Genomic DNA, 115950 nt, shown 5'->3' on the forward strand with positions numbered 1-115950 from the left:
CTTACAAGATAATCAAATGAGTTCCTATTAATTTATTGGTATTACCAATTACTCTTTAAAACACGTATAAACACACAACAACAAAAAGATAAAAATGTAAAAATACAAGTTTGACTTTAGTGTGTTTTTAGATAAAACATAAAAAATGTTAATTTTTTTTATTAATTCCATTTTATAATTTGGATGCAAGTTAATTTTAATTATGCAAGGTCAATTTCATTAGTATAGTATGTAAAAAATTTATTCTAAATAATGTATATTAGTCAGTATAATGGTTAGATTGGACAAAACTAGTTATATTAAAAATTGAAAAGTTAATAAGAAGTTAAAAACCTAACATATGGGTTAAGATTAGCAAAATTATCAATTAAAACAAACAACATGAATAGGAGAGATTCATATTTATCCTACAAGCATCACATCCTACTCCCAAGCAAGTAATCCTTTCCATAAAACTAACTAATAAGCATGAAGAGAAACTTAATTAAAAGTCAGACAAAAATATGTTCCACTTTTTTACCATAATATAAGGTAGTCTTATATTTACGAAAGGATCGGCAACTATCTTATAAATATAGAAAAAAATATAAAAATAATTATTTTATAAAGATGATAATTTTAAAAATTTAATTAAATAATTCGCATTTTCTGTTTGTGAGGTTTTTAATTCAAATGATAAAACATCCATATTTTATCTCATTTTAATCACTTTACTTTAATAATTTGGTCTTTATTAATTTATTAGAAAAAATAATATACAGTAAAATAAGTCTATCATCGTCAATTTCTTGATATGTAATATTGGATTAATAAAAAAAACATTATAAATAATACCATAGTTAAAACAAACACTATAACACAAAAACTAATTAAAGAAAATAAATGAAATAAATAAACAACTGGCCTGCTTGAAAAAGAGTAAGAAGACAAATCAATGGATATTTTTGCGCGATCAAATAACTTATCTGGTTCATACCTTTAAGAATTAGATTAAACTATTCGTAGTATTTTAATATGTAACTTTGAACAAGAAGTTAAAAATAAATAAAGTTGAGATTAGTGGTGTGACTTGGGATTAAATTGGGCATTGGGCATGGAATTGAATGATTGTTAATTTGAGACATTTTTGCGTTTAGCAAGAGAAAGCTGCGGCTGCAGTAGTTTTCTTGACGAGTGAGCTACAAACAGTGATCTACGCATTGAATTGAGAATTGAGAATTGGGTCCATGTTATGTGTCAGTTACATTTTCTAGCCATGTTCAGAATTTAGAGTGTGTGATTGTTGTGAAGGAAGCATAGAAATTGATGAGATGGAGATGCCAAACGCATCCAATCGAATAGCCACCAAGAATCATGATCTGATCGGGATGACCATTACCCACGTGCCAACACAGCAGGAATGATCCAACGCTGTCAAAGTACCACTCTGACACACATATGGGGATGCCCCCAAAATCTCACCACCCACCCTACAGATTCCCTTTCCACTTCCCAATTATTTTTATTCAGATATCTTCCATCTCCCTCTTTCACTATCACACACCCCCAATCTATACCATCAACAATATCAAAACACGAAATACTAAAACTCTTTTCAGGACTACAAGGTAGCCTCTTTAATATATCAAAATGATGACTATTATCAATACCGGTTAAAATTTCTTTTTTAAGAAATGAGTTTGTATACATGAGTAGATAGATGTCATAATCTCTATGTCAAGTATCATAAGTCACACTGTTACAAAAGTTCAAATTAGCAACGGGTAAAATGGGTTTGGGAAAGTCAAAAACACAGAAGGTCATGCCCATGCTTAGCATTGTCAATTGTCTTCTTGGAAGGTCCTGCAAAAGGAAATTATTAGATTCCATGGTAAAACGATTTGTCTTAATTAAAGTGAGTAAAGATAAGAGATTAAATATTAGGGAATATAAAGAACATTGAAAAGATTTTTTTTTTTAATAAGTCTAATGCTTATTCCTTCAACACAGGAATTTTGATAGAACTATGGAGTAAAACATGTGTATTAGACATATAAATATAAGTATCATACAGATTTTTATAACAACATATATGTGAAGTAATACTATAATCAATAATTCACTGATGGGAGTTAACGTGTAAGTCGATATTCAATATATCATCTATAACATTGATAGCAATGTCATCTGAAGAAGAAGGATTCAAAAGCTTGGAATTAAGAAATTGAAGTAAATTGTTGAGATTGTGCATGAGTCAAACTGAGGAAAGATTTAGTTCTAGAAGAAATATCTATATTATTATATATTATTATTTGTGTGTGTTGACCGATTGTTAAAGTAATTTGGAAGATAACTCACAAGTTTATAATATTTTTCTTTAGTATGACCCACTACATCATAATAACTACATTTAGGATGATTTTTTTTTAAAGATTTAGTTTTATCAAATTGGGTTTTGAGAATAATACACCTAAAAAAGCTAAAGTTTCAATTGAAACATAGGATTTGGTTCTTTTTGAAGAATGAGAGAAAAAATAATATCAATTGATAAAAGAAGATAAAAAAAATGTAGTGGTGAATATGAAAAAAGAATCATGTAATTTCAAGGACATGATATAATCAACATTGATTTTATCATTGAAATTATTATCGATAATATTTGAGTTTTGTGTAATAAGTGCTATCCTGATATTTGTTATAAAAACATTAGTTAGTGTCTGAGTTCAAAAATTCGAGAATCATATTTTAAGAGAAGTGAGTCCTAAGATCTTCCTAAATCTTGTAAGCAATGGTGGCGAACAAAATGTAGGTGACAATTTCTTTGGATACCGAATTATAAAGCTTAGAAATGGCGGCGTTATAGGCCTTAGACGAAGCAATAAAGGTAGGATAAGTTGTTGGCGGTCGAGGAAGAAATTCATTGATTAGAGATAGCTTGTTCTTGATGGAAAGGGCAACACGCATCGCACAAATCTAAGTTGTAAAATTTGTATGATCAAGTCAGGTCCATCAGAATGATGGAGAAAAAGGGGGTGATTGGATCTTGATGGGGTTCTTTGACGGTGAAAGCTATGACGAAGAAGAAACAATGAAAAAGCTAAAAAGGGATGAAAGAAACATGAACGGTTTTGATATCATATTAAGAAGTAGACTTGTCTAACTCAATCATACAAAACCGATTTATAAAATGAATATACTCTAAATTGGTCTTATCTATAATCGATTTGAGATTTCCAACACCTTTCATTATACCAAGGTACGTGAGACTAAACACTGATGAATGGTCTGATAGTGACCCAACATATATTTAAAAAAACAATCCATAATTTTAATACCTTATCATAAAGTAATAAAGTAATAAGAGAGAAAAGAAATATGTTGCATTAATGAAGATAAAACTTTACAGAAAAGTAATAAGAAAGGTCACACCTTTTAGAAATATAGAGAAAGTCCATATAAAGATCGCAAAATGAAAACTAAATAAAGAAAAATAATGAAACTAAATAGAACGTAAACGTAACAGAATAGTTACAAACACCCTATCCAATATTCACTTCAATAATTAAGATATGATAACAATCTCACATTGCTTAACTGCATCCACTGTTCTCCGTATTAGACTTTGAGGGTAGAAATGTCAAAACCCACAGAAATGCACTTTACCCTTTTAAAGAATATCTACCACGTGACAAGAGAGAGAAACAGAGAAACTGAGAAATGAGAGAAACGAACGTGAGAGAAGCTCTGCTAGGGTTTTCACCCTCTCCACCAGGCACCACCTCCACACAACAGAGTACTCACCGGAGCACACACACACCAGAGAAAAATTTGGTTGCAGAGAGAGAGAGTCACACACAAAGGTACTGAATATACTTCTGAATTTCATTAACCTCAGATAGAGTAGATTTACAGCTTTTATACAAGTGAAATAATGAAATCTGTTTTGTTTATTCTAACACTCCTCCTAAACAAAACATGATTTTGAAGAAACAAAGAACTTTTCACCGATCAAAACTGTAAAACATAGAATCTGATGAACCTAAGCGTTTTCCACCGATTAATAATCGGTACAAATGCTTCCTTTGTACTCGGAAACGATTTTCACCGATTAAACTCGTGAAAACACTTTCCTCCAAACGAATCTGCTTCCAGAGATGAAAACCCTAGGTTTTCGTAGCTCTGTCCTGTAGATCTGCCTTGATCTCCACCTTCTTTACTCCGATCTGCTTTCTAAGTATTAGAAAGCGTTCTCCTTTCAGTGCCTTAGTGAGTAGGTCTGCAATCTGATCCTCGGATCTGCAATATACAACTTCAAGCTTCCCTTTACTAACTTGTTCCCTGATGTAGTGGAAACGAGTTTCAATATGCTTGCTCCTGCCATGTGATGCAGGATGTTTGGTCAGGTCTATGGCTGACTTGTTGTCCACAAGCAGTCTGACCTTCCCTTCCACTTCAATCTTCAATTCACTCATTAAGGAACTTAACCAAGCTGCCTGACAAGTAGCTTCACAGGCTGCAATATATTCAGCCTCACATGAGGAAAGAGCCACTACTGGTTCTTTTATAGAGCTCCAGGAGATTGGTGCTCCATTCAAGAAAAATACATATCCTGCAGTGCTCTTCCTATCACTTTTATCTCCACGCCAATCTGAGTCCGAGTAGGCATTAATTCTTACCTCTCCTTCTGATTCTCCTCCTGGCAGTAGAATCCCAAAACTATGTGTACCTTTTAGATATCTCAAAATCCGTTTAATGGCCATCAGATGAGACATTCTAGGATTCTGCATATATCTACTAACCAGACCCACACTGTAACTGATGTCTGGCCTAGTGTTGCACAAGTATCTTAGGCTTCCAACCATTTTCCTATACTCAGTAGGATCAACTCCTTCCTCTTCAGGATCCTTCTCAAGTTTCAATCCCACCTCTGCTGGTGTGTTTGCAGAATTACAGTGAATCATGTTAAACTTGTTTAACATATCCAATGTATACCTGGACTGATGCATCACCAATCCCTCATCAGTTTTAGTGAATTCAATTCCAAGAAAGTAGTTTAGTTGCCCCAAATCACTCATTTCAAATTCCTGTAACATTTGGACTTTGAAATTAGTAATTCTCTCACCACTGCTCCCTGTGATTAGCATGTCATCAACATACAAGCACACTATTAACACCTCTCTTCTTCCACTGTGCTGATAACACTGAACATACACTCCATGTTCAGAAGCACACTTCTCAAAACCGATGTTGTTCATGACTGCATCTATTCTCTGGTTCCAAGCCCTTGGAGCTTGCTTAAGCCCATACAAGGCCTTCTTCAATCTGTATACTTTGTCAGGATGCTTCTTGACTTCAAATCCCTGCGGCTGAACCACATACACTTCTTCTTCTAAATTACCATTTAGAAATGCAGATTTTACATCTAATTGATGTAAGGTCCAGTTTAGTTTTGTAGCCATAGAAACCACCAGTCTAATTGTTTCCATTCTAGCTACTGGTGCAAACACTTCTCCATAGTCTATTCCTGCCTGCTGCAAGAATCCTTTTGCCACTAGTCTAGCCTTGTACCTTGTCACCACACCTTGTGGATTTATTTTAGACTTATAAATCCACTTAAGTGCAATTGGTTTCTTATTGGGAGGCAACTCAGTTAATTCCCAAGTCTGGTTCTTCTCAATTGAACCCAACTCTTCTAGCATAGCCTTGTACCACCTTTTATCTTTCACAGCTTGTTCAAACTCCACTGGTTCGGCTTCAGCTATCAAGGCATAATGGACAAAATTTCCTTCTGCTGAAACAGTTGCATCATAGGCTAGTTCATAATCTCTCAGATATGCTGGTAATTGAGTCATTCTAGATGACCTTCTTATATTCTCCTCCCTCCTGACTACTTCAGGTTCTGCTGGAAATTCATCTTCCAACTCAATAGTTGGTCCTCCATCTTCTTTTGACTCCCACTGCCATGTACCAGTCTCATCAATTACCACATCTCTGCTGATAGAAGCTGTCCCTGTTGTAGGGTTATACAGCTTATATCCTCCTGTAACATGGTATCCCACCAATATCAAGGGAACTCCTCTATCATCCAGTTTCTTTCTCAGTTGTTCTGGCACATGTTTATAACATAGGGAACCAAAAATTTTCAGATGCTTTACATCTGGTTTAACTCCTGTCCAGGCCTCCTCTGGTGTAACCTCATTTAATCTCTTTGTTGGAGATAAATTCAGGATATAGGTGGCTGTCAACACAGCCTCACCCCATAGAAAATTAGGCAACTCCTTGCTCTTCAACATGCATCTCACCATGTTTAAAATAGTTCTGTTCTTCCTCTCTGCAGCCCCATTGTGTTGAGGTGTGTAGGGAGGAGTCACTTCATGAACTATTCCCTCTCTTTCACAGTAATTTCTGAATTCAGTGGAGGTGTACTCTCCTCCTCCATCTGTTCTCAGAATTTTTAACTTCTTTTCACATTGCCTTTCAACCATACTCTTAAATTTCTGAAACTGTTCCAGCACTTCTCCTTTTCTTTTCAATAGGTAAACCCAACACTTCCTGGTCCAGTCATCTATGAATAATAGAAAATACCTGCTGCCCCCAGGTGTTTCTATTTGCATAGGACCACATACATCTGAGTACACTACCCCAAGTTTCTCTGCTGATTTCTGGGGTAAGGTACTTTTAAAACTTCCCCTTGTCTGTTTGCATTGCACACATTCCTTGCAAACTGTTTCTGGTATATCAACCTTAGGTAAACCCATCACCATCTTCTTTTGGCTTAGCTGAAACAGATCTTGGAAATTCAAATGTCCAAATCTGAGGTGCCACATCCATTCATCCTTACTCTCTGTAGCAGTAAAACAGTTGTGATCTACTGCTTCCATTACAACTTTAAATGTCCTATTCTGTGACAGTTTGGCCTGCACAACCACTTTCCCATTCTGATTGAAAATACTAAGACAGTTATCCTCCATTTTCATCATGTAGCCTTTCTGTAAAAGTTGTCCCAGACTTAACAGATTGGTCTTCAAACCTGGTACAAACAGTACCTCTTCTATGATAACTTCTCTGCCATCTTCACCTCTGAGTACAACTCTGCCAGATCCTTCAGCCTCCAAACTGCTGTTATCAGCAAATCTGATTTTTCCATGCTCTACCCCCTTCATCTTCACAAACCAGTCCCTTCTTCCAGTCATATGAGTGGAGCATCCAGAGTCCAAATACCATACAGTACTTTCTGGCTGTTTTTCATCTTCTTGAGCCATTAATATCACTGGTTCAGAATCTGAATCTTCCTCTTGTGCCAAGTTTGCCAGTTTCTTGGGTTTATTTTTCGCCCCTTCTCCTTTCCAGCAATCTTTAGCATAGTGCCCCAGCTTCTGACAATTGTAACATTTGACCTTCTTCTTGTCAAATTTCCACTCAGTATCAGGATTCTTTGAGTTTTTCAATTTTCCTGACCCACTGGACTCTACTCCTTGCTGGTCCTGTGAGTCTTTCCCTTTCTTGAACCCTTTTCCTCCTTTCTTGAGCCCTTTCCAGCCTTTCAACTGTGATCTGGCTTGTAAGGCTTGTTCATGACACTGTTTTCGCTCATTGATGCGAAATTCATGTGCCTCTAATGAGTTCAACAGCTCTTCAATTTCCATAGTTTCTTTCCTTCGAGTCTCTTCAATTGCAACTACCACATTGTCAAATCTGGATGATAGAGTTCTCAAGATTTTGTCAACTATGTATTCATCTGAAATTCCATCTTTACAGGCCCTCATCTTGTTCACCAATTCTTGTACCTTATCAAAATAGTCAGCCACGGTTTCACTCTCATCCATGACTAAGATCTCAAACTGTCTTCTCAATGCCTGCAATTTTACCTTTGTGTTTCTGTCTCCATCACCATAGGACTTCACTAAAATATCCCATACCTCCTTAGCAGTGGCAGCTTTGGAGATCTTGTTGAAGATCTTTGGGCTGACACACTGGTATAGCAAGAACCGTGCCTTGCTGTCCAGTTTTACTTGCTGCTTGTAATTTCTTTTCTCTTCTTCAGTGGCCCTGTCACACAACTCAGGTAACCCTTCTTGTATTACCTCTGAAACGTCCTGGAACCCAAAAATGGCTTGCATCTTGATGCGCCAGTCATCAAACTGTTTTCCATCAAATATTGGTAGTGGTCCCTGTATACCTCCAAATCCTGCCATCCTTTCTTGCTGAAATCTTGTGGTTTCTTTGATTTTTCACACAACCAAAGATTTTCTTTTCTGGATACACACACTTCCAGACAAAGATTACACACCCACTTCACACTTTCACCAGGAAATAGCCGTAGCTCTTGATACCATATTAGACTTTGAGGGTAGAAATGTCAAAACCCACAGAAATGCACTTTACCCTTTTAAAGAATATCTACCACGTGACAAGAGAGAGAAACAGAGAAACTGAGAAATGAGAGAAACGAACGTGAGAGAAGCTCTGCTAGGGTTTTCACCCTCTCCACCAGGCGCCACCTCCACACAACAGAGTACTCACCGGAGCACTCACACACCAGAGAAAAATTTGGTTGCAGAGAGAGAGAGTCACACACAAAGGTACTGAATATACTTCTGAATTTCATTAACCTCAGATAGAGTAGATTTACAGCTTTTATACAAGTGAAATAATGAAATCTGTTTTGTTTATTCTAACACTCCGGAGTTATAAACACATGAATGCCAATGCCATCAACATCTCATATATTTATCCGAATATGCTGCTACTACAGATACAGAACAAGTGAATAATTGCAGCCTGTTAATACACATGCCATCCAATTTTACTCTCTTACCACTCAAAATGAATAATGTACATTTTGTCCACATCCCTCCTTGGCCAAAACATCTCAACAATAGTTAAGTACCGAAGAAGATAACATGATTTGCATAAGTAGAACGAGAATGTCCATTTCTATGCTGCCAAATTTCAGTTGACCTCCTCCACAAAGGTTAAAAGGTGAAAAAGTAACCTGAAATTCCGGGGTTTGTGTGCTTGGAATGTTCACACTATAATCAGGTGTCCCTTTCTACACCATATGGTTGTTCACACCGCCAGTGTATGCCATAATATTATGTGTGGAATTTGAAAAAGGTTCATCTTCTTCTTCAGGAGAAGAAGAAGCATTCTGTTATCACCGTAATAATGTCCATGATGTTTACATTGCTTGAACAAGTACTAAAGGTGTGGTACCAGTATTCCTCTGATAGTGCCTAGTCATTGCAACAATAATTTCCTACGAACCAGGATCATTTTTTTGCTATGCCCGTTGTCCTAAAAGGGACCCTACATCGCGTGCCACATAATGCTAACTCAGCACCTAATGTTTCCACCACTTAGGACAACATTAATGCTTCTAACCCATGCACCCAAACGTTGAAATTGTTGTTCTAACAACTAGGGCTGTTTTTAAATACCCCTTCAGTTCATAACAACTATAGTGTGTTTGAAATTGTTCTCACAATGTTGTATAATGAGTAAAACATAAGGATCCACGAAATTAACACGATATTTGCAGAAAATAATGATGATTGCCAAATCCAAAAGCGAGTTTATTTCCGCCATTAGCATAAGAAACTTGTGCAAAGATGATTAAGATTAACATTAAATTAATACAGGCGTGATCATTGATACGTACTTGGGAAGACAATAAAAGTCAATAGATTTTTTCATCACTTTATTTTTTATTAGGATAACAGGCTAAACAAGGAAAAAAAACGCTTGTTGTGCTGTAGAAATCCTTCCCTCCGTGTGTGTGAAGGAAAAATTATTGTTTCGTTAAAGATAAAAGTCATTCGTACTGGAAAAATAAGGCTAGAAAATGAGAAAAAAATAATAATTTAGATGGTGACATTTTAAGAACATTAGTAGAGAACATGTTAATGAAAATGGAACTATGTTTTTTAAAATTAGAAATACGTAACTTATTACAACTGAAAACCTTATTCTTGTTGACGTCAAATCTGGTTTGGAGCTTCTTTAGCGATAACCGTTTAAAAATAAGCATAGTAAGTTATATAATTACTCTGAACCTGAAAGAAATAGTTGTTACTCGTTAAAAAAATATGAGAAATTGTTTAAGAAATTGAGACACAACTACGCACAATAAACGGTTAATTATTATAATTTACGAGTTATGCTTGCAGTCGTTTCGAGAGTCAGATAGAAGTAAAAAAAATGTGTTATTTATTCCATCATTTTATAAAATACTTTTTTAGCGTTCTTTAACATTCTTTTTGGAAACTAATAAATTCAAAAAACTTTTTATGAATTTTAATTAAAAAAACTATAAGATTTATTGTTGTTTTTATTCCTGCACTGCATCATGATTAATAACAGCAGAAGAAAATTAACATAAAAAACTTTTTAAAATGTGACAATAAAAGCATTATTTTCTCCTTTTTATCTTCCTTTATTGTAGTACTGTTGATTAGATCTCATATTTGTCTTCCTCCTGTTAATAGCATATCTGGAATTAAAATATCACATATATAATATATTGCGGTTTGTACTGATAAGCTACATCATTTTTTGTTGTTCTTAACTTTTCAAGTGATTGTTTTATTCTTTTCTAAGCAAAGATTCCACTTTGCAAGTAATGATCTTGGTGACAAAGTTATTCTCAACAGTTAAACATTAGCATAAGCATTAATCATGGTAGAACATATTATCTTAGCACCTCAAAATACTCTTCCCTTCCATTATTCACACAATAAATCTCGTGGTGCATATCAACTCTCTCTCTCTCTCTCTCTCTCTCTCTCTCTCTCTCTCTCTCTCTCTCTCTCTCTCATGACACGATGCTGATTTCTAAAGTTTCTTTGGAAACCCCCATAAAGAGTTATCCTTTTATAGCCTTTCGGTGATTAGTTTCACTTCTTTCCCTCTCTTTGCTCTGCTTTCCCTTTACCCTTCCCTAAACATATATCTTAAAGTAAAGAATCTCAAGCAATACACCACCACAATGCTAAATTTAATCTCCTTCACCCTGCATAATTGTTCCTTCAGTTTCGGAGGACTCACCTAGCTCTCTCACACACACCCTACACCATACAACAACGCACGACCAAAAGCTAAAGCTGCAATTTCTGACTTCTCAACCCCAAAATTCCCACACTTGTGTCTATTTCTCTCTCTCAGTGTCTCTTTCCCTCGCTTTGACTCCAAACCCATCACCGTTTCAACCAATCCTCTCACCCCACTGCATAAATTTCGAAACTTTTTCGCGGCTTCCCCAACATTTTGAGACAACATCATTTCATCTCTCTGCTCCCCAGAGACAGAGCTCCCCTGTTCCGAACAACTCTCCATGGCAATAGAAGTGTGCTCCGAGATATCCAGCACGGGAATCAGCCCTCGAATCTCCTTCTCCCACGATCTGAAGAACACGGAAGATGCATCAGTTCGTGTCGAAGATCGCCACCGTGGATCAGACCTGTGCCTCTTGGACTCGAGCTCTGACTTCGTCTTCTGCATCACTAATGGCTTAGCTCAACATCTCTCTTCCGCCGATGAACTCTTCTCTAATGGCAAGATTGTCCCGGCGGAGATCAAAAGCGTTCCCAAAAAACCTTCACATCCTCCTCGATCTCAACCTGCTACCACGGAAAAGACTCAAAGAAAGAGGCTCAAGGAGTTCTTGTCTGCTTCCTCTGACGAAGCAGAGAACGAAGAAGAAAAACCATCATCCAAGTATTTCTGGCAATTCAAGCGCAGTAGCAGTTTGAATTTCGATACCACCCGTGGTAATGGTTTGATTCGCTCGCTTCAGTTCTTGTCACGAAGCCACTCAACCGGTTCGGCCCTGAATCCGAAGCAAACAGAGGTTCCAAGGGAAACTCACAAGCAGAAGCTGCAGAAACAATCCTCCGTTTCAAGCAGAAGGTCATCGTCTTCCTCTTCGAGTTCAAGTACATATTACTTTTATAGTTCGTCTCAAAAAGCTTCGTTAAAGAAAAACGGTGGATATTCGGGTAATGGTGTTAGAATAAGTCCTGTTTTGAATCTACCACAAGCATATATTCCGAAAGCCACAGCCAGATTTTTTGGATTTGGTTCCCTGTTCTGTAATGGAAAGATTAAAAGAAAGAAGAAGTAGGGCATTCACAGGTTTTATCTTTTTGTTCATTTTAAACGAGTAAATAGTATATGTATCGAGAGTAAAGAAATGTTCCCACACTCTTACTCAATTAAGAATTCTCAATAAGTTTACAAAATTCTAGAATTACTACTAGCCAAAAGTGTTACATTGATTATAAATCTTTCGTAGTTAACCGATCATGTATGTATAGAAAAACAAACTAATTTTTCAGTTGGGCAACCATGATGAAATCCGTGAGAGGGCTACGGTGATGTCTGTGATTTTGGTTGATGTGAGTCTAACTGTATATTAATGGAAGAAAATAATTAAGAAGTGAAGTTAATCGTAATGTTGGAGGGTGAAAAGTACAGTTGAGAGATGGAAATGGACAAAAATAATTCATGCATATCAGTATGTTTAGGGCGAAGGAGACAAATAAACAAGGAATCCTTCTTTGGTGACCTCTCTCCCATGCTCTTTCCCCCTTGTATCCTTTTTAAAATTTTCTGCTCATAACTACATGTGACTGGCTTTTGTTCACTTCAACACTGATTGAAGACTTGTTGTAAGGGCTCCATTTTTCTTTTTGTATGCTCAAAAATATTCCCAACCAACTGTTCTATGGGACCCTCTAATTTTGTTCTTTTTGTTTTATTGTGCCAGCATCACAGAGCAGTTCAGTCAAAAAGAACAGGTTAGAAAAAAGAAATCGTTGATTAAAATACCCCCTCTGTGTTTTAGCTCTCTTTTCATATTCATCTACGTAAGTCTTCGCCAGTTAACCACTCTGATAACATCACCCGTTCTTGAATTCGCGGTCTTAATTTAACCAATCAATGTGACTTCACAGAATATCGTAAAGTTCTATGTTTTTGTTTCCGAGATGGCCCATTCTTTGAATACACAAGCCATCAATGAATTACTTTATACAACTCTACACTATTTAAATGTCTTATGTCCTTTTTCTTTGCTTGGGAGTGGGGTCCGTGATTTAACTCCCCTCAGCTCCCTTTATTCACAATTTTTATTTCTAAAACCTCCACAGCCTTCAAATTTCGAACAGTAACAGAATACGAGTCAGGAGCACAAGACATAGATAAGAACCAAATAATAACATCAATGCAGTATGCACAAGACATAGAAAAAATGCCATGGGTTATATATAGGATATAAAAGGACCAGAAAAACTACAAAACTCAGTTGTTTTGTTCATTGCAAGAACAGAGGTCCCTCCCATTGACCCAAATTGTTCTCTGTTTTCAAATTTCAAGCCCGACTCCTCTTACAACTATTCAACGTTATTTTAAGTTGGTGTCTTTCCATTCACCATGTGGGTTATCACACGTCTTTCTAAAATTGGGCCTTCTTATATTCTGCTTCAGGATGTTATGTTTGGTTGTTCCATGATCATAATTGCGTTTCCCCTCAAAAATTTACTAAAAATATAAAGAAGTTGAAAAAAAGAACGATTTTTACAACTCTTTGAAAAGCTTTCTACGACTTCTGAATATAGGAGATCTAATATTTCTAGAAACTATTTTTTATATTTCAAACTCTAAAAAATAAATACACGATGGCGTTAACATTTACTAGGATGACTACAATTTGATTGAGAATTCAAACCCTACATTGGTTTACTTCAAAAATCACTTATATAATTTAATTCATTTATTTCTAAAAAAACAAATACTTGTAATAATAACAATGAATAAAAATAAACTTACTCTGGAACAAATTTTAACAAGACATATTTGCTCTTTTCTCCACCGGGACCCTAAAGTGGGTTTGATATGCAAAAGGATTTTCAAAAATCTAGTGAGAAAGTAGAGAAAAAAATATTTTAGAGAAATAATGATTTTTTTAAAATGAATTTTAAATAATTATTTTTTTATTTATAACCTTTATAATTAAACAATAAAATATTTATGCTTTATATCAATTATACTCTTAAACTATAAACTAGGTCCTTACAAAACTGATTTTGAAAAAACAACAATTTAAATAATTTATAAGACCTACCTTATCTATAAGCCTATAAAATATCTTCTTTTTAAAATATGGATTTAAATTAAAATATAATTTAAGTATTTAGATTTGGATATCTGTTCAAAGTATTTTTTTTAGAAAATGTGGATTATATTTAATTATAATTCAATCATTTAGATTTTTATATTTATCATTTAGAAAAACAACAATTTAAATAATTTAGAAAATGTGACTGGCAATTTAAATAATGATTTAAACTCGAAGTACTAAATTGTGAATTTAATATTTGATTTAAACATGTCGTGTATATTTTAGGGGGGCAGTGTCCAAATTTGCCATGTGCGTAAATTTGTCATGTATATTTTAGTTTACACATTATTTTTAATGGCAATGGTCGTTAATTAATAGTATATGCATGTATAAATGGTTTGAAGACAGCGAGGAAGAGCTATAAAGCACACCAAAATTAAGCCACGCCAATTCTATATATGTGCATGCGTTGCAATGGTTGCTTGGGTTTAAACCAAAAACAAGGAAGCCATTGAAATCTGCGTAATAAACCCATTAAGAATTTCTTGAAAAGACAAAGAGATAAGAAAAGGAAAAGGTTCTTCCGATCTCAGAAATGGGTAAAGGTGACATTGAATCGGGTTTCTCCGGACAAAGCAACAGCCTCTACCCATACATGATAGAATCACCAGAGCTACGATGGGGATTCATTCGAAAGGTTTACATCATTATTTCTATTCAGCTGCTTTTCACAGCTGCCTTTTCCTCCATCTTCATCTTCTTCACACCCGCAAGAAATTTCGTTCGCTATAATAACTATGCTCCCTTCCTTTTCTTTGGAGCCGCCATCTTTTCCATCATATGTAAGTAACCTCTATCCTCTTATCTATGGCTTTTAGTTTCCATCATCGATAAACTGTTCTTCTTAATTATTTCTGTTTTGCATGTGCATGCAGTTTTGTTTGTGTTGAGCAAATATTACAACAAACACCCCGTCAACCTCCTTCTTCTCGGTCTCTATACCCTCGGCATGTCTGTCACAGTTGGATACGCTTGTGCTTTTGTCGACGGTATCCTTTCTAAACTTCTTTAGCCTTTATCATCTTATGAACTTGCAGAAGACACAAAAAATTTTATAGCTGAATGTTTGTGAAACAGCAATGATCGTTATGGAGGCTGCATTACTAACAGGTGTGGTAACTGGGAGCCTGACGATCTACACATTTTGGGCTGTTAAAAGAGGCAGCGATTTCAGTTTCCTGGGCCCGTTCCTCTTTGCTTCCCTTATGGTCATGTTATTGTTCTCAATCATTCAGGTAAACATTGATTTTCATCACCAAAAACACTGTTATTTGTTTTTGTTTTTGTTTCCTCTTACACAGTGATCTCGTTTTGTTGGTTACAGGTGTTTTTCCCGTTAGGACCAACTGGGCGTATGTTCATTGCGGGGATTAGTGCACTGATAATGTGTGGTTTCATCGTATACGACACTGATGATCTCATCAAAAGATATACCTACGACGATTACATCTGGGCTGCTATTGCCATCTATGGCGACATCCTCAACCTCTTCATATATCTGCTTACAATTTTGAACGACCTTTAAGGTTTTAGCTAGTATCTCAACTAGGGTTACTATACTACTCCACGTCCTTACCCCAATTACGAGATGTGAAACATACATTAAAAGATTATTTATTTTCAGTGCTGAACTTTTGTAATCAAACAATTCTCGATTACTCAAATTGAGAAAATACTACCTAATGAAAATTTGAATTTATATACACTTTTTAAAAAGTTAATTGTGAGTTTTGTTTGTTGTATTGGATTCTTTGAGATTTGGTTTTGGTATAATTAGATTTTAAAATATTGTTTATATTTGGGAAAAAAAGTGAATTTATATTTTCTTGGTTCAAGTTGAACGGTTAATTGCAGATAAGACCACATTATGGAAATCTTTAATTTAACTATTGAAATCACTTATCCTTCGAGTGTTTTCTTTTATCTATAAGATTTTTAGCAGAATTAATTTTTATAGATATAGTTTAAATCGCCTCTGGAGTCTTTTAAAATAAGCGAAGAAGAAAACAAATTGTCTGAGGAAAAAAGAAAAAGGTCTTCTGGGTTATTCAACCATAATCGATTTTTTCTAATGGGAAATTTAGAAAAAGCCCATAAAACTATGATTATTGTCGCATGTAATGTAACGTGCGAAAGTAATTTTCTGGTGTGCAACATGATATTAAACCACGTACATACTGAGAATTTCTCAATTTGATATCAATCAGTTTTCAATTTTATTCTTAATAATATTTTTAATTCATAATACAAAATTGTCAAGAGTATTGATGAAAATATATATATATATATATATATATATATATATATATATATATATATATATAATGGAGAAAAAGAAAGGGAGCCTAAAGAAACTGACAAATAAAGACGCTTGTAAATATTAGAGTCGTCAAAACGGATAATCATGTTCGATCCGATCCGGTCCACCACACGTTGGTTACTTAATGACTCAGCCCAACACTTCTCAATTATTAGCGAGTTAAAAAATTCGAATCCGGTCCGACCGGTGGATTAAATGGATTGGCTCACTAGCTCACTTAATTATAATTTTTTTAAAAATAAAAAAAAAATTATAATTTTTTTTAATTCAAATATAAATAAATTTCACTCTAAGATGATGTTAAACTTCAAAGACAATTCAAAATAAAAAAATATCATATAATCCAAGCGTAATCCAAAAACAAGCACAGAAGACGAACAAATAGGTTTTTAATATTAATAATTTTTGTATCAGTTGTCCATTTATAATATTAGAGTCTTGAGTACATAAAACTATAATATTTTTCTCTTTTGAAACGTCTTTTTTTTATCACCATCTACAATATAATAAAAAATGTTAACTAATAACATTGAAACACAAAAGAATAAATAATTAAATTAAATTAGATGAGTTTATGAGCCAATTCGGCTCACCACACGTTCAACCCAGGTGAGTTGGGTTTTAAGTGAGTCGGATTAAAATCTAATCCACATAAAAAAATTACAATTTTTCAAACTCAACCCGGCTCAAACTCGTAATGGACCGAATTGGCTCACCAATTACAACCTATTTTTGTAGCACTAAATACATTACAGAAGAACTACTAATAGGAAACAAAAAATAACTAATATAAGAAAATAAATAATAGATAAAAAAAGAACTACTCATGTGTTTGTAACTAAATTATAAATATTTAAAATATTAAATTCACAATAAACAATTTTCTTTTAATGAAATCTTTCAAGTATATGTTTTCTTAATCTTAAATTCCCATTTGTATGTTTACAGACTATTTTTATTTTTCAAAACTTTATTTAATTTTAACTCTAGTATCCAATTAATATCTCTTACAAAACATTAAAGATATAATTTTCAAAAATCTTACACCCATTTTTTTTAAGGGAGTATTGATTACATAAAAATTAGTATTGTCAATATGGGTTATAACTTATAACCCGTGAACCAAGTAGCTCCATCACGAGTTTGAGCCGGATTGGGTTTGAAAAAATGTAATTTTTTAATGCGAGTTAACTTTCAACCCGACTCACTTAGAATCTGGCTCATCCAGGTTGAACCCGTGGTGAGTCGGGTTGGCCCACCAACCCACCTAATTTAATTTAATTATTTATTATTTGGTGTTTTAATATTATTAGTTAACATTTTTTTTATTATATTGTAGATGAAGATAAAAAAAGATGTTTCAGGAGAGAAAAATATCATGAATTTATCTATTCAAGTTACGCTTGGATTGTATGATATTTTTTTTATTTTGAATTGTCTTTTGGAGTTTAACGTCATTTTTAGAGTAAAATTTATTTAGATTTGAATTAAAAAATATTTTTTTTATTTTAAAAAACTTATAATTAAGTAAGTTAGTGAGTCAACCTGTTTAACTTACTAACCCATGGTGAGTCGGATCAAGTTTGAATTTTTTCAACTCGTTAATAAGTTAGTCGGATTGGGTTGATTCACTAAGTGACTAACTTGTAGTGAGCCGATCGAGTCGAGCCGGATTATAATTCAGAGATGACTTATATTTTCGAAGTTTAGGCCTTTCTACATAAACTCTTCTTAAGCAATTAAAAATTAATAAATTAATTATTTATTATTTTATCGTAACTTAAATCTACCTGGAAATATCATGCGAACAATATAACTTTTTTCTTAAACTAATTATCTATATATGTGTTTTTCAAGTGTATTAAAATATACAAATTACATATTATTTATTTACTTATATTTTCAATATATATTTATTTTTTATAATTCGAATATATAAAAATAAAACAAATAAGAATGAAAGATGTTCCACTTTCCTTAAGTCGACTACAATAAAATACCATATTACTTGTAAAATTTTATCACGAAAAAGTTCGCGCATTATTAACAAATTTTACTAACGTTGATAATTTTATGAACCGATTTTATTAATAAATTTTAAGATTTTAATAGTTGACAAAAATATATGTCCATATTAGTTTCTTTGATAAATTTTTATTACAATTTAATTTTTTTTATTAAAGATAAATATTTCTATTAATATGTTTTATCGGTAAAATAAACATTGAAATTTTCGCTTTAATATTACATGATAATTTCGTCAATAAATTATCAGTGATAGCTTTTAATTTGTTGGTAATTATTTTTTTTTGAATTCATAGGTAATTGTATTTTTCAATATCTCTCAATCAATCTATTCGTCATTGTATTGTTTAAAATTGTCAATAATTTCATCCATGTGCACATTTTTTTCACAAAATTTAATGAAATATTGGTTTATAAATTAAATAGAAATTGATGGAAAGGAAAAGAGAAAAATTCTCATTTTTTCAAAAAATCTAATGAAGCATTGGTTTATATAAATTAAATAGAAATGGATGAAAAGAAAAAAAGCAAGCCCAACGAACTTTTCATTGTCACTAAGCTATCATTAATTTTTTGGTGGTCCCTGTATAAGTATATGTATAAGAAAAACAGATATAAAAGGAAAAATGAGGGTAAAACACAAAGATTAATAGATAAAATAATATCATAAAAATAAAAATGGGTCCATTAATTCAAATAAAACTCAACCTTTTTTATATTACCTGGTTTTAAAAATAAATAAATGTTATTTTTAGTAGTTGATTGATTTTGGTTTGAAAAACACTTAATTTTGGATGAAATTGTTTGAATTAATGTATAAAAAAGCTTAATGTGTTTTGGACGTGAAAAATGAAAACTAATTCAAATAACTTTAGCTTAGGTGTAAGGTAGATTTGGACGTAATGATTTTTTTATAAAGTGTGACTTGAGATGTTGTATGCTATATATAAATATAATAACGGAGACATTCCATAACTGTAAATATTTCTATTAATATGAGTTTTAGATTACTCAATTGTACATTGTTTAATAAACTAATTCTCCATTGTAAGTAATCTAATAAATTAGTTAATTGTCATTATATTCTTCTAAGTAACTAAATAACTTATAATTATTTTGTAATACTATATAGTTCACAGTGAATCAGTGATTGTGAATAAATCTTAAAATACAACAAATTTCTATAAAACTTTTTTGCTTAATAGATAAGTGGTTAATCATATCTATATTATGTCGAATATTATTTGCTCATATTTTTTTATTAATACGTTGACGATTAATATTACACTATTTCTCTGGTTGTTTAACTCGTTTTGGTACTGTAACGTCCCAAAAATATACATCATGCATATATAATAAAGACGTCATCATACGTAATATGATAAAGCAGTCAAGAGTAATATTAAGGATTATAGTCATCCTCAGAATAGAGCGGAAATTCAACAAGGGTAGATAGAATTTCTCCATGAAAAACGGAGAGAAAATAAACTTAGAATACACACAAGTTTATTCCAAACATTAAGAACCACGAAGAGAAACTAGCTAAACTAAGCTGCAGCACTGCTGTCCCCATCAAGAGCTGCTTCCAAAGTACCCTCATCACCATCTGCTCTCATCCAAGTGGATGATCATCGCCAAAGAATCATACCCAAATAGCACACAACACAAACAATGCAAGGGTGAGCTAGATGTAAAAAGCATGTTATACAATTTAACGTGATATACAAAAGTCAATCATACATGGTAAATCAATATCACAAGACTTATTACATTAAACCCCGACTTGTTACTTTATATCCCGACTCGTCCGGACCAGAATGATTACCGAGCTATGGCGGGTCTTGCACTCGTGGTGGCTTTATGGAACTTGAGCACTCCCGCTCTGGCACTCCCGCCTGGTGAAACTTTTGGGCACTCCCGCCCAGCCACAATCACGAGGTTAATCCGTTATCACTCACCTTGGATCATATGGAAGCATCCAAGACTAGGACCTCCTGCTACTCCTCACCACATGTTCAATCCTCTCTACATGAGAAGAAAGACCATTGGAGTTTCAGGATGACCCCCAAAACTGAGCTACCGTGTAATCATTCTATACAACCCCAAAACACCACCATGTATCCTCTCCTTGAGGATCATGGAATTACGTCCATGAATCATGTTGTTACTTTGAAACTTAACCACAATTATGAATAATCAGATACCGCCATATTAACACAACAAATCCGACATATTTCATACATTCACATATTTCATGCCATAGATAATATTCCAAACATTGGTACATAATTCAATCCAAAAGCAAAGGAACTTAAAATTCAACATATTTGTAAAATACTATTTGGACGAGCACTATTCACTGGACACTATTGGACGAACGCTCACTCACTGTTTGGACGAACGCTTTACTATTCTGACGAACGCCAACTATTCGGACGAACGCTCAACTATTCGGACGAACGCTCACTCACTGTTTGGACGAACGCTCAACTATTCGGACGAACGCTCACTCACTGTTTGGACGAACGCTCACTCACTGTTTGGACGAACGCTCAACTATTCGGACGAACGCTCACTCATTGTTTGGACGAACGCTCAACTATTCGGACGAACGCTCAACATGCAATTTAAGGACGAACGCTCACTATTTGGACGAACGTTCAACATGCAATTTAAGGACGAACGCTCACTATTCGGACGAACGTTCAACATGCAATTTAAGGACGAACGCTCACTATTCGGACGAACGTTCAACATGCAATTTAAGGACGAACGCTCACTATTTGAACGAACGCTCACTCACTGTTGAAGTGGAGGACGAACGCTCACAGAAACTTAAGGCCGAACGCTTTGTAGAGCAAATTGGACGAACGTCCAATTTGGCTCGGACGAACGCGCTCCGCAGCATCTCGCGCTCGGGCGCGACATGCTGGGCGCAGCATTTCCAGAGGCTGGGGCGCCTGGGCGCGACAGGGGCGCCTGGGCGCGACAGGGGCGCCTGGGCGCGACAGGGGCGCCCGGGCGAGAATTCTGCAGAATGCAGAATTCTGCAGATTTGAGGCCAGAACCTCGTTTTACCATTTTCAACCCTTTTTATTAACTTCTAACACCCTAAATTCATGTTTTATACTAGATTGGACTTACCTAATTGATTATAAACGTTCCTTATTCAATTCTTAAGGAATTCATACTCCAATTCAACCATAAAACACCAATTTTCACAACTTAGATACTCAAAATCCAATTCTACCACTTTACACCTATTTTGATCAATTTGATGGCTCTAACAAGTCATAATATAGTGGGTGAAACTGTTCCAAAGGCTCAATAACACTCTAGATCCCAAATACTCAAAATCACTACCTCACTTCCTCTCCAAATAACTAAAAAGCTATGAAATTCCAATTTCCTTTAATTCCAAAACATACAAGATTTCGTACATGAATCAACACCTCAATTTCAGTCCAACCATACATACAACTACAATTTTCCAGCATCCTACTCATGCAACCACTATCAACATCCAAAAATCCAACTCCCCTTACCTCTTGAAGACCTCCTAGCAAATCTTGAATGCAGTGAAATTCCAGACGTTCTCTGCCTCACCACTGGATGCAGCAAGCTTCCTCTTCTCCTTCTCCCTTACGTGCAGCAAGCTCTCTGTTTCTTCTCTCCAGAATTTGCAGCAATTCTTCCAATCCTTCTTCAAACCCACGGTTCTCTCTTTAAAGTGGAAAACCCTGCACTCCCAGCCACTCCTTTCCCTTCCTAGTGCCAAGCCCAATAACTAGATGGAGATGATGGTGTTTTGGTGGCTGGAGCACTTTCCAAGTGGGAAGACCCACCACCATGTCTGCTACCTACTCCACCCAGCCGTCCCTCTCCACTTCTAACGTGCAGCCACCCCTCCCCACTTTGCACGGTCCTTACAGGTACTAGGTCAATGACACGTTGATTTAACTTGATTAAACTCCAAACCGAAATATTAATTTTACAAAATAAAAAATTAAACTTTGTTTTTAATTTTTTATAAGTTAATTCGTTGCCTAGTTAATTAACCTCTTTATATTTATAGTTTTTTCGGCGTTTGAGGCAAAAAATTCTCTTTTATTTAAATTCTTAATATTTAATGTATATGGGCAGAAAATCAATATTATATATATATATATATATATATATATATATATATATTAAATTCTATGAAACATATGCGGATGTGAATAAATTTTTTTTATAGAAAATGCCTTTTTTAATATGTAAATATAGTCAACCAAGTCTTAAAGTTTCATCTCTAAGAATATAATTCTATTGAAATATAATAAAGTATGAGTGATAATTATTTTCATACAATTTATTAATCATTAAAAAGTTCCTTTAAACAGAGATGGTCAAATCTGGTTTCTTTCTTTGTAAACTTAGTCAGAAAATGGATATATTTCACAGAGTATTTGTCCTGTTATGCTTGGTCCTGGTCAAACACTTTTATTCAAAATAAAATGCAATTATTAACTAACTATAGTTTGGTTGACTCTTCCTAGTATATGAGATATTTAAATAAGTTATCCGTTGCGAAGAACGGTAAAATTAATGCATTATATTAATAAATAATTATATAATGCTTTCGGTGTATCTAGTAAACTTATAATACTCAGTAATAATTTAAATATATTGTTTTTTAATTTCAAAATATTTTAAAACCGATAATACTTTAATGTTATTAGTACTAAATTTCTTAGAAGTTAAGATCAAAAGGTAGATTTTTCAAATTTTTGAAAAGTCTTTTACGAATAACACTATATATTATATAAATTTTGAAGCCTAAGATAAGTTTTAAGCTTTATAACATACAGTAGATGATATTATCTTAATAGACTTTAGATCAAAATGTAATGAATTAATGCACAATAATTAGCATATGATAGTTATTTTGGTCAGATCAAATCAACAAAATGGCTAACAAATATATTCTTTTTAATGTTCAGCTTATTTTCCATTTACAGGTTGATTAAGTGCAAGGCTCTCCATATGGTGTGATCTGTATTTGAAAAGGATTATGGATGGTTCAGTTCTGAAATAAAATATATGGAGATGAATGACTTACAACCACTGTAAGTAAACATTATGATGATACAGTACCCTTTGTTTTATTATTATGATTATGTACGTACTTACTGATATATATATATATATATATATATATATATATATATATATATATATATATATATATTGGACTAATATCATTAATTTGAGATTACTAATTGTTTAAAGAGAATGAGTTAAAAAAATTAGAGAAAACTTAAAATATGACTATCTCAACCTTTCGCTTATTGGATGTAGAATCCCATATTTGATTTTGGAGAATACTTTATTGAACAATGCAATTTTTTGAATTACATACATTTGAGATACTATGAGACCTCTGATTTTTTTTTTCTTTGGACACGTGATTTCAACACATATTACTTAATTATATAATTGCAAAATTTTCAAATTGTTTGTTCTATTTTTTTTTTTACATGAGTCATTTAAAATGGTGGAAGTATTTTTGTAACTTATATTAAGTCATTTGAGTATAACATTGCAAATATAGGTACTCGTTCTCACTACAAATTTTACAGAAATATGAGATCTCACCATTATAGTATTTAAGTGTTTAGTATAAATTTTTATTTATTATATTACAATAAATTTTTTTAATACTATACCATGTGACCTTAGTAATAGATCAAAATATCAACGGTTAAGAAGATGTACGAGTAAATCTCTACTATAATCATTTGGTCAGAAAAGTCTGACCATTGGATCATGATCGAGATAATTAACTATAATATTGAACAACTTAATAATAAAGTGTGATTACTAATAATTTGGTTATAATTAGACAATTATTAGTCAAAAGTTCAGTAAAAAACCCTAAAAAGATAGATAATTGCATTTATTATACTTATTAATATCTAAATTGTCAAATATTGAATTGACTTTGACATATCCGAACGATTTGGATCAACTGTCACAATAAGATTTAGAATAAAAGATAACTTTTGAATCTCCTTAAAAAAACCTTTGAAGTAATCTCAACTCTAATCTCAAAACAAGTTTAAAATTGTGCAATTTTAAATCATAAAAGTAAAAAAAATGTAAACGGATAGAAAAATCTAGAGTTACATAATTCTAAACAAATATATCAAATTACAAATCCAAATTAAATAACATTTGTATAAAAAATTACATCTGTTTATTTTAAATTTAACCTGAAAATGAACAATATATACCAAGAGTTTCTCCATAAAAATAATTTAGTTTTAAGTTTTGGATATTTTTAAAATTGAGTTTCTATTATTATTTTTTGATTATTAGTTTCTAAAGAATTATATACTTTTTGAGTTTCTATCTTTTAATTTTGTTAATTAAGTTAATAACGTGATTGTTATTTTACTATATTATTTTTCATGATTGTCCCTACGTCTTATTAGAAGATATAAAATTTTGTGGTTAATATAAAAATAGAATTGTAATTAATGTAAAAATAATTTATTTTTATTACTTTTACTGAAAACTTGTTCGATAACAAGGTCATATTTTTTCATGATGAGTGGATTGTCTCGACATCACTGTTGAACCGTCCTTATTTTTAATAAAAACAATGAAGTCATACATCATTTTATAATGTCATAATGTCATTTTATACTAACAATAAAACTTCATATTTTTTAACAAAAAAATGATAAGATAAAAAAAAGGTCAACTTAGTTAACTAAATAATTAAAAGATGACATCTACAAAATATGAAAATTTTAAATATAATATATAAAAAATTAGTAAAAACTCAATGAAAAATACATAAATATAAAATGACTTAAAATTTAATTAAGTTAACAAATTATAATAATATTATCATTTTAATTCGTAACGTAACTATAAGTGGGACTAAAAATGTAGAACTTTTTACTCATAACAATTAAAACTTAATAAAAGAACCTTTAATCCAATTGTTGAATTGATAAGTTTACAATTTTTTATAGTCATTAAAAGTTTCGCGAACTTTTATTTTTTTTTAATAAACCATGACATTTAGTTTTATACAATAATATTGGTGATTGATGATGGTATTTTAAGTTTTGGATACATCCTATTGCAAATGCACCTTATCACATTTTTATGCAATTTTTTTTTCTTCGAATTTTTTTTTCTCGTCTTTAAAGAAAATGTAACTATTGTTAGGGAACATACCGTGTGCAGAAAAGTTCAAGCAAAACATAATATAAAAAACTACTCACTTTTGAGGTAACGAATCAAGTAACTCTGATATATAACTCGGATATAGAGCATTCTTTTATAGTATTTTTTTTCTTCTAAGAAGTATATTTTTTAAAAATTATTAGAACAAATTTGATTAACTTCAAAATTTGTTATACATAATTGTATAACAATTTTAATCTGCATGTTGGCCACAATTTTTCTTAAAGCAAGTGGACATTTTGCAAATTGTGATTTGCATTTGTTAAAAGAGTCAACTAGTTAACATTCAAAGACTTGTATATTTAATATTATCTATCTTTCCCAACTTTTTCTTTATTCTCATTAACCAAGTGTCTACAGAACATTTTCTATTTTACTTAAATACAATTTTAGATTCATTATTTTCCTTAACTCACCGTTTAATTCTCTCCAATTTAAAATAAAAACATTTTCTCTTTTTATTTTAGAAAACTTAAAATTGTAATATAATTTCTAGTTTTATATAATAAATTGTTTCGATTCAACAAATTCTTAAAATTAACACATGTATTTAAATTTTAATTAATAAGAGTGTAAAATTATAATTACATGAAAAATGAAGAATTGAATTGGAAAACAAACTAATAAGTACTAATTTTTTAAATGTTTTGAACAAGTTTTTTAATTTAAAGTCAATCTATATAAAAGTAATAGAGGTAGAAATTATATTCATTTAAAAGCTTGGGACAAATTTAAGAAAAGAGACAAACATGGACATCTGTTACACAAAGATTGATTAGTAAACTATCTCTATCAGAACATAAATATTCATGGATTGGAAGAAAGTTATGTTTTCTAAAAATTTTGTTGTTAGATCTTCCCTATATTTTGTATCTTTATTTGTAAGTTAACAAAAGTAAGACGATTAAATGTATTCAAAAATAATTTCTTGTGGATAAAGGAGGAGGAGGTAAGGAAAATAGTTTTGGTAAATTGGGAGATAAAAAAGAAGAATTATTGAAAATAAAAAACATGTGTCTTTTTAACATTTTTTTAAATGAAGGTAGAAATGATGATAGAGAGAAATATAGATTTTACTTGAACTAATTACAACCACCATAGTTAGTGAGTCCTTAGAGTGTGAAATGAAAATAGTTGGAAGGGAGAATAATATGATTTGAAACAACAATCATTATTTTATTTGTGATCAAGAAGCCAAAATCATGAGTATAAAATCAATGGACATGTAAAAGAGACAAATTTATCTTATATATACTTACTAAAGCTTCCTTATGAAAAATTAGATCAAATTCAAAACATTGTTGTCAAGATCCAAACATTACTCTTTTCAACTTTCTGGAACAGTAAGATATATCATTGTTTTATATTCAATAACCAATCATTGTGAATTATAAAAGTGTATTTTAAATGAGTTTAGGTAACTGTTATACTTGCGTACTATAATTATAAATAGACTAAATTTTTTTAGTTATGGTAAATTATTGTATTTTTTTTTTTGCAATATTTTATTCATATTTAATTTTTTATGCAATGAATAAATCTACCACACATTCTCTGTCCCTATATAGAAACAATTATTTATTCTGAATTCATTCACAGACTGAACGGAATGAACCTTAACGCAACATGTGTGGAAATAAATTGTCCTACAATGTTAAGGTTTTTACATGCATACACATAAAGATTGTTAACTCTTCACCTAACCCTCTTTGATCCAAATGAATAAAGAAAATCACAGTATGTGACGTGTGCAGCGTATTTGAAAAATCTACGAGTGAGGTTGATGGCAAACATTAAAAACTAGGACTCTGCAGAAGTTGAACAAAACCATGATCGGGCCACCATGTAAGCTTTATGGCCATGTACGCTATAAGCAACAGTACTTCATAACGCGTCTTTTTCGAAATAACACCTTTGTGGACAAGATTCCCATTTCCAACACCGATGTAGGATCATGCAAGACTCATTGGAGAGGGTTGACTACCAAATTATTTTCAACTCAAACAAATTAGGGTATATACTAATGCAACAGTAATTTCATCAATAATAAATCAGAGCGTCCACTGTATATTACTTTTTCTTACAAGTAAGAATTATGACTCAAATAAACTACTTCCAACTCATGTAGTAATCAGAATCAATTCTACATTACTTCTGAACAAATGGAATGAAAATGTTGATCTCGAACCCTAGGAAAATTATCTTTGTTTACAGTTTTAAAGCTCAATGGTGAGACTGGGAGAGCAGAAAGGTTCGGCTGCACAATTCTACCTTGTTTTAGTATGTTGCAGAGTCAACAAGAGAAGCATTTTAGCTAAAATATGTGCTTTACAAAGTTGAATCCGATTTATGAAAGGTTTGAAGAGATATATTAGAGATCTGTTGCATGGTTTTAAATGATTAGCCGTTATTCATCTCATCAAATGTTAAAATATGTTGGGAGGTTTTCTTCGCGCCATTTGGATGTTGGATCGACCTGCATCTAACCTCTGCAATGGATAAACAGTAGCAGCTGGCTATCTTTTGGGTAGGATAGCACCCGATAGAACTGCATTATTAGTTACAGTACCACTATGCATAGCTCCTGTTACAGAGGAAACTGCAGACATTACTAAATAAACCATGACTCCATTCCATGGTTTGTGCCAAACCAGCATCGTGTCCCAAACATACACATCGGAAAGGGGAAAAAACCTTAATAAGGAGAAACAGCATCCATCTCAATCTCACAAGCACGGCCATATTCAAACAGTGTGACCAAAAATAATCAGAAAGAAGGGTTCAGTAAACTACCATATCAGAAAATAAGCTCCATAATCTAGAATTTCAAATTAAAGTTTAAAGTTCCAACAATATAACTTCATCCTTGAAGCTACATACAGCCTCAAAAGTAAAGTAGTAAACCATATGTGATTTGGAACAATCATCACTGTTCAGAGTATTATTCTATAAACAAAAGAATGAAACTATATTTCTGAAGTAGAAAAGCAACATTGAAATCAACAAAGGCAAGCATCAACTGCTCCTGGGAAACACCACCAATTCCATCCATCCATGAAATCCCCCATCAGCCTCATATGCATCCTCCGCAGCCAACATCAAAATGCCTTTCGCCAACCTCAATGCTACCTCTGCCAAATCAAACCCCACACACAAAATACAAATCACAATCCAATCAATCGAACGAGCAAAGTTATTAAAGCAAACAGAAAACAGAAAAACTTTGTAAAAGAATTATGCATACCTTGCCAGTCTCAGCTTCATCAGGAACCTTGTAGCAATCTGCACTAACCTCCGACAACCACTGACCAGGGAAAAGGGTCTGCACAACAACACCAAACTCAAGAGCTGTTTTTTCTTTTGTTTCCGACACACACAACATAAAGAATGATATGGAATAACATAACGTAACGAATTGATCAGCTTACATCCAATTGTTTCTGAGCGTTTCTGGGTCGCTTCTTGGGCCGGCGGGGAGGCCGGTGGCCCACCAAATTCATGAAATCCTCCTCAATCTCCTTCTTCGTCAGCGTCAGAGAAAACTTCAGTGGTCGCTCCTCTTTCTCCGGCGACCCTCTTAATTTCGGCGACTTTCCGGCGCCGGGGACACTCCTCAACGGCGAAAACGACGTCCCGACCCCGGCCTTCCTCTCGTCAATCCTGACCGTCACGGGAGCCCGCCGCGTCCGCAGATTCCACGTCCTTACTCCGGTGGCCGACGGCTGCGCCTCCTCTTCAACCGCCACCGTCACGGGCGGCGCGTCCTCGATGATAACATCATTGTCCTCGGCGACCTCCTTGCCGAGAATCGCGTCCTTCATCCTATCGGCCTCGGTTTTGAGATCGAGCATGAGCTTCTCCCTGACGGCGTCGATCCCCTCGTCGCCGAGGAATCGCGGCCGCTTGAGACGCAGTCGCGAGTCAGCATTTACCGGCGGTGGGGGGTCGAATTCCCGCGGCGCCGGAGATCGGCGATCTCCGGTGTCAGTGGAGGAGTCAGAGGCGAGTTTGGTGCAGCGGAGGTGGCGCTGACTCCCCCACTTCAAACAGGGCAACATGAAATTGTGAAGAGGTTTCGATCTCTCGGGTCCCATGGCCATGCTCTCTCCTTCCCCAGAACACGTAAACACCATTTAATCCAAACACAGCCCCAAAAGAAAAGAAAAAAACAGCGTCAAGTGTATTGCTTTTCTTCTTCTTCTTCTTCAGCAGAGCCCAAACGAGAACTTCCGAAGCTGAGAAATTGAACCCACGAGAAAGACGCAAGCTTTTGGCTTGGGTTTCGCACTTTTGCGACTTTCGCTTCGTTGCATACTCGCCGGGAAACGCAAGCTCTTTATTTATAACTCAGAAACAAAGAAAGAACGAAGCGAGGCGGTTTTAACGTTCGGGTTCGCCTTCTAGGCTCAACGCTAACCTGCGCCTCGAGGGGTTGCCTGCTTATACTTACCTCCTTTTTTTTCCTTTCTTTTTTTTTTCCTTTTTTCCCGGGTTAAATACCTCGTTTTTTTTTAACTAACGTTGCGCCGTTCATTTTCGCGATTTCGAAAAGGGATGATTCGATCGAGGCCGTTCATTTTTGTTTCGGTATTTTGGATTAAAATTTGATTTCCGTGTGGTGCTAGGTCAACCGGACCATTGATTTTGGGTTCTTGGTGGTCAAGGATTTGAAAGGATGAGGATTAATATACCATCAAGAACATTATCTTTTTTTTTTGTTAGTTAATAATTTTACATTTTAATCATTTTGAGTGAAATAGATAGAATGTATTTTGGTTCGTGTGAGATGGATCCACTTCGTTTATAATTTCAATCAAATAAGATAAAATGCTTTTTTTTTACTAAAAGATAAAATCTTATTTCAAGAATATATGACTTCAATAGATTGATAGGTTGTTACCGTATTTTAATTGAATTTTAAATACCAATTATTCGCATCTTGAAATATAGCAATAAATTTTATTGTTTGAAATTCAATTTTAAATAAAACTAAATTATAAATAAATTGTGTTTTTTTCCTGTGTACGTAAAGTAGCATTGATGAAGATCAAATGTATTTCGTGTATTTAAATGTGAAAGAAAAATGACGTTTGTAGTGTAAAAAAGCTATAATTTTAGTAATGGATAGGAACATTTGTAAAGATAATTTTTCGAGTAAGGACTAAACATATATAGTTTTTTAATGTCGATTAACATACAAAAATAATACTTAAAATTTTAACTTAATTACTTTTTCATACATTTTCTTATAAAGTTTAAGATTAGCCTGTTATTTTAGACACAAATTTTCAATAAAATGATTTGAAATAATAAACATCCTATCATGACTATTATTTTTAAGGAATCTTATCATAATTATTATAATTTAAAACCAAATATTTCTCATTATAACATATCTTTAAATAGGTTAACAATTCAAAAATTCATTTTATGTATTCATAAAATAAAATTTTGTACGGTATGATGAGAACGAGAATACGATGGTTTAATCATTAAATTGGTGCGTTCTTTTAGAAATTTATTAGATAAATTGTTTAAAAGAGGTATCCAAATGAGCATGTGATGCTTTAAAATCTAAATTCATAAGAAAATGTCTAGTTCTAATATAAGGTGTTAAATTATAATAACTTTTTTAATATATGTGAAGAAGTTATGAAGCACCAGGTCAGTCTCAAATAATATTTTTTAAAATATAGAATTTACATGTGTGATGATATAAAATTTTGTTATCTATATATATCTTTTAGATACCAATCTGGAGTTTTTTTCTGCAATAATTCTTTCTCTCATTCCCTTTTTAATATATATGTTATTATTCTTCTGAAGTAACTTTATAATTTTATTTTATTTTTTGTATTAGATAAGTAGCATTTTGATAATTTCTAAAGTCATTTTTTTACAATCACATTTAAAAAACACTGATATTTGTTTAAACTTGTAAAAAAATTGTGGGAAAATTGTTCCCTTACTTTTGACGTTCTTTTGGTAGTAAAGGAAGCATATGATTAAGTTGTGCACCTTAGGTCAAAGCATTCAAAAGTGACCTATTTAATCATTTCCATGTGATTCCATGATCCATCAAATTTAACATAATCAAGGTGTCACTGTTGGAAATCTCGTGGAGGCTTGAGAAAATATACTGGAAAATATAGTGAGATTAAAATAAAATGAATAGAAAAAGGATAAAAAATAAAATAAACATTAAAAGAGAAAAGAGAGAGAAAATTTAAAATAAAATAAATAGTATAGTATATAAATAAGTAAAATATTAAAAAGTAAAGAAATAAATATAAACATAGGAATATAAAATAAACAGAATGACAAAGGGATAAAAATACGAATAGAAACAGATAAAACTATGAGGAGATAGTTGAACAGTTAAAGTTTACTGTGAGAGAAGTTGTAATTACAGACAAAATCTTTAAAATCTTAAGCAATTCAAACTAAATAAATTGGTTTTTATCTCAATTTAATGCTAATCACAATCAAATAACTAACTTAATAATTCAAGGGTTTGATTGATTTTGTGGTTAAATCAATATAAAATTTCATTATGTAGTATATTTTTCTCCTAGAATTTTATTTAGTTTATATTCACTTTTCAGCGGTTTTGGCTTCTTGAATAATTATTGTTTATATGAGTTGTTGGAAAAAATATTTAAAGAATCCTTTTTAAAAAATATTTTTATAAATTATTGTGATAAAATCTTCTTGTGGAAAAGACTGAAGGTAGCTTAACTGGTTAATGAGTGTTTTTTGCTAGTTTACAAGTAAATAAAAACAAATTTTTAAGTCTAAATATCAAATTAAAAAAAGTTAGCTAGAGAATTATATATATATATATATATATATATATATATATATATATATATATATATATATATATATATATATATAAGCTTTCGACTAATTTTACAAGATTAGGAAAAAAATGATTTAGATGTGATTAAAATAAAACAAATAATAAAAGAAAAAATAAATTCAAAATAAATTATAAAAAATAAAGAAAATAAGCATAAACACTAAAAAAATAAAGATATATAAAGCAAATAATATAAAAATGAATAGTAAAAGATAAAAGTAATAATACAAGATAAAAAAAAGTAAGATTAAAGTTAAAATTAACTCTAAAAGATAAATAGATAGAACTAGATGGTTGAACAATTGGTATGATCATCGTGTTTTACTAAATTATCTTGATGCATACCATTCCAACAATCTATACTTAAATTATATATTTGATTCACCAAAATGTTCAAATCTTAACTCTTTAAGAAAAATTAAATCCCATATAACTTGGTTTTTATTTTCAATCTCATTGCAATTACAATAAAACTGTAAGACCCATGAAAAATATTTACCTTAATAGTAACAATTTTATTACTAGTAGTAATAAATTTCTTTGTGAATGGAAAAGATAATAAGTTTATAAAATGTGGAAAGCTAAATAAGAAATTTTGGTAGCTTAAATGGTAGAAAATTGTGGGGATTTCAAGAACATGGGTTCAAACTATTTTCTACCTTTTTTTAAAAAATAAAAAAATAAATTAATTAAAAATATTAAAATATTGATAGTGGAAAAAACACTCCAGGTTTGGAGGCATTATCGAGGGATCCAATATGTCAAGTGGTGATTAAAATATTAATATAATAAAATAATATTAAAATAATAAATAATATTAAAAAAGAATCAAGTGAGAAAGCTTGAGAAATAGAGAAGAAAGAGTTAGGAAGAAATTTTTAGTTGCAAAAAGAGTAGAGGTTCTGGAGGGTTTTCGGGAAAACAAATTCTGAGCAAGAGATTAAGTCTGGAATAGAGGTAGGGGAGCTAACCTTTCTAAGCTTTTATATTATGATTTACTATTATTTTATTACTATTCATGTCTTGAAATTCTGTGTGAATACTGTTAAAACATATGTGCTTGTTATATATCTATCTATATTGAATTTCTGTGTTAATATTATATGTTGTTGTTTTGAATCTGTAAATAAGAAATTTGTTAAAACTAGTTGAGGAACACTTTGGCTAAGGAAAGACTTGGTACTTAAGTTGTCCATTGTGACGCACCTCTCTTTTCTGGAAGTCTACTCGACAAGTTTTTAACTTAAATCTTGTTGAACAGATTATGTATTGTTAAATTATTGTGCAATATATCTTGTTGGAATGAAAATTTCTGATGAATTCATGTTATTGTGGTAGATATGGAATTGTGAATTATAATTGTGATGGTAGGATAGAGGAATCTTAAAAACCGGAGTTGGTACATCCCTGATCATAGAGCAGTCCTGGTCAAATCCAGTCAGTTGTGACTAGTCATATGTACTGGCGTTTATGGTGAGTTTGATTCGTCAAACATTTGATTCTTCTCCGGTGACCATTTATGGTGATATTTGTAAGGACCACATTTTTCTTGGTGGTGGGGACACGGTGGTCACCCACCTTTCGCATTATTGGAGTGCAATTATGAGGGAAGGAGAGAAAAGGAGAGGGGGGAGGCATTTTACGGAGGAGGCTTGGCAAAAATAAGGGGGGATTATTGGCATGTGAGAGGGAGAGAGGGAAAGCAGCAGAGGGAGGGAACCCTTCTCCCGTTTACAACCGTCCAAAGGGCAACCATGGGAAGCTGTACAAACTCTGAAGGGCAGAGAGGAGGAGCTGGGTTGGGCATCTGGTGAGAGGGAAGTTCTTGCAGCCAGATCTGGAGAGAAAGGGGAGAGGTACTGAATTTGCTAAGAGATCTGGAGCTGTATGACTGGAGGAGATGGATCACAAATTTCACAAAGGAAGTCTTCAAGAGGTAAGGGGAGTTTGATTTATTTCATTAATTGTTGAAATAATCTGTATTTGATACAAATCTGAGAAGAAGGGGATGAAAATAAGGTTTTCTGGGTTCTCTAGAATCTGGTGCGATTCTGCAGAGTTATGCAAAACGCGCGTTCGTCCAAATGGCTCGACCAATTAGTGGTCGGCCAAAATACTATGAGCGTTTGGTTTTACTTTCTGCTGTACCCAGAAATAGTATTCCGTGAATAGTGTTCGACATTAGCGTTCGGTGAATAGTGTTCGACAATAGCTTTCGAGGAATAATGCTCGACAATAGTGTTCGGTGAATAGTGTTCGACAATAGCGTTCGGTGAATAGTATTCGACAATAGCTTTCGGTGAATAGTGCTGGACAATAGCGTTCAATGAATAGTGTTCGATATTAGCGTTTGGTGAATAGTGTTCGACAATAGCTTTCGAGGAATAATGCTCGACATAGTGTTCGGTGAATAGTGTTCGACAATAGCGTTCGGTGAATAGTGTTCGACAATAGCTTTTGGTGAATAGTACTGGACAATAGCGTTCCGTGAATAGTGTTCGACATTTGCGTTCGGTGAATAGTGTTCGACAATAGCTTTCGAGGAATAATGCTCGACAATAGTGTTTGGTGAATAGTGTTCGACAATAGCTTTTGGTGAATAGTGATGGACAATAGCGTTCGGTGAATAGTGTTCGACAATAGCTTTCGAGGAATAATGCTCGACAATAGTGTTCGGTGAATAGTGTTCGACAATAGCGTTCGGTGAATAGTGTTCGACAATAGCGTTTGGTGAATAGTGTTCGACAATAGCTTTCGGTGAATAGTGCTGGACAATAGTGTTCGGTGAATAGTGTTCGACAATAGCTTTCGGTGAATAGTGCTGGACAATAGCGTTCGGTGAATATTGTTCGACAATAGCGTTCGGAGAATAATGCTCGACAATAGCGTTCGGTGAATAGTGGGTACTCGGTTTAGCGTTCGACCTATTGAATCTCATAGCGTCCGTCCAATTAGGATAGTAGTGTTCGGCAATTATGTTTGGTGAATGGTGTTCGACCAAATAGTGGTCTACAAATGGTAATGGGTTCTAAGTTCACTTTGCTGTTGTTTGAGTTGAATTAATTGTGTACAATGTTTGATATATATATATATATATATATATATATATATATATATATATATATATATATATATATATATATATACTCTGATGTGATTTATGTGAATGCATGAGATATAATAAAATTACTGTGATGACTGTATTTTATGATGTTAATGTGAGTTGAGGAGTATGAGTATGGTATGGATCTCATGGAGAGATTATGTAATATTATGTCATTAGTGTGTATGTTGATGTTGAGGGTCCCGTAGTTGGAGGTTATCCTGATACTCTAATAACCATCCAGTCTCATGTAGGGAAGGATGAATTATGTGGTGAGAGGAGCAGGAGGTCCTGGTCTACGTTCCGGTTTGAACATAGTGAGGGGACTAACCTTGTGAATGGTATGAAGTATTTTGGAAGGGTATTTGTAAGAAAAAGTAGAAGTCATCACAAGTGCATAACCTCCCGTGACCGCTCATCAACGTATCATCCGGATGAGTGTCTAGTAGGAATTGTGGTATGATAGTATATGAGAATGTCTGACCTAAATATTATATGATGTTTTTATTGAAGCAATTATGCATGTTTTATAATTGTTGTGTTGCATGTTAGCTCACCCTTACTTGTTTGTTTGTGCCGGGAAAATTGTATTTTTGCGATGATCGTATAACGTATTTGTTATACGGGAGCAGAGGAAGAATTGTCGCATGATCTGGTGTATATGAAGGAAGATTTGGAAGAGCAGATTAGAGGGATTCAATGATATCTCTGCAGTCAACTATGAGCTTAGAACTTATGTATAGATTTAAGTTTGAGGTTACATGGTGTTAATGTAATTGCATTATTACAATTTTTTTAAATTTTGAATTTTAAAGGGAGAATTTTTGGGATGTTACAATATTTTAGTATTGTTAATTTATTTTGTGATATATTCATTTTGTATTATTTCTGTGATGATTGTATTTTATTATATTGGATTTGTGCATCTGAACATGATATGAGTATTATGGAGAGATTTTGTAATGGTATAATATGAGTTGAGGAATATGAGCATGGTATGAGTCTCGTGGAGAGATTCTGTAATGATATGGTATTTGTGTATATGTTGATGTTGAGGGTCCTGTTGTTGGAGGTTATCCTGATACTCTAATAATCATCCAGTTTCAAGAAGAGAAGCATGAATTATGTGGTGAGAGGGGCAGGAGGTCCTGGTCTATGTGCCGGTTTTGGACATAGTGTTGAGGACTAACCTTGTAGATGGTATGGAGTATTTTGGAAGTGTATTTGTAAGAAGAAGTGAAAGTCATCACAAGTGCATAACCTCCCGTGACCGTTCATCAACGTATCATCCGGATGAGTGTCTATTGGGTATTGTGGGATGAGTGTCTATTGGGTATTGTGGAACGAGTGTCTATTGAGTATTGTGGGACGAGTGTTTATTGGGTATTGTGGGACGAGTATCTATTAGGAATTGTGGTATGATGGGATGAGTATCTATGGTGTGATTGTGGTATGATGGTATGAAGGTGTCTGACATAATTATTATATGATGTTTGTTGAGTGTATCAAAGTAATTATGCATGTTTTATAAATGAGTTGTTGCATGTTAGTTCACCCTACTTGTTTGTGTGTTTGTGTATGTGCGATGATCGTATAATTCGTTATACAGGAGCAGATGAAGGAATGTCGTCTGATCCAGTGCAAAGAGATAGAAAAATAAATTAGAAAAATTCGAGTTATATTTATGAGTTTGTAGTTGAAATTTGAGTTTAAATAAATATATTTGAGTTTGTAGTGAGATTACGAGATGTTACCTTAAATGTTAACATTTATTTTGAACTAACTAAAATATTAATAAAGGCAACATTATGATAAGTGTAAATTGTATATAGTATAAAATCCTAAAAGATGAAAAATTCTAAAATTATACATATTAAACTCGATAAAATAAAACAACGATTTTAATACAAAGTCTTTTCTATAGTACTACTTACATAATATTTCCAACATTATAATAATATAAAATTGTAATTTTACTCTCTATTTCATATATATAAATTTCAACCCTTTGAGAAATATCGAACTTATGAGGTCATTAGAGTATAGGGAGAAAACTTTTAAAGATTTTGATTATAAAGCGGTTCTTCTTTAGTATGAATAATTTTTTGAATCAATAAATTATTCATTATAATATTATAAAATGATGTTAGTATTTGTGTTTTTGTAAATCTTTACAATTCAAAGTTTTCATATTATTCATGAATAATGTCGATAATTTAATTAATTTAGTTTTAATTTATGAAAAAATATATATAAGTTATTTAATAATTTATTTATTGTATTTATTTAGATTTTTTTTTCAGAATAAATATAGTTTGTTTATATTTTGTGAGATGTAACTTTTACCATATTATCATCTTATACTTTATATTATTTTATTTTATTTATTTATTTAGTAAACTCTATATGAGGATAAAGTATTAATAAATTTTGAAATGTCAACTGACACGTCAATTTTATAATAATATCTAGCATCATATTATTTATAACTATCTTCAACCATATCCTTATAAAATATTATAATTTATCTAATAGCTTTTGAAAATTTTGTATTAAGCATGTTCCATAATACTCTATTAGACACACTATTAATATAAACTATCGAAAAGTTATGTATGGACAGTTACTTCTATACATTATAAAAAATAAAAAAATAATACAAACACTTCATTCATCTTCGTGAAGTATTATTTGTAGGAAGTGAGTGTGATTAGATAATCACTAATATATTCTTTATCAGTATATCATTCCTATAAAATATACAGCATATCATTCATATAACACACAATTCAAACTAAAATATTTTACTAAACGTATTTCATATTCTTATGATTAAAAGCATAATTGAATTTTTTTCAATAGCATTACATTTTTTTGAAAAAAAAAACAAGACTTTATTTTTTATTCTGCTAATGCTAATATTTTTACGTTGTTACCGGATAAATAAAAATATAATATGATTTTTAAAAGTTGTAGTCGCAAAATTCAGTATTGATTTATTAAGAATATTGATGCTTGGATTGGATACGGTTAAGATCATAACTAATTATTTGATTTATTAAAATACCGTTATATAATATATTTTAAGAATATTGATGTTTGAATAATTAGTTATTTTTATCAATGTACTCTTCACAGGCTGGCACACAAACTTAATTATTGAAAAGTAAATATGTTTTAATTTTAGTTTTCACATGTTCCATAACCTTTCAAAAATATATTTTATTGACACAATTTTATATTAACTCATTGAGAGATACCTATCTCTTTTTAGCAATTATAGCTTACCTTAAACTAAACTAAATTGGGTTTAAAAATAAATTAAAATTAAATGGACACAAGCCCTTTGAAAGTTATAATTTAAGTAGAACTAGTTTTGAAACAATAGGAGACATGATGTACTATTTGATATTTACCTTTACACATATATTCTTTTTAATTTAATAGTTTGTTGATAGTGTACCTGTGTAGACTCTATATTCTTAACCAAATTATTTTTTAGTTTTGTAAGAAACTCCTTATAATTGTATTTATATTTTGAGAAAGTGTGTAATCAAATGCTTATGCAATTAATTTTTTCATTGTATGCAATTTGACTTTTTTTTCCCACAATTTCATTTTCCTCTTATTGTCAGCTGCACCTCATATGTAAAATGTGAAATCCTTAACCTAAATCAGGCTATATTGTCTTTTCCAAGTTTAAGTCATTTAAAACAAAAAATGAATAGATATTAACAGTAATATTAACATGATCATTCCTAATTACATTAAGAATAACAAACACAAAAGTACCCTTACAAAAATTCCAAAATAAAACCCAAATAAATCTTATTTCAAGATAATACGTTAATATTTTATTTTTGGATAAAATTATTCAATATATCATTACAATGATAAAATATAAAAATAAAGGTGCACAAGAAACCTTCATTTAGAACTACTTCTTATTTATGTAAAAAAATAAAATAATTATTATATCGTTTTTGAAACAATTTATAAAATCAGCTTTTAACTCATTATTCAAATATTTTTTAAATTACGATAGAGTATAATTATTTACCTTTAATCCTTTCTTCATTTATTTTATTATCTCACAAATAAAACATAAAATACTAATACCTAACATTTTCATGCTTAAGAAAAAACATAACCTTTAATCTTATTTAATAAAAAAACTTTAAGATAAAAATAATATTTTATATTTGGTATATATCAAAATTTAAAATAATATTTATTTTAAAATAAGTGAAGAAAATTTATGTAAAATGAAATGTTTATCAGATTATTTCCAGTCACAATTTATCAAACTCATAATTTTATTTTATTTTATTTTATTTTATATATATATATATATATATATATATATATATATATATATATATATATATATATATATATATATATATATATATTTTGTCAAGAAATTTAACATCTACTTCATTAATCTCTATTCATTATCAGGTCAATACTGATGAGTTAATTAATAATAGTTCTGATAAGGTAGCACCATGAAAATTAAAGAAGCTCATTTCAACTGAGTTTTAAGCTCTTTTTATAAAATATATTACTTTTATAAATATATTGAAATCATAGATTTGTTCGTGTCTTATTTTTCATGGTTAAATTATAAAAGGGAGGTACTAGCGCGCGCATATATATATATATATATATATATATATATATTTTTGTTTACATATATTAGATACTTTTATTATAATATAGTTTTTTCATTAGTATATACATTCCATCATGGTTCATAAATCATTTCAAACTTAATGAACACAAAATTTATACACTTCATATATATGCTTATAATTTAAATAATAATAATTCATAACATTAATTAATTTTCTGAAATTATCTAATTTCAGTGAAGTATCAAAGTTAAATATACAAAAGTATATATTACAATAAAGTAAAACTATAAATATAGTAATAATCTAAATAAAATAAATCATTAATATTCAACATAATTTTCACATTATATAATATGTCTGCATATATGGCAACAAACTTAAAAAATAATTCGTAAAATATAACAATTTATATTGAGTTATACTCATCAATAGTATTTAAATGTATTCATATCAAACTTTTAAGAATAAACTATAATATTTATAAAGATATTGGGTTAAAAGATCATATATTTAGATTGAAGTTAAAAAATTAACAACAACTTTTACTAAAATTAATAATTTGTCATTTTCTCACTAATAGAGTGATAACTATGGTTTTACACTTCTTTTTAAACTATTTCAAAACAACTATTATCCAAAGAAACTTTCATTAAAACTACATCTAAAACCAGTAGAATAAGAAAGAACAAATAAAAGATGATAATAACAATTTAGTAAAAATAAGTTAAATAAAGTATCATAGTGTTTATATATAATATACCTAAAACAAATTTTGAATGAATTAATGAAGTTTGATGAGAGGAATTTTCAGAAGAAGGCGTAAATTATGTGTTATAAAAAAAAAAAAGTAAAGTGATGGAATGAATAAGAAAGGGATTGTGTGAAGGAAAGGAAAGAAAACAACCGCTTGCCAAATCCGAATCGCATGTGCTACGTTACCACCTTTTTCTCCCTTGTTACATTCTAATTCTAAATTAATATAAACAATTTCTGTTTCTCTCCTCAAGCATTTAACCATTGCTCCATTAAAATAAGAGTAAAAAACACGTGCATGACGATTCATGATGCCACCTCACACATGTCATTTCCTCACACCACACGAACCAAACCTCTCATGGTTTCACACTCACCGATTGTGTCTCCCACACGTAACCCAACACGTCACAATCTATCATTTTTAAACACAGCAATGATATCATAATACATTTTTATATTCACTTAACACATATTATAAGAATAAAATAGTTAAAAAAAGTATACATTTTTATATTATTTAAAAAAAAAAAGATAATCTCAAATAAATATAAAATATCTGGATGTCTTAGAGAATCTTTACTCATTTTATAACTATCACAAAACAGAATCAATACAATCATTCACTTCTCTCTCTTCTATATGTTTATATTGAATTTTACACTATACTATAACCGTAAACCTTAATTAAGTACAATAAATAAATAAAAATAATTAATATATAATTTAAAGATAGTTTTAAATAAAATAAAATCAAGACTACATCCTTTATAAACATGGTTAAAGAAGTACTTTGTGTCTTAAGTGTTAATTTAACATCTAAATAATCATTTATCAATTCCAATTTATTAAGTTATAATGTATTTTAGTTACAAAAATATGTTTAAAAAATAATTTAAAGATATTTTTTTAATTAGAGACTAACTTATAAATCAATTGTTTTAATAGTCAAAATTTCGATAACTAATATTAATGTTAATGATGAATTTAGAAATCAATTCATTATGTAAATCATTTTGATTACCAATTTAATGACTAATTATAATTTTTTTTAACTATTTTAGTTACTAATAATTTTTAATTTATAAATTTGTATATAAATTTATTACTATAATAATTAATTATTTTTTATCGTTAAAATTAGTCATTAAAATTTTACGATAGTAACAACATATAATTTGATTAATCATTCTTTATTATTTGAAATAGTATCAAAGTAAACTTAGTATATACTTATATACAAATAATTTTATTTTTATGTATTCATATTTGTTTTTCAATTTTCTAATAATATTTTTTAAAAAGTCATTATTTTATTAATTTTATCTTCTAAATAATTTTAAAAAAATTTAATTGTTTTTTCGACTTGATTTTTTAAAAATTTAACTATTTTTTTAATTAAAAAAATAAAAAATACTTATAATAAAATTATAAAAATTATTTATTTAATTATAATAATAACATTCGTAATAATTTAATTATTTTTGCTGTTATAAAAAAAGTAAATATACATACACATGATACATGTGTTTTTACTAGTTTAAATGAAATATATTGTTTAAATAACCTTAAATTAAAAAAAATGTTAGTGTTTCTAGAATAACCATGAACTAAAAAAAAATCATATCAATTTAATTCGAGAACAAATCTAAAATTATTGTAAGTGATATCAAATTATATTCTTATCTAATGCATTAAAAAATAAATTCCAAAACCTAATTTGTTACTCAAAATTGTCAAAATTCCATCATTACCCGTAATAATTAAACTCAAATATTGAATAAAATCTTAACTCAACAAATCCAAACGTAACTTTATTTCAGCAATATAAGATAAAATAATATCGATAATCTCACTGTAATATTCTATTATAACTTTAATATTAAAATCAAAATTTCAGTCATCTAACTTCAAAATTTTCAATTCCTTTCAATTTCACGTACCCTTTTGCTTGATATAAAAAAATATGAGAGAATCCTTATAAATATTCTAGATCATTTATAAATAACAAAGCGCATTACTGTAAATTCCAACTAATTATCTTTCCTTAATCAACTTGTTATATATACAACAATTTAAAGATTACATGGAGACTTAAAAAGAGACAAGAAATCTTGAAAACCAAGTAGAAGATATAAATCTTAACCTAATTAAAATTGTATTCAATAAAATTTTGTTTATTCTCAATCATCTTCTAACCCATACATTAAAAAAGGGGAAAAATGATGGTAAATATAACTTTAAAAAATATATAAAACATTGAAAAATTCAAATTGAAAAGAGTTAAATATTTTGTAATTTTAAAGTTTTTTTTTAATTATAATTTGTCATGTTCTAAATTTTAATATAGTTTGATCTGAAAATTTAAAATTTATGTTACTATTTTTAATATAAATATTTTAAATTTTTGTATATATCAAATAATTTTTTAGACTAGTATTTGATTTATTTTCATCATGTTTAACATGTTCCAACTTAAATATAAGTTTGAAACATGATTCATCATATAAACTCTTTTTAATATTTTTAAATTAAAAAAACTATATATTTTTTTAAAACACACAGTTAAAATAAATTAAAGTTGAATATACAAACGAATTTTAATTTTACATTAGTAGAAAGTTACAAACATATTTAATCAAATTTAAAATGAAAAAAAGAAAAAAAACCATAAGACTTTTAAAATAATTTTCTAATAGATTCCTAAAGCACCTTCTGTAATGGTAAAGAAACAATTTATTTTACTGCGAATCTGAATATTATTTCCAAATGCTATTTTAGTTATATTTTTATTAAAACTCGGTGAAGGTCTAACTTTTTTTTAGTTAAACAAATTTCAGTGTAGTATAATATGACGGTGTCTATTAGATCTGATAAAGTTTATGAAAAAAAAATCATATTATTATTTTTATTTCCAAATTTCCATAAAATACAATGAACAATTAGCCAATCATCCATTTTAAATGTCATAATTTTCCAAATTCAAAATATTTATTTATTATAAAATTTAATTATATAAAAAATTGTCACAAATTTAATTTTCATTAACCACCTCAGAGATAAAAAAACTAACTTGTCTGAAATAATAATAATAGTTATTAGGTATCAATATTGGTTATTGGAAAGTAATGTAGATTAAGAAAGATGAAAACAAGACTTCATGACGGTGGTTGATAGTTCAGATGGGAGAAAAATATGAAAATAATTATTTCGACATAAATATATTTTGATAATATTTTAATAATATACGTGTCATTTTTTATTAATTCATTATTTATGTTTTATTATATTATTATACTCTAAACTTAGATAAAAAAAAAATGACATGTGAAAATGTAGCGGAAAATTTAGGCCAACATGTTAGCCCAAAAAAATAGTTAGCTGGAGTGAATGGAAAAAGTGAATTTGGAGGGAAACCCTACCTATGAGATGTTCAACGGCTAGTTCTGCACGTTCCTTCAACATGTTAACTACAAAACACAACCGACCACACCTTTTACAGCTTGGCTTCGATCTCTCCACCTTTTTCTAACCTTAAAGCACTCTTTCCTTCTTCACTCTTCACCATGTCTCACTGTTTTTGCTGCTACTTCTTTCTCCTTCCATGTTTTTCCAAAAATGCCCAGAAAAGCATCACCCTTTTTCCACAAAGTCTCCCTTCATCTCCTCAGACTCTCTCTTCTCATCCACAGATTAAGAAAACCCATATTGCCAAAGCTCCTCAAGAGGTTCAAGAAGTGTCAGGAGTTGAAGCTCCTGAAGCACTCTGAGTATGGAGAGTACCAGTTCTCCGCTTCAACAACTCCCCTCATTCCTGGTTACCATCGAAACCAGTTCAAGAACAGGGTCCAACCACCTCTGTGTTCTTTCTTGTATCTGTATTGGTGCCTTGGCAACTTCCAAGTAGAACGAAGTGGGGAGTGCCAGCTGGCATTGGAACCCTTTGAAATTGGAGATGAAACAAGCCTAGTTCAGGATTTGTTTGAGTGTGGTTCAGGGGATGAAGGTGAATCGGTTGATCAGAAGGCTGAGAAGTTCATCCAGAGTTTCTACCAGCAGATGAGAATGCAGAGGCAGGAATCGTTCTAGCTCTTCAGATTCACTTTATATTTTTCAATTCATTATTCCTTTCTTGATTGTTTTATTCAATCTTTGCATTAATTTCGCCTTCGTTTTGCTTAATTTAATTTTCAATCAGGAGAAATGGATTACTTTCTTGCTTAATTTAATTCTTTAAATTCTTAAATATATCAATTTAATTCCATCTCTTGGTGTAATGAAGATTTTTTTTTTCTTTTGCTAATTTATAGCATTGTAGTTTATATAAACCATTTAGCATGTGTTGTAAGGAAATCCTAGCCAGTAAATTCAAAGATTCTTTTTTTTCTGGTTTATATAAGATCGTATCGCAGACCAGTATTTCGTCTGAGATCTTGTGATATATTATATATCATACATGATTATGCAGCAAGATTTAAGATCTATTTTCTAAAATTTCCTCCAAAAAAGGACAGAAAGGATGAGCATATATGATAAATGTTTAATAATATTAGTGTTTTTCTAGGGTTCGGGATTGTCTGTTTAAATATCTCTGTCACGTTTGTTGGGTATTCCCTTCTGAATAATATAAAATCGGTGGAAACTCACCGGTTCACTTTCAAATAGTTTTGTAATCATGTTATATTTATATGGAGTTGATTTCCTATTAGAAAAACTGATATCACCAAACCCTTTTTTCTCTTGTGAAAAAAGAAATAAAAACTAAGAATTGGTTCAACTGATTGTGATTTTTGCTCTGAAATTATAAGCACTGTATTCGTGTTTAAAATTGTTCAAAAATCACATTAAAATGACGTAGCTTAACTTTGGACGTTAGTGTATTAAGGGAAACGAAAGCTGTTATTTTTGTCTATAGGCAACGGTTTCGAAATCGAGACATATACAGGCCAGGCAAAATGGATAGACTTTTTGACTGAGTTATAAATTGAGGCAAAAGGAGGTAAGATTTTGCCTCAATTCTTAGGTAACCGAGACATTAGTGTGTTTTAATTTTTTTTTATTTTAGGCCTCGGTTCGTACTGAATCGAACGATTCATACCCTCGCCAAGCCCTAACCGCGTCGTCGTCGTTCTTTCACTGCCATCGCAGTGCCCTTATCGCGCCCTCGCCATACCCTAACCGCGTCGTCGTTCTTTCGCTGCCATCACAATGCCCTTTCGCGCCCTCGCCCTACCCTAGCCACGTCGTCGCTGTTATTTCGCTACCATTGATGATCCTCCCAGGTTGGTTGTCTGCGAGAAAGGAAGAAGAAATAAACTTGAAGCTTCTGGGTTCGCGGGTTCGCTCGAGATAAATGACAGAGAGAAAAGATTAGGAATAGAACCTCTGAATATAGTTTGTTGAGAGAAACCAACAATAGGGAAAAAATTGGTGTTTCCCCTCTCTACAAAACCAACCTAGAACCGGTGAGAAAGGGGGAAGAAGATAGGTGCCCCTTAACAACCCTCTCGCGCGAGACAAAGAAAGGGGGAAGAACAGAACCTCTATTTTCTTCTTGCAGTCGCTGTAGAATGCGTATGACGTCTTCTTCCTTCTCTCAAGGTTCCAATACAATCCAGTGGACTATATTTGCACGCGGAAAGATGAGTTATGTTGGAAGATGAGTGCGAGAAGAAGGCACATGGGAGATGGGAGAGGAAGACGCTCTTGCGCGAGAAGAAGAATGAAGGGGAAGAAGAAGAATGAGGAGGTGCGCGCTAGGGGAAGAAGAAAATTGTGTAAACTCTTTTCAGGTTTCAGTAATTTGAAGCAGTGAAAGAGTTACTACCTCAGTTCCACAAATAACTGAGGCAGTAAGAACACTACTAACTCGATTTATCTGATAACCGATGCCCAAAGAGCTAAAAAAGGGGATTGAAACCTTTGATTTCAGAGAATGAACGTTCAGTTTTATGCTTCGGTTTCGTAGATAACAGAGGCAGTAGAGTGCATAGGTTTCGGTTCTACAAGTAACCGAGTTAGTAAGGCCTTTAGGCCGCGGTTCGAAGAAGACCGAAGCCGTAGAGGTCAACAAAAGGGATTGGAACGTTCGGTTTCAGAGAATGAACTATACTTCGATTTCCTATGATTTTCTAGATAACCGAGACAATAAAGTGCATAGACTTCGGTTCTTAGTGAATTCAGGCGTATAAGTTCGCCTTAATTACAAAAATATCACCATATTTTAATGTGTTTCGATCTTATAAAAATCGAGACATATTAAACGCGTTAAAATATTGTTTTTTTACCAGTGAGAAAGGAAAAATAAACTATATTGTGAAATTCATAACCACATTATAATAAAAGTATGACGACTTACCTAGTTTCGTATGGATGTTGAAAAGGAAGAACACTTTGTCTCATTCATCGTCAAATATTTTTGGTTCAACCAGATAAAGCCTCTTTCATATACAACTTTATTAGCTTATCTTAGTTCAAATATACAAACGTCGAAATTAAATTAAGCATTAAATACTACCTTTTTTTTTGCCGATTTTTTTTTGTTTTTTTTTGTGTGTTTTGCATGTTAAATATAACATTGAGTTTAGTCAATTTCAATTAATTTAATCTTTTTACAAATATTTAAACGGTTAATGAAATATAAATAGTTTATGTCAATTGTTAGATTGTATTTTTTTTAATATTTTTAAATTTTTAATAATTTTTTATTTTAAAAAAACAATATTCTTTATATATCAATTGAGTATGTAACAATATAGTTTCATATGTTAAGTTAGTGTCACTCTCATTTTCAGTATTTTGTATTCAAATCAATATTAATTTTTAATAATTTTATTCAATTTAATTTTAATTTTCATTAACTTTATTCAATTAAATTCTAATTTATTAAATTAACAGGTATAAACATATTCAATCCTACTTCACCAATTAATTTTCCTCATTATTATTCACATGAAATCAATATATTAAATCTAATAAGTGACAGGTCAATTTGTTAAAAGACATTAAATATGCATTCAGTTTATTTAAAACATTTATAACTTGATTATTTTTGTTTTAATAATTATTTTGTATAGTTAAAAATAGGGTCAAAATAAGTTTAAAAAAAATAAGAATTAGTTTAAAATTAGAAGGAATTTTCATAGTGAAACAAATATTTAATAAAAATGTGAGTTTTAATAAAAAAAATCAGTATAACATTTACATAAATAATTTTAGTTTCAAATATTGTTCATATTATTTAAACGTGGTTATGAAAAAGAATGAATAAATTGACTCTAATCGATAAAAGTGTAACTTTATTGAATATATAAGAAAAAATATAGTTACATTGAACAAAATTAACAAAAATAAAAATAAAAATATTATTTAAGCTTTAAATTAAAGAACCTGTGAATCTTCTTAAGAATTCAAAAATATAAATTGTTTTTAGAAGACTCTCACATGAACTTTATAAAATCATGTATTCTCTGGTAACTAAATTCTGAATATGGAAATCTTCAATTCAAGGATGTTTCTTAGTGTTAGTGAGTTTTGGTATCGGTACTAAAGATCTCATAGGTCAATAAGTAGAATATTAGTGAAGATATTTTGACATTCAAATGAGTCGTAGAATAAGTAATAGTATTAGTCTCATAGATGATAGTAGTAACAATATTAGGAATAAAAAAAATTGTATATGTAGATAGATATATGTAAGTAAAATATATTTTGTTATGAATACTAAAAGAATGCACTTAATAAATATTTGTGGGTAATGAGTATGAATATTTAATTATATGTTTGCTGATGAAACAAATATGAGTTTTATGGTAATATGTTAATTATAAGGGAATCTTTTCTAAGTATATTTTTAAAAAAAATTAAATTATCAAAATAAAATTATTGGACAAAAAATATTAATCATTGAAAAATAGTTTAAAATTTGACTTAAAATGATTATAATTTTTTATTTAGACCTATGAAATTGAAGTTACTTTTAAAGAATATTAATTTTTTAAAATTATTTATATATTTGTGTAACTCATTTAAATTTATTTTTTGAGAAAAATCAATTTTATTTGCATTAATATTTTAGTGGCTAATTTGATTTAAACTATATTCAAAAGTACTATTTTTATCCAAGTTTATATATATTTGTTTTCTTATAATTTTATTTCAATTTTTAAAAAATAAAATATAAAAGTATATATGAATATCCATGAATAACTGTGGGTATAAGAAAGTTTATGAATATCTTTTTATCTATACTCAATAAGTAACAAGAAAAGTGAAGGCATGATTTTTTTTAAATAGATTGAGGAGCAAGTAAACGAGTTGTCATCACTAAAACAAATGAGTATGAGTTTTATTACTTCATTCTCATTTTTGAAGTAACAAATCTTTCTCAACCTATGTTAACAAATAAATTAGTAACTTTGTGTGTAAAATTAGTTATAAATATTAAATGAATATTTTTAATATATGCAGGTAATAAATATGGATATTTAATTACTCTTTCCCTCGTATTAAAAATGAAATTATTAGTGAAAAAAATATTAATTATTAAACATTGTTTAAAATTTAACTTCGTATATTTTTATATTTTTATTTGGATCTATGAAATTAGTTACTTTTTAAAAGATAATTTTCAAAAATTAACATTTTAGTGCAACTCATTTACATTTACTTTTGTCTTTCAGAAAAACTGTAAGGGTATGTAAAATTAATAAAGGATTCTTTGGGTCTTATGTGGGGCAGTCAGACCCATCAGATCAAAGACACGTGACCTTAGCAGGAGTCTTTCTCCTAAGTCAGTTTTTCACTTTGTCAACTTTTTCCTTCTCTCTCTAAAAACTCATCTTCTAAATATTGCTTTGACTTCTCTCTAAAATACCACCCGGTTGAACCGTTCAATTTTTGAATAGATGGTGCTCAAATGTTCACCGTGTCAAGGGCTCCGTAACGGATCGAACGGGTTCTTGTTCCAACCAGTAAGTCACTTTCTCCTTTTCTCCACTGTTTCTAGCACCTAAGGCATTGCTATTTTACTGAATGCATGCCACTAGAAGTGTTCTACTTCAAATTTGTGGTAATTTCTAGCCTAAAAAGCTAATTCTATCACCATTGGTGATTTATAGGGTGTCTTTGAATTTTGCTGTGGAGCACTATTTAGATCATCCGGTCAAGTAAACCTGAAGTTTTTCAGGTAAGGGGAGCTAATTATTTTTGTATGAATTTATTTTATACAAATATATGCAGGTTGAATGTTGAATTGATGTGTTCTTGTGAAGCTGTTCTACGATGTTAATTTTTATTGGATAATTATAACTGAGACTGTGGAATTGTGCTTAAATAATTTATGCTTTGGTGTTAAACTGATACATGTGGCAATTATATTTGTAAGTGTCTCTGTTGAAATTAATCTGTTTTGGTTGAAATTGTTTGTTCTTGTTGGAGGGTTTGGAGTAAGGGCTCTGTGATAGCATGTATATGGGCAGGTACTGTTTAAGGTTACTGTGAGGGGAAGGGTGATATATATAATTGGATATTTGATGTATAGAACACTGTAGGACAATTTTAATAACTTAGATAATTAAATCATAACTTGTTAAAAACCTTTCTTTGTTGGTAGGATAGAGGGGACTTAAAAACCTGAATTGGCACATCCCTGATCATAGAGCAGTCCTGGCCTGGTCCAGTACGTTGTGACTAGTCATATGTGCTAGCGCCGAAGGTGAGTCTGATGCGTTCAGACATCTGAACCCTCTCCGATGACCAATTGGGGGAAATTAAGATTTCTACTATGATGAAAATTAGACAAGTAGTTTACCAAATAAGAACCATAATATATATATATATATATATATATATATATATATATATATATATATATATATATATATATATGAACGTAAACCGGTGCATGGAGGGATCTCACTCATTTTTCTTCTTCTGTTTGGATTGATTGATGTTGTTTGATTGTCAGGATGTATGTATCGGGTTGTTGAGTGGTTGTAAAGCATATGAATGTGAACTACAATGATGTAATTGAGTATGAAGTGGACATCTCAGGGTGAGATGATTGAAAGTGATGTGTGAGGTGTTGTGATTGTTCTGTATAACTGTATGGAGCTTTGAACTGTCTATCCCTACACTCGAAGAAATGTTCATGCTCAAATAGAGGAGAGCAGTGTAAGTGGTGAGAGTAGAGAGAGGTTCTCGTCTATAGTCTTAGAGTTTAGACATAGACAGATGAGAGATTTACCTTGCATAGTATTAGGGAGTGCCAGCTGAACTACGCAAGTGCAAAGACGACCAATAGTTCGACAGTTATACCAATCCGGATGAGTCGTGTGAGTGTTTGAGTCATGGTTTAAAGTGGTATGCCTTGATTGTTCTTTATATGTAGCTAAGCACGATGATATTTATTGATTGAACTATATGATTACTGCTTGTTTATCCAGCTCACCCTTGCTTCTTTGTTGTGTGCTGCTTGTGTATGTTTTCTACTTGGATGAGAGCAGATGTTGTTTATGAGGTTGCTTGTAACAAGAGTTGGAGGATGCTGATGATGCAGTATAGTATTTTTAGGATTTCTAAATTTAAGTTGGTGTTATTTTGAAGTAAATTGTTTAAGTTTTAAGTTTTGTGCTTTTGTGGATGACTGTAATATCAACTACTGAACTACTATTCTACTCTGACATTTCTCTTTATTGAAATGTGGACGCCTAAGTTATATGATTGTGGTTATTATATATTTGGGATGTCACTTTGTTTATTTTTATCTAAGTTTATATTTTAAAGATTTATTTTTGAAATAATTTGATTTTAATTATTTTTATAAAATAAAATATAAAATATATGTATTATTAGGTATAAAAAATCGTATCTTTTTACTTCTACCTAAAGAGTAACAAAACATATAATAATCAAATAACTAACTGACTGAACCGTTGTCATCATCTCTACACATCCTCGTATATAATTACTATAAAAAAAAATTCAGTGTTTTAGCCTCATTGTATACCAGGTATTGTCAACCAAATATCAATTAACATACCTTGAAAATGAGTTAATTGTTATGATTGGTTTGATCCTTGTAAATCTTAATCTTTGTGTATTTTATCTGCAAACTAACATAATTAACACATAAAAATAAGAAATAACAACAAAAAATAAAACAAAGTTGATAAAACTAAAAACTACTTTAAATATATATATATATATATATATATATATATATAAACAAATAATAAAGTTTAAAGATGTTTCAAATTTCTTTTTACTTTATTTATCTAAATTAAAATTAGATATTCTTTTATACACTAATAAATATTATATAATACTACTTCAATAAAATCATAAAAATTAAAATTAAAATAATAATATTTTGAATTTAAATATATATATATATATATATATATATATATATATTTCATCTTTTGAATTTCAGTATATATTAGATTCAAATTAAAGACATTTGACTATAAATTATTTTATTTCAATAAGTAAAACATCTTTATACAATTGTAATGATAATATTTTATTTTGTCAACCAGGCAAAAAAAATTATATAAAAATTTGTCTGAAATAATGTTTTACATTATAAAAATATATAATAAATAAAAACAAAAGGTTTTAACATGAAGTGTTTGTTCTAAATTAGATATATCATTATACAAAATTGTACAAAACAATGTACTATTAAGACTATAATAAGAAAAAATATATTTTAAAAATTAAATAAACAACTAACATAACTTGGAATATAATAAATATTGTTTTAGAAAACATATGTTATTCAAATGAAAAAAAAACTAATGATTAAAGAAAATAAATAATATAAAAGTCAAAAAATAAAATCAAACATTTATTTGAAATTGAAATTCAAACATTTTTTATATAAAAAAAATAAAAATATTAAAATGAGTAAAAAAAATTCAAATGTATAACCTATAACTATTTACTTTAGTTTAACTGAGATCACGTAAACGGAACACAAACAAAAAGAAAATGAATAAGGTTGTATCAAAAGAGAAGGTATGGTGAAAATCTAAATTTTATAAATATGAAATAAACAAAACAATTGAAAGAGAATGAACAAAATATTAGAAACATAAACAAAACTAAAGAGTTACAAAACCTTGCACAAATAAAATTATATATATATATATATATATATATATATATATATATATATAATTTTTAAATTATCTACTAAACTATATACATTTTAATTATTTAAACTAGTAATCACTATTTAAATAAATATAGAAAACAATACATACATATTCATGTGTGTTTCATAATAAATTTTTATGTTACCTTATAATTTTTTTTATTTACGGACTATAATTTATTCTCTCTCTTTATGTCACATAATAATTTTTTTATAAGATATAAATTTTAAGTTTAAGTTCTCATAATAAATTAGATAACTCCATTCATTACTCTACAGTTTTATATAAATTTAAATAAATATAGAATATTGTTACTTTCTAAAAATTTCATTTTTTTTCGTTTACATCTATATATAAAGTAAGAAAAAATAAACTTATACTATGGCATTTTGTAGTAGTTGAAACTAACTTACATACTAAATAAAAATGATATTTTGAAAAATTAGACAAGAGAAACTTTACATATTAACTTAATTTATTAAAAAGATTCAATTTTTGTACAGAGAAATAAGCAGCATAGTGAAAAAAGGATTACAGTCTGAAGTAAATTATTTGGTCAAAAAACATTTAAGTGAACTGAACAGAAGCAAGTATAATTGAGCCGTATATTATAAAATAAAATGCATATTCCTCATATAATTTTTTATTATTTCTATTTTAATACAATAGCAAAAGAAATTCATCAATTAGTCTTCCAATAATATATTTATTTTACATTTGAATTTTAATTATTTAATTAAGCGATACGTAAGTAGATTATATTTGATGTGTAAAATAATAATTCATTTTGACGTATTTTTGTTTTTCATATAACATATTTCGACAATTTTAATTTTTAATGTAATTTTTGGTATAATTTTTATCTATGATATATTATTTTTTCCAATTATTAAAATAAAATATAATTAAATACTATAAATATTATGTATAATTAATTATTTAGTCTTCAGATACCATTTTTAATATGTTTTATTATTATATATAATTATTAATTTTATATAAACAATACTAATAAGACAAACCACGTTTATATTTGTTTATAATACTAATATATAATTTCACTTGTCAAAATTAAGTTACGATCAGATGTTAAATGTCAAAATATTTTATAATATTTAGTGAGAAATAATTTTTATTTGGTATCATGCATTTATAGAAATTATTTTGAAAATTGTATTATTAAAATTTAAACAACTTTTAAGTGTTAAAAATGGTTAGAAATTACTATATCACATAGCAAGTACAGTTAAATTTGAGTAAATGTTTTTTTATAAAAAAAATGTTAAAAAAACTTATACCAAAATAAAAATTATGAAATAAATAATTACATTGAAATGACCAAGTTAAAATTCAAATGGACATAACCCTATTGTACCAAAAATTAATAAACCTTTTATGTTTCAAAAAAGAGTTTGCCATTAAAACATTGTTTCCATTGTAGTCTTACTTGCATATGGTGTCAGGAAAGACATCTTTGAAGGAAGAAACACATAAACATTGAGGAGAATGAGTAATTATTACAAAGTAAGGAGGAATAATAAGTTTTAGACTTAATTGCTTGTTTGATTTTTTTTCTTTTTTTCTCACTCTAGGATTTTTTTTCTTTTTTTTTTCAAACGAAGAAAGTTTTAGTGGTCGCTATGGTGACCAACGAGGACTGCGATGATGACCCGCGTACCCGCGTCGTCGAAGATGTCTCTAGCAGAGCATAGATTGGCACGGCGGCTGGTTCATTAAAGACAAAGTTTGCAAGGAAGGACGAGTGGGTGTTGGACGTCAACGTTAGGGCCTTCAGTGTTGGTTGCGTCTCCACCAGTGATTGGGCGGCAGCTCTAGGTGGCAGCAGGGTGCGACTGTGACGGTGCCTCGCTCCTTATTAGCACTGTGAAAGTTGAATAACATAGGAGAGAAGAAACCCTAGATTTCTAAGCTGATTTTGGCGTGGGCGAAGACGATTGTTGATTTCGCTTTTATTTTATTTTTATGTTTTTTTTTCTTTGTTTGATTATTAGATTATTCCGGTGGATGTAATCTATGATAATTCTATCCTATTTTGTGTTTTATTTTTATTTATTGAGTTTAGATTGGCCGTTACAGCTTTTTTTCTTTTTTCTTGTTTTTATTTTTCATTTTTATTTTCATTCCACTTTAACTTATTCTATATATTACTTGCACCATCTTTTTGTTTTTCCTTTTGTTTATTAGATCATTTAACTTGAGTACTTTTATTATCTTTTTTTGTTTTGATTTTTATTTCTTTTGATTTTTCTATATTATTATATTATTATTTTTACTAATAATAATATTATTATATTATTATTATTAATATTATATTATTATTCTTAATATTATTATTAGTATTATTATTATTATTAATATATTAAGTAAAATGTTTATTCACTCCCTGGTGAGAAAAATTATTTACTTTGCAAAATAGTGCATTCACTCTTTTAATTGATGTCGAGAGAAATAGAAAAAAAATAGAGAAAAAGTTGGCACGAAAAACAGAGGAGAGAGAAAAAAAGTGAAGCTACGTGACTGCGAAATTAAGGTCGTTCCTGTTAACTTAACGGACGAGACTTTATTTATATAATTTTAAAAATTTTGAGATCCAATATATACACTTTTAAAAACAATAATAAATTAAAAAAAATCACTTAACATATAGACTAAGTAAGCTGTTAAGCCTAAGTTTTATTTCATAATTTATTTAATAACGTAAGTTTTTATGATGGATGCAAAAGCACCATGCATGTTCAAAAGAGTGGTCCTTTTTCTTGGTAAATAGAATATTCTAGTATTGAACAAGAAGTTGTCTCTTTATTTTATATAGTCAAAGAATGAATCCACTTCAAACATTGATATCAACTCTGCCCATAAAATCAATTCTATTTCAATAGACTTATTATTATTATACTTTTTAAAGTGAAGAATGAAGAACATTGAATAAGAAGTAAAATCTTATTTTACTTTGACGCGTTTCATACAAATCATCAAAATATTATATTGTAGACAATATGTTATTTTGACATTCTACTGACCATAAATGTATTAAACTATTATAATTTCAATAGTTGAACTGTTGGTTAAAATGAAACATCACCCCTATACAGCAATAATGAAGCTTATAGATTTTCAATTCCAATCATGTTTGCCATAAAGGAAAAAAATTATAAATACCTTTTTTTGTTAAGTCAATATATATTCCAATTGACTAGTTTCAAATGTAACCCTTTTTTTTTTCAATAAAATATCCCAATATTATTTAAAAATGGGAACAAATTTTGCTGCTGTTACAAAATTTCACATTGAAAACCTAATGTAAAATTCATAATCAGTTTTGGTTAACTTGCCCGTGCGGCGCTGGCAAGCAGGAGAGCGTAGGTCAGGTCATAATTAGGGTTTATGATTTTTTTTCTTCTAGTTGGGGCTCAACTTAAATTGGGTATGTGTATTCCATTATTGACTAGGCTTCTTTCTGCACCCTATTTTTTTTTCTGGACACTCAAATTTCACTGTGATGCCTATTATAACCCCGTGTATTACATATATAAGTTATTAAGTTAATTAGGTAAGTTGTAACTAATTGAATTTATTGTTATTGTTGCTATGTTTACTTCTTTTACCACTTCCAGTTATTTTCATGAAGCAAACTTTTTAATGGTGTTTTTCTTTTTCAACACGCTGTCCTTTTTTAATGATTTTTTTAATTTTGACTGAAAAAGAAAGTTACATATTTATTTTATTTACTTTTTATTTATATTGTTTTTCAAGTTTCCCAATGAGAATCAGTCGAATTTCATAATTATTTTTCATTTTTATCTATGTATCGGGTTTTAATATGCGGTTTGTAAAAATGGTCATAATTAATACATAATTAGTTTATGAACACAATTAAATAACAATTAGACACAAAAGTACAACATAAATCATAACTATACTATATCTGGACATTCTCTAACTATATAAACAGTGAAAGACCTAATAAAAAATAATGTAAATAGCGATTAAGTAAAATCAAAATACTAAAGTTCTTACGCGGATTAAAGGAGGCAACAACTATTCTGAAAATATTTAATACTCTTCCTACGGTGTGGATATGGTCAAACTCACTCAAATCTTATGTTTTAATAAAATATCTTATAATGTTCAAGTATTTTCTTGCACAGTTTACTTGGTCCTAACCAAATCATGGTAAGGAGCATAGTTAAATTACGGGAAAGAACACACAACCTCATCTGAATCACTTAACTATTATATATAATTTTTTTCAATCTTAATTTATGATTTACTTTTGTCAAAACTTGTTTTTTTCAATCAAGCAATTAATTAATTTAAATGGACAGTTAATAAGCCTATAATTATATATTTTGAATACAACAACATTGTCATTTACAAGTTTTATATGATTAAGATATAGATAATCAAGAAAGTCAATGAGGTAATTCAAAGAAGGAAACACAGAAATGAAAAGAAGTAAATAAATCACTTATTATATAAAAGAAAATGTTTTTTTAATAATTTTTTTTACAACTTTTTACAACAATTTATATGATACTTTGCTCCATTTTAAATATACAAATTAATAGAATAATGATGCATAATCTATTATTAAAAAATTATTAAAAAAATTGTTAACATGATCGTTATACAAATTAAGATGATAAATAAATAACCTTAAATGAAAGAGATATAATAAGGAACAACGCCGTCAATTAAGTAACTGAAAGAAAACGCTAAACTTAAAAGAAAATAAATAATTATATAAAAGTATTATTTCCTTAAAATTATTTAATCTCAATATATTATATTTAATAATAATAATGATGATTTTTATTATTTATTATTTATAAAGTCAAACGTGAATGGTAGAAGGGACCGGGCTTAAAGAACAGAAAAAAGAAATTAGGGCTGAACCGGTGATAGCCGAAGAGTGTGGTGTGGTGAGAGAGAGTCTGTGTGTTGGTGTGCTGGTAGCAATGGCTGAAGAGGAGCTTGGCGGTTTCAGGATTTACAATTCCATGACTCAGCAGAAAGAGATCTTCAAAACCAAAACCCCTGGTAAGGTTTCCATGTACGTTTGCGGAGTGACTGCCTACGACTTCAGCCATCTCGGCCACGCTCGTGCCGCGGTTTCCTTCGATATCCTCCACAGGTACTTTTCTCACCATCCATTCTCCAATTCTCACCACCCCTCTTTTCATTTCGTTGCCATGCCTCAATTCATTCTACTTGTTTCTGTACCCATGAAATTGGGAATCTAGCATAGGGTTGTAAAGTTGTTTCAGATGCTGTCTTTTCATCATTTAGGTTCAGTTCGTATTCGGCTTATTTGCTTTTGTTTATAAGCATGTAAATGTGTAGTTGAATTGGTTTGTTTGGCTGTTATTATTAGCCAGATTTAAGTAGGTTTAGATATTAGACTATCCCGGAGCATTTAAAAGGTTAAATTGGAATACTTGTTTTGAAACATTTCTTCTGCTCACTCTTAATTTCACTTTTTCTTGATGTGAAGATTGAGAGTTGACACGTGATTTGTACTCTGTTTGACATGAAAACTTGTAGGTACCTTAAGCACTTGGGCTATGAAGTAACATATGTGCGGAATTTCACTGATGTTGATGACAAGGTGAGGATGAATACGATGTTTTTCTCACCAGTGTTTTATTGTCGCATTATAAGATTATATCTTGTTGCAACCAGAGCTGCAACTTCTGGGTTTTTAGACCTTTTCACCATTCAGCTGCGATTTTCGTTGCGATGAGTCTTTGAGTTTTCTATTTTTTTTAGTAATTTTCATCCTTCTTTCCTTTGCATGACTCTGGTTGTTTATCACTTCTACATTTATGCCCCACTGTATCTGTAAATGATATACAGGGGCAAAATGAAACTATGTGAATGTATACTGTCAATGCTATAACGATTGAAATAAGGTTTGTGTCCCTTCTCTGAAGTCTGGGTCAATATGCGGCAGTTCGCTCTCTAATAAATGTTGTAATTTTTCCATGATCTTTCCTTTTATAGTCAGTTTGGTATGGAGGTAAAAATGGGTTATATTATAAGTAGATCAGGTGGAGGTAGTCTGTATTATACATTAAGTAGATCTGGGTCAATGTATGGTAGTTCCTTCTCTAACAAATGTTGTAATTTTTCCATGATTATTTTCTTTTATGGTCTGCTTGAGGTAAAAATGGGTTAAGAAAAATTGATTTATTGGTTTTCTTTGTAAAATAGTATTAAAAACTGATCCATTCCATTTCTATCAATACTTATGTATTGAGAGCAATACTCTCGAATGACTGAAATGTTCTTTAATTATTATTAAATACAATTTTAAATTTAATCAAATGGCTTGTAGGGTTATTCTGTCCATGTGCCATTCTGCTATTGGATTAAGAGTAGTTCTCTTAGGAGTTTGCAAGAATCTCAATTTCTGTTACATATGCCCTAACCCACTGTGAGAACAATAAATATATGAAATCACTTAAGAGATGAATAGGGCTTAATATTGGGAAATGGGGACATGGAGTGAATAATGATTTTAAATAATATTATTTTCGAGTCAGAATATAAATTCTTTGATCCAGACATCCAGGTCACCCCTGTTAGTTACCATGTTTTCTGTTCTGTGAATTTAGGATTCATTTGTCAAAGTGATCAAAGTTTATGGTAGAGGGTTGAATTTTTTAGGGTTTCAATTGATATCAAGCCTTATTTTGTTTAGTATTATCTTCCAAAATGTTTTCAACTGGACAGAGAATTGCATTGAGATATATTTCATGTGTGCTTTTAACTGTAATTTTTATGTGGACATAACTTTAAGAATAAGCCATCCATACAGTACATATTTCTATGTGCTTCAGGAGTCTAAGTGTCTGGAAGCACCGTCCTTTTTGAGAATAGCTCATGTGTCAATCTTCAACTTTGTAGTGTCTTTCTTTTTTCTATCGTTTGACCATCTTTATTTCTTTATTGTTGTTGACTTCTTAATTCTTTACTATAAGTTGTCATCCTTTTGAATTTGAATGATGAGCCTATTTTTAGCAATGCTGGTTTACCTGCATGCTAAGTTATAACAATCATTCTCTGAGGCATTGCTGTCAAAATTGCTACTGTTTTTTCTCACAGGATTGCATGATCCTGCAAGCTCACATCTTTAACTTTTGTCCCTGTCTGGCATTGTAATCTGGTGGGATTGGAGTAAGATTGCCAGACAAACTCACAGGATCAACAAGCTTGTAGGAGTTGTGAACCTGAAACGGGTGTGATTTCTGTTAGTTGTCTCTGGTGAAGCAGCACACTACCCTCTCCATATTTTGATCTCAATCCTCCCCTATCACTCAACCCGCTCCCCGTCCATTTTCCTGTCTTCCATGTGGAGCTGAAATTTCCTTTGTCGGTGTCCCAAATCCATCTGTCCCTGTTCTAATCTATACTCACACTTTGTGTGGACTATTCCATACCAAGATAGTTTTGATAGTGGTTCTCTACCGCATGGGGTTTTGACTTGTTGAGTTGGCATTTGATCTTATTCATACTTAATTTAACTTTTAATTAAATTTTGTGATTTAAAGATTATTTTCATTTCTCTGCTGTTTATATGCATAAATACTTGCTAGAGCTTTAGGTTGGATCTTCCCAATCCTTGGTTAGAAGTCTCATCAAGTTCATTTGTCCTTGAAAGCATATGACTTTACATGGGTTTTTCGTACTGAATCTTTAATGTTTATTACAGACTGATAATATCAGAATTGCTGCAGATAATTAAGCGAGCAAATGAGACCGGGGAGGATCCATTCATGTTGAGTAATCGTTTTTGCGATGAATATAATATTGATATGTCTGATCTTCAGTGCGAGACACCATCTAAGGAACCTCGTGTTTCTCAACACCTTGAAGAGATAAAGGGCATGATAACCCAGGTTTAGTTTTGCTAAACATATTGCTGTTTCTGTTTTTGTTTAAAATTATGAAGGGAATCATCTTGCAAAAAAAAGTTCTTTGCTCCACATTTTTTAATTAAATTCCAGTTGATGGTCTTGCATGCTGTTTTATATTAATCAATACTTCCCTTTTTTTTCAAGTGCATTTGGAGTTTATATGTTTCTTTGAACAGGTTAAATTAAACCTTGTATACATTACGGGTTAATAAACTTCCTGTACACTATTGTGTACTATTTATTGTTTTAGTGACTAGTGGGAATGAATTTAGATTGTCTGTTCTCATGCTTTGCCCACCCCGCTTCCCCAAACTATTGAACTTCTATATGTTTACATGTAATATTAAATATAAAATCTTTTCCTTCTTTCTTCCAGCAATGTAATGTATAATGTATCCTATTATCTTGTTAATAAATAAATTAAAACTAAGCAGGAACTATGAAAGCAAAACAAGGGTTAAAAGGCTAGTTGTTTTAAATTTTTTAATATTGAGAGATATGAAGCTCGGAAGCTGCATTCAATCTCCAACTGAAATATTAATGAGACTTCAAATGAAAACAAACTTACAGCTTCTTTGCTTTGATATATTTTTTTTTTTAAAACTTCATGTTTTTATCTCACTTCCAAAGTTTCACCTTATATTTTTCTTTATTTCTTGTTTTCATATATCTGCATAGGAATTTTAAAACCCGTGACAAAGTAGCAGTTTTATTTATTAATTAAAACATGAAACATCTGATCGAGGTTGCATGTCATTTTTATTTAAATGTATGTCGTAAAAGTTTAATAATGAAAAATTATAATTTCATTGGATTTGGTTTTACTAAGTTTGTCTTTGTTTCTGAATTCTAAGGAATTAATTTAGAATTCAAAAGATGGTTAGTTATTATTCATTAATGTACGATGCAGATTATCAACAATGGATATGCGTATGAAGTTGAGGGCGATGTTTTCTATGCTGTTGATAAATGTCCAAATTATGGCATGCTTTCTGGACAAAAGCTAGAACACAACAGAGCTGGGGAACGGGTGGCTGTGGACTCGAGAAAGCGTCACCCAGCTGATTTTGCTTTATGGAAGGTGTGAGAATCCTTTCCAGTTATTCTAAAATGTTTTATTGTTAACATTTAATCTCTTATATTTATTAACAATAATAATAATTGCAGGCTGCTAAACCAGGTGAGCCTAGTTGGGACAGCCCTTGGGGTCCTGGAAGACCTGGGTGGCACATCGAATGCAGTGCAATGAGTGCTTGTTATTTAACTCATAAATTTGATATTCATGGTGGTGGAATTGATTTAATATTTCCTCATCATGAAAACGAGATCGCACAGAGCTGGGCTGCTGACAATGAGAGCCATGTCGGTTATTGGATGCATAATGGCCATGTCACTAATAATAATGAAAAGATGTCAAAATCCTTAGGCAACTTTTTCACCATTCGCCAGGTCAGTTCTTAGCCAACTTCCATTCTCCTTGTTAATGATGGTTTCATTTCTTTTTAAATGTTTGTAGAAGGTTTTTCATGATATAAGTTCTTACAAGATGTATTGCGCATATTTTTAAAGATATTCTTTTTTGCAGATCACTGAGCGTTACCATCCACTTGCTTTGAGACACTTTTTAATCAGTGCCCATTACAGATCTCCACTAAATTACTCTATCTTACAGCTGGAGAATTCATCAGATGCTATTTACTATATATTTCAGGTAAGTAGCCTCCAAATAATCTGTATCAGGAATTGAGCGTTGTTGCTTAGATGTTGATGTGCACGAGTTCATCTCTCAAGGTTGATAGTTTTGCTCTTATATAATCTTTTATTAATTTTGTTTTTATTTGGGGTTAAGCCTGTGAAGTTTCGCCTTTATTGTGAATGTATAAGAAGTTATAAATACTGCTATGTAAATTAAGCAACTTGTATCTTAGAGATATAATTTCCTGTGCTTCTTTCCCGCTACTTTGAGTTTTTGAGGATGAAGGTAGTTACTAAATTATTAAATCTCTAGTGTATATTTTCAATTTTCTAAATGTTTCAAGGTTGACTCTTGTGAGTCTCATTATTAGGGAAATTATGTCTCCTCGGTGTTCTTGTTATGACTTGTATGAAACAGTTTGATTTATCACGGTTGGGTGGTACTCTTGCTGCAAAAATAATTTCTCTTAACTCTACCACAATTTTCACTATGATTTAGTTGCATTGACATAAATTATGAAATCTACAGATAACTGCGATGCTGCTATTTTTTTAGCTTTAACAATGCCATTACGCTTGGGAAATTGTTTGAAACAGCTTCCTTTTTGTTTGTTAGACTCTTCAAGATTGTAAAGATGCTTTATCACCATTTCTTCAAGAAGGACCCGAGAAGAATGAAAAGGTGCCTCAAATTAATGAGGCTGCCAAGGAGTGTATTAAGAAGTTGAGTGTTGAGTTTCAAACAAAAATGTCAGATGACTTGCAGACGCCAGTGATACTAACTGGTGCTATCCAAGAGGCGTTGAAATTTGTGAACAGTTCATTGAAGATGTTGAAGGTACGTAAATGGAACCAATTTCTTGCATTGCATGAGTGGTGCTGCTGCATTCATTTTTGTGTGGGAATTGCACCAGTAATTTATGAATATATTTTGTCTATCTTACAGAAGAAAATGCAGAAAAGAGCACAGTTGCAATTGATTCAATCCTTACAGGAAGTTGAGAAGGAAGTTGCAAAAGTTTTGGACGTACTTGGATTATTGTCCTCTAAATCCTATGCTGAGGTGATTCATTTTATTTACAAGAGCTCAATTGCCCCGTTTTATGTAATCTAAAGATGCATTCTGTCGGAAAACCATGGCAAATGTTGAAACTATTGTTATTGTTATTTGTTCATCAGGTTCTGCAGCAGTTGAAAGAGAAGGCATTGAAGAGAGCAGGTCTGGCAGAAGGTGAATTGCTACATTTGATAGAAGAAAGAACTCAAGCTAGGGTTAATAAGGATTTTCTCAGAAGTGATAAGATTAGGACTGATTTGACTGCAAAGGGCATTGCACTTATGGATGTGGGCAACGAAATAATTTGGAGACCATGCATCCCGAGTGAACCAGTTTTTGGGGACCAGAGGGCACCTGTTGTTGAAGAAAAACAGTCCATACCTGCAGTATAAAAAAGGGCAAGAAATACCAGGGGATCGAGAAGGCAATGACTCTCGTACAACCTAAAGGTAGAGTCAAAGTCCCTCATTAGCTGTTATGATTAATACAGAAATGTTATAATTTATAAAATACTACACGAGGCTTGAATATTGTATATCAGTTGAAGGTTATTTATGACCATACCAGTAGTCTAGGACTATAATATTTTTTATACATTTCTCAGGTTGGGTCTTTTTCGGTCCTGTCTGTGGATTAGTTTAACTGATTTGACAATTGCATGAACAGTGCTCCATACGGAGATTTTGTTTTTGAGTCTCAGATTGGGTTTTTAGCTCTTAATTTGTACTACAGAACGCCGAATATTTTTTCAAGAATCTGGAGTCTGATTATCTTTTATCTTGTTTGCTGTTGATGAAACATTAGCATGATTTCTTAATTATTCTATTAGTTTGCTTTATTGGTTTGCTATTCTATTTCTCTGGTTAGCGTGGTTATCTAATTTGATTTGTGGTTGCCGAGCTATGTTGTTGAGGCAGTCAAATCGCATATTTTACGAAACAGCAGACCTGAATTTGCAGACAAATAATTTGAGCAGTCTGAATTTATGATTTTTTTCTTTTAAGTTTTATTGTAATACTGTTGTAGTAAAGCTAGATAAACAAATCAATGCAACCTTATAACTATTTCTCGTGTATTGTATGAAGAGGGATATTTAAGATTTCTTGAAATTATGAAATATGCCTCTCATTGAGTAAAGTTGGATTGGTTCAAATCGGTTTGGCTTTTTAGCAAATTGAGGAGTGGGAGTTGCTTAACTCTTTTATAAGGACAGTTGTTTAACAAGAACCACCATTTAAGCAGTTTCCTGATAGGCAAGGGTTTCTTAACTTTTACGTGGGTTTACGTATTAGTTTTCTGTTTTCTTGAAATATTATAAAACTTTGATTTTTATCTGGTTATTATTATTATTTTTTTAATTTACCAGGACATCTTTATTGATAAAATGAGATTTGAGGGATTCATTTAAGAAAAATTGAGGTATTTGGTGCTTGGATTCAAAAGGATAAAAATAGATGTTGGGACGGGAAAAGCTAAACCCATTTAAGCAAAATCGGTAAAATAATTCACAAAAATGGATGAAAAAACTGTTTCAGATTTTATTTTAATAATATTTTGTTAGATTAAAGTCAGAGTTACAAGGGTAACGTGCACAACCTTTCATTTATTTGTTTATTTTTATTTACATTTTGAAAAGATAAAATTTAGTGTAATTTTAAAATTGTATCCATTTTGAATTGATTTTTGGTAATTTATGCGGTAGTTCACTATTCAATACCTTACAGAATATTAATATAAGGATTAAAATTAGGATTTTGAAAGATAAAATTAGGATTCAGTAAAATGGACTATATAACAATTATTTGTAAAACTAAATACAATGGCTATAAGGTTAGCTTTTGTCGGCCAATAAATTATAAGGAAAAGAAATTCTAGGAAAGTTATTTGTTCATCATCGCTTATCAGCACCATTAAATAAATCCATTCGCATTAAACTGGATTTTGTGTAACAAATGTTGATCTTTCAAGAAAAAGAAATGTAATATAAATTAATAGAATATTATGATATTTGCTTATCGGTGATCCCGAGAAGAAAGAAATTGACACGATAAATATTATGATATTTAATTATGAAATATATCCAAACAAAACATGGATTGTTTCAAATATGTTATTTTTAATTTTGTAAGCGTGTTTAAATCACATAAATCAATCAAATAATTAAAGAAAATGCTGATGTGAAACCACTTTTAATGGCGCAGGATCCGACGAATTGGAGCTTAGGATTTGGCAATCTTATGTTTTTACTTTTGTAAAGAAAATTAAGATTTCTTACTTCATTGGAATAATTTAATTTTTAGGTACTCGTCAATTAGAATAAAAAAAACTATGGTTTAGCTTAATTACGCTTTGAGTATCCAATTCAATAAGAATATTTTGTACTGACGTCTTTACTAAAAGAAGAGTTTTGAAGTGATAAGTTTATATTTACCGTGCTCAAGTAAAAGTACGACGATTTTACATTTCATAATGTTAAAATCATAATATATTCAGAATAAACTATATAATTTCTTACTTATTTAAAAAATAAAAAATACATACCAATAGTGCAAAGTCTTTTTTATATTTTCTTCTGATTATAAATTATCACTTATACTAAGTATATTTGTTTTATAATATCTATCTTAAAAGTTATGCAAAATCATTAATGAGGTAAATACTTATTTGTTGAGAATGACTTGTGTCCAAATATTTATTTACAAATATCAGTGAGAATTAGTATATGTATGCACAGTATCTATCTCATCCATTCCACATTTGTAATTATTATACACATACAATAATTTATTAAACTATCTTATATATAATTATATTATATTATTATGATTAATTATTAATTCAATTACTGAAACGGGTTTAACGAAGTTTAAGAATTAACTTTTATAGTTTGATGTAAATTTAATTAAGTTTAAGAAGTAAAACATTGGCTATGATTAATTATATTTCTAATATTTGATTATGTTTAAGTAATTTAAATTTATATTTGAATGATTTAGTGTTGTTTGATTTTGATTGAAGAATAAATTTTAAATTTAGTTATTGTAATTTTTTTAATTAATAACTATTATTCAATTTACAAATAAATAAGATGCACATAAACAAAGTGAGGTTAGTGCCGATGATTAATTACCGTTAAAAAATTGACTGATAATTAGTGAAATCTTTATCTTCCACTACATTTTCTATTTTAGCAAAAATATATAAAAATATTGAATTTCAACTTTTGCAACATATTCTTTTAACAATTACCGTCCATATTCAAAGAAAAACCGTAATGTTTAATATTGTTAAAGGGTTTTGTGTAGAAGTTTTTGACCAATGGGAGATTGAGACAATGTTGTAATTTTGTAAGTAAAAATAACTAATCATTTATCTAGTATTTCTTGAATCTATCTTACATCGTTTTTACAATATTTCAAATGACAGAGTGATGGTCGAGTAGTGGTAACTAATCATGATCAATGTTGTCCAAATTTTATTTATGAAATTTTTAGTGAGTATAGTTAAAAACCTTGAATCATCATGAGATCAGCCAATTGTCATTTGTTGGTCACGACTTATATTAAGAGTTAAATAAGTTAGATTAGACTTTTATAAGTTTCAACATGATATGATTTATAGTTATAATGCTTCGGTCTAATATACTTATATTTGAAAAATCATTATAAATGAGAAAAATCAAATTTATTTAAAATAATCTGAAATAATTGTCATGCTTTTAGATCTTTGATTAGGAAGACAATAATAAATTATATCAAAATTGGGATAAATCTAACAAGTTTTAAAGTAATAACAATCAAGATACGATGTTGATTATAGCAATAATATACATTAGAAGACTTAAAGGAAGAATATTTGATAATATGATGACTTGATTATCAACATTTCAACTTGATAACATTATATGTAACACATTATCAACCTTTTTAACTTAGTGGCTTTTATCACAATTTTATCTTCAGAGGTTTCTTTGAAGTACAAAATAATGAGTGAGTTTAGTTTAAGCTCCAAAATAAATAATATAAAAAATAAGTGGTTAATAATGAATAATTTTCAGTTGATCTTATCTCTTAAACATTGATTGAGAATTTGTCTGAAAACATAAAAAAATGTTTCACCTCGATCTAATGTACCTAAAGCAAAAACTAATTTATAAATAGTTCAATGATTCAACTGATCCCAAAAAGACATATTAGAGGCAACAAATCCTAAGATGAAGCATACTTGAAACACAGTGACATGGATTCGAACAATAGTATCTTAAGAAGCTTAAATGGGAGATTTTATAATTCATGAGTCGAAGCAAAAGATGCATTAAATATCTAGATGTGGTGTTTGGGCAATTGGTACAGATAGCTGGGAATGAGTAGATCGATGCCGTTCTCCTCATCCTACTTTTGTGATACACCGAATCTCAGAAATAGATTATGATAATAGTTGGACTTAACCATTAATGCCTTACATCTATTGATGATTTGAATTTCGTCAGCAGTAATTTGCACCGTGCATTTCATACTTTAGGACTATCCCAACTCACAAATGCCGTTCAAGTTGTCCCCTTTCTTAAAGTTGAAAGTGCCTACAACCCAAGAGCTTCGCATAAAGCAAATAGGGTGTTATTACCACACAGAAAAATGCTCTTGTGTTGTGGGGACACTCACATTTCTTCCAAAAGCAACAAACATTGTTCTGCCAAAAAGGACCTGATACCACCATTTTTCCTTACACATAAGCCACGAGGAGCACTCTACCCTTTACCAGTGATTGAAAACTTAAGATAAGATAAAGAAAAAAGAAAAAAAAAACAGCTCAATAATAAGTAATTGTGTGGTACGATGTTAGTGGTCGTGTGGGATACATATATTTTGTTTTTTCCGCGTCCTTTGAAGTTTTAACTAATAGCTTAAACTTACACTCAAAAATCATGTCAATGTAGACACATGTAGTAGTCAATCAAGCTTTTTCTTCAGAGAACAATTTTGGGTCCCATCTTTATCTCTTTGTTAAATAAAAGCCCCTAGAGTTGAAGTACATGAAGAACCTTGAGCAGAGACCTCAACCAACTTTTTCTGCTAACTACTCTCATATGCACCGCAAACGTTTGTCTCCAACTTGACCACAGGAGCTTTTCGAGCCATAGAAATTACAAAGACGTACGAAACAACTGTGTCATTCCAACACTACTACTACTACTACTACTACTTCCTCTCGAGCATGCATGTCAGACCTTAAAATATCTTCCACCCTTTCACCTTTATCAGTTATCTATCCCTCCCTAGCTACTCCATCTCCTCTTTCACAGTGGAAAAGGATAAAAAGATAAAACGGATAGAAATTCGAATGGTCTTGTCTTGCTTTTCAGCTTCACAAGTACCAAAGGGCATATTGTATTTCAAGTTTTCGAGTAAAAGGAATAATTTAGCTATTTTGGTCACATTCCCTATTCTGTCTATGACGTTATTGAGTTAACAAGGTTAGCCGTTCAAAGAAAGCATCTCATCTCATCTGCACAGTACCCTCTGGTTTTCGGCATCTTTAAGACCGCAATTGGAAATTTCCTTCTAACAAAATGTGACAACTTATTTGTCAACAACAATACATGCATGCCTTAAGATAAGAATATGCCTCAAAAAGTTAAATAAACTTTAAGCTATATTTGTCTCTAAGTTGCTATCCATAAAAATATATCTATAGTATACAGTATAATGTAGTACAAAGAAACCTCTTTATACCTTGTATCTTCGTTGCTGCTTCCTATCCTGCAATCTTAGAGTTCGTAACATTAGGGTCGTTAAATCTTGTAAGGTAGGTATATGCAAATCATGAGCCAAACCAAACTTGCATGAGAAGCAGTAGAAAAAAGGAAAATTGAGAGTTACGCGTGAGAAAGGAATACAAGTTTTGGTGCCTGAGTTAAGTGATGAAAAATAACCTTTTCGGCGGTGAAGTAATAAATTTCGTATCTATTACAGGTGCACGCTAGGAAACAAGGCAATCTAACTTTATCAAAAGTACGAGACAAGTCGGGGACAATCACACATGTTTCACCTAAAATTTTGATTGGTAGTCACTGTAAAACACTTCATATAATCCAATAAAAGGAATAATAAGTGTTATAGTTTCGCATAAACCGGTCCTTTTACAGTTGCTACCACTTTATTTTTTACTGATAAGACTCCTGAATAGTTTATAACTAGCACTGTGATCTGTGGTTGTTTGAGTGCGCCTAAAGATGGATTGTTTATTAGCATGTTCATAAAGTTTTTTCACTTGGAAATTTTTTTGAGTTGTTCTTATGAAAACAAATTATTCACAAAATAAGGTAAATGATTGGGACATCAGTTAAATTTAAAAAATTGTAATTTTATTATTTTCTCAACCATTCTTTTCCAGTTTCGTACGTAATCTATTTCTTATGTGAAAATTATATATATGTACTGTACTTCCAGTTACAAAATAAAGAAGATGTACTGGATTGTAGTCAGAGCCTGACTCATGGTCAAGTCCAATGACTCATGGAACCCTAAGAACACGCACCCTATGTTGGGTTGTCTGAGTATTCTATTAAATGAATCCCTCACCCAAGGCCCCCACTTTCACGGGAATAGGTTAGATAATGTACGCACAATGTATTCATCACTCATTATCATTCCAATCTTGCAAATCATACACTTATAATTAGCTCAAGTATTCTTTGACCAATGTTATCTACTGTACCAGCCTTAAACCCTAACTGGAAATTCATGGTATCTTTGTAGGTTCTAATTCCTGCTTTATATCACCCGGATTCACTCACGGAAAACATCACTGTTCATAAAGGCACACACATGTATAAGTAGTCCCTGATCTAGTACATGGTAGGTTTTGGGGGCACTAACTTTATAGTTTTGCTCTCTAAAATACAGATATGTATGATAATAAATTATTACACAACTTTCAAATTTATAAACAACATGAATATTACCTCTACTAAATTATGTATGTGAGTATTGTTTTCACAATATAAATTTGTTGAATCCTCGTTGATTAGCGGTTAGTTCGAGAAATGTACCAACGATACAAAGATCAGTTCTTGATTTATTATTATTTCCAACCATTATCCATTAAAAAACATTATAAAACTCAAAAGTTACTGAGTTTGGAAGCTTTAGGAAAAAGATATTTCCAGATTCAAAGAAGATGATTGCTAACCGAGACTGATTTCACATTAAAAAAGAGCTTATTTCTTAACCTTTGGACATGGTTCACCTAATAAAACTTAATCCTTTGTAAGAAGGCAAGGAAGTTATATGGTTTAGGTAATAGTTTGTTTATCTTTTTGGCTGCAACTTTTCCATTTTTGGTTGTTGGTGTTGTGATAAAATGTGAAATGGGCCATTAATTTGAGGCAGAGACTTGCGTGAATAGTTAAAGACCCCACCATGGGCATTAACATCACGCAAAGCCGGATCGTGCGGCTTTGGATCAGAGTTCTTTTGTCGTCCTTTCTTTTTCCAACTTCCGAGATCTGGTTGGTTGACTGAATGGTTACCATCGATCGCGTGAGAAAAAAGTTCAAACTAAACTTCGGATTGTTGCACACGAAAATCCTTCATTGCCACCATTTATCATAAATTCTCCAGAGGACCATCTTTTGTTATTAGTTTTTCAATCACTCACGTAATTTAATCAATCTATTGTGTCAGGTGAAGCACTCGTGGTGCATGTCAACCAACAAATGAAGACTCATCACTCACTTTAATTTTTGAGTAAAAGGTTAAATCATTTCTATGGCTCGAAACAATTAAATAGTTTGTATAGTGGACGCTTATATGTCACACACGCTTTCTTCTTCTTTTATAACCCATCTTTATGGGCAATTAGCAAATAAAGTTTTCTTAGGTACCCTAGCTTGATGACGATTGACACAAACTCCATGAAAAGCCACTGAAGTGCCTAAGATAAGACATCCAAATGCAGATTGTGACCTAGTATATAAACAAACCTATATAAGATAGCTCTTTTACCTCCCTCTTCTCATCATACTTTTCTTTTTCTTACATTTAATCAAGCTATGCTCCTTCCCGGAATAATTATTGTAAAACTTATATATCATCTACTAAGAAGAATAATTTCAGTATCATTAGGAATCGTGTGAAATAATTAGAAACAAATATTGAAGATGCAATTGACACATGCATTTGCTTACTCATAAGTCTTTTACACAAGTATTATATATAATTCATACTTTTTTTTTCCGTATTTGAAATAATTCATAACGTCATTCCCATTGTGTATAATAACTTTTGCAAACTCATCCCAAAGCACATGCTCTCTTATTTGTAACATTTAAACATTTTTCTATTCTAACATTTAGACAAGGACAATAAAACAATCCATTAATATGAGGTGCATATTTTAGAGAATATTCGAAAAAATGTTTCCACCCTGTCACATATTCTACTCAACACTTCTATTTTTAAGTATTTGTAACATCATGCTAGAATAACCAATTGTTTCAAAAAATACTTTAATATTCTAATTCAATTATTAAATGAGAAATACTAGCGACATTATATATTGTGGCTACACTCTCTCCAAAACTTCTGTCATTGTTGATTTTTCATTTATTGCAAATCACATCATGCACTTTGATGCGTCTGTGTTTATTTATAATAAAATTTAATGACTAATATTTTATTTTCCTCACTCCCCCTAAGAAAATGTTTTTTAACCTTATTAAAATGCTTAAATATCACAGTTTACAAAACTCTCGTACTGATTTTTTTAAAATAAAGACAAAGGACATTATTGCCATCAGAAAGAAGCAGAAGGAGTGGCAGAGCGTTGCAAGTGAAGTACAAGAAGCAAACAAAATCATAGCATTATAAGAAAACATCAAAATACAAGAGAAAGCTGTCATAAAAAAGTGCAAAACACAAGCGAACAAAAGTATCCCGAGTCAATAGCGCTCAAAGTATCATAAAGACTAATTGAAAGTTTTACAGAAAACTTGAAATCTAAGTATACCACAGATTTAGTCTTATGGAATTTGCCAAAAAGAAGTGTTGCACAGTTTTGAGTTCATAATAGCACTAGCACAGATACTATTTGTGCTCATGATTCGTGCGATACAGCAAAAAAAAAGATTGAGAAGTCTCAGATTTTATCCCTTTTATTACTCTCTTTTTCAATTCCCCCGTCGAAAATAATTTTCTCAGCCATGATTATTCCACCTTTTCCCAACCATGCATATGCCAAATGGAAGCAAAAGGTCCAGCAAAAATCATTATACCTAATGCATCCGATTCAAAAAGCCACACTTTCATGCATTATTACTCTAGAGAAACTCGAGCTAAATTTAACAACTTGTGTATTCTATAATGTCAAGAGCATCTGTCACAGTATATGTAATTATAATTTTTAATTCCTCATCTCATTTAATCAACCCAGATATTAAAATTTATATTTCTTTTCCCTTTATCTTATTATTATTCACCATATCTTTATCTTTTATTCTCTTTATTTCATATTGATTGACATTTTTATTTTGAAGGAAATATTAAAAGCTTTATTCCACAGTTCTGTCTTCAATTAAATAATGCATTTATAAATGCCGAGAAAAAAAGTAACAACATTTTAGTGATTTTTTTCACCTATTTAAAACATTTATTGTTTTTGTTAATTGTGAAATTAATAACCTTAAATAACGTCAAATAATAAATTGTTAGTTCGAATTAAATGGACTAGTATCCTTGATTAAAATCTCAACATATTAATAAAAAATGTGAAAGAAGATATTCAATTTTAAAGATATAGTTAATCGACTTTTCAATAAAAAGATTAGTTATTAATAAAATTATTCTAATATTTTACACTATGGTAACAGAGAGACAGAAGTGACATAACATAGGGATTCCTATATATCTTGATCACAGAAAAACTGTTGAAAATGTGAATATAAATAGAATTTTCGTACCAACTAGGAAAAAAGACTAACTTTCAATGACGTAGCTAATTGAGACTCAAATCCCTACTAAGAAAGGTGGTAAGTATTGACTAAAATTGATTGAAAATCATAATTTTGAGTGTATTTTCCTTAAAAAATTGTCTTAAAATACTACCTAATTCGAAACAAACAGTGAGACTGAGATAACATGGGGAAACCAATGAGTGTCCAAGTTTGTGGGGATGGAAATGGAAAAGAAAGGGAGAAAAAAATATTGTCTTAGTCATCTTCCAACTCCTACAATGTCACTTTACATCTTAGTTGTGACCAATAGTGCAAAGCTATGATACGTAAACACAGACTTTCGGAGAAGAGTAATTTGCAAAAGTCACTATCTGCTATAACAAACAAACCTTGTTTTCGTGTAGATTGGTTATCATCACCGTAATGCCTCACCTATTCTTTCTTAACTTCTTCATCACCCTCAACCCAATTACAACCAACACGAATGGCTTCCCCATTAACAACCAATTCAAATTTCATGGTCCCAACCCACATGCATCCTTTCAGGACTATTTTAATGGTTAAAGTACATTCCATTTTTGGGATGTGTAAGTGGCTCAAAGACACAAAATAAAAGAAGAGAGAAAAATTTAACAGATGTGGCCAGAAAACAAAACAAAAATACAAAAAAAAAAAACCTTTTTTTACTATTATGAACACGTACGAACTTAATCATGTCTGTAATTGGATTAAAGTGACTAATAAGAAAGCAGAAGATGGTTTTGGGGTTAAAATTTACAAGAAAGCTTGACTAGTTGGTGACTTGCGTGTGTAAGCCATGTTAGATTAACTTAGGAGTTCAAACATCTAATGTTGTTTTAATTCTATTGTGTAAAAGGTCTCTTAGTTTCTTTCTTCACCAACCACTAAGGATAATTAACTCTCCTGTGTTGAAAAGCACTAAAGAAAGCAACGATCTTTTTTCTAACTGCCCAAGTTTTCAAATATCTCATCATCATGGTTCCAAAATGAAACGACCTTTTTGTTCTTCCACAAATCAAAATCAAAATCAGTAATCGAAGCAACCAGAATAAGATGAGAAAGGTAAAACCGAAAGCATATCCAACCTCTTAATAAAATGTAAAAGTATTCGTATTCTTGCCTTAACCTCCCTTGCGAAAACCAACTCCACCTGTTTCCAACTAAAAGATAAATTGAAACCAAGATTTTTGCTAAGCTAGGCAGATAGAATCGTCTTAGCTTTTATTTAAAGTGAGCAAATCTTCTTTTGGGTTTGACATGTTTGAATAAAAGATTTCGATATATATATATATATATATTTGCATAATGGGTGCCAAAAGCACCGACCTTGTATTATCCTAATTCCATTTAATATACATTCAATATTTCTGAACTTCACTTTAAGTCATGAGAAAGATAGATAGATCGAGAATTTTGGGAATATACCACTTGTCAACATGACCGTTTCTGGCTACCTCATCACTCTCTTCCCCAAAATTTATTCCTTTCTGTCCTTTACAAACTCTTCTTCTTCAGATATAATTTTCGACCTCAAACTATTCATTTCTTCACAACTGTTGTATATTTTTTACACTATTTCCTTTAATAAACTTTGAAAAAAATACTGAAGTTGACAGGTTACCATAAATCATGGGATAGAAACTTTTTACTATTAAATAAATTAATTTATTACATGTTTGGTTAAAATACTAATTTACTCTATATTTTTATTTTATTTTTTCAGGTCAGCATAATATTTTTTTAATAACGTTTCAATTTTATTAATTTAGTTCTTTTATTAATGTTGTTTAAGTAATCAACGAAAATGTCATGTTCATGATTTTTTTTTCATATTTTTCAAAATTTTCTTAACTTTAGAAAAATGTTCACATATCAAATTAACATCGCGTCACGTGAAAGTAATAGCATCACGTGTTAGGATGAGTATCACGTGTTAGGATGAGTGACACATATCAATGTCAATATTACATGTTAGTATTTTATATGTAATTTAATTTTTATATTCGTTATTTTTGTTCAATTTAATTTCATTTTTTTAAAAAATTGAGCAATTTTTTTTTATTCAAATTAAGACCAAATTTAATTTTTATATAAATATTACACTAATATGTAAGTTAAATTATTTAATTGGTTTTTAACCTAAAAATCACATAAAATATAAATAGTTTAATTAATTTTTAACTTAACAATCACATAAAGTATTAAATAGTTTATGTGATTTTGAACTCTTAAAATTTTAAACAAATAGTATTAATATATGTTTCTAACATTTTCATTCTGATTTTAAATCAACTATAACCCTAAATTAGAAATATTTAATAAAAATATGAATGATTTTGATATAATGATATTTTGTGTTAGATTTAGTGAGAAAAAACATAAAAGACATTTCACAACTCAAATATCACTTTAACTCAAAATCTTAGTTTGATTTGAATTTGAAAAGGATAAAATTGTTTCACTTTTTAAAAAAAATTAAACTAAAACACTGACACTGTGACACATGTTGCTACTACTATTATGTGGTATGATGTTGATTTGATACAAACATTTTTTTAAATTAGGAAAGATTAAAAAAAGTAATAATTGAAAAAATTAAAAAACACACATTAACATGTCATACATTGTTCATTATTTTGTTAGTTATTTAAATGAAGTTAAAAAAACTAAATTGAACAAAATTAAAACATTAATGAATATTAAAATTTTATTTAAGAAAAAATTGAGAATTGAAAAAACTGAACAAAAATAAAAAAGTAAATTAGTATTTTAACTTACATATTTTTAATAGGTTTAATACCTTTTTTGGTCTCTCGAAAGAGGGGGAGTGTTCAAATTCGTCCTTCCTTTTTTAAAAAGTTAAAAAAGCTCTCAACTTGTGAAAAAATTGTTTAAGTTAATCATTTTTTGTTACGGCGTCAGATTTTTAACGGTGTAGCTGCCACCCTAGACAAAACATAATGATGTGTCTAGTTTATGTGATTGCGTGACAGTGAGGTTAAATGACGTGTAAAATTTAAATTTTTTTAAAAAAATATTTTGACAGAAGGTAGAGAGTGCTTGCTTTGAAGAAGATGCAGATGGCGCGATGAAGCATGTGCATCTTCTTTAACCCAGAGCAAGCAGCCCCTACCCTCTGCCAAAATATTTTTTTTAAATTTAAATTTTATACGTCATTTAACTTCACACTGCCACGCAATGACATAAACTAAACACGTCATTATGTTTTGTTGAGGGTGACAGGTGCACCGTTAAAAATTTGATGTCGTAACAAAAAAATATTAACTTGAATAGTTTTTTCATAAATTGTGATCCTTTTTAACTTTTAAAAAAAAAAAGACGAATTTGAACATTTCTCCTCTTTTTTAGGATTAAAAGAGGTATTAAACATTTTTAATACGAGAAAACAAACTGTGACACAATGCTCTAGTTGTGTCTCTATACGGTGGGTTGAGCTCAAGATTGAAAATTGTCTCTTTACATATGCAATTATATAAATTGATTCTCTCTTATATTTTTATATAACAAGAAACTTTCTAATGCTGGAGTGGGCTAGTTTTTCTTTTATATTTGTAATGTAATAAATAATTTATTTCTTCAATTAAAAGTTTCCCTTTTAAAATATTAGTGAAAAGCTTGTCTTACTCTTACCCACAAGTCTCTTCAGAGTAAGCACCAATTCTTGTCTATTATTTTCTCAACAAATGAAAACTCTCTCTGTCACCATCGTTGTGTTTGGACAGCAACTTATTGAACACAGATATGAAGCTTGTTCAGTGAATTATGGAAGACAACGAAAGATTGGCGTATTAGAATGAAACACTTTTTCTTCAATCAGCTAATCAAAGTTAATTTTTCATTTCCAAATTGCCTTTTCTCAGATATTAGTATTCTTGCCATTGGTCCCACATTTTATCAACTCTTTCATGTTCAAGAAGAAAATAAGGTACCAACAAACCATCGAAGGGTTAATATATAGAAGCTCATATATATTTCACGTTCTTTGAGAGACATAATAAAGATCATGAAAATCAATTAAGGGAACGATGGAATTAATTAATACATCAATCTTCATCCGAGATTCTATCTCTTTCTTGCATGGTTACTGTTATTGAATATATATATTAAATTGATCATTTATGTAACAAGGGACACAATTATTTGGTTTTTCATTGATGTCTCCAATCAGCTATAAGGTATTCGTGTTTGATAAGGCATCAAATGTGGCATTATAACATGGTGACAGAAAGAAACAGACCAGTTATCATTTCCTTCCTCACCCATCATATGTTGCACAAAATGTTTACCCAGAAACTTCCCCTTTACACTTGAGTGAAATTTAATAATTATTGTTGATTTTTCGTTTTCAAAGCATTCCTTGAATCGTGTCATTGCTCAATAATAGACTTAGAGCTTCATGTGTTGTGACCACGTGATTCTGACACTATTGTTATTCTCACGATTACCACCTCTTTTAACCATTGATCCAAGGACAGAAGCAATAAAACCATGAAAGGAAGGTAAAAAAGATTGCGTACTACCTTCTGCATAATATGTGCAGAAATGTATCTAACCTAATTAAATACACACTCATAAAATCTTCCTTGGTGGCTACCAATAATTTTTCCAACCGCGATTTTGGCCTTAATTGCCATATTTATCTCAATTTCCAGAATAATTAAAGGTTACAATCATGAAAATGTGGCTCCGAATGTAATTTAAAACTCTGGTGGCTAAGTTAGATTTGCATATATATATATATATATATATATATATATATATATATATATAGATGTAAGATTCTGATACCATGTAACAAGTATTGGGCAGTTACCATACGTTGGGATGCTTTATCTTTTTCTCATTTTTCACCTCAGCTAAGTACAATACTTTCAAAGATCACTGATCATATGACGAAAAGTTCTGAAAATTTCACAATCACAGTAGCTGGACTTAAGATTTGTGAAAATGCTCACTAATGTGTTTTATTTTAATTCTACTATTTTTTTTTATTAAAATAACTTTCAATAAAAAATTACTGCTAAAATAATTTTGAAACTGATTATTCTTATTACGTTTAATGGTATAATCTTTTCACATTGGTTGTACTTTCTGTGTACAACCTGTCTAAAGATAGGTATTATAGTGACTAGTGAGGCCAGTTCATGCCTGTTTAAACACTTTTATTCATTTTTGGCCATAGGAATATATATGTGTGTGTGTGTGTGTGGTTATAATATTAACATCCTGGTAAAAAATCCAAATCCAGACTGCTGATCTTCAACACGTTAAAATAAATATCAGATAGGCCACTCTCCCCAATCCAGACATAAACATCTGATATACAAATTGATGTTTTAATTCTCTTTAATTAATGTAGTCGCTTGCCCACTAGCAAGACTTTTCTGGCTTAAAAATTAATTAAAAAGCCAATCATATGTTTTCTTGTTATTGAAAGCTATATTAGCATCCTTTCATTATATTAATGGACCACAATGTGCTCAATAAAAATAGTGCACCGATTCCATGCTAAAGATTACAAATATGAGCATCTTTATTAATGATACTAAATTGATTGTGCCAATAATTTTATATGAGTTAAAACTTTGATGAGATCCAAACAATAACTTATACAAGTTAACTCACTAAAGTATAAATTAAGATACATTTTCTTGAGTTTAAGGTGATAATTTCATTTATTAATTAGGTACGTTTATCAACTATTTAGTAGTCTTCTTAAATCCTTTTAGGTGTATATAATAAGACGAAAATTAAAAAAAAATGGAATTACAAATGTATGGTGCTGTACAAATCTTAAATGGTATGGCAGAGAAAAATAAATGGAAAATTAGCGGATGTGAATTTATAAGAGCAGTTGTAATGTGTACTAAGTGAAATAATTTACGTGAAAAAATAGCAATTAAATTTTGAAAATGTACAATATACGAAGCTGAAACAGCCAATATATATATGCCCTTAACGGCGCGTCTGAACAAAGAGACGGTTACACTCACTTAATTTCAAGCCGAGCCGAACCGAGCCGAGAGGTCACGGCGCAGCTGGCGCAAGGCTAAGGTGCAAGTCCAAGCCCCATGCATCATCAAATTTGGGCCCACCATCCCCTTTGGAGAACCTACTCAAAGAGGGCCCATCAACCGTAGCGTGGTGGGCCCGGGCCTGCACCTGCACCGTTGACAAAGCTAATTGCGAATCACCTACAACGCCAACATAGGGAAACATCCCTGCACCCGCGGATTTCACACCCGTTATGGTAACGTTGTTACTGTTATTACTACTCAACCCGTTGTGGCCATTCGCCGACGGGAAGGCACAGCCGTGCGATACTGACACGTGGAAGGGAGGGGGCGCAGAACGTGGCGGCACGTACACCCACGGGGCCGCCGGGACCACCATAGAACCCGGAGGAGCCAGCAGGTGCGTCGGCGGGGCGAAGGCGGATATCATGGGGTTCCGCGCAAAGGAAACGGCGGCGTTTCGCGTGGCCTGTAATTGCGCACGCTTCAATTGTTGACGCTCTTTTTTGTGCGCGTTCTGGTGCCCACCAAGTGCTTGTGAATTTGCGAACTCTCGGCAGCAGTATTGACACTCGTATTTCCGGTCGCCGGAGGACGGAGGTCCGGAACCGGCACCGGCGGAGTCCGGCGAGGCAGATGGGGAAGTGGAAGATGCCTTGGTGGTTGAGTCTTCCATGTCATCATGAATGACCACCTCGTCTTCCTCTTCCATGGTGATGTCTTCATGGACGCTGAACCCAAAGATCTTTAGGCTTGTTGGGGAAGTGGGGTTTGCTCTTTTGGCTTTGTAGTCAAGTTGGGTTTCCATGGACGTGATTTGAGTTGAGTTGAGTTGAGTTGAAGAAGGGTAGTGAAAGTGTGGAACAAGAAAGGTAGGGGTAGTTTAATGTGCTTGTATTAAGGAGTAGTTTGTTGCATGTGTTTGGGTCTATTTATACCCAGGATTCAATGGGTTTTGACAAAAAGCAAATTTTGTGTAGAAATTTAGAAATAAAAGGTGAAGAAAGTGGGGTCATTGCGGATGTCCCAAGGAGAAGAAAGTGTGTGAAAATATGGGAACACCACCCTAGAAGACCCACAGCCAAGGGACCCAAAGGCTTGGAATTTGTCTCTTGATACAGTTTTTATCTCCATTGCCTTTTTACTCCTTTCTTCAAATTACAAAGGTGTCCCTCTTAAACCTCTGTTCGGATTCATAATCACTATACAATTTCAATTAATGCAATTTTAAATGAATGTTCTGTATTTGGTTTAATCTTGAAATTGATTCGGAATTGAAATAATTTTATATAATATATTTAGTTTGTTTATTAACTTATTTTGCAGATGTTATATATTAAAAAGACAGAATTCACCAGAGTCTGAATGAATTATTTGACGTGTGAACAGTTTGGGGGGTAAAAGAAAAAGAAACTGATATGCAAAAGATGGGAGGGGAATGGAATGAGGGTGAGGTTTGAGAATGTGATGCATGTGATGGGAGTATGGCACGGGATGAAAGTCTTAATGATTGGGTTTGGAAGGGAGCCACATATCATTCTCTTTTCTGCTTCACACACTTAAACTCCCTCGTGTATGTACGAGGCACTGTACATAAAATTATATATGTTTAGTTGGTGTGACTCACCAACAAAATAAAGGGTAGCTATTTTGAAGGGCAACTCCTAGTCTCTTTCAATCAACTTGCATTTGCTGAATTATTTATATGTAGCAGCATCAAAGCCATTAAACTGGATGACTAACATATTCAAAATTAAATAGACAGTTGGACCCATTCCCTGGTTTATCATCCCAACCCATCACACACTTTAATAATTGGTATGTCTAACTCAAATCAGTAGAGAGAGAGAGAGAGAAAGAAGAAAAAAAAGTCATTGGAGGTCTCTATTTATGAATTAGGGTTTGGAGAAATTTCAAGCCATGCTGTCTTACTATAAGTATTCTATTTAATTAACATGAAAACTTTGTGAAGATGTGTGTACTGTCTTAAAAATAAACTCCACATATGTACATGTTTAGTTTTAGACCCCGCCCAAGAAGTTTTCAACAGGTTAGAAAAGTTTTTGTGATATTTGGCAATTTTCAACCTAAGTTCATGCATTTGAACGTTGCGTAAGATGGCCAATCAGAAGCTTACCACCTTGCATAATCTACTGACAAACATTTGTTAAAGGTCTGACTCAACATGAACTTCAGCATTCAGAGCCAATTCATTCATGACACGTACGCACACATATATCACTCCATAATGCTCATGCCACCCTTTTCTCCATGACTTTATTTAAGATGGCTAACCAATTAATTAATCAGGCATCAATTCGGAAAACAGATGTTCCATTTGAAATCGAAAGTTCTCTTTATTGGACACTTTTGACATAACATATTCCATCCTTTAAAACATATATTATTATTGAACATTGACGAAGGAACGAAACCCAATAAACCACCGTGAAGCCCATGTCTCTATCCTCTCCCACCCTGGCCTCTGCTGACTCCAACTAATTCTGCAGCTGATGCAAAGAATTATGAAAGCCATTCAAGGTCCCAAAATCAGATTTTGAATCCATCCATACCTCACTACCTTATTTTATTTGTTTCCATTTTTAGCTTCTCTCACAGCATCACGTGAATGAAAAATCCTACCACTGAACAAAATTTGATAATCTGAAAATTTAAATATATGAGAGATATATATATATATTACTAGTTTTTGTTGGCTGAATCTATAAACCGACAGCTTCACCCACCACCATTGCACATATCTGTCTCTAGAAAAAGCAGAAGGGGCCCTACAAGTGAGATAGAGAGAACAGCTTTCATAGTATAGCATCCAAGATCCTAAACCAGACCATATATGGCGTTCAGATCTAATTAACACCGCCCCACTAATCACTGCTGCATGTCCCACGTGTCAACATCGTATTCCTCCGTATTCATCTCAGGCTAGATACGCTTCTTTCACACAAGGGATGTGTTTTTTGGTACAAACACCGAAATGCTCCAACCAAGACCTACATCATCTACTCTACACATATTTTATATATTACAGTGCTCTTATACTGATATCTTGTGTGTAATTTCAAGGAAATATTGTGAGGCTGGATATATGAATCCAGTGTCCGTGAGAAAGAGGAAAGAATTTTCATAGATGTTTATCCTTTGACATTATTCCAAGTTGGATTCTTGTTACACATGGCAAGATGGCAATTTAGTGAATAAAGTCAAAGTTAGCAGAATAAGGTTGTGGATGATACTGAGTTTTCTTTAGTTATTGTACACTTGCGAGTTGGGGTTGTCTGAAAGGGTGTTGTAATGTTATGACATGGAGGGCATTGAATTGAATATTATAAGGTTCAGGTGTGTTTGCGAAACTTAGGGTTTGGGTCCCCACCGTTACGTGTTGATGATGATGAATTATTGTTTATGATGTTTGCGTGATTGACGTTGAAATCTATATATAATTTATATATTGGTTTTAGCTTTGAGAGAGATCTCTGCGAATCTTACTAACTCCGAGAGAGAGTGAGAGTGAGAGCTTTTTGTAGGCTTGTAGTCTCCCACTTAAAAAGCATAATTAATCATAATCCTAATACTTATGCCAATATTTATCATACCAAATTTTAAATTATAAAGTATAGCCTTCTTCAATTCTAAAGTTTTCGTCACAACTCCTAATGTGACCCTCCCTGTCCCCTCCTTCCAATATGCCTTCTATTTTTAAACCATTCCCTCCAAATTAGTCAAATTTTCAACAAAAATATAAATATTTATTTCTTATATCCCTTGACACATATAACCTTTACAGTGAATGTTTATATTCCTTTTTAATTGCTGCCTGGATTCGTAATAATAAATTATCATTAGCATAAATCTCCCTGTCGGTTCTAATTAATTAAGGAGATGATGGATCCAATTCATTAAACAGACACCTTCACCCTAAAAATCTGTTTTAATTATTTGATGAGAAATATTTATTTAATATGTTTTGAGAAGAATTTTATGGGATGTGAAAAGATGAATAAAAAAATATAGGTTGGGCAAAGTAGGTATAGCTGGGCCACTAAAATTGGAAGATGAGGGTGAAGAGTGGCTACAGGCCCCCTCCGAAATGAACACACAACACAGAGAAACGAAATTGACAATCTCGTATTGATGTGTGTAGTCTGATTCAAAAAGGTTAAAAGGACTTTCACGTAGAGACAGTAGTTGTTGTTGGGACCAGGGGTGACCAACCAAAATGTTTGTACCAATTTTTGGCTTCATCTTGTGTGTTGTTGCATTCCATAAATGGCTTTCTTAATTTCTTCTTCTACCCACTTCGCTTTAATTTCTTTGATTACGATGTTTCACACTGTTAACTTATTTCCAAATCATATCCTCACCATCTGCTGCTGTACCATTTCCACTCTTCCTTCTACTATCTTCTATTTCTAACTCATTCTTTCATGCATCCATCCATAATTATTATTTCTCTAATTCACTTCATAAAATGGATTTTCACTAAAGTTAATTTCAATTTTCCTGCTAAATAACCATCTTAATGGTAAAATAATTTCAATGAAATGAGTACTTTGATCTTGTTTTTTTGTAAAAGCTTTTTTTCCCTGTGAAATTCAAAGTAATTATTTTTTATCTATGGTATTGTATAATACTCGTAAACTATACTTATATATTGAACTAAAAATTTATGGTTAATTCTAGATGTTACTATTACAAAAAAGAAAATTTATATTATGTTATTTCTGACATTTAACGTTAAAAGATATTCTATAACGTCTCAGTTGAAAATGTCAAATTAACATTGAAATAGAAAATCTACGTCGGTTATGTTAAATTAACACGTTTTTAAGAATAATTTAAAATATACATTTTTCTTTAATTTTTTTAAGTGAACAATATATTATATGCATATAATTTACTATCGATATTATTTCAATAAATTTCAGATCGAAAAATCAGTAAACATATTTTTCATTACATTATATGATGTCATCTAAGAACAGGAAATAAAATAATGGAAAGTGAAGATGAAGAAGAAAAAGCAAAGGGAAAAATATATTTATATATAAAAAAATATTTTAGTGGAGAACTATTTAAACATAAACGTTTTGTGAGTATAAAGATCAAAATATAAAAAGAGCATATGTATAGAAACTAAAATGTAAGTAAAAACAATTAAGTGTTACGCCACAACATTGTTAGAGGTTTATTTAGTAATTAATAATAACTAAACTAATAAATATTTTGTTGGAATAAAATCTAAAACAAATAACTTTTTTACATTAGATAAGAAGTAATTTAAAAGAATAGGAAATAAAATACAAAAAATCATTCGAGTATTAGGAAAAAAAGGTCGAATGATCGTGAAGACTATAAACTTAAGAAATACAAAAGACGAATACAGTGATCTGAATAAAAGTGCAGACTCTTTAAAATGAACCCAAAAATAAGACTGAAAAATCAAGTAATTTGAAAAGGTATTCATATCCAAGCTAAAATGTAAACCGAAAATTGAATAAAAAGGAGACGAGTTATAAAAATAATTTATGATATAGCTTATTTGAAAATACTTTATAGAACAGCTTATGAAAATGGTTAAGGTTTATTTTGTCTTTACAGAAGAATAGTAAAGATTAATGATATTTTCCGTATTGTAAGATTGTTTTATCGAAAAAATAGTGAGGTTGGGACCATGCAGCACTAGGAATTTGCTCACATGAACACTTAAAATGTGTCTTGACTTGGTATAAGTTGGGTGTGGTGAGAGGATTGCCCAATCACACTTTAACCATTGTTATTGATTGATTAACAACTGTCCTAAAAACAATTAACTAAGAGTTACTTCCTCTATTAATTTTTAAATTTTTCAAGTTCTTGTAATGGTTTCCACCATCAATTTTAGAAAAAAACACTTCCGTGGAGGGCATTAATCATGCTTTCTTTTGTTGTTGTTGATTGAAGTGACTCCGATATTATCATTAAGATCACCCGGATCCTAATTATGGCCCACCAACTTGTGCTTATAGTAAATCTAACCAATCAAATTATAAACCCAAATATTTAATAAGATTATTGATAGACATGATCCTATCATATTAGAACCCCATTAACTTTCTAATCATCTTTCTTTCTTTTTGCAACCATTACTTTGGAAGCATCCATAAAGGATTAAAAGATAACCTCAATGTGACTTAGATTTCAAGTTGGAAATCCTTTTTATAGATATGTTCCAAGTGCTTTTTTAAGCACCCCCAAACAATGTGCGTGTGACTCAATTAGCCCCTCCATGTATTCCAAGTGACATTACCTACTTCATTTTAAAACTAATTTTTTTCCCTTTTTAAAAACCAATTTCTCGGATATTTTGTGGGTTGGAGTTACCTTTAAGTATATCTAGTTCTCTCTCTCTCTCATATAATTAAGAAAGCAACAATTAATAACCTAATTAACGTGAAAGATAAGCCTAAGTAGATTAGATGGTCAAGAAAGGAAGAAAAACGTAATTTGAAAACTCCTTGTACTTTTTATGAGTTTTAAATATGCATTTTAAAGTTTTGGAGAATGAAGTTTTTGATAGATGAGAGGGAACTGTTGTAGTCAATCAATGAGACAAGAAGAAGTGCGTGGTTTGCTAATAAAGTGACCAACATTTATACCACTATATGCTAATGCAATATGCCACTCACATAACATATAACCCAAACCCATCCATGCTTAGGGAACATTTGCACGTGACATTTTTTTATCTAACATTAACTATACATCACCCATATATCTATAATAATGATAATAAAATAAAAACAATTCTGCAGATTATCTGCATTCACCAGATGCCATTTTCTGCTGTTCCACCCTCTTTCCTATTTAATTAACTTTCATTATTTTCTATGATTGGAATGCTTTTTAATCTCTACATGTTCTTCCCCAAACCTAGATTCCCCATGTTCATTCCCCCCACTTTTGCCAAACATAAGACAACTTTCGTTTTTCTGGAACTCTTGTCTTTCTTGTAAAGACAAACGTTGATTCAGATTCCTATAATTAAAACTAATATGCAATGACAATAAAGTTAAGTAACATAAATTTAAAATTAGATGAAGGTGACCTGAGGGTGCTCGAATCTTGCCATACCTCGACTATTGTTCACCAATATGATACAGATATTTGCTATCTAATTTCTTCAAATCACGCCTTATTAACTATTTTAATTTTTTTTATTTGTTTTTCAATTGCATGCTGAGGAAGTAGAACATGTAAACTGAATTGATTATGAGGACGTAATCTCAATGTGAGAGAATTTTCAAACTGAATCCAATAGAACCGTTGAGTAATTTAAGTTCTGTCCTTAAACAAGGAAGAGTGATAAAAAAAAATGCTTTACTTTGCTACCTACCTAGGTACGACGATTGGATAATTAATTGGAAGGGAAACTGTCCACGAAACGGTCGGATATATAAACATAATTATTAGATTCTGGTTCCTTGAACGAAGGAGGAACTGCTTGAGTAAATCCAAGAGTGGGAACCCAACATAAATTTGGGCAACTTGCTTATAATACTCATTAAATAATTGTAATTATAAAAAAAAATAAAGAAATAGTAGATGTCCACTGATTTTATAATTTTCTTGAGATGTTACTCTTAAATCTCTCACTTCTACTTTTGCAAGACAATGAAGAATTCTTCACTAACAATTATTTTCAAAGTATCTCCACTTAAAATTACAATAATTTTTATAAAAAAAATATATTTTGATATAGATCTTGCATACACGAGTATTTAAATTTAAAGAGAGTTGTTTATAAATTTTAAAAAAAATGTTTTGATAAACAAATCCAATTCTAAACAATTTATGTGTGTAATCTCTGTTAAAATAATAGGTTTATCTTCAAATAACTCTTATAAGTCACTTCAGTTGATACGATTCTGTCTTGGAAAGAGTATGATCTTTTCTAAATTTGAATCCTCAAAAGAAGTACAAAAGAACACAGAATAAGATAGAGATGTGGACAGCACAATCTAGCAGATTGATAAGTTAAGGAAGATTCGCCACAAAGATGTTAATCTTTGATAAGTATCAGAGTTCTAAACTAAGAACCAAGAGAATTCTCTCTCAAAAATGCAAATGCATATATTATGATTCAAGAGTGTCTACATATATGTATTTGGTGTCCCTATATATAGGTACAAATGTTTAAGGCACCTAAGAAATCCTAAAAGAAAGCCCAAGGATATTGGATCAAAAACAACTTGAAAAATAGAAACAAATGGTTTACAATTAAAATAAAAAATACAATTTATTTAATTTCCTAAATTATTCTTCAATTGTGCTCATGATCTTCATGTTCTTTAAATTCCTCTCTTCATGAAAAATTATAAGATTTAAGGAGACGTGTTTTGATCTTTGATCTTGTCATAGATCCTTTGAATTGCAAATGTTCTTCAAGTTTTTCTCATATGTGTTTCAAGAAATAGTCATCTATCATACCCTCCTTTTTGAAGAGAATTTGTCCTTAAATTCGTATCATTTGAAGATTCTTTATCATCAGTTGAAGATGCTCGGACGAACAATTGATAGATTTTATATAATATTGTGTATATCCGTCCATCTATAAGAAAAAAAAGACCAAGTTTAAGTTTGAAATTTAAGTCTTATAATAAATTTCCACTGAAATAAAAATTTATTTTTTATCGTATAAATATAAATGTATGAAAATGAGAACTTTATAAATAAAAAATTGTAAAAGTGTAAGTTTTATGAAATTTTGCAATGAAATTGTATGTAAAATATATCGCAAAAGATTTTGTAAAATATATCTCTTAAAGTGGTTTGTAATGAAATTCATCGCAAAAGACTTTGTAAAATATGTCTTTCCTAACCTTGTCTGTCACGAAATAAATATGAAATGTTTTTTTTAAATAATTTGAAAATAGTTATTTTTCATTTTCTAATCCAATTCTAATAAAAAGTCAGTCAACCATTATTTTTCTTTTTAGTGATTTGATGATATATAAATTTGTGTATGTTATGTGGTAGTACTTAATTTTCTAATGAATTGATTGGAAAAGTAGGAAAATTATCGAGGTAATGTGTTGGTTAGGAATAAAAGGTGGGAAAGGAATAAAGTAAAACTAAGTGTAAAAGAAAGGTTGGTCGATTATGTTTGAAATTTATAGTTTGCAACTCAATGAAAAGATGGCAATAACATATCAGACCCACTCTTCCTGAACTCCTTGTTGGGAGTCAAAAGGTAAAGACAAAAACAGTTTTTTGTTTGATGGAATCAATCTATAATGCCTTCTTCCTGTCAAAACTATCAACATATTTCTAAATGGTAATGTCTATTATTAGTGACAACTTAGGACTACAATACTTCATATGTTGACTTGTCAATCTCTTTTCCCCATAATGTAAGATCTGTAATTTTATTTTTAAAAAAAATCAATAATAAGAATAAATAAATTCATACCAAAATTAAGTCAAAGCAAATTTCGTGACAGCTTAACACATCAATATCAAAGAGACAAAATTATAGGACAGAAAAAAACTGGTGTTTTCTTGTGTGAATACTAATGAATATCATGTATATTGCATAGTATTTATAAATATACAAGAAATGTAAATTTTTTTGCACAAAGTCATACTATTATATGGGATGACAAACGTGTATATGTTAGTGCAGAAAAAATCAGCACGGAATCAGATTGATAATTGTTAAATTTGTAAAACGATAAATATGATTTACAATTTATTAAAAGACAATAGTTTTAACATACATGGCAACATATGAATGAATATTAGGGTAAAGCATGTACTGCATTCTAATTAATTTCTATAGAAATCATCCTCTTTTCAAAAGTAAAGATTCAAACATACAACATAAAATATCTACAGTGTTTGTATATGCAGAGCAAGGATGAAGAAAGTAACTTACAAGAATGAATTATCATTACAAATAACAATATCAAAATTATAAGCGTTGATGATAGGATTCTACAAGGAAATTGGATGCTGTGGATCCTGTTTGTTTGTAGGAGTGCAAAAATATAGGAAACAGTAAAACATATACTGTATACCTTCGAATGCATCACATACCAATGAACTGATTAACCAACTTGTCGGAACCAAGCAAATGAAAAATATTCCAGACATAAACTGCAACTGCAACTGCAACCCAAGCTGACTGACAGAGAAGCAAAACCATGGTTACTAACTAAAATATTAACCCAACCTCTTATCAGAACCCCTAATATTCAAGTTAAACCATTTCTTTTTGCCTGACTTGTCCTTCCCATCTGACCCTCCATCTTCACCAGGGCTCTCTTCACCAGTCATTTTGCTAGAACTTCCATTGCTAAAATTACTACCATTTCCAGTAATATTGGTTGACTTCACAATGGTGAAGGAAGAATGGATACCATCCCTTTGTTTCAGAAGCTCGTCTACCTGCATACCAAAGCAGATTAGGATCAATAGGGTCACAAAGAGAAAAACACTTTTAATTTATTCGCTTCACGTATTTTTCACGAACAACTGGAAAAGTATCGCTTTATTTTCTATTTTAAAAAACTTGCGAAGGAAATGGTGAAATAAACTATAACATGTTTTCCGCAATTTCACCAATTTCTTCAGAACAAGTAAAATGTGATAAAATATAAGACAATACATGTTCTAAAAATTAAAACAAACCAAACCAAAACATGACTTGAAGTCTGCACATGATAAAATTGAGTTTGGAAGTCACCAAAAGAAAGCAATCGGAAATAATATTTTATAGCAACAATGTTTACAATTCCAAAATACACAACTCAGGTCATGTATAGACATAAACCCTGAATTTCATGCGCAAGCACCCAAAGAATATCGTATGCATTTAGGCCTTAAGAGTAAGGGCCCTTTAACACCAGATAGGAGAAGGTTGTCAAATTCTCGAGTCCAGAAACAGGTTAACTAGTTTGAAATCAAATGTAATTTTTGTGTGATTACCTCCACAATGACTGTTCTATTAGTAATCAAATTGTTTAAAGAAATTAACCCCTTTTTCAATTTCTTTCACATTAAGAATTTATGCTTTCATGAATTTATGTATAATTTAGGTGACTATGTAGTTTAATCTTATTTAGCACTAATTTACTATCATTCTTTATTATTGTGATTTGCTTCTTTTCTTTAATATGCAGTGGAAATATTGAACTATTGTACGATGTTATGCATACATGTCTTACAAGTTGAATTTGGAACTACGAAAGCTCCCCTCCTCAACCTCTCAAATTTGACAATCTTGGTATCAATGACAAAGTGATAGGGTCTGCTAGTTGCCTGGAAACTATAATTGCTAGCAAGGTTGAAGTGGGATTTCACTTTCTTCATGCTTGATGCTTCAGCCCAAGTGACTAGGATTTGAATCTTATCCCAATGTTGAGTAACAAAATATGGTCATATTACAGAGAGAAAGATAAACCTTTATTAAACAAGGGCTCACTATGATTTGTTGCAAGACCTGCTAATTATATTTGGTAAACATTATGATTTTCTGTCCAATATGACCATATCCTGTTGCTTAACAAGAGAACTTCCAATCCCAGTAACCAGTGTATAGGGATACATTAATAAGCATATTTTAAAAGTCAATTCTTTGAAATCGAGTACATCAATCATGTGATGATGTATATTAAAGACAACCTAAGATGAGCATCATATGGCATAATAGTTGAAGTATTTCCTTTGTGTATTTTAGCCCGCCAACACCAAAACCCCAGGAATAAAAAGAATGCAAATTTGTGCATTTATAAAAATATACAGTGATGTAGTAACAGAAGCACAAGTTGAAAGAACGTACAGATTGTTTTTCTTTTGTGTATCTGTCTGTCACTTCCTGATAGCGTGCCAATGCCTGAAGGTATTAAGAGAAACAACAGTCCTTATAATGTCTCAAGAAAAACACTAACTACGAATGACTAAAGAAAATAATAACCTTTCTATATTCTGCTTCAAATTGGCGTAGCTCATTCCTCTTTCTTAAAATCTGAGCTTCAACATCCTTCAGTTTTTGGGTGGTATCTTCATACGATTTTGCACATACTGCCTCAATAGTATAGCTAGCAGTCTTAAAGAAGTTATCACCTAAACAATATTAAGTTGAATCAGGGTAGATGTAACTAAAACAGATTAATTAAAAATAGCCTAAGTTGGAAAAAGAGCAATATTGCAAAATAAATTATTCAGACCATAAACCGCAAATATATGAGTGCCAGCCTTTAGTTCTGAGACTTCACAAGGCTGAAGACCTTCCAACCTTTTAAAGAAGGCCCCTTCAGGATCCTTGGCCATCGCTAACTGCACATAGCATTTACAGTAACCACCTTTTCTAAACAGTCCGCAGCAAAGGAAAAGAAACCTAAAGCACATAATTTCCATACCGCATTCACTGTTGAATCCATTCTATACACTTGAAAATGTAAGAAATACATTCCTGCAGATGTCACCTTGCCAGTCTTCTCACTATCTTCCTGTATAGAAAGATAGATTCATACAATATCAACTAAATATACACCCAATTAGGATTTTCACATGCATTACATCAAAAGAAAACTATCTACAGTTTGTGCAATCTACAAATCAATTACAAGTAGCGAATACCACATGGTGTATCTCAATATTATTCATAGAAATAATTGGTTACAACTTGTGGGCCATGCAAAGCTCTTTCACAGAGAAATGGTGTTATGTTTCTCTGACTTGTGAGGAGCATCCACTTACTCTATATAATGCATGAAGTGTTTTGCAAACATTGGCATCATGGGGACTTGGTTTTATCCAGATGAGAAACACAATTACCATTAGTCTTAAATTTTAACGGCAGTCATGGCAGTATTCAAATTTGTGCCATCATGTTTTTCTAACGATCAATGACTATCAACATTATGTTACAAGAAAAAGACTAGAGAGAGAAGTTCATCTATTTATTAATGGATAATAGTAGAATAACCTATAGTCTAGACTCTTCCAGAGTTGAAGAAAACACAAGACTTGAATTCTCAAAGGTTATGTACCTTTCCCACGACAACAAGTTTCACTTTCACAAGATTTATACGCTCATTCTCAAGCCTAAATGATTGATGGGGCTTACCACCTCAACTCACTCACTGATGGTATAATTATTTCAATCTTATATTAAACCAACGAGTCCAAAGGGTAGAAGGGAGTAAGTGTAGAGCAGTAGAAGCACTAGGACAATGAAATTTACCTGCAATGCCAGACCATAGCCTCCATTCACGTCTTGTTCAAAGTAGAGCAACTGAAAAATCACCCTTCAATATTTCAATCCAATACCAAAACCAGAATCAAAAGCACAAACGGACAAGGGAATTGTTAATAAAGACATAAGAGAATAAGTGATACTTTGAATTTGCTTTGTGCTGTTGAAGTAACTCTGATTACAATGCCTGACTCAGCTTGTTGTTCGTTTATTGTGACACCAAAAAAATGAGCACATTGCTTCTCTACCTGCAACAAATTGTGACATAAGTGGAACACATACACGACCAAGATGACTACTGTCTTGCTTCATCCATAGTGAAGAAAGTAAGAACCTTTCCACTAACTGATGTTCCAATTGGAAGGGGTCTAACTGTAACAGTTCCGTTAAGAGCTTCTTCCAGAACATTAGCTGAAATGGTTGTCTTGATAGGGACGCCCAGTTTACTGTAACAAAATAAAATAAGAAATAATTCAAAGCAAAGGAAGAAGAATTTTGAAAACAAATAGTCTTGCACTAAATGTACACCTGAATAAAGCTGCAAACATTGTGTTCACTGTCCCAAGATTAGACAAATCAATCTCCATGTCCATGCTATCAGCATCAAGTGCCTGATATGTATTGGCAGAATATCTTAAATAATGTTGCATATCGATATGAGAACTATACCGGGAAGAATATGAAATGAAATGTTTAAAAGTTTTTAGGAGATACATACAGATAACACTACACAAATCAAGACATTTACAATACACCCATTAAAGGAGAAGAGCAGTGAAGAAAAATGAATTTTCAAATAATAACAAGCCATAAGAATGAAGATGAATGCATGGATTGAGGGCAAAGAAAATTTCTGACAAAATAAAACATAGATATGTAAACCAAAAAGTAGCACTTATGTACACGAAGTCAATACTGAAATAAATGACAAAAAGTTCACCACTAGCGTATATGAAATACAGTTTTGGTTAAAAGAATATCATAAATGTATATATATGCATTCCACTTGAATTCCAAGTTGCAGACAGGTAATATAAATGTTTTAGCTCCTCCCTCCCGGGATATAAATGTTGAGTAATAATACAAACTAGCAGGTTCAAACATAGATCACAAGAAATTTAAGATGTTAAAACATGCTGATCATGCTCCCTAGAAAAAAAATACAGCTAACTAGAAAAAACACAATTTTTATCTGTTTACTACTTTGCCCAGAGAGATAGCTTAAGATTTGTCCAATGTCACAAGCCATATTTTTGTTTTCATGCTGTAGGAAGAGTTGGAAAAAAAGAAAACAGAAATAGAAGAGAAAATAGGGTTTGATTTCGCATGGAAAAGAAAGGGACCTCAAATCCAGCACTGTCATACTGCCTTCTCTTTTCTGGGTCAGACAAGATACTATAAGAATATGCAACCTCTTTAAATAGCTCCGAAGCTTCAGGATTGCTGGCATTTTTGTCAGGGTGATACCTGTCAATTGTATAGAAATGTGTAAAGAGATCCCATGCACGTTTTTCATCATAATTGGCATATATAACCAGAAAACAAGTAAACAAACTCTTGTTTTATAGAAAACCAAAACAAAAAACTGAAATCAGTACTTGTATATGTTCTGAATTATGAACAAAACTTAAATAGATGCTTTTGATGTTATTCTACAATGAGAAATAGAGTTTCGAATCTATTTTTATCTGTAATGCAAACTCTGTTTTGAATCCCAAGTGTCCAACCTCAAAAACAATGTAGCTGGATAGCTGTTATTTAGAAAGTTTTATATATTTTATATAACATATACTACGTACATACACATTCTAAAAAATGATAGAAGTTACTCAATATATGATATGTTCACAATATTCAATAGAAAGCCATTGATATGTCTTAAACAAAAACATACAAGCAAATATCAACAAAAAGTTACATAAGAGTTTCCTACATAGGAATCATCATCTTCTAAATCCAACATTTATTTATCATTTTGCCACCATTACAGAAGTAATTTCCCTTTTGGAATTGAAACCCCAAAAACGGCCCTCGAGAAAAGCCCTATAGTCACTTTTCAGAGGTTTCTGGAAACAACTCATAGCACAGTCATCCCAGCCGCTATTCGGCCCATTATTTGGTCTGTTACCGCCACCAAACTAAACAACTCGGCAGAGGCCCCTGTAGTGGCCATCTTCCGCTATGCTGCTACAGAACAGCATTTAAAACCCTAATGCAAACGTTTACTAAGTAGATAACTAAGGTGAAACTCCAAATAAGTTCTGTACTTACCAGATTTAATCCTCCTCCCAGATCTCCGCGCCCTAGTCCCCTTCTTTGATTCAGTGCCATTTGTAACATGAGAAGTTATTACTACTACAGATTATATAAGAATGTTTATCACCCTCAAATGTTCTTCAATGACCTATCTCACTTAAGATGACACGCCCGCGTTTTACATAAGAAAAAATTCAGAGAAACCCTCTTTCTCATTGAAAAGAAATATCCGAAATCCAACAAGATGGACACTACTTCATTTGCATAGAAAAAAAACCACTTAAAAACAAAACAAGAAAACCTAACACACTTGAAGCAAACAAAGACAGCAACTTCCCAAACAGACAGAACGACATGTGCAGTACCCACATGGAAGTTTCAAACTATACTAAACATGCACAAAATCAAAAGGGGAATTAAAAAATCAAAAGACAAGACAGAAACGTACTTAAGAGCAAGCTTTCTGTACGCCGTTTTAATTTCTTGATCGGTTGAATCCCTTGACACGGACAATACCTCGTATGGGTCACGTCGATTGGCTGGGGTAGACGGTCCTTCCATTTTTGAACCCATTCCCATTCACTACCCCTTCTCTCCCTTTCTCTTCAAACACCGTGCAGCTCCAAAGGCAACAAAAACGACCTTTGTGTTTCAGAAACAGTGTGGCATGTTACTCATCGACCCAGCTGCCCCAAGATTTGAATTCAAAAGCAATAAGATGTTCCCAACGAAGGAAAACGGCACGCGATTCAAAGCGGCATTGGATCGGTCGTGAGTTGGCTTCTTTCCTCGTAATGGGAAAAAGCAGAAAAATTGCGAGGTAGGATTTGGGATCTAAGCGAAACTAAGAGCGAGGTCAATTTGAAATGAAGAAAACGAAGCCAAAGAAAAAGATTGGGATTGGATTTTGAATTTGCAGGAAGAGAAAGAAGCTCGATTGAGTCTCGTAGGTATGGCTTCTGTGTGATACGTGCCGCTTCAAGACAAGTTCTTTCTTTTTATTTTATTTTAGTTCATTTTAGTTTAATTGGGAATTAGGAATACTCAAGGGTTAACGTTTGACCCAATTACATCCCGCAAGTTTTCATTTACCGGTTTTTTAAACTCGTGTGGCTGGATTTATTTTTTTCACGTGTAATTTATTAGACTTGTTACGATGACATAAAAATATTACGGGCAAATTATATATATATATATATATATATATATATATATATATATATATATATATATATATTTTAGATATAGGTAATTCTTTGCTAGTCCATTCAAAATAAATTTATATTTATTTTTTATAAATTAAATGTTAAATTTTATTTTATTCTCGAACTATAAAATCCTAAAATTTAGGTTAGCATTTAGTTTGTTCACCAAATTAAGCATCTAACGACCAATTTTTTTTTAACTTTCGAATTTTTCACAAAAATTAATTTCGTTCAATAAATTTTCATAATTCAAAAAAATAAATGAACAAATTTGATAATCAAAATTGGCTTAAATAATAAAAAATTAAACTATTCAAAATACTCGACATAGAATACACGAGTCAAAATATGGATTTCAATAAACAATCGTACCTTTATAATCAATATTTGTTAGCCATTTATCATTATTGCAACCATATAATCTATCCTACAGGCTATTATAATTAATTTAGCTTTTATCACTTTAAATGTTTATCTTCAGAGTAATAATATTATTCTGAAATTTGGGGATTTAGTGCATGATATTCAATAACAGAATTTTAAGTTAAGAGAATATCCTTTCTCATACTAATATTGATGATAAAATTATCAAAAAAAAATTATAAAGTAAAAAAAAAACATACTCTATTTAAAAACCGGATTGATTAAAGTTGATTCTTAATTCCTCAATTGTAATAAAATGTGTTAAAACTACTATAAAAATGAGGTATGAAAGAAAAATGGAACTAAATAAAAAGACAAAAAAAACTTTGAGAAAAATAAATAAAAATTAGTAAGAGGTAGAATACCGATTAACTTCATTAAATAAGTGATTTTTGCGATAAATAAACTTAAATGCATAAAGAAATTAAGATCAAATATATTTTAGATTGATATTTTACTTTTAGTCCCTAAAAATATTTTGTTTGATTTTTAATAAATGCGTAAAATTAATAAATAATGTTATATAGAACAATATTTGGCACGTGTATTAACTTAATATTTCGTATTTTTATCAATTAAATTAATCAAGTTCATCGATATATATATTTATTTTTGTTAAGCATTTTGGTTATGATCAAGACTAAGTATGTATTTATTTTTTTGTTAACAAATTCATTTCTCAATCCAAATAAAAATTAACAATAGCTTAAGTTTGTATGAGTATTCAAATTATATAAATTTAAGAATTTTTATAATAAATAAATCTAGTATACACTATTTTATATATATATATATATATATATATATATATATATATATATATATATATATTGCAAAAAGAATATATTTTATATTTAACATCATAACGTTTTATTTTAATCTTGCAATTGATAAAATAAAACATTATAAGATTGATAAATAAAATTGATTGATATATAATATTAATATAATTATCTAAAAAATTAATAATAATAATAAAATATATTTAAAGCAATTAACGAAAATTATTAAATGACAAAAAAAACATTATAGACCATCATCATCCAACAAGTTCAACACTTATTATTTATTTGTTCACATCAATAAGGTAATCATCATAATAAAAATAAACAAACACACAAGAAATACCAGATAAAACAACAGGATAAACCAATGTGTTAAGGAATTTTTATAAACAATTAAATTGTTTAAATACACACAAGATAAAACAGCTAAAAATATAAAATAGTACAAAACATCTAATGACATGTTAAATTTTATCGCACAACTTTCATACATAAAATCGAACTCAATTTATTCAAATACATATATTGATATTAGACTTTGACAAATTATGCACTTATGATATACTCTACTGCTTTGTAGAGTCATTGTGAGTTTCAACATACCACCCATAAGATTGGTCCATAACATCTTTGGTTAAGATAAAACCCTTAGACTATAATCTCCTGCACCTTTTACCACGTACATTACCATTCTCTACTTAAAATTGAATGGTCAATAAAGTGACAAGATAACTTCTAATACTGAATCCTTATATGGACACATTTATTAAAAGAATTCATTTCATTTTAAGTGACCAAAAATTAACCATCCAAATTTCATAGGACCAAAAGTTACTGTTCAAACATTTTAGAAAGATTAAAAGTCAAATTTTGTTTATCTCATTTCTCTTTGTTGAACTTCGTAAATCTATTTACATTTATGGTCCAAACACATTTTTGATTACTAGATAAAACAAACTAAAATATAATAAGGAACATAAACTACTTATATTTATATCTATCTATATCTATATCCATACATACATACATATATATATATATATATATATATATATATATATATATATATATATATATATATAAAGAATTACCAACTTTATTATAAGTTGATGAAGGTTTTCTGTACCATGTAAAATTACCAATTCAAATAAATAAGTTTAGCATTTTTTTTTTGTGGTTATAAATTTTGGGAAAAGGGTGTTGAATTTATTTCACTCTTTAAAATAAGCACATATATCCTTCATTTTCTTTTTAATCAAATGGGTAAAAAATAATAATATACTTTTAACTCTTCGAGTAAGATAACGAAGAGAGAAAGCAAAAAATAATGTTTTTTAAATAATATACTCTAAGCCATTTAGGTTGGGGTTACGTGTATAGACTTTGAGAGGCTTCTTAATGGTGCGCACACCAACAAAGAAATATAATGTTAATAATATGGTTTTAGATGTCTTTTTGCACAACATTATTGTCATTTTCCAAACCACGTACAAATTCCTCTGCTTTCGCCCTATGCTTAATAGCATGCGTAGGAGAATTAGTGTGTTTGAATTTTACTCAAGAAATTAATTTGAATTTAACTAAACTGGGATTAAAAAAAGATGTGTACATTTTCAGCTCTTCTTTCTTATTTATTCTTTGTTATGTTTTCAGCCTCCTACTAAGACTTTTTACATGCTTCGATAAAATTCAAACAACCTTTTTTGATCTGACTTTCTTACCATCTGGACAGATAAAAATTACTAAACCATGTCTATTAATTAATGGAGATATTTTTTCCTATGATGTTGTATATGCATTTGGAAAAACACATGCAACAATGCTTCAAACTTTTGATTGGGTTGAAGAGGAGAATTGTCCAAAGGTTTTAGTCTGTGATCACGTAATGTTTTACGTATAAAAAATCAATTCATGTGAAGTTTTGAACTCACCTACTACACTCAACTAACTCACGGTAACTTCAATTTTGCACCCACTAGGGGTGGCCCATAAATGTTCATTATACACTTTTCTGCCGAAGTTTGCTTCAACGTCTGTTTATTTTGGAAATAATAAGGTGCTTAGTTTGAAGCAGGAACTTCACTTCACTCTCTCAATTCATTCACAGTTGCTTTGGCAATGGCAGCTCACAGACTTGCTCTCGTAATCGAAAGTCCTTCAAAGGGCGATGAATTTCTGCTTCTGAAGCAGCCGCGCCCTCCCAAATTCCACGACGAAGAATACGACTCTTTCGTCGATTCCGATCTCTGGGACTTGCCCTCGGCGCAGTTAAACCTGCTGCCACCAGATTCAGACCCACCGCTTGTGGTGCAAGTTGCTCCCTCGCATGCCGAATTCGAGGACATCGATTTGAGGAAATTCGATATCCGTTCGGCACTCAACGAGGTAGTGTTCGTAAATTTTGGATGTATCGCGTCTTTGTGCTTTGGTGGTGACGAATTTGTGTGAAACGATATTCCGATTAGGTGTTTGGACAAACAGGGTATGGGGCGGTTGAAGGAGGAGGTTGGAAGTTCCTTAAGTATGTAAAGGAAGCTGCCTTTGGACCTGATTTACCCGTTAACACAGTCTTCATTGCTGGGAAATTGGTAGCGGCTGAGGACAAAAACTCTATAGGTTTGCTTGTTCTCGTGTTTGTCTTTTGCACTTCTCATCATCATCATTATTACTAAAATTGTTTATTTTGGGTGATGTATGAATTGAGTCGTGTGCTATAAATTTGTTGTGCAATTATATTGAATTTTATCTGTGCCCATACCTTGGACTGCCTCAAGATGACGATGCTTGTTTGTTTATCTCTCTTCAGTTTGTTTCTGTTGCTCTGCTTTGCTTAAATCAGATTAAAAACTAACGTGAATTCGTACCTTAAGGCTCCTCGCTATGTGAGGGTGTGAGAGATGCTCATTGTAGGCAGCCTTATATTTGCCTATGCAAAGAAGCTGTTTCTGGATTCAAAGCTATGACCAACAACTGTTGACATAGACTACATTTTAGTCCCCCACTTTTGTTAAATTAGACCGTTGAGAAAATTTTCTGTAAGAAAATATGCAATTTTTTTCTTTTGAACAGAACTTGGAAAGCTGAAGGGTGTTTGTGTCTGTTCTGTGTTACTTTGTTTGGTATTTGTGAAAGGTTAACTTCTTCTTTCATTTGGATTTTGGATGCGTTGCTAAAAGTTTTTGATTCTTTGCATATGAAACAATTTTCCAAAGCAGGATAGTTTATTAACTGGTTATATGCTTACATACGCATGAGGTTAGAGATGATGCTAATATGAACACTCAGCTTAAAATCTAACTCTATTTGAAATGACCTGAGGTTTCTATGCTGATAAATAAAGAGGGAGGACAAATTTCATCAATTCTTACTCATCAATAACTTTAGATAGTATGTGATGTTTGTTATTCCATCATTAGATTACAATTAATCATTTTCCTGATTGTTTTCGTGTCAAATATTGTGAAATTTTTACTCTAATAAATTGAGAATTACGGGAAGAAACTCAAGTCTCACATTGACCAGAGATAAAGAAAGAGATTTCACATCAATTAAAGATATGACCAAAATTAGAAATTATGTCCTGGTGAACAAAAGTGGAAGTGGCTTCTGCTAAACAAATGTTGTTATGCACTGATGCTTTATCATGCCAATGGATCTGTGTCGATGACATATTTGACACGGACACACTTAGATACTTTTAAAGTAATGTATCTATAGTCTCAGTAATTAAAAGTAAAAGAGTGCTAATATACGTAGAAAGAGTTTTTTTCTGTAAGTTAGAACTGTTACTTTTTGGTACAATTGATAGTCCTGTATTACAAATACTTGTTGTTCTTTGACTTAAACCTTGATCCAATAAAGGACTTCATTGGTGAGAGTTTGCCACTTATTTATTACCTCATGCGAAACAAAGACAATACTCACCAAGGATCCCACACTCCAACCTCTTGTTCATAAAATAGCCTCATCTATGACATTCCATTATTATATATAACTATCATCCTTTTGGTTTTTATACTGTTCCAATCATTAAACATGCATAACATATATAATCTTTGTGATTTATTCCATGAAATCATTTTTAGGAATTGATGTTTGAGTACCACTTAATTAAAAAACAAGTGTCAGTGATAAAAAATGTTGATAGAAGCAACTTTCATTCTCCCCACTTGTTTGTATAAAACTATAATTCCATCATGGAGCAAATGTTTTCTCTGAGTTATTTCCCGTTGTATACTTTTTGTGAGTAATCTAGCTAGTTTGAATGAATCACAACCCGTTCTTTAATGCAAATGTATGCTTTAAAGCACCATTAATCTATCTTGTTTTGTTCATTTTTAAATTTCAATTTTATCAATATTTTTTTTATTAATTTTAGATATTTATAAATCTATTCAGATTCATACAGATGGATGTCTATCCAAAGCTGTGTTAACTGGATTCAGGAATTGAAACCATGTGGAGATCGGGTTGGACCATTGGTTGTTCTTGGTCTTATAAACGAATCATCTTTCTCTACAAAGTGGAAAGTCCCACCAGCCATAAACCATCAGGTTTTCTTTCTTTAAATTTCCTCCCTTTCCTTGGTGGGAGGATATATTATTATTGGATATTGAGAATTACAACTTCTAAATAAATCTGGAAGCTCTGATACTGGAGAAGCTTTACTCCTTTAAATTAGGGCAAGAATTTAAGTAAACTATAAAACCACTTGTTTTCAGTGGCTATTTTGAAAGATTTTGTTAAATCAAATCTCAGGGAGCAATAATTTTCCAACTGCTGTCATGGCTTGTTAGTATTGTATCAATAACACACCCCCGACCCCACTCTAAACATTACTTTTTGGATTTGGTTTTTTGTGTTGAGGCAAGGCTCTATCATTGAGATTTAGCATATGTTTTGTTTACTAGATTTTCACTGCCCTTCTATATCTTCACTGGCAAATCTGCTGATTCACTTTGTTAAGTGCTTACGGGTTAAAAGGACAAAAGCATTCTCCAATTGAGTAACACAGACGGTTAATTTTCAGCAAGTCAAAACTTTGTAGTCCAAGAACATAGGTGTATCTGGATATCTCTGTACATAGAAAGGAGAAAGAGGAAGCTGGCTTTTTATCCTTCAATGTCATTATTTTATAATCTGGTGAAAAATGAAGTTTGTTTTCATTTTCAGGAGTACCCACCTGGTGTTATCATTATACCTATGAGAAGTAGGACATTAAAGCCTTTTAACACAACAAATTTGGTGGTGTTTGCACCTGAAAATGTTCCAAATAATTCTGAAGAAAATAATTTTGTTGCAAGTGGAGATGCACTCATAGTTGATCCAGGATGCCTATCTGAATTCCATGTAGAGGTATACTTTCTCATTTCATCCAGCTTGTGCATGTAGTCCATGCATGTGGCCTTGGATTCATCTTTTATCCAGTTTTCAATTCCATATTCATGGTGTGCGCATTTCAGTTTATACTTGATCATACTGAGTTAACTATTTCTGAATTAGTTTGATGTTACTTATGCAAAAGCAGAAATAAGTAATTTGTTTGAGTGTAATGGCTTGAACTTTTTCTACTCTGGTGCAAGTCATGTGATTTTTGAGGAATTTACATGGAGATATACGTTTGATGCTTCATTCCTCTCCTCGATATATACCTTCTATTATGGGATGATTTCTTATTTTTGCTTTCGAAAGTTGGTCTCTTCATCAATTAAATGTTAACATGTCATTCTGTAATGATCAGCTAGAGAAAGTTGTCAATGCTTTGCCAAGACGACTAGTGGTCTTTGTCACTCATCATCATCATGATCATGTAGATGGTGAGCCTTTATTTAACTTTATTAAGTTCTGCTTTTTAAGGTAGATTATGCGACCAGTATGGTTGGTATGGTGAAGTAGCAATGATAAATAGTCATTTGTACATTTTTAGACCTTAAAGCTAAGTGAGAAGCAGCAAAAGATATAATCATATAATTGTTAGTTCTGCACTAGAATTCACCATGTAAAAATCATTACTTCTTGCTCTTTTCTGGTATGATATTGACTGTAATGGACATACTCTTCTTGTATTTCAGAAACTTACATTTCAAATATATTTTTTCACCCTTTGTGACAGGTCTCTCAGTTATCCAGAAGTGCAATCCTGATGCTATTTTGTTAGCTCATGAAAAGACCATGCATCGCATAAGCAGAGGTTAGGTTGTTATTTTCATTTCAATAATGTTAAATGCGTACAGCTTGCAAACTTGTATTTTTCTAGTTTTACATTAAGGCCATATTTGGATAAATTTTTCTGAAGCACTTACAGCAAAAGAAAATAAGGAGGTAAAGTGGATTAAGCTTCTCCTACTAGTTAAAAAATCAACTATGCCCTAAACTTTTATAGACACACTTTCTTTTAAGTTCTCCAAAAGCTCATGTACATAAGTTTAGTTTGATTTATGGAAGAAAAAACACAAGGCTTTGTTTTTTCTGTTCCTAAAGGGCCTGTGGGGAAATTTTTCCAAAAAATGCCTAACTCAATTGTTTAAAACTATAACAGATAAAATAAATTTACACAACTGGGAACTAAATTACACACATCCATGGTGATGCAAGATATATTCTGTATTTGTGTTGAGATTTCATAAAAATCTGGGTTTTGAGCAAAAGCTTATCAATAATGACTTTGTATGAACTTTAAAATGGTCACATTAAAGGTTCAAAACCCAAAATTTTGGTATCAACTTGATTAGTACTTGTGATTCATGATAATTGTTTTTGTTGCTATTTATATGTTACGTGAGAGATGCTAAAGGATATACTTGGTGTAGTTTTATGTAATCAGGGTCTTGATAAAGTTAGTGAAATTTCAGGACAACAGAGCAGAAGCAGTACAGCTGATTGCAATATTTTTGGTGTCTTTAATCTTATTTTCTTACAATTAGACCCCAAGGATCAGAATACAAACAGTTAGTTTGGAATCATTAAAAATGGATTTGATTTGATTAAGAAACCAATTCTCAAGTCATTTAGAAATAATATTTGCAACTCATTTAAAATATGTTTGGAACGTGGCACACATAAATTTAATTCATTTCATTCCCAACTTCCATTGCATAGAATAATAGAATTTTTCCCTCAAAAAATCTAATGAGTGCTAAATAGTCAATCCGAATCATTAAAACTAAATTTGAATCAATCCACTAATATTCTATTTGCACCTGATTTGAGCTAATTTCTAAATGTACACAGCACTTGTTTTCAAAGGATTTCAACATCTTATCAGTTTTGGTTTGATACTTTCCTTACAAATATATCAGTATGCTTCTAAACTATGGTTGCAGATTGACTGGAAGTGAGTTATCTTTCTCCGAATTTTTCTATCATTTTCATGCATATTTTGAGGACAGTGCTATAGACATTCTTCTGTTGCATATTGGAGTCAATTCACAATTAAATTTGTTATTCATATATGTGTATATGACTACTGATATACAGTTCTATTAAACTTATATTTCATGATGACAGATGATTGGTCCCTTGGCTATACCTCAGTTACAGGGGATGAAGACATTGTCATTGGTGGTCATAGATTGAGAGTGATTTATGCACCGGTATTTTTCACCTTCATAATCCTAGTTGGCTTGAAATATCTTGTTTTGATCTTATCTATGACACATCCAGTATTTTAAAAGATTTGTATGAGATGTACATTAAAAATCATTCAAGGATATATTTGAGCAGTTAAGCATATAGGAAGATAAACTTGAATAATGAAAGGTAATAAAGAAATATATTATTAATACAGTCATGCTGATTAAATTCTCAACTCTTCTATTTTTAACTTTAAAGAGTTTAAAGTTTATTCATGCTGATTAATAAACTTGACTTTAAAGAGTTTTGTCAATTGTTTGCATGTGTCTTTCTCTCAGATCATGCATAAACTGACTTACTACACTATCGGCATAAGCAAAGTCTGGTCTCATGTATGATAAATAAATAAGTTTTCCTACCAATTTTTTATATTAGGTCTTTTCGACATGAGAACTCTCTTTACTCCCAATATGTTCAATAGGAGATCAAGTGTATATTTTCTGTTTTTTTTAATAAACCACCTCTATCCCAAGGAAATATTTAATTTTTTCAGTTTTTTCATTTCAAATTAGGCCTTTAATATAGTAAGTTTACTTGTAATAGAGTGTTTTATGAATAGAATATGATATGTTTGGCTTTGCTTATAACTTAAAGAAACCATTGTTTTTGTAGATCTCCCAAACCTTGCTTTTGGAGATTATTAAAGACCATGTAACTTATAAGACGTTCTTTAGAAGTCATACCTTATTCCTTTCATTATGAGTTTAAAATCTTGGAGGAATCTTTATGTACACTTCTTCTAAAGGTTCATGAATAAAGATATTCTTCATATCCAACTGGTACAAGTCCAACAAAATTGAGTTGTCAAAGCAAGAACAACTCGAACAATATTCGCCTTTGCTAGTAGGACAAATGTCTCCTCATAGTCATTTCCATAACTTTGAGTGTATCCCCTTCCAACAAATGTAGCTTTATACCTGTCTAGTAACTCATCAATCAAGAGCTCTGATATACCAACTTGAATAATTAGGGGATTTAAGAAATATGTAATTAATAACAATTATACTAATTACATTCTGAACTCCTGTATTTATAAAATCTAATGGAATACATATGAAGATTCTAAGGATATTTTTTCCTAATTACCATGGAGACATTAGGATATTTTTATCCTAATAATCCCCTATTTACAACATATAATTTCTTCAAATAGTGAACTTGTGCTTTTTCCCTCCTTTAGAATCATTTGTTTTTGCCTTTAAGGAGTGTCTTGAAGTTGTAATTGAAAAACCTTTTGAGTATCTTCTGGTAGCAGTTTTCAACAAAAATAAAAAGAAAAAATTTATCTCAATTTTAATTAAGTATTACTTTAATTCTTAACGGAGTTTGTATTGAAGTCATAAGTATGGTGAGAACGTATTTGTTCTCCATAAAGTTGCTTTTGTTTTCTGCACAATTTGAAAATTATGTTCGGTTCAGGGACATACAGATGGCCATATGGCACTTCTTCATGCAAATTCTCATTCCTTGGTTGTTGGTGATCATTGTCTGGGGTAAGATTCCGTGCTAGATAATAGATAGTAAAGTTTAAATATCATGGATGGAATCGATACACTTTCAAATTTCATGTTTCATGTTTTTACACATATTTGAATGGTTTTGAAACTTTCATTACATTTGAATGTTTGTCATTTGGAATAATTTCTTAGTTGGGCTTTGGGCTTCTGTTTTGTAGATACTTAAAATTGTAGTAAACTATTTTACTTAGAGTCCCGATGCTTTTTTTGAAGTGCATGGGGTTGTCTGTGCAGTATTTTTTCTAATTATTACTAACATTTTTATTTGATAAAAAGTTAAACAAATATTGCATGTTACACAAGCTGGTGAACTTTCTGAGTTATGAGATGGTTGAAGTTAGCTCATTAGCTGTCTAGAAGTCAATAAAGAGTAAATTTTCTACTTTCAAACTTTACTCTTTTCTTTCTATTTAGTGAATTGAATAAAGACATGAAGGAGATTTAGGAGAATCAATCTGCTAGAGTTACCTTCACCAAAATCCTCTTGTCAAGAATTGATGACGGAATATATGTCTACTTAGTTCTAATGCAGACAAAGAAATAGTTTGGCATGCTGAATTTGTGTTATTTTATCCAATGTTGAAGCCATCTCATTTCCTCTCTGCAGTTACAATTATTTCAATTACCTACTTTATATTGAAGTTCTTTTGATCATGACTCTGTTAGTTTAATAATTTACTTTGTTTCAGTAAGGGAAGTGCTGTCTTGGATGCAAGAGCTGGTGGAAATATGTCTGTAAGTGCAAAATGTCGTCATATTGGAAATATATATTATATAGTTTAAATTGTAGATTGAGATTCTCTTATAAGAATGTTGAAGACTTGGAGTAAGATCCATTAGTCTGCGTTTCTGATATAGGGGGAATTTAGAGAGGAGGGGAGATGATTTATAACATTTAAAGTGTATTGACCAAAATAACACTATTTATATGTTGAACTTCAAAATTATAATGATATTAAAGTAAATTAAGTTTTAAGATCCCTCTTCTCTCCTTGTGAACCAAACAAGAAAAGGTTACTTTCCCTCCCTTCCATTGAAATCCTCCTTTCCCCCTCTCAACCAGACATAATGTCTTATTAAAATTCCATTAAAATCCCTCCCCTCCCTTTTAGATATGTGTAAACTACAGTTACATCTTTGGAAGTGTTCCATGCATTGGGAAATATGCCTGTCTTCGTGATGCACCCCATTGCATCTTCACCTTCAGAAGAAGGAAACATTTTTCCACTTTGCAAAACAGTGGAACTTATTTGACAAAGTGGGAATGGAGTCTGGTACTGCTTTTGGTGATCCCTGTGATATCAAACTAGAGAATGATATTTGTTGGTGCTGCAGCAGGAATCCATCTTGCACTTCGGCGTGTAAAATTAGGGCTTGATCTTAGTCACGCTAGTCATCAATCGGTTGGGCTGTATGTTCTTTCAGTGTCATGTTATGTGAGTGCACTGGTTGATCTCGTCCCATGAGCAATACTTGGTTTCTCAAACTTGAACTATTAGTGGACAACACGTCTCTAGGACATCTAGTTGTTGACCATTCTAATCAGAATTCGTATTAGTAGGAATTGGTTAAGATGGAAATGCTGGAAAATAGGTGCAGAAGCTAGAGAGTTCTTGTTGAGACTTTGGCAAGTGTACCAAATCGTTTCAAGTAATAAAACCGGTAAGACCGGATATCGTTTCCCAAGAGACTCGTGTCACCACACAATCGTATAATTTCCAACTAACTTAGACTAAAGAATGCTTCATAATTTGGGTTTTAGTGCAATTTTAAAGTAAACATGCAACATAAATGATAAAAGTGATCTTTGATACTCAAACACTTGGAAATGGGAAGATTTGAAATGATATGGAATGGTATTGTTGGGGGTATGATTTCACCTACTTCACTCTTATGTATAGAAAATCACTTCCTCTTCATTAATATGCCAATGTCAATCTACTAAATTACTCAAACCCAATCCCTTGGTAGAGAGAGCCTAGACTTCTTTATTAGGCTCCAATCCCTTGGAAGACCTAACAATTATTTCCGCATTAAGAATTGAGCTTTAAGACAACCAAAGGTCCTAGTTATATCCCTAGATACTATTTCCTTTAGGTGTTTAATCCAAGTCCAGATTTACCCAACATTTTCCAATATCAAGCAAACCCTAAAATCATGTCATGGGTAGCAACTTCACAACAAGCATTAAGAAAATGAATTAAACACTAACAATCAATGAAAGAGGCATATATTCATTCAAAACACAGTAGTTTACATAAGAGTTTAGTGGCTACATCAATCCCCCAACAACAATGAAACTAGCTCTCCATGAATGGAGAGCTTGAGCTTACAACAATGGTGAAAATGGAAGAAGGAAGAAGATAGACTGTTCCCACAGCTCCTAGCTCGCCTCCAAGAGCTTCAAATGAGAGAAAACGCGTCTGGGTGTCAAAAGATGTCAAGCTCTTCGCGCCTCTGAGTTAAATAGGGCAAATCTGCCATGTCAGCAAAGTTGGCGCTCCAGCCCCTAGAAGGAGGGGGGCTCAGGCGCACGACAGTCCTGATGCAGTGGCGCTCAAGCCCCCATAGACCAGGGGGGGCCCGAGCTAGCTTCAGCAGAATTCTGGTTCTTCATTTTTGTTGTTTTTCTTGCTTTCCTTGGTTTCCAGTGCCTTCATTTGATGCATAGACTTCTTCCAACTACTTTAAGCCCATAAAAGCAGGGATTAGTGATCAAAATATCTCATTAGAGCCTAAGGTGCAACCTCTTAACAACTAAAAGAAAACTAGGATTTACAAGGTAAAAAGTTAAGGAAGGGTTGACATTTTCTCTTAATTCATTACTGAATTCATGGTAAAATATGTCATTATCAGTTCTGTAGGCTAAGAAAAATCAATTGTATTCTCCATATGATCTCCCATCTTATTCCCTCCTCTTTTTTCTAACGTATTTAAAAATTTCCTTCTTCTTTAACCAACTCTAACCTCCCACTAGAAACTCCCACCTAAGGTTGTTCTGAGCACATTGGCGTCTAGGCTTATGTAGAGACTTTGAGAGGCTTCCCAAGAATAGTAAGTTCATAAGGTTAAAGCCTTAGATCTTATAAGATATTCTTATTAGAAAATGCTGATGTGACGTGGAAAATAAGACTCTGCGGGGTTCATAAGAATACAATTTTGTGATTTTAGTTTTGAAAACTTAAAGTTAGATAAGAAATTATTAAAATGTGGGTCTTGTAAGACCTTTGCTTTGAAGCAAAAATTGCAAGGTCTTAAAAGTGATGTAACACAGTGAGACCCACATAAAGTTAAATAAAATACCATGGTAGGACCCTTGCATTGGAGATGACATAACAAAGAAAATGAAGTTAATAATATTTTGTTTTTTGGATGTCCTTTTTCTCAACATAAAGCTGTCATTTGCAGGAGTACTTCCAAACCACATACAATTTTCTGGAGCTTTCACCACACGCTTTAATACCAATGCATGGGAGAGTTAATGTCTGGCCAAAACAGATGCTGTGTGGATATCTAAAGTAGTGATCATATGTTACTTCCTTCCCTTACTAGATAGCTTAATGTTGATATTTTATGTCAGAGTCGACAACTAGGTGGATTGTTATCATTATTTTCAGGAACCGCAGAAGTAGAGAAGCTAATATCCTGAAAGCAATTGAAGGTGGAGCAAAAACTTTGTTTGACATTGTAGAATATGTGTATTCTGATGTTCATCGTGGTGCCTGGATTGCTGCATCAGCAAATGTGAGGCTCCATGTGGATCATCTAGCTCAACAACACAAGTTACCAAAGGTAATAATGACTCGTATTAATTTGAGAATATTTAGTATCTGTTGGTGAAAGATCCTTTGTGTCTGCCTAGGATTGCAGTCCTAGTCAGCTTTATTTGCTTAGTTGTTGTCATTTTAATATTTACTGCATGCTCTACGTCTCTCCTTGATGTCTCTTCCCTGAGTATTTTTGTACATTCTCTGGCAGTATCATTGCACTACTCAAATAAGACCGTGATTTTTGAGATTATGCCTTTAGATACTATATCAAAGTGGTTTTAATTTTGAATAAATCAAGATAAAAAGTGTTATTTTTCAAGAGAAGATAAGTTGGTTTTTGAGTTTATTTTCCACGATCAATAGCAGTTAGTAAAATCACGAAGCAGGGGGTGGAGCTACTTGTAGTCTGATGAGGGGCCACGGCCCCTCCAAAATTCTTAGATTTCGTTATTTTTATTTCAAATTCTCATTTAAAAAATGAGATTGTTAGTTCTATCACAATTTACTTCATTTTATAATTAATTTTGAAAATTTTATCTTCTTATGTGTGTGTATATATATATATATATATATAAAAGTGCTGTCAAACTGGGTTGTAACCTGTTAGTCAATTCAGTTCACCACGGGTTTAAGCCGGGTTGGATTTGAAAAAATGTAATTTTTTTATGCGGGTTAGTTTTCAACCTGACTTACTTAGAACCCGGCTCACCCGGGTTGAACCCGTGGTGAGTCGGGTTGGCTCACCAACCCACCTAATTTAATTTAATTATTTATTATTTTGTGTTTTAATATTATTAGTTAGCATTTTTTTTATTATATTGTAGATGGAATAAAAAAAATGTTTGAAGAGAGAAAAATGTTATAGATTTATCTATTCAAGAGTATGATATTATAGATGGACAAGTGATACAAAAATTATATTAAAAACTTATTTGTTTGTCTTTTGTGCTTGTTTTTGGATTACGCTTGGATTGTATGATATATATATATATATATTTTAATTTTGAATTGTCTTTGGAGTTTAACATCATTTTAGAGTAAAATTTATTTAGATTTGAATTAAAAAAAATTATAATTTTTTTTATTTTAAAATAAACTTGTAATTAAGTGAATCAGTGAGTCAACCCGTTTAACCACCAACCTGTGGTGGGTCGGGCTAGATTCAATTTTTTTCAGCTTGTTAATAAAAGAGTCGGGTTGAGTTGGGTCACTAAGTGACCAACCCATGGTGAGTCGGATCGAGTCGAGCCGAGTTACCCGTTGTGACATCTATATATAATGCACTTTAGAGATAGTACAATTATAATATAAAAAAGTTACATTAAAAAAAAAAGTTGGTGGTTATACAAAACTTTTGACTACTAAATTAATTTGTAGTTCAACTCTCTATTTTTATGATATAGAATTTAGATGGGAAATATGAAAGAAACATAAAGACAGGGCAAGAAGAGGAGAATAGGGAGACCTGAATAGAGAGAAAATGAGAGAAACAGAAGGTCAAAGAAACTATTCACAGCATTTGACTATCATTTCAATGTGTCTAAATTCAGTCTATAGGTTCAGTATCTAGAATACAACAACCTACTTTATTTATGGGCTCGTAGCAAACAACTATGAACTAATAATAGCTCACTAACGTCTTTATGTTACTTAATATTTACACATCAATTTTATGAGGTGATCATTTCTTGACATGTATAGGTATTGTAGTTCACTTTGCAAATTTTTCCTAGTTGTGTTGATGATAGTCCAATAAAAATTACTTTTACAAATGAACAAACATGTTTGAATTTGTAAAATTTGTGGGTAATTGGCTACATAATTATGAAGTTTGATTTACTTTTTTTTAATCAATGTTTTACATAAAAAATTGTATATATGATCATATGTATTGGATTATTATAAGGGTTCTAAATTTATAAAATGGTTATTGTTAACATAATTTCAACCATAAAAGATAAAGAAAGTCCTCATTGATAATATTTTATATCTTCAGCTACCCCCACTTGAAATATTTTAGCTCTGCCCCGTTGTGCAGCATGATCTTTTATTCTGTTATTTAAGTGTGTGTACATATTGAGTCTTATTGAATAAAAATATTAGCTTATGCTGTACAAAAAAAAAAACTCCATTAGGTTGCTTCCGTGCTCTGCTGTTTTTCTCTACATCAAAAAGTAATACTAACAGGAACACATGACACTGGAGTTTTTTCAAAATAAAAAATTAAATTAAATTTGAATTGGTACACAACTTCGTAGAGTATTAGCTGGGGAATGGGAGCATATTCCTATTTCATGCTCGGAGTTATTTTCTCTTTCTTGCTCACACATTCTCGTCTCATATGTGTGCCTTTTCCTATGTCGTTGCACCTTTTTCCTTTCTAATTTTCTTTATAAAACGAATGAACATTTTCCCTTTTTTTATGCATCAGCGAATTTATGTTCATATTAGTCTCTTGAAGTTTTTCAAAATGCATAGCATTTGTTTATTACAATGTATTGCATTATATTAGGGTAGAATGCAAGTCAGTCATTTCATTTGTTTGGTTTACTATTATACCCTATACTTCCTAGCATTCAGCTGATCCTAACAATATATTCTGGAAACAAAAAAACTTTCTTACAAAAGAAAATCAAAGAGACTGGGTGACAGGTTTGATATGCATATGATGTGATGGTGGATAATGTTTTTCTAGAATGTTGGATTTTAGTTAGGGAAATCAGATTTAACTGCTTCTAACTTTGGCATTAATTACTTTCCTCTTGCATATCAATATTTACTTTTTTGTTCTTATGTGATTGATTAGTTTGGGTGACAGAATAGTGCATAATTCATTGAATTGCAGTTTTGCCACTTGTCTTGAGAAAATTGTTAAACATAATTTGAAAAGTGTTCCACATTGAATGAAACTTAGACAATTTTGTGAGAATGTGCAGGATTTCTCTCTGGAAACATTCAATTCCAGTTTGGTTACATTTGTTGACAATGTGGGTAAACTATAATCATGAAGAGCTGCACTGATTGGCTAGGTGACTGCCGATCAGTTACTTCAATTGCATTTGTTTGAAAAAAAAAAAAGACTCTATCCTCCAAGTCGTTGTTTGCGTTGAAATAGCCTAGATAACCCTAGATAACGGGAACTCTATGCAAATTATCCCTTTTATAATAACTGAGGATAATGACTTGTGAGATTGGCTGTAATTCTTTCATGGAACTGACAGAACATGTATCTACTTTAGGATTTTTCAATCCAGAAGTTCAAAAATACCTGTGGCCTGCATTTTTTATCACGATGGATATGGGCTTACACTAGTGGCAGTTTATTACATCAAATAGGGAGGTCTTCATTTCTTATTGGGGGTGTTCTTGTTTGCACTGCTGCATTGTACTGTCGAAACAAGTTCACTAAATAAACAGGTGTATCTCTGAGAGAGTCATTATCACTTTGATGATCGGGAAGTGGGATTGCTTAATGGCACATGTATGAGAAGGAAGTAGAGTGTAAATTGTGAGCTTTGATGTAACATGCTATGATATTACTGGAAGAGCACTTCCAGAAGGCGTTTGAGATGTTCTCAGCGAGTTTGTCATCCATTTACTGGAAAAGAGTTTTAATATTATTTTTGGTGCAATTTGCTTGAATAGTTTAATGGTTGAATCTTGTTTGCAGCATCACTTATTCATTTTCTTAATTTTTTTAAAAATTATCCATTTTTGATAAATTTGAAAAAATAATATTTTCCAAGTCAACAAGTAGAAAAGTTGTCATCTCCTAAAGAATAGAAAACTTACAGGAACATTTATAAAGTTCGTATTTTAATAATTATTTATTTATAGTTTATCTTTATAAATTAAAACAAACATTTTTATTATTGAATGTCTTATTTAAAGTACAATCAACACATTTTAATGTTGATGTCTTATTAAACTTAAAGTTTATGAATCTTTAATTAGAAATATCATTATTGTTTAAGTCTAACTTGGTGTATATTCATATTCCTCATGATGCATTAAAAGTAATGTCAAAATGTCCATGTATTTTAAGTTAAACGGAAGGATTTGTTCGGATCAATTTTTACAAATATTATTTTGGAAAAAAAAATAGAGTGGAATCTTTAAAAGGTAAAAGTAGTTTATCTAGAAGTTTAAAAGAAAATGTAGAAAAATTATGCGGAGGATTTTACAGATTAACTTACAAAAAGTTCTTTTTTCTCTTATAATTGCTTATGAAAAAGTTTGTTCAAATTAGAGATGACAATGTGGCTCGATTCGCTTGTTTAGGTGTTTAGGTTTGATTCGCATTTGGATCACAAAATATGATTCAAATTGATCCATCTCGTTTAAAAAACGTGGGTTTCATAGTCTGATTACAATTTTTTTGTTGAAAGAAGAGGGTATTAAAGATGGTTCTTGCATGGTTGGAAGAAGGGAACTTTTTTACACTACGAATCTTCTTGAATAGCATGGAAACCATCCATTCATCTTGCTACATGCATGGAAATAGATGTTACATTAGTTCATCTTCTTTTTCTGAAAATGTGACTTAAGGGATATGGTTCAGTTGGAAACGAATCAATGACTTAAGGGATACTGCAAAATAGGATAAAGAAGATGAATAAGGATTTACTACTAATCAGCATGCATGAAGATTAGGGAATTTAAGAAGAAAGGTAAGGAAGAAAAACGTGGAGAGTTTGTTCATGAAGCTTTCACCAAATGCGGCTCTTCAATTGAGAACAAAAATTCTTGACACCAGTTAAATAAAGTTGACAATATTTTACTCAAAAATAGTTTTAACAACATCAACTTATATTTTAAATTATCAAATATTATTTAATTAAAATATATTTGTATTTTTTGCTTAATTACTATATTATATCTAAATAAAAACTAAAATATAATAAATTTAGTTGTCTTATCTAAATAAAATATTTTAAAATAAATCAATTTAATTAAAAATAATTTTAATTCAATAAAAAAATATTTTCTTAAAATTGTGAAATTTTATATCCAACTAAATTTATCGTACCATTCAAAATCAAACTTGGAGTGAGATTATCAAACTTGTTATAGAACATTTTATATTTTATCTCTTACTTTTGTCTATCTATATGAGCAAAGTATTGTAATTTTTTTTTCTATT

The 115950-nt window shown here is 31.2% G+C and overlaps 8 protein-coding genes and 1 long non-coding RNA gene across 10 annotated transcripts; 6 read left to right on the forward strand and 3 right to left on the reverse strand.

The window, feature by feature from the left end:
- The first annotated feature begins 10793 nt into the window (after positions 1–10793).
- LOC108325476 (uncharacterized) lies at positions 10794–12115 on the forward strand. The gene has a single exon (XM_017558556.2). It carries the CDS (start codon positions 11312–11314, stop codon positions 12098–12100), a length of 789 nt encoding a protein of 262 aa, XP_017414045.1. The 5' UTR covers positions 10794–11311; the 3' UTR covers positions 12101–12115.
- Positions 12116–14693: 2578 nt separating this feature from the next.
- LOC108324809 (protein LIFEGUARD 4) lies at positions 14694–15683 on the forward strand. The gene is made up of 4 exons (XM_017557736.2): positions 14694–14940; positions 15034–15147; positions 15236–15393; positions 15483–15683. Exons 1-4 carry the CDS (start codon positions 14694–14696, stop codon positions 15681–15683), a joined length of 720 nt encoding a protein of 239 aa, XP_017413225.2.
- A 12859-nt stretch (positions 15684–28542) lies between these two features.
- On the reverse strand, positions 28543–30207 carry LOC108325183 (uncharacterized). The gene is made up of 3 exons (XM_017558206.2): positions 29174–30207; positions 28990–29067; positions 28543–28876 (listed from the first exon to the last, which is right to left on the reverse strand). Exons 1-3 carry the CDS (start codon positions 29876–29878, stop codon positions 28871–28873), a joined length of 789 nt encoding a protein of 262 aa, XP_017413695.1. The 5' UTR covers positions 29879–30207; the 3' UTR covers positions 28543–28870.
- Positions 30208–44621: 14414 nt separating this feature from the next.
- Positions 44622–45311, forward strand: LOC108325720 (uncharacterized). Its single transcript, XM_017558814.2, has one exon. The coding sequence runs from the start codon at positions 44719–44721 to the stop codon at positions 45187–45189; it is 471 nt and encodes a 156-aa protein (XP_017414303.1). The 5' UTR covers positions 44622–44718; the 3' UTR covers positions 45190–45311.
- Positions 45312–54679: 9368 nt separating this feature from the next.
- On the forward strand, positions 54680–55330 carry LOC128195914 (uncharacterized). The gene is made up of 2 exons (XR_008247788.1): positions 54680–54785; positions 54884–55330. It is a non-coding gene; the product is annotated as an uncharacterized LOC128195914 (long non-coding RNA).
- Positions 55331–58130: 2800 nt separating this feature from the next.
- LOC108326391 (cysteine--tRNA ligase 2, cytoplasmic) lies at positions 58131–64730 on the forward strand. The gene is made up of 9 exons (XM_017559880.2): positions 58131–58416; positions 58827–58890; positions 61022–61183; positions 62112–62282; positions 62369–62650; positions 62787–62912; positions 63513–63734; positions 63843–63959; positions 64076–64730. The coding sequence occupies exons 1-9, from the start codon at positions 58241–58243 to the stop codon at positions 64343–64345; spliced, it is 1590 nt and encodes a 529-aa protein (XP_017415369.1). The 5' UTR covers positions 58131–58240; the 3' UTR covers positions 64346–64730.
- A 15096-nt stretch (positions 64731–79826) lies between these two features.
- On the reverse strand, positions 79827–81159 carry LOC108325543 (zinc finger protein GIS3). The gene has a single exon (XM_017558631.2). It carries the CDS (start codon positions 80767–80769, stop codon positions 79975–79977), a length of 795 nt encoding a protein of 264 aa, XP_017414120.1. The 5' UTR covers positions 80770–81159; the 3' UTR covers positions 79827–79974.
- An 8732-nt stretch (positions 81160–89891) lies between these two features.
- Positions 89892–96469, reverse strand: LOC108326632 (chaperone protein dnaJ 15). The gene is made up of 11 exons (XM_017560236.2): positions 95924–96469; positions 94563–94686; positions 93748–93830; positions 93554–93665; positions 93363–93467; positions 93208–93258; positions 92381–92470; positions 92189–92297; positions 91936–92084; positions 91801–91854; positions 89892–90407 (listed from the first exon to the last, which is right to left on the reverse strand). The coding sequence occupies exons 1-11, from the start codon at positions 96052–96054 to the stop codon at positions 90183–90185; spliced, it is 1233 nt and encodes a 410-aa protein (XP_017415725.1). The 5' UTR covers positions 96055–96469; the 3' UTR covers positions 89892–90182.
- A 3319-nt stretch (positions 96470–99788) lies between these two features.
- On the forward strand, positions 99789–114482 carry LOC108326345 (uncharacterized). Of its 2 annotated transcripts, none has more exons than XM_017559802.2 (12): positions 99789–100273; positions 100354–100504; positions 102287–102441; positions 103061–103243; positions 103629–103704; positions 104001–104078; positions 105395–105480; positions 106940–107013; positions 107727–107772; positions 110446–110555; positions 110655–110829; positions 113744–114189. In XM_017559802.2, exons 1-12 carry the CDS (start codon positions 100007–100009, stop codon positions 113807–113809), a joined length of 1467 nt encoding a protein of 488 aa, XP_017415291.1. In that variant the 5' UTR covers positions 99789–100006; the 3' UTR covers positions 113810–114189. The 2 variants fall into 2 exon arrangements, with proteins under 2 accessions (XP_017415291.1, XP_017415290.1); XM_017559801.2 differs by having other exon boundaries at positions 99792–100273; positions 114047–114482.
- The last annotated feature ends 1468 nt before the right edge of the window (positions 114483–115950 follow it).

Source organism: Vigna angularis, chromosome 3, assembly GCF_016808095.1.
Source record: "Vigna angularis cultivar LongXiaoDou No.4 chromosome 3, ASM1680809v1, whole genome shotgun sequence".
NCBI classification, from domain to species: domain Eukaryota; kingdom Viridiplantae; phylum Streptophyta; class Magnoliopsida; order Fabales; family Fabaceae; genus Vigna; species Vigna angularis.

Excerpts from the sequence above, each read along its gene's own strand:
- LOC108326632 (XM_017560236.2), bottom strand. The coding sequence starts at position 96,054 with ATGGGAATGGGTTCAAAAATGGAAGGACCGTCTACCCCAGCCAATCGA. Across the intron at positions 92,471-93,207 it reads GCTATGGTCTGGCATTGCAG|GAAGATAGTGAGAAGACTGG; the intron begins GTAAATTTCATT and ends CTTTCTATACAG. Across the intron at positions 90,408-91,800 it reads ACACAAAAGAAAAACAATCT|GTAGACGAGCTTCTGAAACA; the intron begins GTACGTTCTTTC and ends TTTGGTATGCAG.
- LOC108326391 (XM_017559880.2), top strand. The coding sequence starts at position 58,241 with ATGGCTGAAGAGGAGCTTGGCGGTTTCAGGATTTACAATTCCATGACT. Across the intron at positions 62,913-63,512 it reads CTATTTACTATATATTTCAG|ACTCTTCAAGATTGTAAAGA; the intron begins GTAAGTAGCCTC and ends TTTGTTTGTTAG. Across the intron at positions 63,960-64,075 it reads CCTCTAAATCCTATGCTGAG|GTTCTGCAGCAGTTGAAAGA; the intron begins GTGATTCATTTT and ends TTTGTTCATCAG.
- LOC108325543 (XM_017558631.2), bottom strand. The coding sequence starts at position 80,769 with ATGGAAACCCAACTTGACTACAAAGCCAAAAGAGCAAACCCCACTTCC.
- LOC108325183 (XM_017558206.2), bottom strand. The coding sequence starts at position 29,878 with ATGGTGTTTACGTGTTCTGGGGAAGGAGAGAGCATGGCCATGGGACCC. Across the intron at positions 29,068-29,173 it reads ACGCTCAGAAACAATTGGAT|ACCCTTTTCCCTGGTCAGTG; the intron begins GTAAGCTGATCA and ends GTTGTTGTGCAG.
- LOC108324809 (XM_017557736.2), top strand. The coding sequence starts at position 14,694 with ATGGGTAAAGGTGACATTGAATCGGGTTTCTCCGGACAAAGCAACAGC. Across the intron at positions 14,941-15,033 it reads CGCCATCTTTTCCATCATAT|TTTTGTTTGTGTTGAGCAAA; the intron begins GTAAGTAACCTC and ends ATGTGCATGCAG. Across the intron at positions 15,394-15,482 it reads TATTGTTCTCAATCATTCAG|GTGTTTTTCCCGTTAGGACC; the intron begins GTAAACATTGAT and ends TGTTGGTTACAG.
- LOC108325720 (XM_017558814.2), top strand. The coding sequence starts at position 44,719 with ATGCCCAGAAAAGCATCACCCTTTTTCCACAAAGTCTCCCTTCATCTC.
- LOC108325476 (XM_017558556.2), top strand. The coding sequence starts at position 11,312 with ATGGCAATAGAAGTGTGCTCCGAGATATCCAGCACGGGAATCAGCCCT.
- LOC108326345 (XM_017559801.2), top strand. The coding sequence starts at position 100,007 with ATGGCAGCTCACAGACTTGCTCTCGTAATCGAAAGTCCTTCAAAGGGC. Across the intron at positions 100,274-100,353 it reads TCCGTTCGGCACTCAACGAG|GTGTTTGGACAAACAGGGTA; the intron begins GTAGTGTTCGTA and ends TATTCCGATTAG. Across the intron at positions 105,481-106,939 it reads TGAGAGTGATTTATGCACCG|GGACATACAGATGGCCATAT; the intron begins GTATTTTTCACC and ends TGTTCGGTTCAG.